Source organism: Electrona antarctica, assembly GCF_951216825.1.
Source record: "Electrona antarctica genome assembly, chromosome: 8".
Classification (NCBI taxonomy): domain Eukaryota; kingdom Metazoa; phylum Chordata; class Actinopteri; order Myctophiformes; family Myctophidae; genus Electrona; species Electrona antarctica.
Genome location: NC_136789.1, coordinates 24486405 through 24630583, shown reverse-complemented (window position 1 = coordinate 24630583; position 144179 = coordinate 24486405). Strand labels below are relative to the sequence as shown.

Below are 144179 nucleotides of genomic sequence, written 5' to 3'. Positions count from 1 at the left end.
ACTGCAACACAACCGTGGCTACACACACATCATAACTACTGCAACACAACCCTGGCTACACACACATCATAACTACTGCAACACAACCCTGGCTACACACATCATAACTACTGCAACACAACCGTGGCTACACACACATCATAACTACTGCAACACAACCGTGGCTACACACACATCATAACTACTGCAACACAACCGTGGCTACACACACATCATAACTACTGCAACACAACCGTGGCTACACACACATCATAACTACTGCAACACAACCGTGGCTACACACACATAACTACTGCAACACAACCGAGGCTACACACACATCATAACTACTGCAACACAACCGTGGCTACACACACATCATGACTACTGCAACACAACCCTGGCTACACACACATCATAACTACTGCAACACAACCGTGGCTACACACACATCATAACTACTGCAACACAACCGTGGCTACACACACATCATAACTACTGCAACACAAACAAAAATTATCTCCGTTAATGGAAATGAATGCACCGCTTCCAAATGTGATTGGCTCTCCTCTACCATTGTCTTCTCACTTTCACTATAGGGTCAATTCCACCTAATTTGAAGAATGAATAAACCCCCAGACTATTATTATGTTTACTATTATTGTGCAATATTCATTTATTACTAGCATTTGAGTTGTACCGGTAATATCTTGGAACACATTAGTCTTTTTTATGGCATGGCTCTGCAGGTGCGTAGCCACCTATTGTATAAGAGGGTCTGTCCATCTGTGTGTTTGTCTGGAGCTAATCTCACAAACTGCTGGACCATTCAGTGGTTTGTTGTGGACCATTCACATGTGTTGATGTGTTGTGGACCATTCACATGTGTTGATGTGTTGTGGACCATTCACATGTGTTGATGTGTTGTGGACCATTCACATGTGTTGATGTGTTGTGGACCATTCACATGTGTTGATGTGTTGTGGACCATTCACATGTGTTGATGTGTTGTGGACCATTCACATGTGTTGATATGTTGTGGACCATTCACATGTGTTGATATGTTGTGGACCATTCACATGTGTTGATGTGTTGTGGACCATTCACATGTGTTGTGGACCATTCACATGTGTTGATGTGTTGTGGACCATGTGTTGATGTGTTGTGGACCATTCACATGTGTTGATGTGTTGTGGACCATTCACATGTGTTGATGTGTTGTGGACCATTCACATGTGTTGATGTGTTGTGGACCATTCACATGTGTTGTGGACCATTCACATGTGTTGTGGACCATTCACATGTGTTGATGTGTTGTGGACCATTCACATGTGTTGATGTGTTGTGGACCATTCACATGTGTTGTGGACCATTCACATGTGTTGTGGACCATTCACATGTGTTGTGGACCATTCACATGTGTTGTGGACCATTCACATGTGTTGTGGACCATTCACATGTGTTGTATGTACACACACACTCTTTCACGTTTGAACTTATATTCTTTTAATGGAAATCAATGGGGCTTGTATCAGGCTGAAACCTGGAGTCATATACCTTTCTTTCTTTCTTTCTTGCACACACACACACGCACACTCTCTCTCTCTGTCTCTCTCTGTCTCTCTCTCTCTCTCTCTCTCTCTCTCTCTCTCTCTCTCTCTCTCTCTCTCTCTCTCTCTCTCTCTCTCTCTCTCTCTCTCTCTCTCTCTGTCTGTGCATGGGTGGTGCCGGTGTGACAGTACCTGCTGTGAAATCTGCCTGGTCTTTTCTCACTTCCATCCATGCATGTCCTGCTCCTCCATGCTAAACCGAGCACAAGGACAGCCTATTGCTACCTATGACAGCCCCCCCCCCCCCCCCCCCCCCACACACACACACTCTAGTCTAGTTATTGTTCACTGCAGCAATGTCACTCAGCTACCGAGTCAGCGCCTCAAAAACGGCTCAGCGGTGCTTCGAATACATTCGCAAGCCTGTTTTTGAAATGTGGTTAATTTGGTGCCATTGGGTTCGTGGGACCATTTGGGAACCACAGAACTGTATACACTCCTGGCTGTACATCCCCAACACACTCCTGGCTGTACATCCCCAACACACTCCTGGCTGTACATGTCCACATCCCCAACAGAACTACTCCTGGCTGTACATGTCCACATCCCCAACACACTCCTGGCTGTACATGTCCACATCCCCAACACACTCCTGGCTGTACATGTCCACATCCCCAACACACTCCTGGCTGTACATGTCCACATCCCCAACACACTCCTGGCTGTACATGTCCACATCCCCAACACACTCCTGGCTGTACATGTCCACATCCCCAACACACTCCTGGCTGTACATGTCCACATCCCCAACACACTCCTGGCTGTACATGTCCACATCCCAAACACACTCCTGGCTGTACATGTACACATCCGCAACAAAGCATTTAATAGGGAGAACTCTGACCCTAACACCTATACATCTGACAATGTGTATTATTTTTAACCACAAAACAACTAGTTGTGAGGACCAGACAAATAGTCCTCACTATGACACACACACACACACACACACACACACACACACACACACACACACACACACACACACACACACACACACACACCAGCAGCAGCATAGCACAGCAGAGTCATTGGTCCATGCAGTCAGTACTCAGCGTGTTTGTTTAAGCTGCAGGAGCGTGTTGCAACAAGACATCCCAACAATAAGGGAGATTATCACCGTGTGGGAGAGAGTCACTGGAGTGTGACTGTGTGTGTGTGTGTGTGTGTGTGTGTGTGTGTGTGTGTGCATGTGCGTGTGCGTGTTCGCGTGCGTGTGCGACTGTGCGTGTGCGCGTGCGCATGTTTTGTGGGGTGCAGTGCTGCCTCCCTGTTTTGTGTGTGTAGACGTGTGGATCTGAATTTCAATGATGTACATGTGTGTTGTGTGTTGTGTGTTTGAGCATGTTTTATGTAAATTGACATTTGCATGTGTGTGTGTTAATAGTATGCATATACATTTACCACTTGCTCGCATTTGTGTAGATGTGGACAATTTGTGACAATGTATGCATTTAAGTTACTTTGGGTGCACTCGTGCATTGAGTAGATGTTTGTGCACGTGCATCTGTTTGTATATATGTATATATGTGCGTGCGTGCGTGTGTGCGTGCGTGCGTGCGTGCGTGCGTGCGTGCGTGCGTGCGTGCGTGCGTGTTTGTGTGTGTGTGTGTGTGTGTGTGTGTTAGCTGCCAGGCTCCCAGCAGGAGGTGGTGAATATGAGGTTCCTATAAGCGTGATGGGAAAGCTCTCAGCAGGAGCTCCTCCACAGGACTCTGTTATGTGTCACCCAACATGTGTGTCACCTGAAAACCCCTGTGTGTGCGTGCGTGCGTGCGTGCGTGTGTGCGTCTGTTTGTTTGGTTGCTTGCGTGCGTGCGTGCGTGCGTGCGTGCGTGCGTGCGTGCGTGCGTGCGTGCGTGCGTGCGTGCGTGCGTGCGTGCGTGTGTGCGTGCGTGCGTGCGTGTTTTTGGTGAAAGGTAATATCTCTACAACAGAGTTTGTGGGAGAGAGAGAGCGGAAACAAGAGAAAACAAAAGAGTTTGAACTGAGAGCATGTTTTGACTTCATGTCCTTTAGAGCAGGTTCTCCACCCTGTCTAGTGTCTGCATCAGGAACCTCTGGGAGAGCAGCGGTTCTCCACCCTGTCTAGTGTCTGCATCATGTCCTTTAGAGCAGGTTCTCCACCCTGTCTAGTGTCTGCATCATGTCCTTTAGAGCAGGTTCTCCACCCTGTCTAGTGTCTGCATCATGTCCTTTAGAGCAGGTTCTCCACCCTGTCTAGTGTCTGCATCATGTCCTTTAGAGCAGGTTCTCCACCCTGTCTAGTGTCTGCATCAGGGTTCTCCACCCTGTCTAGTGTCTGCATCAGGGTTCTCCACCCTGTCTAGTGTCTGCATCAGGGTTCTCCACCCTGTCTAGTGTCTGCATCAGGAACCTCTGGGTTCTCCACCCTGTCTAGTGTCTGCATCAGGGTTCTCCACCCTGTCTAGTGTCTGCATCAGGAACCTCTGGGAACTTTCTCAGTGGATTGTGTTTTGCGGCTCGGTTCATTCATGGTGTTCGCCGCCCCCAAACAGCCCAAACAGAGCATGTTCTGTTGTTTACTTGGACCAACATTAAGTGCCTGTTTATCAATGAAAACATTTTTGTTTTTCAGAATTGCAAAGAAAATACCATATGATTTTTTAACCCATAGGCCTGACCTCAACATTTAAAAAAAATCTTCTAAATCTTCTAAATCCTTATAACATAATGTTTAAAACACCAAAAGGGGTTCCCGCCCAAAATGGGTTAATTAAATGTTATGTTATCATTACCATGGTGTTAAACAGTGATTTGGGGGGCCCACTTGCATTGCCCTCGCGTGCCCATCAGTGGTCCGCGGCCCACAGGTTGAGAACCACTGATCTACTGTGTTCATGTCTTCAGATGCTGTTTGACCTTCAGATGATGTTTACAGGCACAATCTTCACACTTGACCCTCATGTAAACAAGTGTAATGCTTAATTGGGTCGTCCACTCACAGTTAACACCTTAGTAGCCCGGAACTATTTAATCCATTTCATCCATGTGCCCATCATTTATAGCGCACGGACCACTTTTACCGGCGCGCCAGAAGCTGGTGTGCATGTCTGTGTAGCAGCTAACAATAGCCACACCACTCTAGAGTCGATCGACAACAACGGGAGGTAATAATAAATCTATCGCGACTAGCGACTGGACCGCGGAAGGCCGTCAAACACAGGATTTTTTTCCAGAATTAGACGGGATGATTTAGATGAGTTATGATCGTTTTAAGATTTTCGTTTTCGTCAGCTAAACAGGCAGGGGACATTTTCGATGACGTGTCACTTTTTGACACGTCATCGGATCGGGCAACAAGCGCTCCTAGGCTCTGGAGCGATGCAAACGGTTTTGTTATCATTAATCTCCGTCCTATTTATCAATATCCAGCTTGGGCACTTGACCATGACCTTGAACTTGACGGAGATCTCCGCCCCGGGCTTCCATGGTGTTAACAGTCTTTGTATTGAGTTTGTGCTTGAAATGTACTGTAATTCTGCAAACTGTTAATAAATGTTTCAATCAATCAATCACTTAAAGATTACAAATACACACCTCATGAAACCTTGAATTCATGGATTTTTTTTGTCACATTCCTGAGCACACACACACACACACACACACACACACACACACACACACACACACACACACTCTCTCTCTCTCTCTCTCTCTCTCTCTCTCTCTCTCTCTCTCTCTCTCTCTCTCTCTCTCTCTCTCTCTCTCTCTCTCTCTCTCTCTCTCTCTCTCTCTCTCTCTCTCTCTCTCTCTCTCTCTCTCTCTCTCTCTCTCTCTCTCTCTCTCTCTCACGGTGAATGTCCCTAACAACAACATGCTGTGTTCTTCCTGCAGAGAAAAGCCAGAAGGCAGAGAAGGGGAAGCAGAATGGAGTGAAGGAGAGAGGAAAGGAGAGAAGAAAGAGCAGCCCTGACAAGAAGAGAGAGAGATGGAAGTCACAGAATGTCTCTCTACTCAAACAGCTAGGTAATGTGTGTGTGTGTGTGTGTGTGTGTGTGTGTGTGTGTGTGTGTGTGTGTGTGTGTGTGTGTGTGTGCGTGTGCGTGGTAAGTTATATTTTGGGGTTAAACCAACACATGTTTTGTTAAAAGGTTAAAGCATTATAGTAATCATTGCTATAATGTGTTCAATAACAGCAGTCTCCATGTCTCTCCAGCTCTTTAATAATGAACTGTGCACACACACACACACACACACACACACACACACACACACACACACACACACACACACACACACACACACACACACACACATGTCACCCCTGTCCCTTGTTTCCTAGCAGGTAAATTGATTGGTGCAGACAAAGTGTCAGCAGCAGCTGTAAGGCTTCTAATAGGAGTTGACTGCAGCTCTCACACCACTGACATGACAGGACAAGGCTGGATGTGATAGATCACCTCTCCTCTAAGAGGGACACACACACACACACACACACACACACACACACACACACTGAGGAAGATATATAGGACAGTCGAGGGGCAAGGGCGGGAGGGGGAGGGAGAGAGGGGGAGAGAGAGAGAGGGGGGGGGGGGGGGAGAGAGTGAGAGAGAGAGAGAGATGTAAAGGCTGAGAAAGATAGGTGTGGGAGGGAGGACTGATAATAGATAGAATAGTATAATTATTTGGGCCTCACTCTTGACGTGGACTCCAGTCTAAAAGTTGAGCAGAATTTAAACTCTCAAAAGATTATCAGAACCTTGATACAGTACGATATTAAACTAGAAAAGGTGCCCTTCTGGGCACAGGTCTCCACCAGGAGGATAGGATTGTGAGTGTGATGTTAGGCAAATTGTTTAGGAGTAATATAAACATGTTTGTTTGATTTTTCCAACAATTTTCTTCATTTTGTTGAGGAAATGCAGAGCCAGATCACTCATAGCATCTCTGAGGATAGAATTCTGGATGAGCAGGACATGTGCAGCATTTTGTACAAAACGGGCCACTCCTGAAAACTTTGGAAGGCAATCTTAGCCAATCAGTGTAGAATCAGACTCGTCGTGATCACATGACTACAGAGATCATGTGTACCGATTTGCGTGAGATTTGGATGAAATCTGTGCAACTAACATAAACAATGTGTTTTGCAGAAATGGGCCTCATGGTGGCGCTATAACCGGCAGATGTGGAGGGATGCAGGGAAAATGTTTTTTCATGGCCTCTAGGGAGTGCGCATACATAAGTTGTATACAAATCGATGCAGTTATAGGTAAAAACAGGAATTGCCCTGTTATAGTGCCACCGTGAGGCTGATGTGGGAAAAAATGAGTGGCATGTCGTCCTCGGCCTAGTGGAAATGTGCGTGTATAATTTCACCGAAATTGCACACTGTGTTTGTGATTTGTGGCATTTTGTTCGAAACGGACCAATCATGTGAGCTTTGGAAACCAATCTTAGCCAATCAGAATGGAAGATGGGAAATGGTGCAGATCCGTGTTGATCACATGACTATGGAGATAGTGTATACCGAATTGTGTGATGTATGGATAAAATGTGTACGAGTAATCTACAGAAATGTGTTTTGCCTAAATCGGCCTCATGGTGGCGCTATAACAGGCCGTTGAGGAATATTTGGGGCAGAGGTTCGTTGTTGGCATCCAGGGAGTGTGTGTGCAAAGTTTGGCATGGATTGGGCCAACAGTGCCGGAGATTAGCTGGTAACAGACGGACGGAAGGACGGACACACACACACACACACACACACACAGACACACACACACACACGGACGGAGTGCAAAACATACTCTCTCCCCATGCCTTCGGCCTGGTGGAGACAATGACAATAGAAAGATTTATTCAGTATAACCGTCAGTCAGTCACACGACATACACATAGGCTACATCCTACACAGTGTGATGTAGATCAGACTGTAGTCTACATCCTACAGTGTGATGTAGATCAGACTGTAGTCTACATCCTACACAGTGTGATGTAGATCAGACTGTAGGCTACATCCTACACAGTGTGATGTAGATCAGTCTGTGGTCTACATCCTACACAGTGTGATGTAGATCAGACTGTGGTCTACATCCTACACAGTGTGATGTAGATCAGACTGTAGTCTACATCCTACATAGTGTGATGTAGATCAGACTGTAGTCTACATCCTACACAGTGTGATGTAGATCAGACTGTAGTCTACATCCTACAACGTGTGATGTAGATCAGACTGTAGTCTACATCCTACACAGTGTGATGTAGATCAGACTGTAGTCTACATCCTACACAGTGTGATGTAGATCAGACTGTAGTCTACATCCTACAACGTGTGATGTAGATCAGACTGTAGTCTACATCCTACAACGTGTGATGTAGTCTGATGTAGATCAGACTGTAGTCTACATCCTACACAGTGTGATGTAGATCAGACTGTAGTCTACATCCTACAAAGTGTGATGTAGATCAGACTGTAGTCTACATCCTACAGTGTGATGTAGATCAGACTGTAGTCTACATCCTACAGTGTGATGTAGATCAGGCTGTAGTCTACATCCTACACAGTGTGATGTAGATCAGACTGTAGTCTACATCCTACACAGTGTGATGTAGATCAGACTGTAGTCTACATCCTACACAGTGTGATGTAGATCAGACTGTAGTCTACATCCTACAACGTGTGATGTAGATCAGACTGTAGTCTACATCCTACACAGTGTGATGTAGATCAGACTGTAGTCTACATCCTACACAGTGTGGTGTAGATCAGACTGTAGTCTACATCCTACACAGTGTGATGTAGATCAGGCTGTAGTCTACATCCTACACAGTGTGATGTAGATCAGACTGTAGTCTACATCCTACACAGTGTGATGTAGATCAGACTGTAGTCTACATCCTACACAGTGTGATGTAGATCAGACTGTAGGTCTACATCCTACACAGTGTGATGTAGATCAGACTGTAGTCTACATCATACACAGTGTGATGTAGATCAGACTGTAGTCTACATCATACACAGTGTGATGTAGATCAGACTGTAGTCTACATCCTACACAGTGTGATGTAGATCAGACTGTAGGTCTACATCCTACACAGTGTGATGTAGATCAGACTGTAGTCTACATCCTACACAGTGTGATGTAGATCAGACTGTAGTCTACATCCTACACAGTGTGGTGTAGATCAGACTGTAGTCTACATCCTACACAGTGTGATGTAGATCAGGCTGTAGTCTACATCCTACACAGTGTGATGTAGATCAGACTGTAGTCTACATCCTACACAGTGTGATGTAGATCAGACTGTAGTCTACATCCTACACAGTGTGATGTAGATCAGACTGTAGGCTACATCCTACACAGTGTGATGTAGATCAGGCTGTAGTCTACATCCTACAACGTGTGATGTAGATCAGACTGTAGGTCTACATCCTACAGTCTTATCTGCGTGCAAAGCACACAGATAAGACTGACTTGCTCTTCCTTGACTCTCACCTCATAATTGGCTAAAGAAAAACAATAATACATTTGATCTGGTCTACATCCCTCTCCCCTGCACAGCCATTAAACACAAGCTCTACTGCTGCCAGCTGTGTGACCTGCGACCTGTACTCCTTGTATTCAGCTGTATTAAAGCCCTGTTTCTCATCAGCTCACAGCATTTTTAGGAAAACAAGTTAATCAATGCTATAAGCCTATATATTTACTTACTATATATATATATATATACTTTTCTCCAAGTTTCATAGAAATCCACCCATCCATTCCAGAGTTATTTTGCTTACACACAAACACTCGTGCACGCACACACAAACACTTGTGCACGCGCGCACACACAGATAACACAACACCACGTGTTGGTGCCAGTATGTTTGCGCTGCATTCCCATTATCTTTTAGGGCAAGCTACATATTGTAGTAAAAGCATAATGAGGATATCTGGGCATTTAGCCTTCATATAGCATTTGGTCACATGACGCGTGCGTGCGCACACGCACACACACACACACACACACACACACACACACACACACACACACACACACACACACACACACACACACACACACACACACACACACACACACACACACAATACGGCAGACAGGGAGATCGAGCTGTCTCTTGTTTTCCTTATTTACCCAGCGAGCGACGCGGGGTCAGCAATGTTTTCCTGTCGATGTGAATGTGATCAATACACACAACGGTGATAACAGATAAACACAGGGACGTAGGCAGTGGAGGGGAGAGCCGTTCATCTCTGCCCGACTGCCTGCCTGTCCTGATCATAATCTCTCTCTCTCTCTCTCTCTCTTTATGTGTTCATACTCCCATCCTCTCTCTCTCCTCCCCTCATACAGGTAGTTCTGTCTCTGTTCCTCCCCGCTATTCGTATGCTTGTTATATCTTTCATTTTCTCGAATTATACCTTCTCTTGTGTTCTTGCTGTCGTCCTCTCTCTCTCATCAGTCACACAGCTAGTGTTTCCATGACAAACAAGCCCTTCTGTGTATTGTCGTGCGTGTGCGCGTGTGCGTGCGTGTGCGCGTGCGTTCGTGTGCGTAGCCCATGTAGCCTCTTCCTCTCTCACTGTATACAAAGTAAAAAAACAAGTTGTAATGTTTATGTGTATGTTGTGTATATACTGTATGTATGCGAGTGTGTGGGTATATGTGAATGTGCGCGGCCCTGTTTTTCTGCTGTGACTTAAGTTAAGTAGGGGTGTGGGAGTTATTTGATGCTTGGGCACATCCAGAGTTGCATCTTCCATATTCTACCCATATGTATTGTAAGTAAGTACTAATTAATTGAGTACAATTGACCACAATGGAAACAAGCCCCCAGAGCTTTATTGACTGTACTACAGTACATGTAGCCTAATGTAACAATCGTGTTAACAAATTATTAAATCAATCAAGACGGGAACACCTTTTGGGATAGTTGTTGCTATGTACAGTAAATAGCATATAGATCATTTGTTTGTAATTTCTTTTCACTTTTTCTGAAAACATTAGAATGCATTTTTAGGATCTGTCTCAGGTCTAAATGGGTTATTTTATAGGAGTCCTGGGTTAATATGATTAAAAACCCTTGTTTGTTTGGCCATACACCAATCAGATCTTTGCATGAAATGGAGATCGTGGTGTGCACCTAGCCTATAGTAACACTGAATTATATACAATTTCATACCAAACCAAAACTTGTGTCCCTATGTGCCCCCTCTTACTCAGACCCTTAAAAGTGCCGTAAAACCATTATTCCTAATCCCTGAGCAGGCCTGTAAATCTGAAGGCTTTCTTAGACGCTTTTCCCTCACGAGTCAATCGTGGGATTAGACGGGACACATCATTACTAGTAAAAACCTGACTCGTCCGAGTCCCCTGGACCACTTAACCACGTAACCCCTAGTATCTACACATCCTTACTAGTAAATACCTGACTCATCCGAGTCCCCTGGACCACTTAACCACGTAACCCCTAGCATCTACACATCATTACTAGTAAATACCTGACTCATCCGAGTCCCCTGGACCACTTAACCACGTAACCCCTAGCATCTACACATCATTACTAGTAAAAACCTGACTCGTCCGAGTCCCCTGGACCACTTAACCACGTAACCCCTAGCATCTACACATCATTACTAGTAAATACCTGACTCATCCGAGTCCCCTGGACCACTTAACCACGTAACCCCTAGCATCTACACATCATTACTAGTAAATACCTGACTCGTCCGAGTCCCCTGGACCACTTAACCACGTAACCCCTAGCATCTACACATCATTACTAGTAAAAACCTGACTCGTCCGAGTCCCCTGGACCACTTAACCACGTAACCCCTAGCATCTACACATCATTACTAGTAAATACCTGACTCATCCGAGTCCCCTGGACCACTTAACCACGTAACCCCTAGCATCTACACATCATTACTAGTAAATACCTGACTCATCCGAGTCCCCTGGACCACTTAACCACGTAACCCCTAGCATCTACACATCATTACTAGTAAATACCTGACTCATCCGAGTCCCCTGGACCACTTAACCACGTAACCCCTAGCATCTACACATCATTACTAGTAAATACCTGACTCATCCGAGTCCCCTGGACCACTTAACCACGTAACCCCTAGCATCTACACATCATTACTAGTAAAAACCTGACTCATCCGAGTCCCCTGGACCACTTAACCACGTAACCCCTAGCATCTACACATCATTACTAGTAAAAACCTGACTCGTCCGAGTCCCCTGGACCACTTAACCACGTAACCCCTAGCATCTACACATCATTACTAGTAAATACCTGACTCATCCGAGTCCCCTGGACCACTTAACCACGTAACCCCTAGCATCTACACATCCTTACTAGTAAAAACCTGACTCATCCGAGTCCCCTGGACCACTTAACCACGTAAACCCTAGCATCTACACATCATTACTAGTAAATACCTGACTCATCCGAGTCCCCTGGACCACTTAACCACGTAACCCCTAGCATCTACACATCCTTACTAGTAAAAACCTGACTCATCCGAGTCCCCTGGACCACTTAACCACATAACCCCTAGCATCTACACATCATTACTAGTAAATACCTGACTCATCCGAGTCCCCTGGACCACTTAACCACGTAAACCCTAGCATCTACACATCATTACTAGTAAATACCTGACTCATCCGAGTCCCCTGGACCACTTAACCACGTAACCCGGGCCCTAGCATCTACACATCATTACTAGTAAATACCTGACTCATCCGAGTCCCCTGGACCACTTAACCACGTAAACCCTAGCATCTCAATTCTAGGACCAACGTTCGGCGACAATAGCCGATCTACAAACTCACAACTGACAAGACTGTGTTGTGACGTAGTGGGAAATACTAGCGGACCTTACATTAGGATGTGATTTAAAATAAATAAGAGTGCAGCAGACCTGCATTCTTCTCTGAGTTTGTTCCAGATATGTTATGCATAAAAACTAACTATTTTTTAGGGACAGAAAGCAGACCTTTCCCAGATTACCTGAAAGGTCTGGATGATTTGTAATATCACACAAGATCAGAAATGAAACAAGAACATACCATTGAAATAGAGTAAAAGAATCACACCCGTATGAACTGAGTGGTGCAAATCCTCTCTCTCTCTCTCTCATTAGCAGGCAACAGTGCAGCACTATCTCTCTCTCTCCTTTTCTGGCACAACAGCACCACTTTTGGTACTCATTGGTACTGGTGCTCATAGTCACACACAAACATAGTCACACACAAACATAGTCACACACAAACATAGTTGAACACGGACATTGCTGTTCCTTGGAGTGGTTGCACCACTAAAAAAAAAAAGAAGAAACAAAACGATACAGCCAAAACAATACATAGAAATATGTAAAAACTAAATATTGTCGAAACAAATGGGTTTTTAGCAGCTTTTTAAAGGCATCGCCATTCCAGAGAGTGGGGGCTACCACTTCAAAACCTTTGGTTTTCAGCCTCGTTATAGAGACAGTGACAATTAAGGCCTTTGTCTGAAGACCGAAGTATAATCTCACATTGACCTTGGGGCGCAATAGTTCAGTTAAGTAATTTGGGGCCAGCGCGTGGACATTTCTACAGTCAATTGGTAGCCAGTATAATGAAGCAAGCACAGGTGTGATATATGACCTTCTGTAGGTATTCATTAAAAGTCTAGCAGCCGCATTCTGCACCAGCTGGAGGCGATGTATAGTACTCAGCGTAGTAAGCAAGGAATTACACAGTCCAAACAGGAGGAAATAAAAGCATGGAGAGTATTTCCAGGTCTGGAGGTGTTAGTGAGGACCAGATTTTAGCAATGTTTCTTAATTGAAAGAAACTAGTTTGGACCACCAACATGCAGTTCAAAGTTAATGTGTTGGTCAAGTGGAACTCCAAGGTTTTTTGACACCCTATTGGCTGTTAATGGACGGTAGTTGTTAGTGATTAGCTGGGCTCCTAAAGTTACAATAGTACAATAATAGACTGTAGAGTAGCAATAGACCAGTACTGCATTCAGTGCCTCATTTGTGTGCCTCTCTGGTTATAGATGTGATGCATTGTTGTCACAGTCCGTGTGGTCAAGTGTATTCACCTCATTCTCTGAGGTGTTTAATTCACTCTCAGCCCTTGCTTTCGTTTCTCCATTCTGTCTCTCTTTCTCTCTCTCTCTCTCTCTCTCTCTCTCTGTCTCTTGCTCTGTCATGGAGTTGCTAGGGAGACGGCTGGCACCTGGGAAAATCGTCACACTGTAGTGTGGGCTTTAGGCCTAGCAACAGGACACACACATGCGCACGCACGCGCACACACACACACACACACACACACACACACACACACACACACACACACACACAGGCCATTTTGGCCCTGTTCCACTGCCAGCACATTCCTTTCCCAGCGTTGTCTCTCACAGCAGCGCTGGCTAACATGCGTGTATTCTTAGCATGATCGCGAGCTAGCCACCCCGTCGCGCATTTCTCAGGTTTTTTGTCACCTTGAGCGGACCGGCGGCATCCACTTGAACTTCAATTTACCACTGCAAACCGTGTTATAACTGTAATTTACCACTGCAAACCGTGTTATAACTGTAGCATAATATAGCCTCACAAAATACCATTAGGCCTACCAGGGTTTGCTATTCTGTACCGGAGCTTACCATAGCCTAGCATTAGCATGACATAGCAGTGACCAAGTAGCCATAGCCTGACATACTGTAATTCAGCCTACAAATAGAAGAAGCAGGGAGCAGTCAGGATTTACAGCCACAGCCACCACACAAAGCTGAAAGTGGCTTTAGTAAAAAATGAATTTAAAAGGGTTTAGTTGGGAAGTTTGTTTTGTGGAAAGGGAAGTATGTTGTTCTGATTGAAGCTACAGTATAGCTAGGCTACTTCTTCTCAATGTCAGGTCCGGGGACCACCAAGGATCCAAATGGATGAGAATGTGCAAATGGACCCTTCCGTAAGGGTCCATTTGGTTCCTTTTTGTTACAATAACACCGAGTACACAGAGAATACTGATTTTACAGTGTAGATTCGGGACCCAGAGAAAAGAGAGGGAGAGCAAAATGATATATTACAGTGCATACGTGCATTGCAGGTGACGTACTACTTCCGTTGGTGTATTTCATTGCTGTCAGGCAAAACCTCTTATCGCCACATTCTAACTCTTTTGGCTATATCTTGCTAATATCTTGCTGCACCTAAACTACCTAAAAATACCTAAACTTGTTTGCCATGTTTTGCTATTTTTAAAAACCTTTTAAAGTAGTTCCAATAGCTGATCTACAAGCTCACAATGTGTCGATGTAGATCGGCTAGTTGAACTATTTTAAATTGTTTTTCAAAATGGCAAAATAAATAAGTTTAGCGATAAGGCGTAAGGGTTGGCGCAAGATAGGGCCCTTTGTATTCTTCCATAAATTAAGCCCTACTTACTTGATTAATAATACAGCGTCACACAAAAGCATCAAATGTCTAAAATCCACAGGCTCGAGACGCAGCGACGCGTCTTTTTCTTGAGCTTGTTGTTTGATATTTTCGAATTAGAATCCTGAAAAGTAACCGTTGTGAACATGTGAGGTTTCCACCCGACGGGCTGTGAAGAGAACTGGGCCACGGCAGCTCGTCACCGTTTGGCACAGTGTCATCACCAGCACTGTGGTACACACACACACACACACACACACACACACACACACACACACACACACACACACACACACACACACACACACACACACACACACACATCTTCCCCACACCTACCCCTCATTCCTCCTGCTCTCTCTCTCTCTCTCTCTATCGTTCCTCCTCTTCTTCCTCACTGCTTTGTCTGACTCCAACCCCCCCCCCCCCCCCCCCCCTCCTCGACACACCCGTTTGCTCACCTCTCTCCCTCCTCTCAACGCCTGGCCCATCTCCTGTAGAGAGATGTGCTGCATCATGGAAACGTATTGTTGGCTCTCTCTCTCTCTCTCTGTGTGTGTGTGCTTGTGTTTATCTACATGTGACATGTGTGCGTGCGTGCGTGCGTGCGTGCGTGCGTGCGTGCGTGCGTGCGTGCGTGTGTGTGTGTGTGTCACACTCACAGCACCTCCTGGCGTCTTCCAGGCTGCTGAGTCTAGGGACTGCTGGCGATGAGGTGTGTGTGTGTTTGTGTGTGTGTGTGTGTGGGGGGGGTGGGGGGGGGGGGGGGGGTGGGGGGGTGGTGTTAGAAGGATGGAGGCAAAGGCGAGAAGTGGAACTAGAAATGTCTGCAAAAACCAAGGAGGCAGGCCAACGTGTGTGCTGTGCTGCATAATGTGTCCCACTGTCCTGTCCTTCTCCAGTGTCTGCTCTGCATGTGTCCTCATCAATGAGCAGCTGATTCAATTGACTCTAATCTCATTCACAAGGACAATTTGGAGATAAAATATCGTTGCTGTCATTGTTGGGCAAAAAAACCTCTTATCTTCATATCCTAACTTTTTGTGGGTTCTTTTGTAAATTAAACTTGACCATTCTTTGGTTCCATTTGTACACTCTCAGAGGTAAATAAAATGAACATTGATTTTACAATAATAAATTGGGGTCCCAGAGATAGAAATGCCATTAAATGGGGGACCGTAGCCTAATTCATCTCAAACTGGGGGGTTCTTGAAATTAAACGGGTTGAGAATCACTGCTAGAGCCGTAAAAATCTTCTCTTATTATGGGGTCCCTGGCATATCTTTTCAAATGGGTTGTCTGCGGGCTAATTAGTGTCAATTTGGGGGTCCTTGACATGAAGAGGTTTGTGAACCACTGGATTAGTCAGCTGCCCTATAGTCTGACAGGAGCACGGACGGAAGCGCTGTGGCGCCTCCTCTCCGCCTTCTGTTTCCTCTTTACAGTCACGCACATTTGCCCTAACCCATTCAGGCCTGACGTCGAAATTTAAAAAAAAAAGTTTTCTAAATCATGACAATTTTCGGAAAGATTTGAGGCACATTTTAACGATTTTTCAAAAATAGCAGACCTACAAGTTCATAGCGCGCCACTCGGTGGCGCGCTATGAGCTTGTAGATCTGCTATTTTTCAATAGCTAAATCATAACATAATGTTTAAAACACCAAAAGGGGTTCCCGCCCAAAATGGGCTAATGTAAAGAAAAAAATATTTAAGCCTATATAGCGTGCTGCTTATAAAAAAACCCAATGTAAATTCAGAACTCAAACGTAAAGATAATTCAGAATATATTTTCTGGAACGGAAGTGACAGCTTCCTTGCTCGGCTTTCGGGAGGTGTATTTCCAGACTCTTCTACTGTATGTAACAGTCGGAGGTTGTGGAATAGTTACCCCGAGACTAGCTACCGTGTAACTCCTAGAGAAGATGCAGCAGCTGGCCAATCAATGCAGCCAAGCTCATCACCATCACTGTCCTATCTCTCCCTTCAACAAATAAATAAATAATAAATAAATAAAGGTTGCGTATACTATAGAGGATAATAGATGAATAAAAAGGTTTTTATCACATGTACAGGTATACCATTATTTGCAGGGGTGGAATGCGGTGATAAAAAAAGCTGATGGGGCTGATAAGAGTAGACGCATCAGCCCTGGGGATGATAACAAAAGTTACATTATGATTCTCTCTCTGCTCTCGCATGCTGACAGTATTCTGTACTGTACTGTACTCATTCCTATGCACACCTTCTCCCTCGCTTCCCCTCTCTGTCTGTCAAAAACCATCCCCGCTTCTCTGCACTAGTATCTGTGTGTGTGCGACTGTGCGTGTGTATGTGTGTGCGCGTGCGTGTGTGTGTGTGTGTGCGTGCGCGTGCGTGTACAACAAAGTGACAAAAAAAAACGACATTGCTGCAGTAGACGGCACACAGTGCTTCGGCAGCATTTTGGCAGCCCATAGTGACAGAAAAGGAGCCATGAAAATCTCCTAATTATATACACAACACAGTGAGCACCGTCTGCAACGCACACTCACACACACACACACACACACACACACACACACAGTCACACACACACACACACACACACACACACACACACACACACACACACACACACACACACACACACACACAGTCACACACATAGTCACACACACATAGTCACACACACACACACACACACACACACACACACACACACACACAGTCACACACAGACAGTCACCACACACAGGCCACAGTGTGGAGAATGCATTGTTGGGACTGAGACAGGGAACGGGATTACTGCTGTAAACCAGGTTTATAATGTTCATTGCTGATGAAGTGAAAGCAACATGGTGTTCGTCTCTCAGTGTTTGTCCCTGCATAGTGCTGCATACGCCTGACTGTCACCTTCCTCTCAGTGTTTGTCCCTGCATAGTGCATACGCCTGACTGTCACCTTCCTCTCAGTGTTTGTCCCTGCATAGTGCATACGCCTGACTGTCACCTTCCTCAGCATGAAGCTAAAAAAGCACATGTATAGACTGGAGAGAACATCGGCCAAGGCGTTCGTCGACTGCGGGAAGATAATTGGTTCATCATCACACATACCCAAAACTTTAAGAAAATAGAAAATAGCATTTGATCCTGCACTTTTAAACCTCAGTTAAACCTCTTGGTCATATGGGAATTTATAGTATCTTTTTATAATGCTTTTGTCTTGTTTTATCATAAGGTGATCCAGGTAGAGACACATAGGGCTCCATTTCCATCACCGCTAAACCCTTTATCCTTAAACTTCTTTGCCTTTTTTGAGTGGTGCAACCACTCCAAGGAACAGCAATGTCCGTGTTAACCTATGTTTGTGTGTGACTCATGTGTGACTCATGAGTACCAGTAGGGGCGCTGTTGTGCCAGAAACAGAGAGAGAGATAGTGCTGCACTGTTGCCTGCTAATGAGAGAGAGAGAGAGAGAGAGAGGGGGGGGGGGGGGGGGGGGGGGGGGGGTAGGGGGGGTAGGGCTGGGAGTTGCACCACTCAGTTCACACGGGTGTGATTTTTTTTACTATTTTGAAAAACATTTTTGAATAGTTCAACTAGCCAATCTACATTGACATGTTGTGAGCTTGTAGACTGGCCATTTTAACGAATAAAAAATGTTTTGCAAAATAGTAAAAAAAAAAAGGCAAAGAAGTTTAGGGATAAGGGGTTTAGTGGTGACGAAAATGGAGCCCAATGTGTACAGTATGTGTGTGTGCGTGCGTGTGTGCATGCGGGGGGTATGCTAGATATTTAAAAAAAATAGATGACGCATTGGCCGCTGCAGTTGGCGGAAGTCAAGCGGAAGTGTGGAAGGCCACGCGGAAGGCATGCTGCGTCGCTGCCACTCAAGTGACTACTGGCCAATCACAGCATGTCTTTTCCGGGACTCATCAATTAAATCCAAAAGGAGCTTTATTGGCATCAGAGTGCATGAGAAAACAAATGTGCCTCTGATTGGCCTACCGAGCGTCCGCTTCTGTGACGCATTTCCGTTCACAAAAATGTATTTTAAAATATCTTTAGAGCTTCATTTTATTTCCATTTCTGCTAAGCAGCAAGCTATGTATGCTTACATGATTTTGATTTATATTAGGATAATATTACCGTATGTAAGCATTTTGGAAATTGTGAGAGGCAACAGTCTGGCAACGCGGGACTAGAGCCAACACAATGCATCTGGTTTGCTGACTTAGCCAAACGTGACGTCTATAGCTCACTTTATTGTTGCTATACTCTGGCAACCGCTTTTACACAAACGTATTCCCTTCACTCATCTTGGTACAGAATAATATATAGCGTAGCTAACTTCTCATGGATTTGCTGGCATGGCTCAGCCCTTATCTCAGACCTGGAAAGCAGCGCTGGTCTGTCATCATCACTGACCCTATACGTCTGGGCCTAGTTCCTTGTTTTTGTCATACGACGGAGCATTTAAGAACACTGCGGAGAAAGATCTTACCGGCCCCTATAGGCGTTTAGGAAAAAGGTTTATTTCATTGTCTGTCTGCCCAGTGAGTATAACCCAGATTCCTAGCTGAGTAGCTGTATTCTACAGTGTCTGTCACACACCGCTCCTTTGTCTCACAGAATCCTCCCCACGACCAGTGAGTATAACCCAGATTCCTAGCTGAGTAGCTGTATTCTACAGCAGGGGTTCTCAACGTTTTTGGCCGGGGACCCCCGGAAATGCTTTGGCAATGTCTCGGGACCCCCGCCCCGCCCCCTCCCGACCCCCAATATAAATTGACTGCTACAATAACCTTAAACCATTTTGGGCGGGAACCCCTTTTGGTGTTTTAAGCATTGTTATAATTTAGCTATTGAAAAATAGCAGATCTACAAGCTCGTAGCGCGCCACCGAGTGGCGCGCTACGAGCTTGTAGGTCTGCTATTTTTGAAAAATCGTGAAAATAAAAATTAAAAAAAAACCTTTTTTTTTTTTTTTTTTTTTTTAATAATTTGGGGACCCCCTAAAATAATTTGGCGACCCCCCGAGGGGTCGCGACCCACGGGTTGAGAACCCCTGTTCTACAGTGTCTGTCACACAGACACACTGCTCCTTTGTCTCACAGAATCCTCCCCACGACCCCACCTGAAACTCCCCGGGTCTTTTAACACAACCAAGGCTTCCAAAACCTTCTGCAAAACCTATGCTATTTCAGTGGTGCTCAAACTTTGACAAGAACCCCCCCCAAAAGTATATGTATTTGGCTGCTGACCCCCATATTTTGTTCCAGGAACCCCTGGAAGCAAATATTTGAATTAAAATTTGCTTTAAAATATATATATTCAAAAATAGCAGATCTACAAGCTCATAGCACAGCACAAATTTACGCACTATGCTCTGAGCTTGTATATTTGCTATTTTTGAATTGCCAAAGTATAAAATAATGGTTAAAGTGGTTACACAGATGCTTCCCTTGGTTTTTAATGGGTTAATAGTCGATTTCATGACAACACACAGCTGGCTCAATCAGTCTGATTTTGAAATGCCAAAACAATAATCAACTTGATGGGAATCTGTTACTCAGCTATGAGGTGAGGCCTTAATATCGTATAGAAATTAGCACGTAACATGTACTGTACATAATGTGCAAAACCTGATGCCCTTTTTCTATTTTTGTTTAATCATCACTATTTTCACATTTTGTTATTATATTTTTCATTATAACCGCAATTACACGGTTCTATAAACATGGGCTTGACGGAATGCTCGTACCAAGGTTTTCATGTTCTCCTTTTACAACAAAATTACTAAGAATGAATGCTGGTGTCATTTGTGGGTGAATTGCTTCTTTGAGATGAGTGAATTGAAAAGGATCTCAACAGAATGTTCTGGCTGAGACATTGACGTGGTACTTATGAATTGAGGCCTTGGCCTTTTGATTGAGTTCCATTTGTGATATAATTTGACTCTCTCACGCTTCCTCCCTCCCTCCCTCTCCGCTTACTTATTCTGTCTCTATTCCCTCCATGCTTCTGTCCTACCCTGCCCTCTCCCCGTTCGCTCTGTCCTTCTATCGCCACCATTCTCTCTGGCTTTTTGTGCACCGTCCCTCACTCGTTGAGCATCGTTATAGTTCAGCCAGGGACGGCAGTCAGGCTGTTCCCACGTCCAGTCAGCCTCCATCTCATTCGCTATCAAGCTAACACATACAATGCTGATTAACACATACAATGCTGATTGATCTGGACGGTCCTTTTACGCATCTTTTACAGCACCTCTACTGCAGATTGTCAGTGATCAACCTCCCTCCACCTACCGGCCTCCTCCTTTTGTGGCATTTAGTTCTTCACTACAGTATGTCTGTGTGTTAATTGTATAGAGTCTGTGGATTGTATGACGTTATACCTGTGTATCTTAAGTTATGCCTTTTGAAGGGTTCAATATAATGTCCATGTAATAACTATGTATCTTAGGCTCCGCTTCGGTGGGGTTAGTGATCTCAGATTCTGCTTCATGCTTGCACAAGATGATCTGTAGTATCACAGGAGATTGAATGCAACCTGAAAATGGTTTATCTCCACGAAAGTGTCTTGACTGAACTCTCTTTCTCTCCCTCTCTCTCTCTCTCTCTCTGCCTCTCCTCTCTTCCCTCTCAGGCCTACCCAAGTCCTTCCCGTTGGACAACTCTCTGTTTGACAGCTGGCTGGCTCAGTCCGTCCAGATCACGGCTGATGACATGCTGAGCCAGTGGGCTCTGGGAGGGCAGCACCGTGACAAGAGCGCCAGCCTCCTGTCAGACCAGGTAGGGAAACAGCTTTTCAGAGGCCATTGACTGACCCCCAGGTCATTGACTGACCCCCAGGCCATTGACTGACCCCCAGGTCATTGACTGACCCCCAGGCCATTGACTGACCCCCAGGTCATTGACTGACCCCCAGGCCATTGACTGACCCCCAGGTCATTGACTGACCCCCAGGCCATTGACTGACCCCCAGGCCATTGACTGACCCCCAGGTCATTGACTGACCCCCAGGCCATTGACTGACCCCCAGGTCATTGACTGACCCCCAGGCCATTGACTGACCCCCAGGTCATTTCACATGTCAGCGGTGGGTGCATGTGTTTGATCCATTGACTGACCCCCAGGTCATTTCACATGTCAGCGGTGGGTGCATGCGTTTGTTCCATTGACTGACCCCCAGGTCATTTCACATGTCAGCGGTGGGTGCATGTGTTTGATCCATTGACTGACCCCCAGGTCATTTCACATGTCAGCGGTGGGTGCATGCGTTTGATCCATTGACTGACCCCCAGGTAATTTCACATGTCAGCGGTGGGTGCATGTCTTTGATCCATTGACTGACCCCCAGGTCATTTCACATGTCAGCGGTGGGTGCATGTCTTTGATCCATTGACTAACCCCCAGGTCATTTCACATGTCAGCGGTGGGTGCATGTGGCCATTGACTAACCCCCAGGTCATTTCACATGTCAGCGGTGGGTGCATGTCTTTGATCCGAAGTACTAACAGTCATGAGTCCGACACCCTATCCAAAACACAACTCTAAACCTAACCTCACCTAACGTACTAACAGTCATGAGTCCGACACCCTATCCAAAACACAACTCTAAACCTAACCTCACCTAACGTACTAACAGTCATGAGTCCGACACCCTATCCAAAACACAACTCTAAACCTAACCTCACCTAACGTACTAACAGTCATGAGTCCGACACCCTATCCAAAACCCAACTCTAAACCTAACCTCACCTAACGTACTAACAGTCATGAGTCCGACACCCTATCCAAAACACAACTCTAAACCTAACCTCACCTAACGTACTAACAGTCATGAGTCCGACACCCTATCCAAAACCCAACTCTAAACCTAACCTCACAGGAAGCCACGGGTTAGTTTTAACCAGCGGCCAAATACATATAATTTTGGGGGGCCGTTGACGTGAAAAGGTTTGAGAACCACTGATATATTAGATCAGTGGTGCTCATACCTTTTCATATGAAAACATATTATGTACAGTAACAACATACTGTAAGTTCTGAAAAAACAGTTTAAAAGACTAGTGTACACTGTGTTACACGTTCGTTCTAATTTCCAAGTTAGCAGTCAGCAGTTATCTGACTGACTGGAACACAAGTGTTGCATTGTGGGACACACAGCGTCACCGCGGTCAGTGCAGGATTCATATAGATTTAAATCGATATATCGTTACATGCCTAGCGACCACCATTCAATTTTCAATTGACTATTGAACAGATGGATGTTTCAGACGTGTTGTTATTTCTTTTGCGGGGGGGGGGGGGGGGGGGGGGGGGTGCGCAGGGATCGTCTCTAATTACCAACGGTTGGGGATGTGATCGTAGTAAAGATGAATATTCTGTGACTACTTAAAAGGTATAAGCGTATTTGAAAACAGGCTGGAGTTGGATAAACGCAGCCAGAATTAAGTAACAAATGTGGGTACTTCTTCCATCACAGCTCGCCGGCACAAAATCTATAATATTCTGCTCATCAGTCATGCACGCTGATTAGACCGACCCACCCACCACCTGGACCTGCCCATCACCATCGCTGCAGCCACACTCTGGCAAAGATAGAGCCTGTGGATCTTCTATTTTTGTTATTTTTGAAAGTAACTTGAGAAAGTATTCGATTTTAATTTTATTTAAAAAAAAACGGCCCAAAACAGAGACACCAGGGTTAATGTGATTTTAAGAAGAAAGTGCATTTGTGAACATGATACGGACAGAACGGTCTAAAAAACAAACACGCAAATGCAATAAAGTCGACTCGTTTCCATGCGATTTGGAAACACAGTACACAATCAATGTGTAAATGCATTGACACATGTTTTAGATGTAGTGTTATTTTGTGCATTTGTGATCGGTGAGACTAATGTGATTCCAAACTCTCCTATCCTAAGCTGCCATGCACAGGCCTCCCCTTCATGTGCGTGCAACTATCTGTCAAACCAAGGAGGTTGCCAAGGAGTGGAGAGCTGCACTGTGGCTGACCCTCCTTTTGTTCTGCCCAGGGTTCTGGGCTCTGTGTGTTGTTTGGCAGTAAGGGGGCTCCGCTCCGCTCCGAGCAGAGAGGAATCAGAGGATAGCACAGTTGAATAGTTAGCGATGAACCGATTCTCCTCTCCTCCCCTCCTTTCTCTTCTTTCTCCGAACTGATATTGTTCAGTGTACTAAGTATTATGTGTATCCCAGAGTAATCTAGTAAGAGAGTGGTGACACGCTTTGATCTCACCGCAAAGCGGGTGCCTATGGGCGATAGTTCCAAACATTGCTCCTATGGCTGGAACTATTCCATTGAGGTAGAATGAGCACTTCCGCATTCCATTGTTACAATGAGAGTCAACGGGAGTGTCATTACTCTCTTACTAGATTACTCTGGTGTATCCGTACAAGTGAGTATGCCTTATTGCACGTCATTATTATTGTTATGCTCATGTTGCTGCATTGCTGCCATACAAAGCCGTCCGTCCTGGCCGCTGCGGCCGAGACTGACGGGTACTTCTCAGAAAGCGAGCAGATCCGACTTATTACCATAGCCTCTTGGATTGTTGATTCTCTCATGTCTCCCCATGCAGCTGATTCTCTCATGTCTCCCCATGCAGCTGATTCTCTCATGTCTCCCCATGCAGCTGATTCTCTCATGTCTCCCCATGCAGCTGGTTCTCTCATGTCTCCCCATGCAGCTGATTCTCTCATGTCTCCCCATGCAGCTGATTCTCTCATGTCTCCCCATGCAGCTGGTTCTCTCATGTCTCCCCATGCAGCTGTCTCCCCATGCAACTGATTCTCTCATGTCTCCCCATGCAGCTGATTCTCTCATGTCTCCCCATGCAGCTGATTCTCTCATGTCTCCCCATGCAGCTGTCTCCCCATGCAACTGATTCTCTCATGTCTCCCCATGCAGCTGATTCTCTCATGTCTCCCCATGCAGCTGATTCTCTCATGTCTCCCCATGCAGCTGATTCTCTCATGTCTCCCCATGCAGCTGTCTCCCCATGCAGCTGATTCTCTCATGTCTCCCCATGCAGCTGATTCTCTCATGTCTCCCCATGCAGCTGTCTCCCCATGCAGCTGATTCTCTCATGTCTCCCCATGCAGCTGATTCTCTCATGTCTCCCCATGCAGCTGATTCTCTCATGTCTCCCCATGCAGCTGATTCTCTCATGTCTCCCCATGCAGCTGATTCTCTCATGTCTCCCCATGCAGCTGATTCTCTCATGTCTCCCCATGCAGCTGATTCTCTCATGTCTCCCCATGCAGCTGTCTCCCCATGCAGCTGATTCTCTCATGTCTCCCCATGCAGCTGGTTCTCTCATGTCTCCCCATGCAGCTGATTCTCTCATGTCTCCCCATGCAGCTGATTCTCTCATGTCTCCCCATGCAGCTGATTCTCTCATGTCTCCCCATGCAGCTGATACTCTCATGTCTCCCCATGCAGCTGCTGCAGGGCGAGGAGAGCCTGCTCAACCTGATGATGGAGAACTCCATGCAGTCGGCCTGGAAGACCCCCCACCTGGGCCGGAAGCCCAAAGGGACCGGCAAGCCCCGGGCCCGCGGGCACGCTCACCCCACCACCCCCAGTGTGCCCCGGGCCCGCGGGCACCCTCACCCAACCGCCCCCAGTGTGCCCCGGGCCCGCGGGCACCCTCACCCCACTGCCCCCTGTGTGCCCCGGGCCCGCGGGCACCCTCACCCCACCGCCCCCAGCCTGCCCCAGACGCCTTGCTCCGCCACGGCCACCTCCGCTGGCAGCAGCCCCTCCACGGCTCAGAGCTCCTGGGCCAGTGCCGGGGCAGAGGAGGACAAGCCCAGCCATGCGGCCCGGAGAGGGGAGAGGGTCAGGGAGAGGTCCTCCAAGGCCTCGCACCTCCAGCTCCTCTACCACCACCACCACCACACACAGAGGGACCCCCCGCCGCAGCCCCCCATCTCTAAAATGGACTCCTGTCACATCTCAGAGGACCACTGCCCCTGGGACAGCGTCCACGTGACCCCCTCCTCCCCGCCTCTGCCTTCCAGTCCCGCGGGCGGCGGTGCGCACCGCAGCGGAGGAGCGCTGCGGCTGCGTCTCTCCCGCCAGGGGAGATCCAGAGGGAGGGGCGTGGCCGGCCGAGGAGGAGGAGGCGGGGCCAGGGGCAGGGCGGAGTCGACGGAGCCCTCCTCCGACAGGGACTCGAGCCTGACGGAGAAAGGGGCGTCCTTGTTGGACGCCGCCGCCGAGACTGACGGGTACTTCTCAGACGGCGAGCAGAGCGACACGGACATGCGCCCCGCGGGCAGGCGCAAGCTCCGCCTGCCACAGCTGCATGCTGGGAACGAGGACCTGCTCAGGAGGAGCGTGCTCGCTTCATAAAAACAAAAACTGAGAATCTCGGACATGCACACAAACACACTGCATAGACATACACACACGCGCGCTCGCGCGTGTCTACCAGGACACACACATATACACCTACATACTGTTTTACCTGAGCAGAGTCACATCCTTGCATCCCACTGGCAAACCGTCTGTCTATACAGTATACTGTTTAGAATCCATGGCAGTCCTTCTCTTTGCTAGAGTAGTGGTTCTCAAACCTGGACCGCCATAATAACCCTTACAGGTTACCCTCTCATAGTTACAGACCTGTAACTCCAGGTCTGTAACTCTCAGAGTTACAGACCTGTAACTCCAGGTCTGTAACTCCCAGAGTTACAGACCTGTAACTCCAGGTCTGTAACTCCCAGAGTTACAGACCTGTAAGGGTCCATTTGGTCCCTAATTATCAATCATTTATCTGGGAACCCCATGGAACACCCTCAAAGAACCCTGAGGGTCCCCCGACCCCATTTTGAGAATGTCTGCACTAGATCCAAATCCCTATCATACGTACCAGTGGAAACAATCTCTATTATGTGCTTTGAATTTTTCTGAGACGGGGTTTGAATGTAGCTGTTAGTCCGTCAAATAGCTGCTGCACCAGACCATAGTTTGTGGTTAGCTAGACACAACAACGTGCTGTACGTTTCAACATATAGGAAGCAGACGTTACTTTTACTCTTTTTTTTTTTGTGTTAGTTACCCCTCTGCTTTATGTGTGAAGTATCCACTTCCAGTGGCTGGTGTTGACTGTGCATCTGGAATTGAGGAGAAATAATTCTGGGCATTATTATTATTGTTCAAGCTGATTCAGGGTCTATTCCCCGGGTCCTGCTGTTAAGATCCATCCCAAAAGTATAGCTTTTCAGTTGTTTGTTTATTTTTTTCTGTTGTTTTTCAGATGTGCAGGAGGTGTCACAGACACTCGGCAATCATATTGGCCTTGAAAAGCACAAACGACTAAAGGGAACTGTAACATCGGTGCTGTCGGGCAGGAACCTCTTATCTCCATATTTTAACCTTCATTAATTCCCTACTTGATCAGATCATACTACAGCATCACACAAAAGCACCAAAAGTAGCGGATCTGAAAGCTCGATGAGTTTCTTTCGATCTTGTCGATCTGCTGCTTTTGCTATTTTTGAATTTGAATCCTAAAAAAAGTAACGTTTATTGGACATGTAAGGTTTCCACCCGACTGAGACGATATACAGTAAATCCATGTGCATAAAACACTGTAACTTAGCTCAGTCACGTTCTGGTTCAGTTCACTTTGAATACACCCAATACATTCAGAAACTGCAAAATGCAAGTTCAATGTCAAAGCCAAATTGTGAACGTTAAAAGCATAATTATTGACTTCTTCAAAGAGCATGCAGTCGGGAGCTTCGTGGCTTTGATGTCCATTTCTTGAAATGGGAAGAAAACCCACTTTGTGAACCGACTGAAGTGAAAGTGAATTGACACAAACCTCAGCGTCCTTTCTGACGGTCACGTGTATACGCATTATACAGGACACACACACACTCTTAGACAGCTGAGCTGCTGTTCATTATACTGGACACACACACTCTCTCTTAGACAGCTGAGCTGCTGTCCAAACACCCAGTCTGACTGGCTGTTGTCAGCTACATTCTGATTCTTCCTGTTTTTTTTGTTTGTTTTTTACTAAAATCACGGGAGAAACATAATTCTACTAAACTGTGCCTTCTGTCGCTCTCCCCCCCCCTCACCTGCCCGACCAAATAAGACCCCAACCTTAAAACCCAATCAATCAGCCGATCAATCTTGTCGTGTCTCAATCTGATTTGTTACAATCAAGCCGAAGGCAGTCCTATCTCGTACTGGTGACTTATATGTTTAAGCCAACAGTGGGTTCCTGCCACCTTAACAATTGTCTAGTGCCTGATACAAAAAAAAGGATGTACAATGCAGCTTTTGCCATTAATCAAGGAATAATCTGCAACAGTTCACGAGCAAAGCCACACAAATGTAGTGCTATCATACTAGTGCAAAAATGCTGCCTACATGTTCTGTGCCCCGCATAACTAGTTGACTGTCCAGGGTCGTGGCTTGAGAGAGTTTGGTCGCGTTGAGTTCTTGTCACTGCCCCTATCTTGGAACCTAGAAGGGAAGTTAACCACTTAAGCCCCACAGTATCTACGTTTTTTATTTAAAATGTCTTTACATTTATTGCCCCAAAAACAGGGACAACGGGGTTACTGTGGTTAAGAATTTGCCTCCATCAACGGGGGAGGGTCATGAATCTGTCATGGCTGCTGTCAACGTAGCGACCAGACTCTCTTAAATCCAGGCTCCTGCTCCAGTCACTTCTCCTATTTGACGAATGACTGAAATGTAACAATCTGCTTCAGAGGCCTGTTGAATTTTACTTGTTTGTAAATTTGTTTCATTTTGAGGAAAAAAAACTTTTTCTGTTTTTCTCTCAGAGAGATGTATTTTATACTTAAAGTGGTCCATGGTATTTTCTCAGGGGTATAGAAAAAAAACTTTTAAAAACACAGATGAATAAAGGGTTGAACAATTTGTGGAGAAAGCAAAGTAAGCCGTAGAAACATTATATAACAATGTGTGTGTGCGGAAAGAAGGGTCTAGAAAGTTCCTTATTTGGCAAGCTTCACTGGTCCTTCTTCACTACTACTGAGCATGTCTTTCCTCTTTTTACAATGAGCATCAGAACTCAGTCAGTCAGCATCTGCATATCTGTTGTGTTTTATTTCATTCTCTTGGATGGGCTGGGTTGATCAAATCACGGCAGTTCAATCGCAGGAAAGTTTGACTCTGAAGTTGTGAAACCTTATGGCACTTGCATCGTTGCACGTTGCAAACTCTGCCCGTTCGGCAAACAACGGGAGGATAAACAAACCGTGGAAGTTTGTGCAAATACTATTTGACACAACTCTGACGATCGTATAGATCTCTGTATAGGTTCAGGTCCGATCCGCTTCCTGTAATTATGTCCATGGACGGCTCCTGCCCCTTCTGGCTGTCTTCGAACGACCATGACCATGCCAAAGAAAGGTTCTGTGTATTATAGCAGCATACTTCCTAAATACACAAATATCACACACGTACATACACACTCCCCATCTCTCGTTTTCTTGATAAGGAATGTCGGATAAGGATGTCAGATGACTCATTCTGAGATTGTCCGGTCAGTTTAATCCAGGTCGGTTGTAGACCAGTCTGCCTCATGCGTGTTCTCCCGCCGGGCTCCAGGAGGCGCTGTAGCACAGTAAACATCCACCACACCATCACCAGTAACGATCCACTCTGGAATCCTGTCAGTGTAAGCACACTTGGGCGTCAAGGCACGGCAAAAATCTGCTCGTGGCAGGTGTCTCCTGGTTTTTAGACAGCTGGTGGATGGAAATTAAGCTCCACCCACGGCGCGGCAGAATGCCCCGTCTGCCAGATTCCCGGAAACGCTTTGCCCCCGCGGCAAATGGAAGCCGCGCGCGAGCTTCATTTCCCATCCACCAGCTGTCAAAAAACCAGGTGGAGACGCCTGCCACGAGCGGAAAATTGCCGCTGCCTAGACGCCTAAGTGTGGACACAGTCTGTCTGGTCCACTTCCAGGGCACTGTTGAATGGCTGCCGTTGGCCATTAAACTCAGCCCAATACAGAGCTACATGAGCGCACGAGTACGTGCACACATACACACACGCTTGCGCAACACGTTATCCCCCCCTCTCGGAGGAAAAGCCAAATGCTGCTGATCCGTTTATGTATGGACAGCTGAAAAATTTCATACACATACACATGGCACATATTAACGCATGCACACACGCACACCAGAGCTGGTCTAACAGGGTTGTAATGTAAAAGATGAGTAGTTTTTCTTTAATTTTTTTTAAAGAGAAGATGAATTCAGGTAGAGGCACAAAGTGTGTGCATGTGTGTGCGTGTGTGTGTGTGTATATATATATCATACAGTAGGCTATATATTCAGAATGAAAAGAGAAACATAACAGCAGAAGATGTTTTGTCTTATACTTGTGACTTGGAAACTGACCGTACAAATTACACACGCATACAGTACAACAATTAAAAAAACAACAACACTTCTACTTGTGGTTGCGCCGATGCGCGTCAGGGTGGAGTTGGGTGCAGTCGCAACCCTCCTCCAGTAGGCGGTGTTACCATTTACGTGTTGCTATAAAGACAATGAAATGTAAAGCTGGGTTTCAGAGAACCCGACTCTGTAGACAGTGTTCTCTTAAGTCAGTGGTTCTCAAACTTCCTCGTTTCAAAGGACCAGTTTGTTGTATAACTAATATAAGGCCACAGGCTCCCAGAACTCTGACGGTGTACAAATGGAACCGAATATTCGGTTCCATTTATTTTGTACACTGTCAGAGTTATAAGGGTCCATTTCGGTTCCTAACCATCAATGTTTTCCTCTGGACCCCAGCTGGGACCGCGGACCCCACTTTGAGAACCACTGTCTTAGGTTAGGCCTCTCATGTATGGCCTTATCGTGTAGTAGCAGACATTAGGGCTGTGCAATACTGCTCACAAAAGTCCGATCACATTTGTTGTCATTGGATTTATTTATCATTTTATTTTATTCCCTATGTAAAACTTTGTTCAAGAGGGATACTTTAGGATGAGATTTGCTCTGTTTGAATCACTTAGCATCTCTGTTCTGGGCATGTCAAGTAAGCAAAAGTAGCCAAGTAGGCAAACATTCAGCGAAGATATTTGGTGTTAAGGGAAAAGTAGTGGACCAGGTATAGACCCCTGGGGGACCTGCCGCTCAACTAAGTATAGTATAATAGGGTTCAATTGGTTAATATAACTGAAGTGTTCTCTACCACGTTTGACTTGATTGGTCAGCGATGGGTTCAAGGCAGCAGCAGCACAGAAATCCTTTCCGTTGGTGTCTTTCACGCAGAAACTTTCCTGTAACAAATGTCATCTCGACTTTTTGGTGTGTTGTGCAGCCCTAGTGAAAATAAACTAGTTTTTTTTATTGTCATCATAGTTACAGTGTGGCTACAATGCCCTCTCCTATTCCTTCCGTTTCTCAGTTACTGTAGACTGGAGTCTTTAAGAACTCTTTCTCAATATCCAACAGTATACTACTGGGTGTACATGAAGGAAAACATGCTGTGGTTCTGTATGGTAGTGTGGTTGTTAGCACATATACAGCCCCTAATGACCTCTGATGTTCTTTCACGTTTTGACACAGTTGCTGGCTTTCGGTTTGAACACATCTTTAGCCTGATGTGACCTACAATTTATCTTCTTTTTTTCCGTTTTGCCTTTTTACGATAGTCGTGACTCCAAGCGGGGTTTATATGGGTCGTCGTTATCAGCAGCAGTGCAGGTGGAATGCGACCGTCGCAGGTTATCTCATCATAACGCTGGCTCACGCTCCAGAATGCATTTCATTCTTTCTGAGCACAGAGATATTTTAACACCGTCACCGGCAGTCATCCAGAATTCATAGAGCCTTGGTTACATTCATACAGTATGACTCTCGGTTACAATTTTGAATTCTATGTGGTAGTTTAGTGTGCATATCAGAACCTAATCTTGTCCCTTGGTGTTTGTATGCTTAAGATTAAGATTAAACCATTCGTAAATCAAACACCAGGCAAAGTGTTGGGCACATCTCTCACCGTCTGCCCCGGTATTTCGATTTTGTTTGGCTGTGTTCACTGGCTTTGCATAACGTTTCGCTGGTGGACTTGAATAACAATCCAAGACGAATCTGGAATGGGGCCTTAAGAGGAAGTCATGGAGGATACACGGTATTGCCATAAGTAATTGGAGCCTGATCTCTTTTCCTGTGGCCACTTTAGCACCAAACAACTAGCGCTGGTATTGTTGCGAGGCTTGTTCGAAAGACATCAGCACTCACAAGGGGCTTGGTTCTCAAAAGCATCTTAGTATTCCCAAGATCATCTTTGGACCATTGTAAGAGTCTATAGGAAAAATAGAACACCGTCCGCCAACCAAGCGCTTGCAAGCTTAGCCTTTGACTGGTTACCTTTTGTCTTTGACATCATCGGGTGCTTTGGCGGCTAAACAAGTAATTTCAAGAAAGTTGCGAGTGGATATGGGGATCTATCAGGCACTGTGGTCTGATGCTTGTGTCTTTGTCGCCACAGAACGGCAGTGCAAAGCCAATGGTCCAAAAATGATTATCATGCAGAGAGGCTTTTGTAAAACCATAGACAGTCATCAGGAGGCTGTTTATAGGATCTCTCTCTCTCTCTCTCTCTCTCTCTCTCTCTGGTTCAAAGGCTAGTGCTGTCTGGACAAATAAGTAAAGGACATGGTCGGCATTTCAGAATCTTTTGTCGAATTAATTGCTAAATTTCTCCTTCTCCGAGGCAGGCTTGTCCCTTATCAGTAAACGTTTGCTTTCATTCAGCTGGGGATGCGAAATGCGTACGGGTGACCAGCGGCCAGATACGGCCAGATCAATACATGTCGTTTGCAGTACGTTATATCTCAGTAATTACACTGTAAAATCCTGAGGGTTCATTTAAGTGTGCAAAGGTAAGTTAGGTAACCAAAAGCACCCGTAAAAAAAGTCCATTTGGTTACATTTGTACATTGTCTGTATGTTACAAATGGATAATGGATATTGCTGTGCATACATGACATTTGAGGCAAAATAGAGTTCTGTTCTTCCACTTGCTGACACCTTGCTTTATTGTCCTATGCCAGCCTAGGCCACTACCTACCTACCTATACCTACCTACCTACCTACCTACCTACCTACCTACATACCTACCTAGCTGGAATTTGTATGCACCTACAACAATGTATAATACTGTACTACTACTACTACTACTACTAGAAACATTTTTTGTTTGTTTTTCTTTTATCCGTCTCTGTGTTTTTAGAAAGCCTTTGCAAGCTGTTTATTTTTTATGGCATTAAAGCTGGCCACCGCCGGCCGCGCGGCTCGTACGCAACCACGTCACATCACCGACTCATACTCCTGGCCGACCGCTTGCTCCGTGTTAACTGGCGCTTCGCTCTCCCGACCCCGTTACCTGCGCCGTGAAGATCCTGTAAAGTGTTTGTTTTAACTCTTGAGAGGAGTTATGGACGGGTCCATTTGCTTACATTTGCCTCCAACACCCCCACAGTCCACCCTCCAGTCCACCCTCCAACGCCCCCACAGTCCACCCTCCAACCCCCCCACAGTGTGTGTGTGTGTGTGTGTGTCTCTCTCTCTCTCTCTCTCTCTCTCTCACACACACACACACTCACACCCTCTCTCTCTTTCTCTTCCTCTCTTCATGCACCTCTCTTTTCTTCCCTCTTCCCCACTCAAAACCTCTCTCTCTCTGTCTCTCTCTCTCTCTCTCTCTCTCTCTCTCTCACTCAGCGATGCACAGTGAAATCCTGAGTGTTAGTTATAATTAATGACCCTTTGGTCCTTTTTTTCTCTTCACACCCTCAAAGTTAAATCAACACCTTGCAGGCCTTTGCTGCATGAAGCTCCCAAATTGCTACAAGGCATACACGATAGCTCTAAGGACAAATAATGGCGTGCGTGCGTGCGTGCGTGCGCTGGGCAAAGAAGGAAGGAGGAGGTACAGAGGAGATGGAGGGAGGCAGAGTGAAAGATAGAGTGAAGGAAGAGAGGAGGGAGGTGGTGTGTTGGTCTGGAGCCAGAGAGAGCCAGAGAGAGAGAGAGAGAGGACAGTTTGTCCTTTTCTCTGTGTTCTGTCCACACACACACACACACAGTCAAAGTTAACAAGCAGCTAATATAAACACCACACCCCTCCCTCCTCTCTCTCTCTCTCCACTCTTTCCATTCTCTCTCTCTCTCACTCTCTCTCTCTCTGATCGTTCCATCTCTGCTGTTTTTGTTTTTTTGGTCTCTTCCCTCCCTCGGTTTTCTCTCTTCTCTCTCTGTCCGGCGTTGAGCTATCACTGTCTCTCTGAGTCTGCACATTTCTCCCCTTCTCTCTCTCTCTGTCTCTCACTCTTACATTTGACTCATATGTTTTGAGGTTGTTTCTCTCTTACATACAGTATCTCTTTACCCTCTGTGCTCTAATCTAATGTCACGTCATGTGACTGATCTGTGCTCTCGTCCCTCTCTCTTCTATCGGTGTTCTCTGCAATCCCTTTATCTCCTCTCCTCTCCTCTCCCCTCTCCTCTCTTTTCTCTTTCTGTGCTCCTGCCAGCTCACACAGATAACGCTATTTTTGCTGTTGGGGAGAAACCTATTATCTCCATATTGTAACTTTCTATGTTTTTATTCACACTATAGTGTCACACAAAAGTAGCAAAAAAATGTTTTGCTACTTTTTAATTTGAATTCTAAAAAGTAACAGTTTTGAACGTAAGAGGTTTCCACTCGACTTTTTTTTTCTTGTGCTCCCTCTGAGGCACTTAATTCATTTGCCTCCAGCCGCTAGGGAACATGTTTTTATTACATCAGTTTGGGAGACTGCAGCAGTAGCGTGCGTGCGTGCGTGCCTGTGTGCGTGCGTGCGTGTGTGCCACCTGGGTTAATTGCAGTTTGCAGTTCAAAGTGTCCAGCAGGCATGCAGTGGACTCTCCCCAGTGACGGTCACAGTAAAAGCTCCCGTCTGTATGAAACCTGCTGTCCTCATCAATTCTTCCTTCTGCTCGTCTACAGGGAACTGGAGCAACCTTTAGCTCAATGTCTCTCTCTCTCCCCCCTCCCTCCCCCTCCCTCCCCCCCCCCCCCCCTCCACATTTCAAACTTTCTTTTCATTCTCTCGTCTGTCCCCAACTCTAAAACACGTTTTCTTAGCTGCCCCTTCCTTCCTTCCCTCAAAAATTGCACTCTGTGTGTGTTCTTCACTAACTGACTCTATACATAACTTTAACTTTAACTCTATACATAACTCTGTGTTCTTCACTAACTAACTCTATACATAACTTTTTGCTCCCCAACTTTGTCTCTTGTGCTCTCTATCACGCACACGCGTGTGCGCGCACACATGCACGCACGCACGCACGTGCACACACACACACACACACTCTCTCTCTCTCTCCCCCCCTCTTCTGTCTCTATCTCTGGTTGGCCCCCTCCATTAGCAGTGTCTCCTCCCCTGTCAGTACAGTGCAGTGCAGAACAGGCTATTTCTGACTCTCATTAATAGGAAATCTCCACTCTTCCTCGGTTTTGTTACATTTTGACAACTTTATTTTTTTAACGAGCGATTCACGGTCCCCACCCTCCGCTCAGATTCTTTTCACCAGTTCCGATTAAGAGGATTAATTTTTCACATTAACACACAATGTGATTGTTGTTATTTTAATCCTATTTCTAATCTGTGTTTTTGGCAATTATAATAATTTTAGGATCTGTCCGTCTTCATCCGTTGAAAGTGACGTTCGTTAAGGGTAAAAGCTGCCCATCGTTGGGCCAGTTAGCATTACTGTTATTCTGCCCATCGTTGGTCCAGTTAGCATTACTGTTATTCTGCCCATCGTTGGTCCAGTTAGCATTACTGTTATTCTGCCCATCGTTGGGCCAGTTAGCATTACTGTTATTCTGCCCATCGTTGGGCCAGTTAGCATTACTGTTATTCTGCCCATCGTTGGGCCAGTTAGCATTACTGTTATTCTGCCCATCGTTGGGCCAGTTAACATTACTGTTATTCTGCCCATCGTTGGGCCAGTTAGCATTACTGTTATTCTGCCCATCGTTGGGCCAGTTAGCATTACTGTTATTCTGCCCATCGTTGGGCCAGTTAGCATTACTGTTATTCTGATTCTGCCCATCGTTGGGCCAGTTAGCATTACTGTTATTCTGCCCATCGTTGGGCCAGTTAGCATTACTGTTATTCTGCCCATCGTTGGGCCAGTTAGCATTACTGTTATTCTGCCCATCGTTGGTCCAGTTAGCATTACTGTTATTCTGCCCATCGTTGGGCCAGTTAGCATTACTGTTATTCTGCCCATCGTTGGGCCAGTTAGCATTACTGTTATTCTGCCCATCGTTGGGCCAGTTAGCATTACTGTTATTCTGCCCATCGTTGGGCCAGTTAGCATTACTGTTATTCTGCCCATCGTTGGGCCAGTTAGCATTACTGTTATTCTGCCCATCGTTGGGCCAGTTAGCATTACTGTTATTCTGCCCATCGTTGGTCCAGTTAGCATTACTGTTATTCTGCCCATCGTTGGTCCAGTTAGCATTACTGTTATTCTGCCCATCGTTGGGCCAGTTAGCATTACTGTTATTCTGCCCATCGTTGGGCCAGTTAGCATTACTGTTATTCTGCCCATCGTTGGGCCAGTTAGCATTACTGTTATTCTGCCCATCGTTGGGCCAGTTAGCATTACTGTTATTCTGCCCATCGTTGGGCCAGTTAGCATTACTGTTATTCTGCCCATCGTTGGTCCAGTTAGCATTACTGTTATTCTGCCCATCGTTGGGCCAGTTAGCATTACTGTTATTCTGCCCATCGTTGGGCCAGTTAGCATTACTGTTATTCTGCCCATCGTTGGGCCAGTTAGCATTACTGTTATTCTGCCCATCGTTGAGCCAGTTAGCATTACTGTTATTCTGCCCATCGTTGGGCCAGTTAACATTACTGTTATTCTGCCCATCGTTGGGCCAGTTAGCATTACTGTTATTCTGCCCATCGTTGGGCCAGTTAGCATTACTGTTATTCTGCCCATCGTTGGGCCAGTTAGCATTACTGTTATTCTCACACGTTGGAGTTTTGTTTTTCTCTGTTGCTTTTAGTCTCATTCTAGGACGCCAGAATCCTTTCACCTCCTATTGGTCACATTTACGCACTATTCTGAATCTTAATCAGCGTCCTCTCCAATCAGAGCAGAGAGCCCGACACAGGCTCCTCCTCCTCCACCTGTCTTATTTGTCCTTATATGGTGTTGAAACCTCTGCTGTCGTATATCCAACAACGTTGCCTCCTCTCCACTCCGCATCGGTTCTTCAATACGATATATACAAAAATGAATGTCGCAGGAGTTTATCCTTCTGTATTCTTTGTTTCAAAGAATGTTGTGCCATTTGTTAATAGCAAAGAGAACTATTGAACATATATGAAAAAAGAAGAGCTATTTTAAATTATTTTTTGGCTTTTTTTGCTATATTTATTTTTCTTGTAATAGAAATCTTCTTTGTAGGAGGGGAAAACGAAATCGAAAAAAATGTATTTTTCATTAGTGCGAAAAAACCTATTTTTTTTTCCTTTTTGTACACTTTCGATGTTTTAAGCGAAACTTTAACAAGCAATATGACGACAATGATGATGATGATGACGATGATGTTTCATGTGACTGTATCTGCATGCTGTTTGTGTTGCCTTAATAATGGCTGCGTCCCTCTCTGCCCCCCCCCCACCATACCTCTTTATACCCCCCCCCCCCCCCCCGCCCTAATCTGGAGGAGTCCATTCCATTCCAGTCCAGTCCAGTCCAGTGCAGTCAATAAAGCAGTGCTTTCTGTGTATACGAGCTCTCTTTACTGCCTCTCTGTTCTCATCGCTGCAGGCCTCTCCTCTCCCGGCCCGGGGCACCATATTACTTTATGTACTGTACTATTTTCTTTTAAAGGTTTTTAAAGGAGTAGTTCATTCGGTATCAGGTACGGTCGTCCCTAAACCATCTCGCCCCTCCATTTTTTTCCGCTGACCTCACGCCGACCGCTCGGTGCCGAGGTTCTTCTATTCTTTATTTTGTTTTACTGAGAATAAGGTTAGAAATAAATTTAGGGTTAGGCAGAGTTTTACTTGGGTTAAGTTTAGGTATAGGGGTAGGTTTAGGCATAGTTTTACTTGGGTTAAGTTTAGGTATAGGGGTAGGTTTAGGCATAGTTTTACTTGGGTTAAGTTTAGGTATAGGGGTAGGTTTAGGCATCGTTTTACTGAGGTTAAGGTTAGGAATGATGTTAGGTTTAAGCGTTTAAGCATACTTTGCTTAAGTTACTTTAGGAATACCAGGCCGCGCAGTTCCGCTGTCTGTACGCCCGGGGCGAGTTGGTAAAGGGGCGACTCCTCTGGTATTCGTTCATTTAAAAAAAAATACTTTCTATCAATTACACACAACATGAAGCCTTGAATTCATGGAGATTCTTTTAGTTTTTGTCGCAATAACTTGATGAGCGGCTCAAGTTATGTGTAAAATCCACATAAAGGGTGTTCAATAGCACTGGTGTATTAATACTTTCAGCGCCATTGCTGACGATTAAAGTCAATTGAAGCCTAATTTTGATACTGACGCTTAACGCCATTGCCGACGGCCTTCGGCAATTACGCTTTTATGGCGCGTTCGATTGCTCGAGCCATAATGCTACTCACGTTAGCCGGTTAGCTAGCTGTGTTGTTAGCACAGCACTGGATCGCCCATCTTAGATCGTCGTCGCCATAATAATCCATTCTATCCATTTCTTTCAATCGCCTGTATCTCCTATTCCTTGTCCCAGATGGCATTTTGGTCAAAACAGCGTTTATTTGACGGCACAGATATGACGATCTGGAGCTCTGCAGAGCTCCGGTCTGGCTTCAGATGGTAAACAAGGCCTGTCCGCTCCGTGTAGTTTCCTAGGTTATGACTACTGCTCATGGACCGGAAATGGCGGCTTTTCAAAATAAGAGCTCAAATTAAAAAAATCCTGGCATGAATTAGATCCTAATTTTTCAATAAATGATAGCGGCCTAAGTGTTAATAGTAATAGTAGAAAAATGGAGACGGCAGGTTTCTGCCCGACAGTGACGATATATAGACTTATAGAGTTTAGCAAGTCGTTTAGCAAAAAACAAAAAACGAATTGTTCAGACTATGACCACAGGAAAGCCATGGAGAGCAATGTGTGTTAGACTTTTTGTGTCTTATAACTGAGACCTCAACTCCCCCCCCCCCCCCCCCCCCCCCCACACACACACACACACTCACACACACACCTATACAGCTCAAATATCCACCATTCTCCAGGGCCCCGCAAGAAATATGATTGATTAATTTTGTTCACTCTCCATCTCTGTCTCTCTCCCACTGTCTGTCTAGCAGCTGTCTCTCTGACACACACACACACACACACACACACACACACATGCACTCGACCACGCGCGCACGCATGCACTCGACCACACGCGCACGCACTCACACACACACATGCACACGCACACACACACACACACACAAACACACTAGTGGAGCAGTTGTCATATTCAAACATCCCCATAGAGTCACACTAATGGGAATCAATTTAGCAGCAGACACAGCAAATGCACCTTTACGGATGCAGAGAGTCCTAAATGCACCTGGTGGTTTGCTGGTGGTTTGTATATTATTGTACATATATTTTTTTCTTCAAATCCAAACCTTACATTTCCAGATCAGTATCTACAGAGGCTAATCTTGCAAAATGTGTCGTATTTTTGAAGATATACTAACCTGCAGTTTTTCAGTCAGCCCACCTCCCGTCACACCAGGATTGAGAAGGTAAGTAGATATTGAATCTAAACAAAATGATACAAAATCAAAATGTCCTTTTCACAACATCAATCATGGCATCCCTACCCTGGGAACGCCATAATAGGTGAACATTTTGGCAAAAACAGCAGGTCTATAAAGCTCAGAGTCAGTATGAACTTAGATCTCGTCGCTGTCGGGTGGAAACCTCATACAGTTGGGTGCCACCGATATTGTCCCTTATCATTTGACCCATTTAGGCCTGACCTCAAAATTTAAAAATATCCTTCTAAATCCTCCAGTTTTCTGAAATAAATATTTTCACGATTTTTCAAAAATAGCAGACCTACAAGCTCGTAGCGCGCCACTCGGTGGCGCGCTATGAGCTTGTAGATCTGCTATTTTTCAATAGCTAAATTATAACAATGTTTAAAACACCAAAAGGGGTTCCCGCCCAAAATGGGTTAACTGTCCTTTTGCGCAGATCACGCAAACCTCAGCAAAAAGAAAAGGACAATATTGATGGCCTCCAACTGTATGTCAAAAACTGTTACTTTTCAGCATTCAAAAAAGTGTCACAAGTAGCAGATCAATAAGCTTGCAGATCTGCTACTTTTGATACTTTTGTGTGACACTGTATGAACAGTACAGCGTTAATTTAAAAGTCAAAATATGGAGATAAGAGGTTTCAGCCCAACAGCAACAAACTGCTATTTTCAGCAAAGAGATCTGGTGTCAAGGAATATAAAAGGAACGGACCAAGAATAGACCCCTGGGCAGGGGTGTAGTGGGGGGGGGGGGGGGGGGACATCCCCCCACGTCTAAAATATTTTTTGGGGGTAAAAATATGTTTTTTGACTTGTGATTTTCTTTTATGGATACGATTAAGCATTAAGTAAACCCTGTTTCTAAATAGGCTATACACATCTCATCTGCATGTTTTTAATAGTGTGTCTGCGCGCGTTGCGCACGTGCACGCAAATGCGTGTGCATGCATGTGTGTGCACGCAAATGCGTGTGCATGCATGTGTGTGCACGCAAATGCGTGTGCATGCATGTGTGCGTGCACGAGTCTTATGGGGCGTCCCCCCCACTTCTAAAAGTACGACTACAACACTGCCCCTGGGGGACAGCGGTCAGGAGGCACTGTATCGAGTTTAAGTGTTTATTGTGACAAAGTGCCAGCATGAAAATGAAAAATAAATAAACACGTGGAGGTGTCCCATTAGCGGTCATGCGAGCAGACAAGCATGCCATAGTGTGGCACATGCATTGGCTATACGGTCGGAGGAGGAGGAGGAGAGCTGCTTGGACTGTTGACAGCTGACATCCACTCTGCTGTAAACCGTCAAATCCACAGCGGTCTGTTCCTCGTATCCACCGTGGGGGCCTTGTGTGAACAATTCTATCTGTTACAATCTGACATGCTGTCGCGCGCATGCACGCACACGCGTGTACTGTACGCCTGCGTACGCACGCACGCACGTCACATGTAATATCATACACACTGTATGCCATATGTGTGTGGCACACTTACTTCCCTCCTTTATTTTTCTTCCTTATACTTTCCTTATTTTTCCTTCTCTCTTTCTTAATTTCTGTCTTTCTTTCTTTATACATTTGCTCGATTGTTCATAGTGCATTAGTCTGTATTTGATTTTGTTTATTTCGTTGCTGTATCCCCTTCTTTTGCTTTCTGTCTCCCCCCCTGCCCCCCCCCCTCTCTCAGTTCCCTAGAGATGCTTATCAAGTGCAGTAATACATCTTGACCACAGCAACATGCCTGTATTTCAGTAATACATCTTGACCACAGCAACATGCCTGTATTTCAGTAATACATCTTGACCACAGCAACATGCCTGTATTTGACCACAGCAACATGCCTGTATTTGACCACAGCAACATGCCTGTATTTGACCACAGCAACATGCCTGTATTTGACCACAGCAACATGCCTGTATGTTCACATGCCAGCCGTGTTGAAAACCATCCATTACAGTTTGATGGCGGCCGGCGGTGTTCTCTGGACGTCAAGAGGGCCACTCTGCTTTTTACTGTTTCCCTCGTGAGTTCAATGTCAACCGGTTCCTCTTAGAGCAACAAACAGTTGACTCAGTGAAGGAGCTCGTTTTAAGAAAGTCTCTCTCACGCACGCACGCACGCACGCACGCACGCACGCACGCACGCACGCAATCGGCCCGGAGGCCTGCAGACAACATGAGAGATAGTTTGTTATTATTGCCCTTGGGTCCATTCCAGACCACTTTTGCAGTAAGTGACGCAGCGATTCCCGTATAGACGGATGTAAATAATAGTCACAGTGGACACATAGACACATGTAAATACGCCGGTCCAGTCACAGTGGGCGAGGCATATAGACACATGTAAATACGCCGGTCCAGTCACAGTGGGCGAGGCGGGGCGGCACAGTATGCTGGTCACAGACTGACCTTCTACACCAGTGTTACCCAAACAATGGGTCGGACTCGGGACCCATTTTTGGATCACAGACCCATTTTAATGGGTCGTAAGTAAATACTAAATATGCCAAAAATAAAAAAAAATGTTTTTTTCTTTTTGTCTTTTATATTTCTACATAGTTTTTAGTAGGCCTAAAAGATGGAGAAAAATCGAAACATTTTCTTAAATGAAAACACAAACATTTTTCAAAAGAATGTCAGAGAGAAAAAGCACCATTTTCACCATTTAAATGAAACAAACAGTGTTTTTGTATAGGTTTGGGTTCTGGCGAGACACCACATATTTATCTTTTGGGTCTTCTTTTTCTTCTTCTGCATATTGCATATAGTTTTTTTTGTATTGCTTCATTCCTTGGCACCTGTTATCGCTGCTTGCAGATATATTTCTGATTATGATTCATCTTTTTTGGATGTTCCTTTTCCAAACACGCAAGAGCAAACGCAAAACTTGAACCGCAGGCTCTCTTACAACATGTGTTTTCATCATAATACGACTACAAGCACTTCAATATTGTTTTGAATTTTTGCTTTCAAAAGGTACGCGCTGACACAAGATTTGACCTCACATGCACAACAGCTTCAAGCATGGACTTTAATCATCCTTCCACTGTCATCGTCAAAGAGAACACTGACTCCACGCAGCTTTCCATGGATGTCTGGAATGCTGGCTCTGATTCAAAGAGAATCAAACATACAACTTCTCTGTCTCCATCCTGTCTCTTGAGACATTAGGTTACTCTCAGTCACAGTATAGAGGGTACGCACATGCATAAAGTCAATGGGAAATCGAGTGGCAAAATGACTTGGCAAAGTGAGTTTAATGTCGTTTAACGTCGGTAAATGCAATCAGATAGGACTTTTCAAGGCCAGAAAAGTACTTTTTTGCCACTCAGTAGGCGTTCCTGCATAACTTCCGGGTGTGATGATGTCGTCACGCGCATACCCTCTAAAACACCAGTGGTGTGTAAAGTACTTACTTAGTCAAGTACAGTACTTTTTTGAGGGGCGCTAGGCCGCTAGCCCCTCCTATGTCCAGCTTTGTGTGTTTGCGTACCCCATAGCGATGATTTGATTGGCTGAGCAATGTGTGTACCCCATAGCGATGATTTGATTGGCTGAGCACGGAATGTGATGTATGATGATATGAGCGCACCTCACTTCACACGAGTGTGATGTTTTTTTAAATACTTTTACTTCTACTCCACTACATCTCAGAGTCAAATATTAGGCTACTTTTACTCCACTACATATCACTGCGGATGGCCTGGGGCAATATGCATTGCAAACTGCAAAGGCAGATGAAGGCTGGCCACGAGAGGCTACTGCATGTGCGTCCGTGCATGCGTCATGGCTGGGTTGCTTTGAAAACACCTCTTCTGACAAGCTGTTTCCTTTAGAATGGATGAAGAGACAGACAGACAGACAGACAGACAGACGAGCACACACGCGCATACACACACACACACACACACACACACACACACACACACACACACACACACACACACACACAAACACACACACACACAATTACTGTATCCTCCTGTGCTGCCCTCTGCTGGCCCGATAAGGTTCATACAACCTATACTTCACTACTTACACTTTCAGCTATAGGGGCATTGTTGTCTATTACTTTAATAGCCAGGCCAATTAAGCCTTCGTAGAACTACTTGGTATAGATGGACACCAGGACCCACACAGAGGACAAAGGGACAGTAGGTCTACAAGACAACCAGGACCCACACAGAGGACAAAGGGACAGTAGGTCTACAAGACAACCAGGACCCACACAGAGGACAAAGGGACAGTAGTAGGTCTACAAGACAACCAGGACCCACACAGAGGACAAAGGGACAGTAGTAGGTCTACAAGACAACCAGGACCCACACAGAGGGCAAAGGGACGGTAGGTCTACAAGACAACCAGGACCCACACAGAGAACAAAGGGACAGTAGGTCTACAAGACAACCAGGACCCACACAGAGGACAAAGGGACAGTAGGTCTACAAGACAACCAGGACCCACACAGAGGGCAAAGGGACAGTAGTAGGTCTACAAGACAACCAGGACCCACACAGAGAACAAAGGGACAGTAGGTCTACAAGACAACCAGGACCCACACAGAGGGCAAAGGGACAGTAGTAGGTCTACAAGACAACCAGGACCCACACAGAGGGCAAAGGGACAGTAGTAGGTCTACAAGACAACCAGGACCCACACAGAGGACAAAGGGACAGTAGGTCTACAAGACAACCAGGACCCACACAGAGGGCAAAGGGACAGTAGTAGGTCTACAAGACAACCAGGACCCACACAGAGGGCAAAGGGACAGTAGGTCTACAAGACAACCAGGACCCACACAGAGGGCAAAGGGACAGTAGGTCTACAAGACAACCAGGACCCACACAGAGGGCAAAGGGACAGTAGGTCTACAAGACAACCAGGACCCACACAGAGGGCAAAGGGACAGTAGTAGGTCTACAAGACAACCAGGACCCACACAGAGGGCAAAGGGACAGTAGGTCTACAAGACAACCAGGACCCACACAGAGGACAAAGGGACAGTAGGTGTTCAGAAAGCTGCGGCTCGTCTGGTGTTCAACCGCCCCAAGTTCTCCCACACAACCATCCTTCTCCGTTCTCTACACTGGCTCCCCGTAGCGGCTCGCATCCAGTTCAAAACCCTGGTGTTAGCCTATAGGGCAGTGAAAGGAACAGCTCCTTCCTACCTCCGGGCTATGGTCGATGCCTACACCCCTGCCCGATCACTTCGGTCTGCCACCTCGGGCGACTGATTGCCTCGTCACTCAAGGGTCCTTCTGGCCGATCCACACGGTCACGACTCTTTTCTGTTCTGGCCCCACAGTGGTGGAATGAACTTCCCACTGATGTTAGGACAGCAGAGTCACTGCCCATATTTCGCCGCAGGTTGAAAACCCACCTCTTCAGGAAACACTACCCTTCCTCTCTGCCTGACCTACTTGTTGTTAACTAGTTGTACGAACGCTTGTTTTCTATTGTTGTATTGTTTATTGGATCTTGTTTAGTCGATACACTTAATTGTTTTAGCTCATGCTCATTTGATTTAGCTATTTTGTCTCATCTGTTTAAGGAAATAGGTAGCTGATATATTGCACTTTTACCTTAGCACTAGGTATACTCTTGGTTGCTTGTTTTCGCAGAAAATGCACTAAAGACTTCTGGGGATTAGTAGTTGTTGTTCCCTACCTATGTTGAATACACTTATTGTAAGTCGCTTTGGATAAAAGCGTCTGCTAAATGACTGTAATGTAATGTAATGTAATGTCTACAAGACAACCAGGACCCACACAGAGGGCAAAGGGACAGTAGGTCTACAAGACAACCAGGACCCACACAGAGGGCAAAGGGACAGTAGTAGGTCTACAAGACAACCAGGACCCACACAGAGGACAAAGGGACAGTAGGTCTACAAGACAACCAGGACCCACACAGATGGCAAAGGGACAGTATAGTAGGTCTACAAGACAACCAGGACCCACACAGAGGACAAAGGGACAGTATAGTAGGTCTACAAGACAACCAGGACCCACACAGAGGGCAAAGGGACAGTAGGTCTACAAGACAACCAGGACCCACACAGAGGACAAAGGGACAGTATAGTAGGTCTACAAGACAACCAGGACCCACACAGAGGGCAAAGGGACAGTAGTAGGTCTAGACAACCAGGACCCACACAGAGGACAAAGGGACAGTAGGTCTACAAGACAACCAGGACCTACACAGAGGGCAAAGGGACAGTAGTAGGTCTACAAGACAACCAGGACCCACACAGAGGACAAAGGGACAGTAGGTCTACAAGACAACCAGGACCCACACAGAGGACAAAGGGACAGTAGGTCTACAAGACAACCAGGACCCACACAGAGGGCAAAGGGACAGTAGGTCTACAAGACAACCAGGACCCACACAGAGGACAAAGGGACAGTAGTAGGTCTACAAGACAACCAGGACCCACACAGAGGACAAAGGGACAGTAGGTCTACAAGACAACCAGGACCCACACAGAGGACAAAGGGACAGTAGGTCTACAAGACAACCAGGACCCACACAGAGGACAAAGGGACAGTAGGTCTACAAGACAACCAGGACCCACACAGAGGACAAAGGGACAGTAGTAGGTCTACAAGACAACCAGGACCCACACAGAGGACAAAGGGACAGTAGTAGGTCTACCAGACAACCAGGACCCACACAGAGGACAAAGGGACAGTAGGTCTACAAGACAACCAGGACCCACACAGAGGACAAAGGGACAGTAGGTCTACAAGACAACCAGGACCCACACAGAGGGCAAAGGGACAGTATAGTAGGTCTACAAGACAACCAGGACCCACACAGAGGGCAAAGGGACAGTAGTAGGTCTACAAGACAACCAGGACCCACACAGAGGACAAAGGGACAGTAGGTCTACAAGACAACCAGGACCCACACAGAGGGCAAAGGGACAGTAGGTCTACAAGACAACCAGGACCCACACAGAGGACAAAGGGACAGTAGGTCTACAAGACAACCAGGACCCACACAGAGGACAAAGGGACAGTAGGTCTACAAGACAACCAGGACCCACACAGAGGACAAAGGGACAGTAGTAGGTCTACAAGACAACCAGGACCCACACAGAGGACAAAGGGACAGTAGGTCTACAAGACAACCAGGACCCACACAGAGGGACAAAGGGACAGTAGTAGGTCTACAAGACAACCAGGACCCACACAGAGGACAAAGGGACAGTAGTAGGTCTACAAGACAACCAGGACCCACTCAGAGGACAAAGGGACAGTAGTAGGTCTACAAGACAACCAGGACCCACACAGAGGACAAAGGGACAGTAGGTCTACAAGACAACCAGGACCCACACAGAGGGCAAAGGGACAGTAGTAGGTCTACAAGACAACCAGGACCCACACAGAGGGCAAAAGGACAGTAGTAGGTCTACAAGACAACCAGGACCCACACAGAGGACAAAGGGACAGTAGTAGGTCTACAAGACAACCAGGACCCACACAGAGGACAAAGGGACAGTAGTAGGTCTACAAGACAACCAGGACCCACACAGAGGACAAAGGGACAGTAGTAGGTCTACAAGACAACCAGGACCCACACAGAGGACAAAGGGACAGTAGTAGGTCTACAAGACAACCAGGACCCACTCAGAGGACAAAGGGACAGTAGTAGGTCTACAAGACAACCAGGACCCACACAGAGGACAAAGGGACAGTAGGTCTACAAGACAACCAGGACCCACACAGAGGGCAAAGGGACAGTAGTAGGTCTACAAGACAACCAGGACCCACACAGAGGACAAAGGGGACAGTAGGTCTACAAGACAACCAGGACCCACACAGAGGGCAAAGGGACAGTAGTAGGTCTACAAGACAACCAGGACCCACACAGAGGACAAAGGGACAGTAGGTCTACAAGACAACCAGGACCCACACAGAGGGCAAAGGGACAGTAGTAGGTCTACAAGACAACCAGGACCCACACAGAGGGCAAAGGGACAGTAGGTCTACGACAAACTGTGGGCAAGTGAATTACAACTTAGCATACTAATGTGTTCTCTAACCTCCCGTTGGCAGTAAAACTGAATTTAAATCATTGTGGTCATAAGACCCCTCAGACTGTTAAGTCTACGAAACTTGGGAACGTGGAGAAAAAATAAAATAAAAAATAAAATACTCACCGAACGACCCTATATCAGGCCCATGGGCCCATTTCCAGAACATGACCCTGAATTTCAGGCTGAACTAAAAAGGCCCCAAATACAGAGGCAAATCTGCCTATACTTCATGGCAAATATAGGCCTACCTGTGGTACAGAGCAATAAAGGCTCCTTCAAATTGGTCAGAAAGGCCTCCATTGGATTCTTTTGTTTAAGATCCTACATCAGAATTACTTCTGAACACGAAAGGCTGAATATTTATTTTTGCTGTCCTTTCTGGTTGCCCTAGGCTCCTGCAACTTCTGTGCACTAGTTGTTGGTGGCATGACTGGTGTGATGCCCCATGAGTGGGAGTGCCTCATGGGCCCGGTGCCTACCAGGAGTCTATAAATACCCATGTCCCTGCCATTCATTCTGAGAGATCCAGAGGAGACAGACCTGCTGCCTTGACCAGCCCCTGCTTATGCTTTCCATCCACAGAGACACACGCACGCACACACACATGCATGCACGCAGGCACGCACGCACGCTGTGATTGGCTAAGCTTTGCATAACGTTTGTGCCACATGAGCCAATATAAGTGAGGTATAGGGGGAGAGAGGGGGAAGAAAGAGGAGGGGAGAGAGCGGGGTGTCGTGAGAGAGAAGGGGGGTAGAGGCTAGAGAGAGGTAGGGGTAGAGAGATGGGGAGAGTAAAGATAGGGGGCTATGGGGAGGGAGATGTAGAGGGGGCAGAATAGGGGGCACAATATATGCTGCGAGTGTCAAGGTTATCAACAAGGACACACAGGTGGGAGTACAGGAGTCAGGGTGGTCAGAAGTGCTTGCCGGGCTCTTCTCCACGGGGCAGCTGGAGGTCCCTGTACAACTCTTCTCCACAGGGAGGCTGGAGGTCCCTTCTCCACAGGGAGGCTGGAGGTCCCTGTACAGCTCTTCTCCACAGGGAGGCTGGAGGTCCCTGTACAACTCTTCTCCACGGGGAGGCTGGAGGTCCCAGTACAACTCTTCTCCACGGGGCAGCTGGAGGTCCCAGTACAACTCTTCTCCACGGGGCAGCTGGAGGTCCCTGTACAACTCTTCTCCACGGGGCAGCTGGAGGTCCCTGTACAACTCTTCTCCACGGGGCAGCTGGAGGGTGGCAGCGGGGGCAGTGTCTTGAGTGTACAGGGTTTGATGAGGGCCCAGTTAGGGCCGGGCCTTAATTTTCTGGCCTGATGAGAACCCTAGTGTGGCAGGCAGCGGGGTTGAGTGTACAGGGTTTGATGAGGGCCCAGGTAGGGCCGGGCCTGTTGAGAACTCTAGTTTTTGCCGGCTGCAATGCGCGGCTGCACTAAGTAAAACATAAAGTTTAAATGGACAGGTATCAGTCAAAAGGTAGACATCGAAGAGGAAGGATGGATGGGAAGGATCAACATATGGAATGTCAGAACAGGTCAGCTCCATATATTGAGATCTAAGGGTTTGAGGTCAGATGTAGAGTTGCTGGCCAATATTGATGCCATCAGGAATCTCCATATATGGGCATTCCCATATATGGGCTTAATATTGATGACGTGATGTCATACACATGACCATACAGTATATGGTCATGCCTGGACGATTTCATAGTAAATGCGACCTGCGGTCGCAGTAACGCGTCCAGAACAATAAGGGCACCATGTTGAAAGTGGTTAAAGCCAGTGAAACAACAGTATAGTGGCTGCCTGGCTGCTGTGTGTGTTTACCAGCAGAGGGAGAGATATTTCAGCTGGTTGCATTATCCTCCCACACAGCCGCAGGGCTCCCTCCCTCCCTCCCTCTCCCCCCCTGGTTGCTGTGATGTGCTGCGTGTATGCTATGCAGGCCCCTTCCTATTACTGTCTCTGCTACTGCTCTCGCCCCGCGTATATTTACACACTTTATCCACCAGGAGAGAGAGGGGGGGGGGCGGGGGTGGGGTGAAGAGACACTGGCAGAAGGAAACAGTTTGTGAGTGGAGGTGAAGTGGCCGTGTGCGTGCTTGTGCGCGCGTGCGCGCGCGCGCGTGCGTGTGTGTGTGTGTGTGTGTGTGTGACTGTGTGTGCGAGCGTGGACACACAGTCGCACGTGTGTGTGTGTGTGTGTGTGTGTGTGTGTGTGTGTGTGTGTGTGTGTGTGTGTGTGTGTGTGTGTGTGTGTGTGTGTGTGTGTGTGTGTGTGTGTGTGTGTGTGTGTGTTGTGTGTTATGAGGCATTGTTCACAGCAGCTGGTGAAGGACACATCTCTGGTCTGTGTGCCTTCCCCTCCCTGCCTCTATAAATAGCTGCCAGTGGGGTTTTGGGGGGGGACTACTCATCATCATCCCTTTCACTGATATTTACTGTGCTGAAGGAGCATGGGGGAGAGAGAGAGAGAGAGAGAGAGAGAGAGAGGGGAGGAGGGGAGGTAAAAGAGAAAGTGTGTGTGTGTGCGTGCGTGCGTGCGTGCGTGCGTGCGTGTGTGCGTGTGCATAGACCCTGTTTTTACTATCTTTGTGGATATCTTAAAAAAAACATTACCATGTCATTTCACCATAGTGACAGGCAGCCATCTTACCTGAATCCTGTCCTGAGCACATGAGCGCATCTTTTTTTTTTTAAACAATATATTTATTGACTCATGAGCGCATCTTAGTTGCAAGCAAATTAGCAAAATTAACGTAAAAAAGGGTATTCAAAATATGTCCATTCTATGCTTATATTATATTATATTCTATGCTTTATTATTGAGGCTATGCCATTGACGTTGGCAACATTCTTTCCGCCCCACACACATTTCTGTGTGTTGTCAATGCTGTTCCTATACTGAGGTGAGTCACCTGCCAGTGAGGAGCCCCCACCGGGAGGATGTCCTACTCCTCCCGCCCAACACTCCCTGCTGACAGGTGCCATATGCCCGTACAGTAGGATATTACATCTAGTAACAAATTGTGGTTTTATTGAAGAAGTTACACAGTATTAATTTAATATGTAGACTATCTGCAGTGAAATAAATAAAGTACAGTATTTACAATCTGATCCAGGCTCAGCCATGCATCAAAGTTAATGGATCGGTTTAAACTAAAGATGTGGACTCAGGGGAGTTAAAGATGGAGTGCTGTGATTTTTTTCCACCCTAAAACATGATTGTTATATAAGGAGGTATCATTATTTCAAAAAAGTGTACAGTATTTGTTAAAATGTTGTTTTTATTATGTGGGCACGCCCACCAGTTCATTAAGTATGCCTGGTTTGCCTTGTGGGTGGTGATGGGTGGTGATCCACCTGAACTGAAACCGCACCCACAGCTGTAGTTGTATGATAAAGGGGGAGGGGTTAGGGGAGGGGCTGATACTGTGATGTCACTATATTACTGTTTATTTCATTGGCCCGTTTGACTGTCAAGGGTTCAGCCTCCGGTAAGAAACCTTAAATACAAAGTTGATACACCATTGCACATAAAAACGACTCCAGGGTGTCTAATGAAGTACTGTCACCTCATACACACATGACAAACTTGAAAAATACAAAATTTGTGGCACTCCCTCTTTAAGAATTCAGAATCTCAACAAAGGACATTTCTGGTGTCTACATATTGACAAGAAAGAGAGAGGAGAAAGTGGTACAGTCATCTGGGGGCATTAAGGCCACTGTGGCCTCAGGGCATGTCATTTATTTGAGGGGCCCATGGCCAAACTGAGGGGCAACAACGGCCATGGCCTCCCTGAAATTCCTGCCCTGCTCTCAATAGTTCCTTCCTGGAAGTTAGTATCAAACACTACAGTAGCAGCCCAGTAGAGTTGCAGCAGATCAATAGACCATTTGTGATGCCCTTTTAAAAGGTAAGACATTGCACTACCAGAATCAGAATAGGGTCGACATGGTGTCTGTTTGCTAGGATGGAGCTTACCAGCACTCCACTTGCCTCCCGACTTGCCACAGACTAAGTACTCTGCCTTGGGTCTAGACTTATTATCCCACCCTCAATGTCTTCACATATTGTAGAGTTAATATAAAATGCATTATTCAGGCACATTTCAGACACCTCTTTTGCCCATTAGGACCACTCTACGCAACGCCATCAAACAGCGATGCGCACCTATGGTAACATATGTAATATGTATATTTATTTTTTGTGGTGTTAGAGCGAGACAGAGCTTCTAGTTTAAAGAATCTGATTGTATATTATCATCACATCACATATAAATCAACACTTCACTCCATGTTGATCCACAGGCGCTATTCTCTACACGGCTCTGGTTATACTTATGTGAAAAGTTTGTGCTCTATGATAGATTATGTAAATTAAAAAAATAACTTTAAGTGACTATTGATTTTGAAACAAAGCAATAGCCTTGAAATGTCTGCTTGAACTGCTCTGTTTATTCAAAAGATCAATGCTGTTGAGAGCTATCAGCACTAACAGTAGACCTCAGCCATACTGAACTGTAATGTAGGCCCACATAGTTTACACACTTTTTATTGGAGTTGTTATACTTGACTCCTATTTAAAAGAAAAGGGGTATTGATGAGTAAAGCCAGCCTACCTGGTTTCTCTGGTACTTTAAGTAAACAATTATGCACTGCACAGGCTGATTCTTGCCTGTGCAGTGCATAATTGCAGCAATGGCAGCAATATATTATATTGCTGCCCAGCCCATAGATGGCAATTGTAAACAATATAAACACGTAAGATGGCAGATGCCTGTTGCCATGCCAAAAAGTGGTATTTGTAAGATTAAAACGATATGTTCTATGTACAATGAAAAGATTGTGGTTGAGGTTAGAGTAATTGGTTTTAGGGTACGGTTCTGGTGTGGCTATGGTATTGGTTATATTAGATTATAGTTGGGGCTGCAGCTCATGTTTGAATAAAACCAGTGTTTTCACAAGGATCATAAGACAAACATTAAGGTGTGTGTGTGTGTGTGTGTGTGTGTGTGTGTGTGTGTGTGTGTGTGTGTGTGTGTGTGTGTGTGTGTGTGTGTGTGTGTGTGTGTGTGTGTGTGTGTGTGTGTGTGCGTGTGCGTGTGCCTGTGCAGACCTGCCCATGTGAACTACTTCTCTGGTAACTAGATCACTGCCGGCGGAGGTTTTAATTTCACTGCGTGGGGGAATTCCAGGAGTCTTTTATTTTGGAACACACTTCACCTCATATTGGATTTCTCAACGGACCACAGTTTATCATTACATATCTCTCTCTCTCTCTCTCTCTCTCTCTCTCTCTCGATGTATAAACAGATACTTAGATTAGCTCATATATTTGTTCATTGTCAAAGATTACAAAGCTGGAGGGATGTTTCAGCGATTGTGTTTCCTTGTTGATGTTTTCATTCTCAGTTCAAAGTGTAAGAGAAAGGAGCATATCTGTTTCTATTATTGTCTTAACACACGCCCAGTCTGGTTACCTTATACTGCACCTTTACCAGACCAGCCTAATTGGGAACGAGTCAATTATTAACGACACAATTTGAGAACGATGCAAGTTGGAAATACACATGCTGAACCGCATTCTACTGGGAGAGGCTCGTACCAGAAGGTGGTGGATGATAAACTTCACCTTCCTCCTCTGACATAGACTGGACTATCTATGAGTAGCCAAACTGGCACACAGGAACTCTGCCCCTGCACCACACAAATGTCTGTGTTTTTTGCTGACGTAGCACCATGAATTCTCACTGATGCAGGATTAATAAAGTGTTATCCTATTCTATCCTGTCGTATCCCAGTGGTTCTCAAACCTTTTCATATCAAGGTCAAAGACTCCCATATTAATGTATTTGGCCGCAGACCCCCATCTGAAAATATTTTGTTTCAGGGAATGAATGGTTAAACTCATTTTGATTCCATATTAAATAGTTTTGCTGAGGACCCTCTGGAACCCCTTAAAGGACCCCTGGGGGTCCCTGGACCCCACTTTAGGAACCACTGTTCCTATCCCATGTTTACTTGGGTAGAGTTGGATGTCCACGCACAGTCACCGTTTTTGGCTACATCAATACCAAGTTTGTTTACACACATACAATAGAAGTAGTTCAGATAGGCATCACAGAAGAAAACTGTCGCATTCACGCACGCACGCATGCACGCATGCACGCACGCACGCACACACACACACACACACACACACACACAGACACAGACACACACACGCTCTCCTCCCCATTGCCTGCATGCATGCCAAATGCCACATCATTTTCCCCAAGCATAGCCTAGCTGTGAGAGAGTGAGGCAGAGAGAGAAACCGCTATCGGTCAAAGAACAGTCTGTGACTTGTCTTGAAGAATTATTGAATTATTGACTCTGGCAAGCAAAGCTACTTTCCAGCTGTTAGTTGCCAAGCCTCCTTTCATCTTTCTATTACTTCATTCCTCATCCCGTTCCTGAGGGCCCTGGTCCTGGAGACGTCCAGGGCAATACAACTCCATATAAGGTGGATTTTCACTACTAATATATCCACATAATTAACCATTTTAACATCTGGCGTCTGTATTTAGGGCATGTCACTATAGTGAAAGTACAAGGAAATGTACAAACATATGTATATATGAGCTCACAATGTGTTGCATGATCGCGACACATAGTGAGCTTGTAGATCAGCTATTTTTGCCAGGTGACAACATATTATGACAGTGAATGAAGTGTAAAATAATAAGGCTCAAGTGATTTAATTGGTAAATGTGGACAGGGTGCAGCAGTAGAGGATCATAGCTGTTCCATAAGGAACTATTGCCACTATATGTACCCTTAGATGTTCATAATCATAGCTCAAGATCCCTTGATTTGTACCTTTTTAGTGACTGAAAAAGCACATTTCTTTATGAGTGAAGGGTGAATGAGTGCATGTTTGTACCACTTTACTCCCATCTACCAAACATACAGTATGCACATGCTAATGTAACTATAAACATACATGATCCAATCAGCAACATGGCTGCCATTATTAGCCAATAAATATTAAGTGTGGCCTTGCATAAAATGAGCTGTAACAACCACAACCATTTTTCCAATTATCGTATGGCTTTGTATCTGCCTGGGACTATCTTTGCCAGGGGACCTACAAATACCATGAATTTGTTTCCTCTCAATCCGTTTGATAATGATTGATGCATGATGTGCGGGTATGGAAACTATTACATATTTTCATATGGAACTCGGTGAACATCAATTGTATTTAAAGAGTAATGATACTATGGGTCTCTCTTGTATTGGTATAGGAAAGTCGAAGAGTAAAATGAGCTCACATCCAACATCCATGGTTCAAACCACAGCTTCCTGGTTTGGGAGGAAATAGGTCCGTAGTGGGAGGAGCAGAACGTGAACAATGGAACACATGGAAAGCAGTTTGTTTGTCAACTGACAGTTTGAGGCCAGTATAGTTACAGGAGCCGTTTCCACGTTCTTGCATTAAAAGGAAGTACTTGCATTGGACAGTAGATGGCCTCTGACATCATCTTTATAGAATTTATGTTTCTGGAGGTGAACTTTTTTTTTTTTTTTAATTGTTTGGAAGTTCCCAAGTTGCTTTGGAGTGCTAGCCAAGGGAACGTGAAGCAGATATCTGGTAAGAACAATCCTTTTCTTTCTTCCTTTTTAGACCTGTTTGCAGTGAGGCTGGCTCTGTCTGTCTGTCTGTCTGTCTGTCTGTCTGTCTGTCTGTCTGTCTGTCTGCCTGCCTGCCTGCCTGCCTGCCTCTTAGATCCCAAACAAGATATCTTGTACTGCTTGTCTGGATAGCCATGGCTTTTGATGTGATCCGCTCCTTCATGATTTTGGCCTTTAGCGCCACTCTTATTGCAATTGGTAAACTCTAAAGCCCTAAACACACCAAAGGGTCAAGACGGTTTTAGCGTTGTCCCTGCGGGCTGCGGTGTGATATGTCTTGTTGCACGTTGACCCACGTTGACCCTAGTGATTCAACTCATGGAATTCAAATGGCCCAAACCACACCAAAGGGTCAAGACGGTTTTAGCGTTAACTCCTTGCAACCGTATGGACCCAAGGAGTTGCATGGTGACCCTTTGGTGTGGTTAGGGCTTAAAGGGTCGGTTGCCATGACAATTGCCGTGACTATGTGGCTTTCCCTTTAGTACTGCCTCCATTTGCACACAAAATATCTCACCATGTCAGCCACCAATAGCCAAAGATTTGGGTGTAGGGCTGTAGGCCTACTAACTAACAGACTCTGACCTCTGTCTTGAGGCCCAGGTCAAATTTGTAGTTCGTACATGCTTTTTTCCATTTAAGAAACATCCATAGAATTCGATCAGTCCTTTCCACCCCTAACCTTCACAAAGTTGTCGATGCCCTAATTTCATCTCGTCTACCATACTGTAACTCCCTCTATTCAACGCTCAGCAAGGCATCCATATACATCACCTGCAGTTGGTGCAGAAGACGGCTGCCAGACTCACTGCTGGCACTAGGAGATCAGAGCACATAACCCTGGTAGGCCTACTAGCCGCACTGCACTGGCTGCCAGTAACTTTTAGAATTGATTTTAAGATTGTATCGTTAACTTTTAAAGCTCTCAACGGCCTGGCACCTCAATATCTAGCTGAGCTGCTGCACTCCCATGTGCCTGTCCGACTCCTATGATAGGGCCACCCCATGATATCTATTTTTCATTTTTTTGTGAAAAGTCTTGATGAAATATTAAAGAAGAGTACTTCAAGTTGCCATGTATTGCTGTACTTCAAAATATATATTTTTTATGGAATATTTTACATTGGGTAAAATATACCCGTGTTTAGTGATGGTGTGACAACATTTATGTTCGGTTATCTAGGGTTAAAAAGGTGCTGTGATGCGTTGTGATTTTGTAGATTGGCTTAAAGCTCATTTTACTGGGGACCTCCTGGAACCCACTCAAGGACTCCTGGGGGTTCCCGCGGGACAGTCTAATGTCAATGTCAAGCAATGTGCAGTGATATCCTACCCCTAGTAGTTTGTGTGCAAAGAGTCCATGGGCAGGCGTCAGTAGTTAAAATGCAGCAAAGGTCAAGGAAGGTGTTTTGTGTTGTGTGCCGAGGAGGGATGAATGACTCTGTGGCTGAATGTGCTGTTTGTGTTCACATCATGAGGGGCGGGAAGGGTTCTCTCATCCCCCTCTCCACAACCACCTCCGCACTGTCCAGATCAACTCTGGCATGGAGCTAGCTTTCCTCAACTGGTTTGTTCAGTTTGTTGGCTGGCAACCCTTGTGTTCAACGTTAAAGAATAATACCTTACTTATCTCATGTCAGGGATCGAATGTTCAAACCTTAGGCATTCTGTCTGACTTCCAAAGTTCTTAAGAGCTTATTTTCTTTTCTGTACGACTTTGATGTGGAAAACATACTGCATTGGAGATGCTGTGGTTTGGCCCAGAGGTGTTTTGTCTATAGAGCGTCGCAGTCCCGCCCCCTACCATGGACCAGGAAATGAAACCCAATGCATTTTTCCCATAGACATTTCAAAAAGTATTTATTTAAAGACGGTTACGCCGCGGACAAAGCCAACTCGAGTCGTGACAACTCATGACAACACAAACAATATTTTGGACCAAACAAATAATTACAAAGAAGAAAAACAACAAAAAAAGTGCTGTAACCTGCCGTTTTTTTCTTCTTTCTAATTATTTGTTCGGCCCAAAAAATTGTGTTTGTTGTCATGATTTGTCACGACTCGAGTTGGCTTTGTCCGTGGCGTAAACGTCTTTAAATAAATACTTTCTGAAATGTCTATGAGGAAAATGAACGGAGAATCATTTCCTGGGCCATGGTAGGGGGCGGGACTGCGACGCTCTATTACCAGGTCACATAGGCCTATAGTTCACATCTGTTGATCGTTATTTATAGTAGCCCATAGCCTGCTGAGTCATAGGAGGAAGTTACTAATATTATACAATCCAAAAATAGGCTAGTACACTATACTGTCATGAAAATTATCATTATAATAAGTAGTAAAAAAACAAAAAGCAATGGCTTCCAAAAAACACAAAGGTGTCATGGCATTTCCAATCTAGGATACAGTATTTATTTATTTTATTTATTTGACAGGGACAATGCTCATTAATCAACATTTCAGTTTTCACTTCCATGTAAATGTGCCAGAGTTAGCCATAAGCTAATTGTCTCCACCAGGCCGAAGGCATGGGGAGAGAGTATGTTTTGCACTCCGTCCGTGTGTGTGTCCGTCCTTCCGTCCGTCTGTTACCAGCTAATCTCCGGCACCGTTAACCCGGTCGATGCCAAACTTTGCACACACACTCCCTGGATGCCAACGATGAACCTCTGCCCCACATTTTCCAGAACGGCCTGTTATAGCGCCACCATGAGGCAGCTTTTCACATTTATTACCTAAAACTGCACCTATCTGCGTGAAACGTTGCATGCACACTCCCTAGAGGCCAAGGACAAACCTTTGATCTGCATTTTCCGCATCTGCCTTTTATAGCGCCACCAGGAGGCCGACTTTTGTAAAACACATCATTACACAGTATCTCTATAGGCATGTGCTCAAGTCGGATCTGTCCGATATTTCATATTCCATCCTAATTGGCTATAATTGGCTTTCACAGTTTGCAAGATTGCCCCGTTTTGAACAAAAGCCTCAAATCATGAACGCAGCATGCAATTTACGTGAAATCTTTCACGCATTTTCTTACTAGGCTGAGGAATATATCCCACCCTTTTCACATTGGCCTGTTATAGCGCCACCAACAGGTTGATTTTTTCAAAACACATTTTTGGAACAAAATGCCTCAAATCATCCAATTGCCATCAAAGGCGTATGAAGAAATGGCACCCTTTTCACATTGGCATATTATAGCGCCACCATGAGGCCACAACCTGACCTGGCTTGGTGGAGACCTGTGCCCCGAGGGGCACTTTTTCTAGTTTACATCTGTAGTCTCTGAGCAGGGACAGTATCGCTGTAACCACAACAAAAATGAAATGCTCCCACGGGTGTCATCTGAAACTTTTAGAAAACTTCCTGATCGGCATGCTTGTGCACACAAGCATGTGTGTCTTTGAGGGACAAATGGGACTACAATACGTGTGTGTGTGTGTGTGTGTGTGTGTGTGTGTGTGTGTGTGTGTGTGTGTGTGTGTGTGTGTGTGTGTGTGTGTGTGTGTGTGTGTGTGTGTGTGTGTCTGTGTGTGTCTGTGTGTGTCTGTGTCTGTGTCTGTGTGTGCGTGCGCGTGCAAAGAAGTAGCTCTCAGTCTCATGTTGCGAGGCGTTGTGATCTGCTTTTTTTTAATGTTCTCCTATCATGCCATGCTCAAAATAGGGATGTGAGGTTCAAAGTGGTTGAAAATCGGGACAAATCGGCTGCATAATTGCCAATATCGGCTTTATATAATGAATTCCATGGTGAAGCTGCAGAAACCTTCTCATGCATATAGTTTATATTCAACGTCAGATCTCACATTTCCCAAACTCATACCACAGCTTGAAATATTAATGTCTTATTGGACACATCAGTCAAATCAGGCTTAAAGGTCGTGCACATGTTGTTAGTTTAACAAACCCTGGACTGGCAGGAGGGAAAATGTTGGTTGGCGTTCTCTGTGGGCAGGGGTAAAAGGAAAATGTTTCATCCCACATGTTGATGTGTGAACGATAGGGAAGGAGTTTCTAAATAAGGAGCGTGTTTCAAAAAACAATGGCTATTAATAAATGTACGCTCTACATATCTCTTCTCCACGCATGACATCATTTAGCTTTAGTGTCTGAGAATGCTTGGCATCTGCACATGAAACTCTTTTGTCAGACGTCTACCGCCATGTCTTCAAAGAAAAGGTTATCAGTTTTCTTTTAACCCATTTTGACCTGAGATCAGATTCTTTTTTTTTTTTCACTTAATTTTTATTGATGAAAAGACAGACAACAAAACAAAACAAAAAGACAATACGAAAAAGAAAAAGAACAAAAAGAGGAAGACAAAAACAAAAGACAAAGCTGTATTTTTCATATTACAAGATACATTCATTGAAATCTTCTTGCATTATCGCTAGGCTGAGAGAAGAGATCCCACTTTTCTCACTTTTTATAGAACTTATCCTCTTGTAGTCTAAGTATGAATGTTAGTTTTTTCATAACATACAGTTCCTCAGTAATGTCCGAGATCAGATTCTAAAAATGTCTTCTACATCCTGACAGTTTTCTGAAAAAGCTATGTTTCTATGTCAGTCGTTCTTTGATTTTTCAAAAATAGCAGACCTTCAAGCTCGTAGCGCGCCACTCGGTGGCGCGCTATGAGCTTGTAGATCTGCTATTTTTCAATAGCTAAGGCATAACATAATGCTAACACCAAAAGGGGTTCCCGCCCAGAATGGGTTAATGTTGAGCACAAAAAGAAAACAATTTAGGAATGTACTTACTATAGATCTAAAATGGATATGAGGATGTTTTGTAAGTTCTCCATATGTGCGTCGGGTAAGGTGTGTGACGTCTTGCATGCTGAACTGATTGAATGTCACCGGTAACGGATTGTCACCTCCCCTGTTTGTCCTCAAGCACCTGTACAAGCAGATTCACATGAACAAATGTAGCTCTGTCAGCAGGACACAGGAGACCTGAGACAGATGGTGAGGTAAGTGCGAGAGCAATACCCATATGCTTCATGTAGGATAGGTATTATTATTACTACCACAAGTTATATTAGCATAAAGGCTGGGCAATACTTTATAGATATCATGATATGAGACAAGATATCGTTTTTGGATACCAAGTCACCTGTCATTGACTTGCTCTTCTTTAGTTTAAATACACTGTCTAATTATATGTTTCTGTTTGACAATTCATTTTTTTCTGGGTTTCTACTATTTATTATGTTAATGTGAAGGACTTTGAGCAATTTGTTTGTATGAAAGGTGCTATACAAATAAAGTTGGAGCTTATAGAATTTTAAGAATTGGTATTGTCACAACACGACATTATTGTCACAATCAAGGAATTTGGTAAAAAGATATGTATTGTTAGATTTGATTTTGTGATCTCCCCCCCCACCATAGTATTGCTACATAATAATGTTACATGTTATAATTGTAATGTTCTATGTGCTACTTTAAATGTGGGTTTGATAGCAGCAATTCCTATCTATATTTAACCAAGACTTGGTTTTGTTAATTGAAAACTGATATTGGAAAACATTGAGCAATATAAGCTATTAAATATGCATTACAATGCAAGGATATATAGATATGTGAACAGGTTTTTGTCCTTTTGTGATTTTGAAACATGTGCATAAACTTGATTGGGCCTCCATCTTCTTTTCAGATCAGAATCAATCAACTTCTTAAACAGCAAAAAGCAGTCACTTTGTTCTGCATGATGCCCAGCCAAGCTACACTGATACTGGGGCCGGCAGGCGTAACCCACACCCACCTTGTCTGCCCTGGAAAACTCCTCGCACCGAAACCAATCCAGGGAGCTCCGTTTCTGGGTACGGGAGAAACTGCCGCATCAGATCAACAGGTTCTTCTCCATCAGACAAGCAATGGGAACACGCAGGTGTCGAGGACCTCTTCCCAGACCCAGAGTAGTCATCATCACCCTAGACCGCCACCTCCCGAACCCCATGTCGCTCAGCCCAAACATGGACCTCCAGTCCCCACGGTGAGCGCTGTGCTGGAGGACAGGGTTGCAGGAAGAGGTATGGGAGAGGGCACAGAAACAGCCCAGGGCCAGAAGAGGCGATGTGGGCCGTGTGGATACCTGATCGTGGCTGTGCTCCTGGTTTTTTGCTGGCCTCTGGTTGCCGTGGGAGTATGCGTGGCTGACATTGCCACCGGAGAGTGTTGTAAAGTGGGAGGGAAAAACACAGACGCCACTGAATGATCAAATACTGTATGGAAGGACTACTAACATTTTATATGCAGTGACCAGTGGTGGACAAAGTACTCAAATCATACTACTTGAGTCAAAGTATCATATTCCTGATCAAGTATTACTCAGCTACAAGTGAAAGTGCTCTAATTGAATTAAACTTGAATTAAAGCTGCACTATGTAGCTTTCCTGTTCTGCCCTGGATTTGAAGCTGGATCTGGTATAGAAGTACTGAAATGTGTACCACTGAGCTAATAGAGCTTACCTGCATGATCTGGGGAGAAATGTAATTCTGACCTTCAGGTTTTCTGTCAAACCAGAAACAAGATCGTATCAAAGGTCCAACCTATAGACACAAATACAAATACAAGAACAAATACAACCACCCAAATTGTATCGTATATTACAATTGGCTAGTGGGAGGGCGACCACGACCAAGTTACTCTGACTCAGATATGAGGTAAAGATTGCCACACTAAATAAAGATAATATGCTCTGCTTATCAAATATCTTAACATTGTTTACTACTAGTAACCTTGCTTTCCTATGAGTCAAACCACTATGGCATTTACTGTGGTGGAAAGTAACTGTACAAGTCCTGTACTTGAGTATTTCCATTTTGTAATACTTTTAACTCCACTAAATCTCATTGGCAAATATTGTACTTTTTTACTCCACTACAATATGATTTAGATCATAATTATCATTTGGATTCCATAGAAGCCAGCATGTCATCTACGGAAGCATGTTGCACAGCAACAATAGACTATCTACATCAAGCAAGCTCTCAATGAGGCAGTGAGAGCCTGTAGATAGTCTATTTTTGGTTATTTTAAGATTACCGTAGATGTGTTGGATATTTCATAAGAGGAACGATTTAAAGCCTCAGTCTGTGATTTCTTCACCTTTGGTTGGCTGTATGTAGAACAGCAGGACTATTGTGTTCATTGTTTAGGAGTGGAGGCTCCTTTCACAACGATTCACAAATCACACATACTTGGCCATATACAGTACCAACATTCTCAGTCGTGAGATTTTATTTTGCTTTAATCCATGCCTATTAGGTCTATACTTTGACTCTTATAAAATAGCTGATCTATAAGCTCAAATTTGTGAGCTTGTTGTTTTGAAAAATGTTAGTACTTTAACTTTATATAGGCCTACTGTACGTATATTTTTGACAATTTGACAATATTTTTGTTCTGTTACTAACATAGTATTTCCACATTGTTGTATTGCTACAAGTAAAGCATTTGAGTACTTCCTTCAGCACTTGTGAAGATGGAGATAAATTCAAATTGTGCTGGAAAGCCTACAAGTCACTCTTCTCCATGTCAAGGCTGCCCTCTAGAGGTCTAGATTGCACAGTGCCTTCCACTATGACCAGGTTCACTAATGCAGTGGTTCTCAAAGTGGGGTCCGGGTACCCCCAGGGGTACCTGAGGGAGTTCCAGGGGGTCCCCAGCTAAATGATAGTTTGGAACCAAATTGACCCTTATGGGTCTGTAACTCAGAGAATGTACAAATGGAACCAAATGGACCCTGACGGGGTCCATTTGGTCGAGGACCTGGAACCAAATGACCTGGAACCAAATGGACCCTGACGGGTCCATTTGGTTCCATTTGTACACTATCAGAGTTAAAATAACATTGATTTTACAATATAAATTGGGGGTCCCAGAGATAGAAATGCCATTAAATGTATGTCAAACTGGGGGTCCTTGAAATTAAACTGGTTGAGAATCACTGCTAGAGCCATAAAAGTCTTCTCTTATGGGGGTCCCTGGTAACCTGACTCCGCCAGATGGGGCAGCAGAGAGTACACTGGGTTCCCAGGAGGGGGGAACCCAGTGTACTCTCTGCTGCCCCATCTGGCGGAGTCAGGTTAGGTCACTGGCATATCCTTTCAAATGGGGGTCCGTGGGCTATTTAGTGTCCATTTGGGGGTCCTTGACATGAAAAAGTTTGGGAACCACTGCACTAATGGGTTCACTATTAAACGCAGGGATTTTCAACTGATTGTGAGAGACCACCACCCTGAGTTGGATATAATAATACCACCCTGTGTTAGGATGGGATATGGGCTCAGATTAGTGCTTTTGTAACACTTGCTATGCAACGCTAGCCTGGCTTGGCCAGCCTTGCCAAGCCAGCTAATACAACGCATCCCATGTCTATACACATACCACTGTTTCTCAACTGATGGCATAATAGGCCTGCAGATGGTCCATGGGAAAATGTTTTAAAATATAAATAAATGCCCTTTGTTAAATGTATAAAATGTTTAAATAATATAGTATTTCATATAAGTCCATCAAATGTAAGAAAATATTAGATTTAATAGCTAATTAACAGATATATAATATAATAAACAGATTGGAATTAAATCATGACTGTTAAGGGCTTGATTTCATTCATTGCACGATACTATTATGCAACAAATCTATGCAAACAAACCTATCCCACGTTACCCTTATCCCATTACATCATCCAACCTTCCATTAAACTCAGTACTGATAGAGCAGACACATGATGACATGATTATATGGGCACATTTCCTAATAACTATGGCTCAATCAGGCAAGCTGGTACACTTACCCTTCTTCTTGAGTTTCTAACTCCCTTTTCGGTGGAATTTCTTAACCTCAGACTTCCCAGTAACTGACAATATTGACGCAATCCACGGAACAGTGATCAAAAGCTTAGTCAACTGTTCCGTGGAAGGAAATCTTCACTTTGCTACATTACTAAATGCATGGTCAGGGACCACATGCAATACCTTCACCGACCACCAACGGTCCACGGACCACCTGTTGAAAACCGCTGCACTAATATGAAGCTCAAAGGGTAGTGTGGACAACTTCAGATAGCCTATTTACATACAAATCCAATAATATCCTTTGCTTAAAAAATAAATTATATGGAAATGACTTAATGTGAAATGTTCTCCAAGCAGTTGGAGAACAGACTAACAGAGTGGAGTTATGTTGCTAGTTGTGTATTGCATGTATTTGATATGACCTATAAATGTACATTGTAAATGTCTCGCCGTCATATTTAGTGCTCTTTAAGCATCTCACTGTGAAATTAAATATATATACATTTTTTGTTTACAAGGACCTTGGCTGAGTTTACCATGGGCTTCTTACACTCCTTATAAACCTTTATTTACTGGATGACTTCTCAATATTAGTTTTAGCTGTTCAAACAAAGAGTAACATATTTATTGTTTATGAGAATGCCAAATTATTACGTTTATTTTCACATTAGTTATACTGTCTTTAACCACTTTAACTCCGGGGTACCCATTTTGGGCACGCATGCCACATCATTACAGGTGGAATTAGTAAATAATTGTCAAACATTTAAAAAAAAGAGCAAATCTACACAAGCTGCTACTTTCATTATTTAGCGTTACTTAGCCTACTGTATAGGGGCCAGGGCTATAAGTGGTTAAATATGTGCTCTTGCTTGCAAACCACTGTCAACACATGGAGGAGGCATTGCTTTTGTGATCATGTTGTCCCATGCTATTCCACATGTAAGAGAAATATAACAAATGACCAAAAATAAGTCTTCATCAGGGACTAGTGTTAAGCCTGTTATTCATTGCAAACATTTATTACAATTTTTAATGATGCGAACAACAGCAAGGCCCTCGCTTGTCGGAACAGCTCATTGTAGTCATGAGGGAATAATGCCTAATTTATGTTCTGCCGTATGACGGTGTCCCGTGCAGAAAATAGCCAATATTACAAGCTTACAGCTTCTATTACCTATTTTCAGTGCGAGACACCATTGTACAATGAAGTATAAATAAGGCTTAAAGAGACACTATGGGACAGAAACAGAAAGTGTATTACACGCCATTCCATTCTTGATTTTTTCCATTTCTTAAAAAAAAAGAAAGAAAAAGGTTAGCTTTCCAAATCCGTAACAATGTAAGTTTTGGCATTTGAATCCCTCAATGTACTCTCGGGTAATGGTCATTAAAAGTCAAAAAGAACAAGGCATGCATAATAGTTTTCAGTAATGCACATAGATCAAAGGGGAACCGCTTATTTAAAAAATCCATGTACGGTGTTCATGTACATTTCACATATATATGGTCCCTTTCTTATAGGATTCTTGGAACTAGCCCAGCCCTGATGCATGCCGTTGTGTGGGAGGTGTCACATAAAACCGTTTGGTGTCTTGCTCACAGGCAGCTTTGGACTCAGTGGAACATTAGGGCCCCTGCAGTTTGGCATCTATCCAACCCATCAAGCAGCAATTGGCAAATAAAATGTGATCTTTTAAACCAGTCTATATGGTCGAACAAGAGCAAAGGGACAACTGATTAAGGCCATTTTTATTTTAAGTTGTGCTGCTTAGTGGATGGAGTGTAATCCAAACTATGGAATAATAGACCCTAATAATTCGGAAAAACTCAAGTTCCATCCATTGAGGTACTGTAAGAGCTGTGCTACTCCCCTTGTAGCCAGACAATCCCATCTCTGCCTACCAATACGTATGGTGACACCCAAATTCAATATATGGGCTATAACAGTACAAATCTACACCCACTGCTTTGAAAACCAATCCCGAAAAACCATTCCAATAATGAAGGACCGACATTAAGTCTTGCCATTGATTCTGCAGTGCCGTTGTTTCTTAAATTGCCCAATTCTGTATCCATCCAGTTTTAGCCCAAACGTTGGATTTAGATGTCACCAAACTTAACAGCAGGTGGAGATCTCTACATGTCCGACTATGACTACTAGTGCTGTGCTAGTGAGCAAGGAAACAAAATGGTGCCTGGTTTGATGCGACTTTCCATCACAAAGACAGCGTGTCAGACAGACATTGGGACTAATGGTCCGACTCGGTTCCCGTTAAGGGACTATGTCCTCTGTCATCTACACTTGGTCACTAGACTCACCCTGTAAAAGGTTTGCTTTTAGGCAACACATCTGTAAGATGGAGTTCTAACATTGACAGCTATACCAGATGTCACAAAACGTGCCAACCCACTTGTTTTCATTTCCGTACTGCATGTTATCAAGCTAGATTTACATAATTTCGTTCAGTTAAATATCATGATCTTTACTATTTATTCCTCTCTGATTTCTTGAATTCCTTGTGTTTTGTGCCATCTAAACAATTTCAAACTCCAACAAGAGCTGAGAAAGTTATAGCCAATATCATTTTGCATTACAAATCTTCAATTATTTTGGAGATGGTCTTTTCCTCACACCACTTTACGTAATTAAAAAAAGGAAAATAGATCAAAGACGACTTCGACCAATTCCAATTCTTCAATGCCTGCCCACAAATAGAAACCCCCCGCCCCCAAAAAATATATAGTTCGAATTGCTGTGACAAAAAGAACCAAATAAATCTCAAATGGATCCATTTCCAATGCATGAAGATAAATGGACAACTCCATTTTAATAAATGGTCCAAACAGCCCGCAGTATGTCTTAATGGATGGGAGCTGTATTTAGGTGGTTTATTTAAACCATGTAAAAAAAGAAAATCAGAATATAAGAAGGGGAAGTAAGACAAAAAGAAAATGCCTTGATTAAATACTATGTCTGCATTTCTTTCTGGTTTAAAACAAAACAAACTATTGCAACATACGACTATTATGGCTCTCTTGCTGACCCAAAACGTGTCAACCAAGTGGTGATGGTGGGGTGGAGCTATATCAATAGTGTACAGATTTACAGTTAGAATGCATTCATCACACTCAACAGATGGCAAAATGGCGAGGAGAAATGGCGAGGAGAAGGCAGAGTAGAAGACAAAAAAAAAAAACAGAATGGAAAACAATATAGAAAAGAAATCACCACTGTGATTTTGCACACTGCACTCTGCTGGAGAAATCAATGCTATGTTATGTTATTCTCGTAGGAAAAGAATGACAGAGAAATGAAAGTGTGTGTGTGTATGTGTGCGCTCACATGTTTATATATGAATATGCATGTATGTATTGGTACATTTGTTTGCGTGTCTGACCAAATGTTCGACCAATAAAAGTCTATTGGGTTCAACGTTAAATCGTTTGCTCTGATGGTGGAGGCAGACTTTTTCTAAACCAAACATGGGGCTGAGTATGGTGGTACTGGTGGCGGCAGCGGGCGGCTGGGTGGTCGGTTTTAGCGCCCCCTGATGGTGGTGGCGGTGGTGGTGCTGGCAGGTGTTTTTTAGTCGATGTACTGGGAGAGCCAGCGGAAGCCCTCTCCATAGCCTTGCCTCTTCAACACGCTGCACATGAACACCTCCAGTGGTCTCGTGTTCAGCTCCTTCATGGGAATGTTGCCCTGATGATGACGATGAGGGCGGGGGGGAAAAAACACATCTTCAGATCTGTGGTTCTCAAACATTTACATTTTAAAGACCACCTGTTTAGTATACATTAGGCCACGTTACGGGTTGAACCGGCCCGGTTCAACATCCATGAACCAGAGCCCCAAAATTGGAGCATTAATTACGAATTGAGTGGGCAAACCCATACCTATATTAAATTGTTTATAGGATCAATAAGTAAATTAATTTACTGTATGATAACCCTTCCACAGGAGTAGCTTTTTCATATTTATCACACATTGTTATTTATGTTTATTAAACACGTTGATTGTTTTTTTTAATAACTGATTAATTAGATTCTGTTACACCCCTAATGTACTTTTTGGGGAGCTGCGCTGTGTTGTCATGTCCTCCTTACCTTGCCCGTCGTCTGTCCATACAATCCAAAAATCTCTCTCAGCCTCTCCTCGCTGACGGCTTCTGGTCTGTCGATCTTGTTGCCCAGGATCAGTATAGGCACGTTTCCAATGGTCTCATCCGTCATTAGTGCCTGGTAGTGGGAGGTTGAACAAACTGTTACTGCCTGGCATAGTAACCACACTGGCTGGAGGCAACGCTATTATAGTCAACTAAACGACGATCAATTCATGACCTAAGCTAAACCCATCCTTAAATAAAGAACTATTATCAAAACTTCAAGTGTTTGTGTTTGGCACTGATTCTGACTCAGATGCGCTTTCAGATGAGTGACAGTGTTAACAGGGCAGCCAGACTGCCCGACTTTATTTATAAAGCAACCCCACAATGTTTTTGTTGTATTATTCCGCCCCTTGTGACGTCATGTGGGTCAATACATACTGTCCTTAGCAACCACATTTGCAAATTGTCTAGTTAAACTGAATGAAAAAAAAGAATGCTTACATCGAGTTCTGTTTTGGACTCGCCCAATCTGGGGTGGTCTGCACAATCCACAAGGAAGACAATGCCATTGATGGCAGGGAGGTAGTTTTTCCACACTCTGCGGGCTGGGTGAACACACAAAATCAAAATTCAACAACAAAGCAGGTGTATGTGTGGTGGTGTCAGACATGCTCATACTCTTTCCTAAAAGGCCACAGGTGCCTCTATATGACGCATATATATTAGAGCCCGACCAATACATTTGTTGCTTGTTGCTTACATCTTCAACAATAAAAACCAATGCATATGTCTCAGGTGTTTAATAAAATCTTTTTCAAATTGATACAAAAATGTGTCAAAAGAAATATGGGTCAAAACATTGGTAATCATTGAGACGGGTCACTCCAAAATTGGGATTGGCATATGACCCAAACATCTGGCATCAGCCGAGGTAATATGTATGTTCGGGCATGTCATGTCATTATAGCCAAAATATTTCTAATGCTTTGGAAAGTTTTCAAACATTTTCGGAAATGGCAAAAAATAACAAGATCACAATGTGTTGCGATGCAATCTTGTGATTTGTGACACCACTGCACAACTAAGCATCAAATATGGTGTAGGTGGTTAAAACACCATTTGCACGACAGCTAAATGCATCTAATCACAAAGCCACACACAGTCACGCACCTTGTGCATGGCCTCCAAGGTCGAATGTTGTGAAGGTCATGCCAGCAATGGTCAGCTCTTCCGAGGCTGGTAGAAAAAGCAGTATGGTTACATCAAACACAAATAAGGAAAGCATGAGTGAACTGAATCCAAGGAAAGTGTCTTTTCATCTCAACTCAAGTCACTTGTTGGTGATCATTAAACCATTATAGGAAAAAAGTATCTGGGATTAAATGGCACAAATCCAACGCTACGTTGGGATGGATGACTTTCAACAGTGTGAGTGAGTGTGAGCAAGTTGTGTGTGGCACAGGCGTGAATTAAGCGCCAACTCACTGGGATGTAAAGTTGGCACGTGTTGACCCAATCTGTCATCTTTGAGCATGTGCAGTAGCGTCGTCTTGCCAGCATTGTCCAGTCCAAGAAATACTAACTTGCCCGATTTCTTGTACAGTCCTGAAAAAAACAACAACCACCAGGCAACATTTCAGAAAATATAGCAAAATACAAACTTTGTCCGTGTAAACGTATCAACCATTACGTAATGGAAGTAGTAGGTTGTTTGTGCTTTGCATATCTTTCTTAATTTCGCTCCCCACCTCTTTACAATTTCGCTCCACGTTCTTTCAATATTTTGGTCCAACTGCTGCAAGTTTCAGTGCCACAAATGTCTCACTTTGGATACTTGATGTTTAATATACTACATTAAACATCAAGGCTGCACCATATTGGAATATAAATGAAGGCGCGCCCATCTGTTATATATCCATTCACTACCAGGTGGACATTCTCATGCTTTAACCCATTCTGGGCGGGAACCCCTTTTGGTGTTAGCATTATGTTATGCTTTAGCTATTGAAAAATAGCAGATCTACAAGCTCATAGCGCGCCACCGAGTGGCGCGCTATGAGCTTGTAGGTCTGCTATTTTTGAAAAATCGAAGGACGACTGACATAGAAACACAGCTTTTTCAGAAAACTGTCAGGATGTAGAAGAATTTTTTTGAATCTGACGATTCTGATCTCAGGTCAAAATGGGTTAATGCCACACCTCTGGTAGTGGTGGCATAACATACATACCAGTACAACACACTGTATATTCAGTAGTCGATAAGATCTCCTCTGCGTGTTTCTGTATGACGGGTTTATGAAAGAGCTTCGTAAGGGGTGTTTCCCATCAGTCAGCATAATGCTACCTCTGTGTTCCAGCTGTGGCTGTCAAGACGTGTCATACTTCATAGATACTAAGTACGTCATGGCTGCTCGTTGGAGCAGAGTGACAGAGCTACCCGTCTGACAGGGTGAGCAGGACCGACTGCTCTGCAGCACCTCCACATGCTCCGACACTCAAAAGTAGAGCAGTGGTCTCTGGGGGTGAGGGAGTAGAGCTGCTTCACACTACCAAATCACCACCCAATTTTGCTCCACCCAGCTCATACTACAACTTCAACATATTTCAAATCTAGATCCAACCAGATTTGGCTGGGCGAGCAATGAAGCACCTCATGATCTCATCTAACATGATCGAATTGTGGAAGCAGGTTGTAAATAACCGGTTAAAATTGGTCAAATTGTTGCGATATGTCTGCCGTGTTCTTGCCACAAAACATATTGAAAAGCCTCAGCTGTAGTGTCCAACACGCCACAGATTGTTTTGATTGGTCATCATCATGTCAATGGTCCTCATTCACTCTCTCCATCGCATGCCACTTGGGCATTAATGACAAAGATTGGCTCTTTGAAGTTTGAACCTCACACTACACTACTACAGGATATTCTTTTCAGATAATCGATCGCAATGTCCAGTAGTATGAGCTGGACTTTAGTCTGTGACACACAAATGTAACAAGCCTGTGGAAATTGTGTTTTACAGCTGTGTATGTCAGAGGCATTTCTTTTTATTATTATTACTTCACGTGTGTTATTTTGGTGGGCACTGGGCAGTCTCATCTATTCAAAAGTGTCAGTGCCATGCACTGCTGCTCACTTTTTCTGTGGGTAGCCCAAAGGAAAGTCCAACCTCAACCCTTGGTAGCCTAACCTTTACTATGTCAATGGTCCCAAAGAACAATTTATAGCTATGCTCGCTAGTTTACAGTGATGACCAAGACCCGGATTATAGCAAAAATAAAATCTCACAATTGAAAAGGCGGCCTGGGCCAGTTTAGCGGTCCAGGCACCTTGGCTGGTAATCCAGCATGACAGTGTGTCTCGGGTTAGAGTCCAGATCCCGACGAACTTTACGGCATGTCTTCCCCCCCACCATCTCTCTCCCCCTGTCCTGTCTACCTACTGTGATCTATCAATAAAAAGGCAAAAAGACCAACAAATTAAAAAAGTGTTTCATAATTTTTAAACAATTAGCAGTTTAACAATTATGTAGAATGATATTTTTGTAGTCATACAGCCAACCAGTTGAAGAAATGATCGATACAACAGCCATACCAGCCCTGATAAAGAAGGTTAGTCATTTCATATTTTAAACCAAAACGACATAGGGTTAACCTTTTTTGTGTGAAATATCTGCAATTGTCAGGGATTTTCTGGACGATTGAACATGCATTCTATTGCTAGTTTAGCCACTTTAAATAATACTCTTTAATCTTAAAACAACGAATAACCGAAAATAGGCCATCTACAAGATGGCCTATTTTCGGCGCATGACACGATACAGTTCCATACAAGACATGCTAAATTCTATATATGGCATCCAAATGACTGGGATCAGTCATGGCGACTGAGAACTTTAATCAATGTGTTCCAGCCCCTACCGTTTAGCCTGTGGAAGGGGTACACAACCACATCTGGCAAGGGCCAGCTGCTTCTTTTCACCTTACGGTAAAGGTTTCACTTTCAATGGGAGCCGAGGGCATAACGTGTGCAGAGGAGCGCACTACCCCTCCTAGTTCTGTTCCCTGTTGGAACAGGTGCAATGGTGCATCGGCCATCCTGTACAGGTCAGGACCCCCTCCTTGTGATCCGAACATGGGCATGGCCAATTGTGTTTGTTAGAACAGTGGTTCTCAAAGTGGGGTCCGGGTAACCCCAGGGGTCCCAAGCTAAATGTGTTAATATAGTATCCGAATCAATTGAATCACTGTAATAGCCGATCTACAAGCTCACAGCGCGTGAGTCACAACCCTAATTCCATTAATTAGATCAACTACTTTCATTACGTTGTTGTACAATTGTGTTGTGGAAAAATACATAAGATAGCCGATCTACAAGCTTGCATCCAGACACTTTGTGAGTTTTGTAAATCAATTATGTCCAGTATTTCGATTACCATTTGTAATCAATTAGTCCGATTTACTGTTGCACACCTACTAAAAAGGCAGTTTTCCCTTTTCCTCCATGAAATCTGCCAGTGGTAATCTACCGTTAAGGAAGTGTCATTATCTGTCTGTGTTTCAGATCAGTGGGAAGCCAACACCTGCACAAACTCTACTTAATACCACAAGGGGACCGACATGGGTAACGGTCCCAAGGAACAAGGCCTACTATTGTGCATGATACCTTTTCACTGTACACCTGGGGACCAGCAGGTAAGGGAGACCAGTGGTTCTAACCTTTTTAAGTAGCTCTTGTGCGATTATGAAAAGTTGTAATCAGGCAGGCATCAAGACCTCTAGAATTACCACTGTACAAGCTCTGATGTTGCATAATAATTTAAGTGACACCACTTTGGCTAAACATAGACTAGATCTTCCACTTGGCATTTGGATATAAATACAATTGTTAGAAGCGTAAACACTCACCTAAAAACTGCAGTACGCTACTGAAACCACTATAAATCCAATCAAATATGAAGGACATATCCGGAGCTGTTGAATCCTGAAAAGAAAAGAAAAACAGAAAAATAGGTAAGATGGAAAAGATGCATACTGTAGTACTGTACACATTACAAAAATAATATTAGGCAGAGATATCGCACTTTCGAAGTGATGTGGTTTGATGCAGTGCAGTACTGAGCTGAGTGAGCTCACTACCTGTCCTACTAGTACGTAAATGAGACCAACTACCTGATGAGAGGAAAACTCTGAAAACAACTTGAAATGCACTGTAAACTTGTGTTATCTTGTCTTATGCTCAGTCAAACCTGTTCTTCTGACTGTAAACTCACTCACACTGCATAATTCTCTCTGCTGCAAAAGGCACAAATTGTTCGCTGGCAGTCGGTTACTTTACAGTTGAATTTCTCTACAAATTCCGCCAGAGACTAGAAAACAAAACAGGTTTCATTTTGTCATCAAAATGCAGATGACATAGGGACACCAATCACAGCCCCAATCAGTGCCGGTCATCATGGACCTCATAAATATATGCTTTGTCACCAGTTCGGAGATCTATTCTGCTAGGCCTATCTGGAAGACTGTAGCAACAGGTGATAAGAGAACTGACAGCGCCTAGTAACAGTCTATGGTACAGTATAATCTTGTTCCAGTAGGGATTTTTCAGACTGTAGAACAGGCAGTTCAGATCAATGTTCACGGTTCACAAACTGTGACCTTTTTCTAATAACTGTGAAGTGTGTGTGTGTCACTGTGTGTGTGCGTGTGCGTGTGCGCACACACACACACACACACACACACACACACACACACACACACACACACACACACACACACACACACACACACACACACACACACACACACACACACACACACACACACACACACACACACACACACACACACACACACACACACACACACACACACACACACACGGTGGTCTGTCCGCAATATATTATACAGCCAGGGCATTGAAAATGCAGAATATTCGAGTCACATCTTATTGTAGCAATGGATGGACCTAATCAGCAGTTGCACTTGTAACAAAACTTATGACGGACTAGTCTTTCCAGATGCAACACTGCAAAGTGCAATGTTGGTGTTTTCATGTCAATGGCAGCATGCTTCTTCTTCCACTGTATGATCCGCATGTGATCAAATGTCTCAGGCAGAAGTACTGCCCCCCTCTCTCTCTCTCTCTCTCTCTTACGAATGGGGAAATAAAGTCAAAGGCCACGAAAAAAAGCAACCTAAGCTGAAGCAACGTTCTGAATCGGGTCAGTTGTCATACTAGACAGACACACACCACACTTTCACCTTCTTCACCATCTGCTTCTGTGACAGCTAGGGTGGCATCGTAACATTTCAGGCAAGGCACAACCTGTGTGCCTGGTTGCATAACAACGTGCAAACAGTTCCAGGGCTAAAGTATACGGCAACCAAAGGTCAAGAACTACACGTCAGCAGCGGCTGCGCTCTGGTTCAACTTGTTGCCTACCATGCCGTCTGCGCTACAGCTGACTGAGTGCCGCTATGTGAGGGAGCCAGCACCAGAGGCCGGGGTTCCCCACACGTGTTAGCTGTCAATGCCAGATTGAGTTGACAAAAAACTAAAACTACAATATTCATAGCCTACAATAACACACAATGTCTGACCTCATAACATACACTTTACAGTTGATTATCTGACAATATGTTGTCCGACAATGTGTAATAACTTTTAGAGCAACAGACCCTGTTAAATAAAATGTAATGTTGCAAATTCCATGTTTCAAATCATTCACTCTTCACTGGCTTTGAACAGGTGCTTTAACAGTGAAAACGTATTGATTACCCAAGAAACTGAACTTGCCCCAAAAAGCAGATACAAAGCAAACACTACATTAAAGTCAAAGACAGTCAAAAGCTCATTAGTTAAATAGCGACAGACACCAATTATCAAACTATATACCAAGCCTTTCAGCCAGCCAAATGAATCATCGTTTTCATAAACATTTCTCAGTGTCAAACTCAAAGATCAGAGGGTAGGATCTCAAACATTCACTTTGCTACAGTTTGTTTTCATTACCATAATGTAATAATGTTACACTATTAGATTAAACCACTGCTGGCTCCTGGCTGCTTCAGTACCCCCACCAGCAGCTTGACATCAATTTCTTGCCATTTTGAGTTCAGGGATAATTTAATCATATTTAACTATGCAAACTAAAAACAACTGTTACACAGTAGTTATTCAAGTTGTATGTGTAATCACCAACAGAAACAGAAATTACCATCAGAACTATGGTTGCAATTATCCAACTGATTAATTTAGCGTTTGTTACTAGTCATTAATGATTATGGTTTGACTGACACGGCTGTCAAACTAAGGCAAGTTTTAGATTCAGATAGGTTTGTCTTTAAACCTAAAGCTATCAACACAATGCTCTGTATGATTATTCCTCAGGAAAACAAATGTCAAATCTGGGGACAATGACTGGCTTGATCTAATGGCAGTTGTATTTACGCAATACCAGAAAAAAAAGAAAAGAGAAAAAAAAACATATGACAACATTATCTAAAGAAGACAGGGTGAGGCTGGCTAACCAGTTAGCCATCGTTAGCATGAAGCTAGTAGCTACGTGTCATATGTTGTCCAGGCAAGAGACATACAGGCGACGTTGCATCAACAGGCTCCAGCAGCGATGCTAAGTTAACGTTAGCTAAATCATGAAAACTCCATTTACTCCGTGATCACACCACGGTGTCACTCGCCAAGAATGAACGTACCTACAGTCTAACTGCGCGTCGCATAGACCTGTTCTTTCTGGCAGGCGACGGAGTATACATTTTTTAAGCTTTTTTTGCTCAGCCCTGACGCTAGCCACGTTAGCTTAGCATCGTTAGCCGCTGCGTTTCCTACTAGCACACAGATGCCGATGTGTCTCAATTCCATCGTTCTCCTTTCCTTTCCCCTCTTTTCACTTCTTCTTTTCGATGGTGTGTCTGTCAAACTTACCCGTTGATTCCGTCTAGATAGATTAATTCAAATGGTGAGCTTTGTTCGTGTAAACCATGAAAAACGGGGTCCCTGGATCAAAAAGAGAGTCCGCAAATGCAGGTCTTTTGCTGCCGCTGTGCCTCCTCGGTGTTTTGTTACTGAGCCACGACACTGCAATGGCTGGCCTGTCCCATCGTCCAACAAGCCCTTCCTGTTTATGTTTCACACTGAGGTTTCCGGGCAGGGTTACAAAAAAACCACTACATCACATGAAAAAATAAAAATCAATAAAATATTATATATAATTAAAATACATATATATTTAATACATATATAATACATACAATACATATATATATATCCCCATATATATATATATATATATATATATATATATATATATATATATATATATATATATATATATATATAAAACATCATATTAATAATTATGTGTATTTATTACATATTTATATATTATATCAATTATCATTGATTGATTGAATACTTTATTAGTCAGAAATGTAAACGGGTACAGTCAGACATTTAGGCTAAAAGGATAACACCTACTCAGTGGGGACTTGTTTCCATTGTGGTTCTATATTCAATTAATCAACAAGATAGCATAAAAATAACACAATAATAATCAACATAAAATGTACAACGGAGAAAACATTTCATAGTGAAAGACACCGCGCTCTCAGGTCTCCTGATAGATGTTTTTCAAGCCTGTTTTGAAAGAAGCCAGTGGTTCACATTTTTTATGGGATGGTGTCAGGGCATTCCACATTTTGGTGGCAGAAAAGTAGTACCACATCATATATACTAGTTTATATTTTATGCATGAAAGCAAGCAAGTGGACACAGACAAAATATATATATTTTCCGTGCACATACATTTTTACCAACAAAAAGCTGACAACAATGCTTTGAAGTAATGTTTGGGAATTATGTTGTGGTAAATATTACTCCTGTTTATGAATGTTTTTTGTATGTATTTTTCATTTTATTTTCTAATGATATCTTCTTGTTTGTACACCTACATTTGTACATTTTTGTTAATGGCTTTGTAATTCCACCTGACATTATTTTACATAGCCACAGCCAGTTTAAATGTATTACAACTTAATTGGGGTCTCTCTAACACCACCACATCTTGAAAGATTGAGGGGCTTGCCTTGCAGGCAAGGCAAGTCAAGTCTATGGTGGGAAATCATTTACCTGCAGTGGTTCAAATGTATTATACTGGCCCGTTATTCTGGTTTTAAGCCTTGTGATTTGATAGTTGCAAGAGCATTTTATTGATAAATGAATCAATAAGCAAACAAACAAAATGAGAAAAAGGCCAGCACAATCATGCCTTCTTGACTTGTTTCCAGTACACTGACATTCCTGGGAACACGCAGAGGAAGTGCCACGTGTACATACTGCGCATGCTTGAGGAGGGTAGTTTTTTTTTCCAACCTCCCCATTCCAAACTTTATTTGCGACAGCCAGACACTCGAGTGTACTACATTTTCACATTGCATATAAATGAATATTAAGTAAAAATAATCATGGCCCAAAGACGAGGTATTAAAATACAGATACTTTAACAGAACACTCGTTAAAAAAACGCATACACATGAAATAAATAAATGCGTGAGTGAGGAGGTTTTGACGTCGATCCGGTTGCTCCTGGGTGATCCCAACTTCCTGTGGAAGAAGAAAAAGAAGTAGTAGAAGAAGAAGCAAGGAGATTGGATTGGAGAAGTGTGTCACATCTTGACGAGGAGGCCTGTTGGTTCCACCCGTCACTCACACACAACAACACCCCAACGGAACCCGAACCACCCAACCGGGGACGAATAATGGCGTCACTGGCCACGGTGGTCCTGTGATGTATGCGACACCGACACCCAACTAAACAGGACCCGTTTTTTTGTTCCGTCGTTTCTGGTTTCATCATCAGTTAGCGAGCTAGCTAGCTAAAGTAGCTAACTAACTAACTAAACTACAGACGCAGCAGGCTAGCCGCTTAGCTGGGTTCAGCTACACCGACCAAACCAAGGCAGGCGTGTGTGTGTGTGTGTGTGTGTTTCGGGTTGTTCCTCGACATGTCAAGTCCGGGCTACAACTCCCAGAACGGGGCAGGAGGAGGAGGAGGACAGCCGTATGCGAACGGTGAGCAATGGAGGAGACTTCTGGAGCTAAACGAGCGATGCTAGCTAGCTCCCACTACGGTGTCACTTTTCAAAAACGAACAGGGATCTACAGGCTTCACAACCCGATCCGTTGTGAGCCTGTAGATCTGTTCGTTTTCGACAAGCGACACCGCCGCTGTGTTGCCTTCTGCTGACCCACCCTCACCAACAACAACCTGTTAGCAACCTGGCTAAGCTCGGGCGTCATTCTAGCCATTTAGTGCTGAGTGGGACAGTGGGTCAGTCAGTGGGGAAGCTAACTTTAGCCACACGATAACCGGGACAGCTAATGTCGGCTAGCGCCAACTTTCCCTTTTGGTGATTGATTGTATTTGAAGACAGACCGGAGTAGTGTGGGTTCATGGTTAAGCCAACAGGTAGCAGGCAAACAACGCCCGGCGTCGCAAAATGTCACACTGTCCCCCTCGAGTTTAATTTAGTACTCTGAAATCGCAGACGTGCAAGCTTGTAGATCTGCTATTTGAAGCACTAAACAGTGAATGTGATTCTGATTGGTGGTTCTTCTGATCACAGCAGCTCTTATAGGTATGATCTGTGATTCTTCTAAGTAAAGCAAACAATTAGGGGTCTGTTTCTTCTGGTTTTGGTCCCGTGACATTTGTGACTCAATCTCATGTTTTCCTTCATCGACAGATTCTTAATCTATGATGTCATCCATAGCAATGATATGAGTAACTCAATGCCTTTATTGTTGTGCAATACTGATTTGCAGCCTACTACAATAGTATGCTACAAGCCCAGTGCGTTGTTGTCTGCATTCTCTCTGTACATGTGGCATGTTGGGGATGATCCAGATTTGTTGCCAGAGAACTTTTTTTTCCTTCATGATCCGTCGGTGACTTTAGGTCAGTTTCAGAATGCTGACAAAAGTGACACATAGTGTATGGCTGTTTTTTAGGTTTTCAAGAATATCGGGATAAAGTTATGACAGTTATGATACAGTTTAATCACTGATTGTGTGGCTTCTTTTTCTTATCATGTGAAGATGAGGCAGTTTAAACTTTTCTTTGTTTTCACGCACTGTAAGTACTAGTTTGTACTAACTAGTATTGATAATAACTTGTGATTGATGAACTATTAAAGAGTTCATCACATTCACCTGTAATCTGTTATCTCAGATTATAACAGTGTTCTTTGAACTCTACTCTATCTGAAAGCAATATGGAATAAAATTGGAAGATAATCTAGAATTAGTTACTCAATGGTAAAGTACAGGTCTGATGCTGGATTCTGCCTCAGAGTGACTTCTGAATCTGAAAGCTCAGCTGTAGTAGACAAGTAGCCTAGTAATATGAAAGTGTGTCAATCTAACCCATATACCCCTTAATCGTTTTGGTGATTCCCCCCCCCCCCCCCCCCCCCCCTAATTTTGACCAGTATCAAATACAGTGCACATACCTTGGTTAGCACAGATTACATTTTGACTGAAGTATAGGCCGGCACAAACTTCTTGGAATTCATAGAAATGTAGGCTTCATTTGCCTTCACCTGCAGTTTACCTATTTTAACCAAGCGTCTATTTTGGGCATGTCATAGGTTAAAAATGTTCAAAAGATTTATTTTGACGATCTACAAGCCTACAACGCGTTGCATCATGACACGTTGTGAGCTTGTAGATGGGCTATTTTTTGCTGTAGAGCTTAAGTGGTTAATGAGCTGAATTGTGGTTGGGAGAGAGGATTCCTCAGCCCAGTCCGACTGGCGTCTCATTGGACGAGAGCTTGGGCTGACAAGCTTCCTTGCTCTTAGGAGGGATGAGTTCTTGGGACGGATTATGTGTCCCTCATCTTCGGTCATTGAGAAGAGTTGTGTTCTAATCCCACTTCACTCTACCTGAACTGTAATGTAGTGGACGGCATAATATCTTGTTTTACGATGTGTATTACACTACAAAATCCTCAGTGTTCATTTAACTCGGAGAGCGTTCAAAATGTAACATTTGACATCCTCTGTATTACAAATGGATAATATAACAATCAGGTTTTTAATTGCCTGCGAAACTTGACACACTTACATAACTGCTTTTTTTTTACTAGGCTCTCAGGCAGCTCCTATAATGAAACCAATCATAGTTCTTAATTCTGCTTCGTAGGCCAACTTTCAGCGAAAATAGCTTCGGTGAAAATAGTATATCTACAGTTCACCTTATAGCTTAGGAGGTTGTAGATCGGCTATTTCTGCCTAAGAGAATTGTCAGGGGAAAAAGCGGAACAAATAGTTTCTAACAAAGTATATAGGTTAAATTTAGCCTAGTGGTGGTGGTGTTTTTCAATTCCAGTCCAAGTGCATTCTGAAGTGAAATTTGTTGGGTCCGGTGGTGTAACTAATGTTACAAGTATTTAACTAAAAGTTAAGTACTTGTTGCTGAACAAACACTATGTCAAATTGGCAATGATTATTAATGGAATATAGAACTTTAACTTTTCTACAAAAAAGCTGTACGGTTAGGGCTAGTGCATTGAAATCTAGGTAAAGGGATTCCAGCCTCAGATATTGAGTCAGTCACCTGATCACTGTATGAGTCCAGTCCAATGCTCATTTATTGTGTATTTAAGAGCTAAATCCCAATACTCAAATTTCTGCCTCCTCCGTCGTCCAGTGTGACCTGAAAGCGTTCCAAATGTCAAAGCCTGAAAGTCAAAAAGCAATATATGTCCTCTGAGCAAGCATTCATATCACTCTATTAGCGCAGTGGTAAAAAAATAATAATCCTGCTCTACGGCGACTGCGCAGGGGACCTGCATTCGAATCTCAGGCAGGACATGAAAGTGGAATAGTGCAGCTTTAATTTCCTTTTTGAAGGAGTCGAGAGCAAGGAGAGAAGAGGCTCGCCAAGCTTCTTGGAGCAAGGATCAGTGTGTCCTTATTCCTTCATCAGGTTTTTTCTTAAGAATGCGAATGTGTGACGTATAAATTCTCCTCCTGCCACTCTCGCCTGTCTCCTCCTGTGACAACCCTCCGGGGCTCTAGATTGGTCCACCGATCCAGCTGTGTGGCATGTCATAACATAAGTATTTGCTGTCACTTCAAAATGATGCTGACAGAGTGAGAAGCGTTCCCATTCCTTAAAGCGAACCAGATCGATTCCCCTGTCCTTGCTTCTCCTTGATCTGAGGCAAGGAAACGATGTGAGTGGAGAGCGCAAGGATGGAAGTTTGAGTATTGGGATCTGACTCAATTATTTTTATTTATTTATTTACATACCTCATTTCACACACTACAGTCAATACTAAATGCCATCTGCTGTTCAAAAGCTCTTTCTGGCCTGTGCTTCAAACACCATTTGGAAACTGTAGAAGTCAGTCTAAATGGCAGCGTGGCCAAATTGAACAATGAACATTTGTTATTGAACTTTGGTGGTCAAATTAATGTAATGTAAAGAAGCTCTGTTCACCATGTAGAAGCTCACATTGTATGCTTGCTTGTAGATTGGCTATTTGCACAATTTTGGAAAATAACAGGCGCAAACCTTGAAAGTGGTTAACAAGTGCTGTGTTTTTCTCCAGGTCCCTCACAGAACTCCATGGCACTGCAGCAGCCACCTGGGCCAGGAGGATACACCATGACTCACCAGGCACCATACAACCCAATGCAGGCTAAGGGTCCCATGGCCCCTGCCTCTGGACTCTATAACTCTGGACCCTACCAGCCTTTTCCACCAGCCAGCAACTACCAACCCATGCCCCCAGCCACTTCCTACCAGGCAGGCCCCCCCGCCAGTTCCTACCACGCTGGGCCCCCCGTCGGTTCCTACCAGGCCGCTCCAGGTCAGCCACTGTTAACCAGGCCTTTAATGGGAGGTCTGCCGCCCCATACCCCTCCTCAGTCTGCCAGCCCCAGCCCGGGGCAGCGGATGCCCACACCGCAGGCCACCCCTCCACCCCCTGCCCAGGCAACCCCTCCACCCCCTGCCCAGGCCACCCCTCCGCTCCCTGCTGTGTCTGCTAATAGCTACTACCCAAACCCTCAGCAGCAGCCTCTGGCTCCTGCCTGGTCTTACGGGCCTGCCCCCACAGCTATGGGGGCGCCCCCTCCCATGAGCGCGCCAGCCCCCGTCCTCATGGGTAACCACGTGCACCCGGCAGCGAGCTCGGCAGCCCCGCCGCTCCCGCCACCATCGTCGGCAGGGTACATCTCAGCACCAGCAGCTCCTGTACCACACAGCGCCACGCATCCCCCAGGGCCAGGCCTGCCCTCGTCCACCCTCCACGGATACACCCAGCCAGGTAGGACATAGGCCAGGGACGCAACACAGCACAGCCAATGTGTCACTGCTTTATTGATTTAATTGCAGTAAAGTATAAAGCTTTATTATCCCCAAGGGGCGCAATTTGGTTTACAGCAGCAGTAAACTGTAAAAACAGTGGAACACCACCCCACCATACAATACAATTATAGACATACATTAAGACAGATGTACAATTAACACCTCATCATTGATGGCATTGTCACCAGAATTATCGGAGAGCAGTAGGGAAGCAAGAAATTAACCAATTTTGACCTGAGATCAGATTCTAAAAATGTCTTCTACATCCTGACAGTTTTCTGAAAAAGCTATGTTTCTATGTCAGTCGTTCTTCGATTTTTCGAAAATAGCAGACCTACAAGCTCGTAGCGCGCCACTCGGTGGCGCGCTATGAGCTTGTAGATCTGCTATTTTTCAATAGCTAAAGCATAACATAATGCTAACACCAAAAGGGGTTCCCGCCCAAAATGGGTTAAATGGGAGCTCACTGTCTCGCATCTACAAATGATCTCAGCCTCAAATTAATTAATATCGCTTTTATCTTTTTTCTATAATATCTTTTGTTGAAAGCTGGTGGCAAAACCTCCAACGGAAGGGTAGCAGATTAAACGTGCTTGTGTAAAGGGTGATGGAGGAGTCTCATATGATTATCTGAGCTTTCTCCGTGACTCTGGTTTGGTACGCCTACAGGCCAAAGATCCTTTAGATTCTCAGAATTTCTCACCAGTGACCATACTCGAGTCTTGACAATTCTACCCAATGTGTTGTTTCTCCCCCCTGAGATTACCAAACCAAAAGATCATGGCAAAAACTAACTCAGTGCATGAAGTATAAACCACTTTCAGCAGATACCTTTTTTCTTTTCTTTAAATAATAAAATAAATCTGTGTTGGCAACTTGGCATCAAAGGGCATTTCCAAGGACTGTCAAGTTCAATTATCAATTATTTACCAATAAATGGGAACAGATCGGAAGACTGTTCAGATGATCTTTTCATTTTAAAATCGTCAAGGAAATCTGAATGGTATCACCTCTGTCGGGTCCTTGGCCTGCACACTGTCGACACTGATCATGCCATTTCCTTCCTTTTGCTTCCATGATGTGTTTATTATCTCAGTCTGACGTTGGAGCTGGACATTGTCCCCTGTTTCCACATATTGACTGGGTTGCATGTCCCTCCCAGGCTTTCTAGTTGTACCCAGCATGGACTACAGGAATTCCACTGTGCTTTTCTGCTTTATGTACACTGTAAAATCCTCTGTTAATTTACATAGGCATTACCAACCATCCTTTTTAACACATGGGTCACCCTTACTTGTATAGGATGCTTTTTAATATCATCTTCAGTTATTGAGATAAATCGGCCTATTCGTGATTGTTATTGACACCTGATGGCCTGGACATTTTCCAATTTAGGCATTAGCAGACACTCTTAATCCAGAGCGATTTACAGTAAGCAAGAACAAAACATGGTAATACATCAAATACATAAAAATCACACCCGTGTGAACTGAGTGGTGTAAGGTCTTATATAGACTGATCAGCTGTGGTCTGACGTAATGTCTGACGTAATGAAATCACACCCGTGTGAACTGGGTGACCATAGCAACCATGCTCATTCTTTTTGGTACGAACAGACACGGGTACATTTATTTTGGTACGAACAGACACGGTTACAAAGCCAGTTGTTGGAGTGGTTATACCACTCAAAAATAGTCTTCAAGAATCATACGTAAGCTATCTATATAATGAAACTATTGTGTATACACTATAGAGTGCTACGTATGTCTACATCTAATTTACGTATGTTGAGCCTTTGCCTGTAAGGTTGTCAAGGCTAGGGCAAGTGCTACGGCAAGTGCTATGGGCTAAATCACACTAAATGTACAACACTTCATCTGTTCCGATGTTGTTCTCACCCAGAAGACCCATTGCTTGCTTACCCCTCCTCCCAGTCCCATGCATATTATGTACACTCATAGCCACTTTAATTTGGTACACCAGTTAATTAATGCAAAGAACCTACCCATACAGAAAGTGAGGTGGCTGCAACTCGGTATATAAAGTATCGTTTATCATATGCAGAAAAGGCCAAGAGTTTCAGTTACAGTTCCACCAACATCAGAATGAGTACTGAGCAGGTGACTGCTCAGTACTCATTCGGAGTGCTAGATGGTGTTGTTCCTGCATCTCTGAAAGGGCCTGTACATCACTGGTTCCTCGACATGTGGTCCAGAGATTCTCTGATGTTTCCAGGGATTCCCCAGCTAAATCATTGCTAGTTGTTAACCAAATGGACACTTATTTACGGCTCTGTATAATTGGAAATGTGGTATCAAATGGACAAGGGGAAAAGGCCAGGTCCATTTGGTTCTGACTGTTGATAGACTTGGTACACTACACTGAACTCTCAGAGTTAAATTAACACTGGCTTTTACAGTGTAGATTGGGTCGCAGAGCTAAAGGGGGACAAAAGTATCAAAAGGTGGTCTGTGGCCTAAGCCTAATACATGTCAAACTGTGATATTAGTGTTGTACAATGTGTAGAGTTTACTGAGAATGAATAAACCCAACACCCGGGCCCTCTTAATCAGAGAGCAGGTGACAGGATGGTGACACCTGCCTGATACTCAATAGGTGTGTTACGTTACCTACCTAATTAAATGGCCACTGAGTGTATATGGAACTTACTTATGGATTATGGTACAATAGACCTACATTTCTAAATCTTAGGTAACGACACCACCACCACCAACAACTGAATAGCATGTCGATGTCTGATAAGGTTTGTGTAATGTCCTGTTGTAAGATGTCTGTGTTTTGATGAGTTAAATATATCCTGCCACCTCAGAAACAGTACGCATCGACAAACACCACATCGTGTTGACTAGGCTACACTAATAAGGACCCATGACGGCCACCGCCAGCAACAACACGCCGGCAACAACCCGAAAAAGACATCTCTCGCCTATCGCACGGCAAACGCCACACAACTACGCTTGGTGAACGCAGCTAAAGCAGCTGCCGTACAACATGGACCTCGCATCAGTGCCACGGGTTCACAACTTCACAGTACACTGTGGAGGATTTTTGTATCGCATCGCGGCGCCGGGGGGACTTGTGTGTGTGTGTGTGTGTGTGTGTGTGTGTGTGTGTGTGTGTGTGTGTGTGTGTGTGTGTGTGTGCGTGCGTGCGTGCGCGCAAAACAACACATAATAATAATTATTAACCCATCCGTTACTACATGTGCAGGGCACAATACTGGGTTTAAAAACACAGCTGTAACATGAAGTGGAGTCTGTCAACGCCGCAATTTCCTTCTTCCCATATTGCGCTGCAACGTAACTCTAGGATGAGCCGCGCAATTCTAGTCTCAATAATGGATAAAGCAAAAACCCTTTAATTCTGACACTAACTGACAAAATGTAACCAAACAGATTTGTAAGCTCCCTCATTCACGTTCTAGTGATGTCTGTTTTTATTTGGTAGTACAAATATGTGCATAGTTGATACAATGAATCCAATCACTTGTGAAATGTGATTAGATTCATTGTATAGACATTTTGTCCAGCAGTAGCTGTGTTAATTTGTGTGCTTTGAAAGGCTATCATGGCTAAACAAATATAGTGTTGGCACTAAATTACAGTGATAGCAGAGAAAGAGAGGGCTCTCGACAGCGTCTTTTCACTAGTCAGTTCTATTGAATGGCATTTGTAGAACTATATGCGCTGTCATGATTTGGAGAGAAAGGAAACCAAGGGCAGAGAGGCGGAAAGACATGCACCCAGCACATCCAGCTGGAATCGAACCGGGGGTGATGATCATGTGGTCGACGCGCTTATCTGGGGGTGACCCCGGGCAACAAAGACAAACACAGTGTAGCTATAGGCCGGGTATAAGTGGTTAAGATTATGTTGCTGAGATATCTTATAGGCATTAGGCACCCTTTTACCCTTGGGTCTAGTCGGTGTAGGTCACACTGAAATTACATTTTAACATTTTAGGCATACAATACAGCTGAGCTGACGCTCTTTTAACAGTATACCACAGTATAAGCTATAATACCTACATTGCCAACATTGCAGAAACTCGGCTGTAAGACGTACAACCCGCATCCTCCGAAGCCTTAACACACACACACACACACACACACACACACACACACACACACACACACACAGAAGTTTATTTCTGTGAAAAGCCTTGATGATGGCACACATTTTAGTGATGTTTCAACTTTTCACAGGTGTTGCCAACAAACATATGTTCAGAACAGATGTATCCGGTCATAAAAATAAATGTTTCATATAATATCGTGACTGTATGAGGATTGATCGAGATCCTAAACCTCCACATTCTACACGATAATGTCCTGGCTGTCCATGGTGACTTTCCCTAATTTGAACAGACCAGTTATTTTGGGTTTTTTTCAAGGTTTAAAATCTTCATGTGTATTCTGCTCAGCATTAGGCTTGTTCCTGGCCATTATCTGCTGGAGGCTCATCAGTATAAAGTCAGTCAGTGGGTAGAGTTGATAATTCTGGAAAATGTTTCAAAGCTCGGCAACCTGAGGAGATCGAGCCATTGGTTTTTCTCTGTCTTCCCTTTTTAATAAAAAAGACAGGTTTTCAATTGTTTGAACTGTACTTCTATATTTAGATGCTCCCCCAGCCCAGTAGTGGGGAAATTCTTATAAAGAACGGTACCAACCTGTCCTGCTTGGTTGCAGTAAATAGTTGCTTCAATCCAAGGCAAACACTGTGAGCAGCTGCCAAGTCCATGGTCTCACCAGCAGTCACCACACACTGTGCACAATGCATTCACCTTGACAGTAGCAAACATTGAGTCCAGTAAGCTTTGGCATGCTATTGTGTCCATGGTATGGCTGGGCGAATCAGGGCGATACGACTTCAAATCAGTAATCACCATTATTTAATTCCTTAAAACCTTTGCCTCGATTACGATTAATGAAAGAATATTTATTTCATAGAAAATAGTGAAAATAACAGATCTACAATGTGACACCCTCGTAGCTATTTTCACAATTATTTGATTATATTCTGTATTAGAGACACAACTGCAGTGGCTATGTAATAATCCATAATAACAGTTAATAATATTAATAATCGGTTATTGTTTTTAAATATTGGTTTTCAATATTTTCCCAGCCCTAGTCCATAGGTGAAAATGATAATGGGGAGGGGGGCAGGCGCGTCACCACCATTCACTGTGAGTAGGTGGTGACACTCTCACAGATGGGTTATTTCATCCCCCTCACTTTTGACCACCCGAATGCCCGTTTCTTTTCCACTTGGACATCAGCAACAAAGTTCTGTTTCCCCTATATGAAAGCCTATTGGCGGCTTGGCCCATTTAAGATTGATTGAACGGAGACTGTGCCATTGTTGCCTAGCCAAAGCATGCCTACCTGGGAATTTTGGCTGGGTGGGAATAGGCTAAAAATAGAACAAACAAATTAACCAAACGCCAAATTCGGCACACGGGCATGGTCTCCTCCCCACGCTCATCCCCCCCCCCCCCCCACCTTCAGATACCCTGTGGGGAGGGGGGGTCTACATGTGTATTGCTGGGACTCACATAAATACGACTGTGTGGCTGAGGCACACGGACGCTCACACGGCACACGGACGCACACACGGCACACGGACGCACACACGGCACCACACGGACGCTCACACGGCACACGGACGCTCACACGGCGCACACGGACGCACACACGGCACATTGCCCAGAGTTGGTTAGAGACGAACATTGCAAAGTTGTCGCTATGATATCGGGGAGGAAGCGAGAGTGAAGTGAATCCACGTTAAGTAACTTAAGTTATCAGTATCATGGCTAAAGGCAGATATAAAAAGTACACGGTAATTAAACCTTGGGAGTGTATTAAACCAAATGGACCCGCTCGCACCAGCTCACTCGTTTTCATGCAAGAGCGAAGAGCTGTAACTGTCTTTCCCCTCCCTCGAGTGGTGGATTATGTTATCGAACCAAATGGACCCGTGCTCATTCCAGTTTGTGGTCTCCAAACACCTTTAGGCTACTGGGAAAGTGATCAGCAGTGTGTCCTTCGGGACAGGTTCTCGCCTGGCCCAGCGCTGTACTGCAGACACACTGATGCCCCTATTTCATCTGCTGGACTCAGACTGGATTGTAACATCTTTAAACACCTTTAGGCTACTGGGAAAGTGATCAGCAGTGTGTCCTTCGGGAGCACCATGTGGCGACTGCGCGTGGTCGCCGTGGTGGAATGTTACAATCCAGTCTGAGTCCAGCAGATGAAATGGGGGCATCAGTGTGTCTGCAGTACAGCGCTGGGCCAGGCGAGAAAGTTTGTTGTGTTGCGGCTGTAGCAGAGGAAGCATGACAGTGGGGTAGCAGCAAGAACGGTGGCCTGTGTAGTGTGTGTAATGCTAGGGGGTGGTCCCATTTTCCCATGTAAGTCGATGGGAATTTTTAATTCACTAAGAAATTAATTATTAATCAATAATTTGTTAAATGGAAAAAAAGGGCTTTGTTAAGACCTCCGTAATATTATGGTCAATGCCTGTGTGAAAAGTCGGAGATTGGTGCAGCCAGTGAAGAGCTACGAGTCCCATTTCAGACATTCATTCAGACATTCATTCATTCATTCAGACATTGAGTGAATTATAGTTTGATGGCATGCAGCTGGTTTACCGATCATACTGTCCTCTGCCTAGTTTTATGCTTCGATTGAACAAAATGTCATTGTAATGTTTTGTTTGGTTTCCCAGGCACCATTCCCCCACCAATGAATCCCATGGTCCCTCACACATACCAGCCAGGCAGGCCTGCATACGGACCCCCACCCACTGGGCCCCCACCAACCATGAAACCCACCCCATCCCCCACTGGGCCCCCAATGGGCAATGCCACACCTCCGCCCCCCAAGGCCGATGGTAAGTCTCTGAAAACGTGCCTTTTTTTTGCATCCATTTTCTTGCTGTGACTTTGGTGGAATGATGGAGGTACAAATGCATTGTGTGTGTGTGTGTGTATTTGTACTGATGCTGGTTTGTACAGTGACGCGGTTAAAGAAAAAGCAATACTAACAATTGGGATCCTAGTCATCCTACAGATTATTGTGTCAATTCTGGAGTCAGGTGGACAGTATGTCTGATGGTCTGACTCTGACTTGTCCCCTCCCATCTCTCCATCCATGCTAGCTCAGTATGGGGGTGCTGCTAACAGCAGTCAGTCCCCTGCTGAGCCCGAAACCCAGGAAGGGGATATTGAATGTCCAGGTGTGATCATGTCTAATTACTAGTAGCTACGTGTTGTAGTAGTAGATGTTGTCCTCCCTGCCTTGTGCTGTTTTCCCTTGTTTTGTCTTAAGGATGCACCGACATCCATCGTTAAAGCTTCTGATTCGGCCCTTAATGTGAATTTCCGATCTGTTGCATTTGACTCAACTAATCCTGCCTCGTCAGTGTTGGTGCATCCCTAATACGTCTGTCTGTAGTTGTGGCTAATCATTATTTTGTTTAGTTTCGTCACGTCATATTATGCCATATACTTTTATAACAGTTGACGAACTTGATAGATTAGATGCTGCATAGATAAGCTGTTTTGTCATACAGACAAGTTCCATCATTTCATTGTTGCTTTTTGTCCATCTCCATCTTTTCTTGTTGAGTGCATTTAATAGTAGCACTCCCATTAGCCTATAGCTAAGTCCTTTACAGCCCTGTTTGTTTGTGTGCAATACGCTACTAGTGTGTAGAAATGTTACACACATCCATTTTCTTTTCTCTTTGATCTTGTACAAGAAGCTGCCTGAGGCAGTGTAACAGGTTGTGTCACTGACATTATTCACACTTACTAAGTCTGATGTTTGTGCTAAAACAGGACATGTGGCTGGCAATGGACCACAACCCCCAAACAGCTTCAATCACGGTAGGTGTCTTTTCTTTCTACTTTTTCTTTTTTTTACCAGTATGGCCTATATTAAAAAATTTGCACAAATGGCCAATCTACAACGTCTCAATGCATTGCAGAGCATTGTGAGCTTGTAGATCTGCTGTTTTTAAAACGGTATGAACTATGAATTGAAAATGTTTTGTCTATGTCTGATGACAATGCCCAAAATAGGGACTCTATGTTAAAAGTGGTTTCATCCAAAGTATTCATCATTTTTCGACCGTGGTCGAGATCATGGATTTCACAATGCCACGCCAGACTTTCCGGTCCTTCATTGCCATCCCCAGTTCCTGCTTACTGATGCATGTGTCCCTAGTGATGACATCAGGGAACGACAGTTTTCTACCTCTGGTCTGCTTTGAGGCAGGATTCCAGAGAAGAAGGGAAGATATAACCTCATTGTCCACTCTGTAGCAGTGGCCGGGAAACTGTGTTCTTCTGGATCGTACTAGTGAAGAAACACGGGGAAGGTTGCCGTATATTAGATTAGTCAATGGGTGGCTCTTCCAAGACAGATCTTGCGCTCATTAGAAGGCGGGTGTAAGTGCCATCCAACTGTTTCTCTAATTTAGGTTTTCTACAAAAAAAAACAAGTTGTCAGCTTGAACAAATTGTGTCTGTACAATCCTCTGTTCTCCAGCTGGCCCACCCCAGCCGGGACCCCCCGGTCGACACCTGGGCCACTACCCGTCCCTTCCTCCCGGGTACCAGAACACCTCAACGCCCCCCAACGCGTCCCCCATGCCACCTACAGCACAGCCTTTCACACAGCCACATCAGCCCTACCAACAGGTGAGGCAGCTTGATGCACTACGGTTTTCTCTTTGCACTCTACTTATGCGACTGTTTACCCTGTCGTTTCTTGACTAGAGTTCATGCCATTTACTTGTTAGTTAAGTTGCTCTGGATAAGAGTTTACTGTGTAGGAAATTCCTAAATTGTCATTGTAAATTTTGCATAGCACATGACAATATATTTCTGTGATAGTATTGTTTTGACTTGCATTGTGGCCATTTATACTAGTACTTATAAAGCACATAGGATGAATGTGTTGACCAAATGGAATAATACTGTATGTAAGCAATACTGAAGACAATATGGTGTTGGATTCCAGTTAGCCAATTACTGCCCGGCCCCTTACCTTTCCATGTGTCTATGCCTACGGTATCCTAACTGTATGTATAGCTATTGGGGCAAGTGAACGGTTTCTACGTTATGTCATTGCCGTCCAGCCTTCTTGGCCAACAGTGAGCTTCAGTAGTTTCTTGTACGTATTCATTCTCATGATGTGTGCTCCTTTAGTCCCCCGGTGGCCCTGGGCTACCTCAGCTGAGCCCATCCCTGGCTGCACTGAGCCTCCAGTCGGGCACTCCAGAGTCCCTGAGAGTGGTCAACCTGCTCCAGGAGAGGAACCTGCTCCCCCAGGGCCCTGTCCCTGCCCCCACGCCCTGCTTACCCCAAGACCTGCAGAAGATCAACTGCAACCCAGAGTATGTTTAACGTTAACACAATTTAGACCTGAGGCCGACTCTACAAATGGGACCCCCAAAATTAAATATAGGATGCTTGAGTTCTTCGCCCAGGATGAAGTTCTTTGTCCTTTCTATTAATAACGCCCGACACCCAGGACGAAGTATTGTCCAAAAGTTTATTGATACGAGAACAGATCGCATGGCTGTATAGCCCAGGGCCTCCTGGGCTCTCCTCGGTGACGCGCAAGAGTGAGACGTCATCGAAAAACTCCCTCCTCTGTTTAGCTGATAAAAACGAAAATCTTAAAACGTTCATAACTCGCGATCTAAATCACCCCGTCTTTTTATGAAAAATGATCCTGTGTTAGACGGCGCTCCGCGGTCCAGTCGCTAGTCTCGATTTATTCTTGTCTCCCGTCGATCGACTCTAGAGTGGTGTGGCTATTGTTAGCTGCTACACAACATCATGAACTTCCGCCGGTCCGTCCGGAAAAGGCGTCCGTGTTTATAAATCGACTGGGCGCATGAATGTAATGGATTAAATAGTTCCGGGCAATTAAAGTGTTAACAAGACTTTGTTTTTTTTTGGTTTTTGTATTGACAAATCATAAAACATGTATTTATCTTCTTTACACTGCAAACACAATGATTTTACTTGCATCCATTGTGTGACGGGTTCATATGCCATAGCATAAAGTGTCAATAGTCCCCAGGGGCAGCCATTTTACATGACTTTGCCTCGGTGAGATTTATTTATTTATTGAATACTTTATTATTCATAAATGATAGTCACATTTAGGCTAATAGGATAACACATATGGTCCTATGTATTGAATTCACCAACACAGCTTACCGGTCACATTAACAGGTCATCAACAAATAACTATGTACAAAGGAGAAATGCACCTCCTTTCGATGGGACATGAAATCTACCTGCCCTTGTGGTCTCCTGATAGATTTCTTTTCCCAGGCCAGTTTTGAAAGTAACCAGTGTTTGATTCACATCTTTTTGTGGGTGGTGTCGGGGCATTCCACATTGTGGAGGCAGAGTAGTAGAATAAGAAGTTTCCTGTGTTTTTTTCCCCTAAACCTTGGGAGTACCACGTACCAGGTTGTGGTTGCTCCCTCTGGTGTCATGGGTGTCAGATAGATGAAGTGATCAGGAGGTGCACGCGCATCCTGGGCTAATTCAACGGGTGCTTGAACAAAAAGAACAGACTGCAAAAGAAAGAATAAGTCTGCACACTGTTTTGAAAGCTCCCCAAAAACGTTATTTTATTTGTGAGTTTTTTTTACCCTGCCTTGGTAAATAAAGTTTTTGGGGAGCTTTCAAAAAGATTGAGAGCTTGCCAAGGTTTTGATGCAACCACACTGACACCACTCTGCTCTGCGTCTCTCCAGGGTGTGTCGTTGCACGCTGACCAGCATACCTCAGACTCAGTCCCTGCTCAACAAGGCCAAGCTGCCCCTGGGCCTGCTGCTACACCCTTTCAAAGACCTCTCGGTAGGTAACACCACTATGCACACCACCCACTGTAATGCTGCTACACCCTTTCAAAGACCTCTCGGTAGGTAACACCACTATGCACACCACCCACTGTAATGCTGCTACACCCTTTCAAAGACCTCGGTAGGTAACACCACTATGCACACCACACACTGTAATGCTGCTACACCCTTTCAAAGACCTCGGTAGGTAACACCACTATGCACACCACACACTGTAATGCTGCTACACCCTTTCAAAGACCTCTCGGTAGGTAACACCACTATGCACACCACACACTGTAATGCTGCTACACCCTTTCAAAGACCTCTCGGTAGGTAACCCCACTATGCACACCACACACTGTAATGCTGCTACACCCTTTCAAAGACCTCTCGGTAGGTAACACCACTATGCACACCACACACTGTAATGCTGCTACACCCTTTCAAAGACCTCTCGGTAGGTAACACCACTATGCACACCACACACTGCAATGCTGCTACACCCTTTCAAAGACCTCGGTAGGTAACACCACTATGCACACCACACACTGTAATGCTGCTACACCCTTTCAAAGACCTCTCGGTAGGTAACACCACTATGCACACCACACACTGTAATGCTGCTACACCCTTTCAAAGACCTCTCGGTAGGTAACACCACTATGCACACCACACACTGTAATGCTGCTACACCCTTTCAAAGACCTCTCGGTAGGTAACACCACTATGCACACCACCCACTGTAATGCTGCTACACCCTTTCAAAGACCTCTCGGTAGGTAACACCACTATGCACACCACACACTGTAATGCTGCTACATCCTTTCAAAGAAAGGGTGTAGCAGGGTTTCAAAGAAAGGGTGTGCCACCCCGGGTCGCGACCTGAATGGCTGTAAAAGAGAGTACGCCATTTCCTATGTTTCTGAGATAAATTAAACGCGTTTGCCGTCTGAGATCTATGCCCAAAATGTCTACAAATCAATTGTATGCTCTTTGATTTGTCTGGGCAGCAACTTCCTGTGGTGACGTCCAGCACAATAGTCAGGTGTCGTTCCTGCAGAACCTACATCAACCCTTTTGTCACCTTCCTAGACCAGAGGAGGTGGAAATGTAACCTTTGCTTCCGGGTCAACGATGGTAAATATCAAATGAGTGTTGTTGTTTCTACCTACCTGTTTCTCTAATCCGTTTGTTTTTTACCATAAACAGGTTAATCACAGTGGTCAAGAATTCAAATTATAAAGAAAAGGCAAAAGAGCAAGCATGTCAGGAATCGGTACATTAATACTGGCACAAATCGGTACATTACTTACTTATTCTAAAATAAACGGTTGTTTCCACATGTCGGTCCGTTGGTGTCTAATCTGCATGTGCATCCCTTGAGTTGTATTTGTATGCCTCACATCCACATGTCCACAATCCACATGTGTAGTATCCACATGTCCACATGTGTATATGGATGAAAATGGCAATCCACATGTGTAGTATCCACATGTCCACATGTGTATATGGATGAAAATGGCAATCCACATGTGTAGTATCCACATGTCCACATGTGTATATGGATGAAAATGGCAATCCACATGTGTATTATGGATGAAAAGGGCTTTAGCTGATAAAAGATAAATGGTAAGTTCCACAAGCTGGTTGGTTAGGCTAATAGTATTATCTCAAGAATGGCTGTTGGCTCACACAATTTAACCATTGTACCGTGCTGTACCCATGTATGATGCAGCATTCAAACCTACGGTATGTAACATTTTACGACTGGGACACTGACCTCGTGTAATCCTTGTCATTTTTTTCTGCCTGCAGTACCCGAGGAGTTCATGTACAACCCAGTTAGTAGGCAATATGGAGAACCACACAAAAGACCTGAGGTTCTGAACCCCACCATCGAGTTCATCGCTCCCTCAGAATATATGGTATGGTTTTGCTTGCCTGTTCTTGTTGCGTGGAGTTGTAGACAGAAACTGAGCTGTGCTTGATTTATTCATCAGTGTTGGAGAACCAACCTGTTTTGTTGCTATGATTCATGAGATATCGCATCATGTTGTTTGTGATGCAATTATTACATTTTGTTTTGATAACATGGTTTACCGAGTGTGTGGCATGGTCCATGACCATGATTGTGTTTTTTGTTAACACACACACACACAAACCACCTCTGTAAAGGGCATTTCAAACGTGAAGCGCTATAACACGCCTATAGTTCATTTTCAATGAGACCTGCGTTTTTGCGCAGAGCACTGGGGAGCAGTCGCGGTGCGACAACGCAAGTGTATTTAAGTGAGCTCGTGTGCTCGTTTCGTGCACACGCCCGCGACTCACCAGACCTGGATACTGTTTAGCTTTTTTTTCACGCTTGCGTTGTTGCGCCCCTCTTGAGCAGACCTGGAGGAGACCTGTCGGTGATCCAGGCAACAACACCTGTGTTCCTCGCTTCCCGTTTGAAAGGCCCATAAGACATAAAACTTTTTATTTTGCATGCATCAATACTGTCAACCACACAGGAAGTTCTCTTGTGTGTTTCTTTGCCTTGACTTAATTCTATGAATGTCTGTCCCACAGCTGCGACCGCCACAGCCTGCTGTTTACCTGTTTGTTCTTGACGTATCCCATAATGCAGTGGAGACGGGCTACCTGGACGTGGTCTGCCAGTCATTGCTGGACAACTTAAGCGCGTATGTCCATCCTCAGTATACGTACAATGTCACTTTGTTATACATTTATTGCGTTGAGAGTGAGACAGCTGCCAGTACACAAGACCTTGTTTGTATGTCTAGAGTCTAGACATACAAACAAGGTCTTGTGTACTGGCAGCTGTTTCCTCTGTCTGTGTTATTCAAGTATGGTTTACACTTATGTAGAATCCTGGCTTTTATCATGTCACTTCATTATGCATAGAAAACTGTTGGACACAGACAGTTTAAGTTTGTCTGCTGTGATGCAAAGCTCACAATCAAAGCTCACATCACAAGCTCTTCAATTGAGAACATTATAAATAAATAGTCTACAACACTAGGACAAAATCATAGATCGACATACAAGCAAAAGCAAGTTACCCCAAACCATCTCTGTTAACAAGCTATTGTAGAGATTAGAGAAAACACTGCTCTATCTGCGGCAGTAATGTTCTCATAATTCTAGTATTGCTTGCGATGGAATACTCCCCGTCTCTGAGATATGTAGCTTTATGTCAAAACAGATTTACAAGCTGTTAAAATAGGCTTTTCATCATCAGTGCAGAAGTGGTAGTCTGGATGATATACTGCTGTGAGACAGAGAGTTCTTTGATACATCAGAAAGTGGGTCAACGTTGTTGTCTGTCAGCTTATATTCGTGTGTGTGTGTGTGTGTGTGTGTGTGTGTGTGTGTGTGTGTGTGTGTGTGTGTGTGTGTGTGTGTGTGTGTGTGTGTGTGTGTGTGCACACGCGCAGTCTGTGCTCACACGCCAACACTCTTCTATCCTTGAAACTTGAAAGAGATGAATATCCTCACAAGAATCCGGGATCTCCCTGTTCGTTCCATTCTTGTGAGGATATGTAGTTCTTTCAAGGACAGAGAGTAGGGATATCCTGGATCTTGTGAGGATATGTAGTTCTTTCAAGGACAGAGAGCAGGGATATCCTGGATTTTGCTGCTACATTTTCAGCAAAGCGAAGTCGCTACGTTAGGGGTCAGGTCAAGAATGAATGTATTTCTGTCTGTCCTGACAGTTGTGGTAATACGAAACATATTGGTTTGAACGCAGGGCACGCACACCTCTTTTATGTGTCTCACTCTTCTCGTCTGTTCTAGGCTCCCTGGAGACTCGCGGACAAAGGTAGGCTTCATCACGTTTGACAGCACCATCCACTTCTACAACCTCCAGGAGGGCCTGTCTCAACCACAGATGCTCATCGTGTCTGACATTGAAGGTGAGAGGCGGGTCGATGGCGAGCAGTCGAGCACGTCATTAGGCTTGCATACTGAACTCTGCTTTTTAAGGGTACCTCCCAAATTACATTGTACCTACAGTTGGGCGGCTGTGGCTCAGGAGGTAGAGCAGGTTGTCCAATGATCCCTGGGTCGGCGGTTCGAATCCCGGCTCCTCCTGTCCACATGTCGGAAGTGTTCTTGGGCAAGTCACTGAACCCTACATTGCCTCCAATGAGTTGGGTCAGTGTGAGCTTGCCACCATTGGTGTGGGAAGTGAGGACGCTGGCGTCGACTGTTCGCCGCTTCACCTCCCAGTGTATGAATGAATGAATGAGCACTTGGAAAAGCGCTATAAAAATGCAATTCATTATAGTGCCTATTCACAATGATCCAGTTTGGTACCCTGCTTACTTAGGCCTTTATATTCCTTTCGGTACCCTGAGAGCAGGTCAAAACAGCTGAATGGCGTGCAGTGATGCTCATCACTCAACTCACACCAAAATCTAAATTGTGCCCCGAAAAGAACGGACCGACACGGACATCTGTTTTTCAGTTCTTGACAACCGTTGCTCCGACTGACTTTCCACCACCAGGTGTACCACCAAGTTTGAGGTCAATCGGTTGTACAAGTTATGCCTGGGCCCTGGGATGCTCAGATTTTGTGAATATTTAGTAGGATTCCCAACAAACTAAAAAATTTCTAAAAAATAAATAACAATGTTGAACGTTTGTAAATGTGGGAATGTTGAATGTTACCCGGCCGACATCAAAGCTGTTCCACTCGAGCCACATGCTGCACTTCAAACATATGGATACATCAGGCAGTCAGAAAGTGGCCTACTTTCTGGCTTCCAATTAAGAGTTTCACAAATGTGAAGTCTCCCCAAACACTGTGGTCAAAGTGAATTATGAAATATTCAGAAGTAGTGCCAGCAGTCACAGTTGACCCCCCCCCCCCCCTTTTTCCCCCTCCTTTTATCCCATTTTCGTCCTGCTTGGTTAGCTCTGAATTTAGTAGCATTATGTACAGCAGCTTCCACAGCTTTCTTTCTGTCTCTAGCATAGTGGTTGTCAACATGTTTTATGTGTTAGATCCCCCGTTTAGATTCCCCCCCATAACTCTGAGACTGTACAAGTGGAACCAATATTTTCGTTCCATTTGTACACTCTGAGTTACAGACCCGTAAGCATCCATTTAGTTGTTGTCTCCACCAGGCCGAAGGCATGGGGAGAGAGTATGTTTTGCACTCCGTCCGTCCGTGTGTCCGTGTGTGTGTGTGTGTGTCCGTCCGTGAACAGCTAATCTCCGGCACCGTTAACCCGGTCAATGCCAAATTTTTCACACACACTCCCTGGATGCCAACGATGAACCTCTGCCCCACAATTTCCAGAACGGCCTGTTATAGCGCCACCAGGAGGCTGCTTTGTGCAAAACAAGTTTTTGGACAGTACACCTACAGATTTTGTCCAAACATCACACAAATTGGTACACAGTCTCTCTAGAGCCATTCAACGAAACGCGTCTATCAGATTTCTCAGACTCTATCCTGATTGGCTAAGATTGGCTTCCAAAGTTCGCAGGAGTGCTCAGTTTCAAACAAAATGCTGCAAATCATGTGATTTCCGTGAAATTGTGCACGCACATTCCCACTAGGCCGAGGAAGAAATGCCACATGAACATTTTCAACTCAGCCTCATGGTGGCGCTATAACTGGCCGAAAGGTGTTTTTACCTCTAACTGCACGGATCTGTGGATAACTTTGTATGCCAACTCCCTAGAGGCCAAGGAAAAACCTTTGCCTGGAATTTTTCACATCTGCTCTTTATAGCGCCACCAGGAGGCCGACATATGTAAAACACATTTTCTAATATTAATCCTTCAGATTTTATCCAAATTTCACGCAAATCGGTACACATGCTCTCCATAGTCATGTGATCAAGACTGGTTTGTTTGTTTTCTCATAATCCACCCTCATGAACTCTGAACTTTTCAGGAGTAGCCCGCTTTGTACCCGTTTTGTACAAATCGCCACAACTACTCAACGCAGCGTCCGATTGTGGTGAAACTGTGCATGCATATTCCCACTAGGCTTTGGAAGAAATGCCACTTGACAGTTTTCAAATCAGCCTCATGGTGGCACTACAACAGGCCAAGCATCACACACACACTCCTATCCTCCTGGTGGAGACCTGTGCCCAGAAGGGCACTTTTTCTAGTTCAAACTGTATTTGAGCTGGGGACCCCCTGAAACCTCCTCTGACCTGGGGGTCCCCAGATCCCACTTTGAAAACCAGTGCTCTAGCACAGGGACGACCTGTCACGACCCTTCGGGGAGTCACCAATTTATTTTGGGCAGTCCCCAGATTATGAAAAAGATTTTAATTTTTATTTTTATTAAACTGAATGGCTGGAAAATGGGGGGGGGGCGGGGGTCGCGGGGCGGGGTCGCGAGACATGGCCAAAGCATTTCCGGGGGTCCCCAACCAAAAACGTTGAGAACCAATGCTCTAGCCTAGCACATGTGACTTAAATAGCTTTATTGCTAATATCCCATGCACATGTATGTATTTGTTTAGATGAATCTCCCATGAATGTGGATGTATTCCACAGGTTTTCTGTGCTGTAGTGTGAACAGATGTATTCTGAATGGTCTTTTCTCCTTGCTCCACAGAAATATTTTTACCTACACCAGACAGCCTTCTAGTCAACCTCAACGAATGCAAAGAGGTGAGGAACCCTTTGAGGAACCCAGGAAACTTAAAGGACTAACTATGGCGATATAGTTTACCACTGTGTGTTATAGTTGTGGTGTGCCATCCGCTTGAGTTAGAATTATTTTTAACTAATGGCCCTTAAATCAAGCTGTACTGCATACTGTAATTTTGCATGAGTGTGCTCTTGAGCGACCATAACCACTTATGCTCTATACCTGTATTACTTTGTTATAGCCGATCTACAATCGCACGTGTCACAAAGCCTTTTTTCTTTGTTTGTAAATTTTAGATTGATTGAAAAATGTATTCAGTTTGTAGAATGTACCTACTTGTACCTACTTGCTTGTTGCACACTAGTAGGCCATAAATGGCCTACTAGTGCGCAAGCAGAGCGTGCAAGTACTGTAGACCGCTACAAACTTTCAAATCTCAGCCTCTCTGTGAAAGAACGTTTGCAATATTGAATTATTAGGTTTAGCTATTTGCTACGTACCTTGCTTTTGGACGAGAAAAAGTAATATTTTGAAGTATGGTAATGATTACTTATGCCTGTTATGGCAGTGGTGTCAGATTACATACATGTATACATGGGTGCATTACCTTTAGTCCACCCGACACTGAAACATGTCATCGTTACGTCACCATCGATAACCAATTATACCCTGGCATTGGTACATATATTCATCATGTCATATGCTCATATGTCTATATGTGTATATGTCTATATCTATGTATATGTAATTTCTGAGTGATTAGTGGTTTAATGTGGTTACTCGGGTGGTTTGATGCGTACGGTATTTTTTTAATCCACCTGACACTGAAACATATTACGTCACCATCGTAAACCAATTATACCCTGGCATTGGTACATAATCTTCATCACGTCATGGGACATCCGCGGAAAACATACCTGCACGGTCTGCTTCCGTATGTCCGGGGCCAGCATATGACGTCATAAAAACACTAAAACTTGTTTACATCAGGGTCCTCCATTTTGAATTCATCAGAACATTTTAAGACGTACAAATATACGCTATTATGAGGAAAAAGTGATGATCTTTCATTTATTTCTTCTAGCCTATGACATGCCCAAAACCATGCCAGGTTGAAAGTGCTTCAAATAGAGGGATCTGGGATGTGGTGCATGGCTCTGTGTACAGCTTATTCAAGACAATCTATGAGACTGATTTGATTTGATTCGAGAACAGTGAGTTGCCATTGTCCATTGAATGCTGGATAATGGTCTTCTGGTCTTCATTACAAATTAAATTTAGTATTTACACATATTTCATATGTCCAGCCCAAACCTTATAGATGGACCATATAATATAATAAGGTTTATGATGATGTTCATAGAAAATGTGGTTTGGTGTACTGTCTACAATGTAGGGGCATTTATAAACACTTTTGTGTGGGGCGTGGGGGAGTGCTTAGTTTACCAGGCAGTGGGGGAGGCGTGGGGGAGTGCTTAGTTTACCAGGCAGTGGGGGAGGCGTGGGGGAGTGCTTAGTTTACCAGGCAGTGGGGGAGGCGTGGGGGAGTGCTTAGTTTACCAGGCAGTGGGGGAGGCGTGGGGGAGTGTTTAGTTTACCAGGCAGTGGGGGAGGCGTGGGGGAGTGCTTAGTTTACCAGGCAGTGGGGGAGGAGTGGGGGAGTGTTTAGTTTACCAGGCAGTGGGGGAGGCGTGGGGGAGTGTTTAGTTTACCAGGCAGTGGGGGAGGCGTGGGGGAGTGCTTAGTTTACCAGGCAGTGGGGGAGGCGTGGGGGAGTGTTTAGTTTACCAGGCAGTGGGGGAGGCGTGGGGGAGTGCTTAGTTTACCAGGCAGTGGGGGAGGCGTGGGGGAGTGCTTAGTTTACCAGGCAGTGCAGCTACAAATATAAATTAGTTCAGCAATGCAACCAATTATTCCACTCCACTGCCTTTGATTTAAGGAGCATTTTAGGATGTTGGGGGCCATTGTTAATCATGTCCCCCTGTACATTTCTAAGATACACTCAGTGGTGTAATGGAGATTTTTATTTTTTTGTCGGTACAACAGCACGTCATGCGGGCGGGCGCACGCGTCTACTTGTCTGCATGCGCACAGAACAGCTGATAAGCCTATATTGTTGTTTGAGAGTTTTAGACACACAAACACAAAAGTAGACTTGAAAATAATCAGATAAACTTCTTTACTGTGTCGCAGTAGCTAAACTAAAAAGTCTGCTTTGTACGAATCTCTTTGATGGAGGAGGAGGCATTCTTGTTGCGTGCAGAACACCATTTTTTTTTGGTACCACGGCATGGTAGTGCGTTCTACGACCATGACACCACTGGATACACTGCACAGTAATGTCCTCTGTGTTCATATATATATATCGCTGAGAGAAATGAAACCAAATGGACCTGAGGGAGAGAAGCTGACAGGATGATCATTAATAGACTTTCCCACTTTGTCTTTCTCCAGCTCGTGCAGGACCTGCTGAAGAGCCTGCCCCAAATATTTGAGAAAACCATGGAGACCCAGTCGGCACTGGGTCCGGCCCTGCAGGCAGCCTTCAAGTTGGTGTCGCCCACAGGAGGTCGCATGTCCATCTTTCAGACGCAGCTGCCCAACCTCGGGGTGGGGGCGCTCAAGTCCCGGGAGGATCCCAACCAGCGGGCATCTGCCAAGGTATGCGGCCCCGGATAGGATAGTTACTTTTCTCATTGGTGGCATCCATAGATTAATCACAATTTCAAGTAAGAAATCCAATCCAATCCACTTTATTTATAAAGCACATTTTTATACAACAAGGTTGAAACAAAGTGCTGTACACAAAGAAATACTAAAAATATCAGGGGAAAAAAGGAAACAACAGTACATAAACAGGGCAACATAAGGACAATGCAGTGGAAGCAGCAACTCTTAATCAGTATGTTCAAATGCCAAGGAGTACAAGTGAGTTTTCAGACGTGATTTAAACACAGACAAAGATTGTGAAGCTCTGACATGAGGTTGAAGTTCATTCCACAGTGTGGGTGCTACAACAGAAAATGACCTATCCCCCCGGGATTTCAGCTTTGATTTTGGGATTTTGAGAAGTGACTGGTCAGTCGACCTCAGGGCCCTTTCAAGTAAGAGAGGGTTTTTCAGCAGGATTTCTTTTGCTTGACTGGTTTTGATATTTATTAAATATAATAAAGTGGAAGTTGGAACAACAACAAATATGCCAAGACTCATAATGGCCGTTAATCCTCATGATTGCCACATTGCGCACTTTATGAAGTGACACAGGGAGAGTACTTGCAGTCAGTGATTAGATAAATATTCCAGTCTTCATAACAGAGATTGCTTGTCAGTGTGTTATAATTGGTATACATGTTGTTCTCTTGTTGTAGACAATAACTGCAGCTAGTTGCTCATTTCCTCTTGTTTTCTCATTAAGATCTCATTAAGCTCACTATTGTCCACTTACTCTTAGCTTATTAGTGATCCATCTTCATTATGCCTCATTTGGCTTGTTCTGATTCATTTTGTGTGTGCATGTGCGTGCATGCGTGAGTGAGAGTGAGTTGTAGTCCTATTTAATTAAGGTGGTGGCTTTCAAAATGTTAGATGCTCCACTCTGGAGCCCTAGCTACTAAGTAGGGTACTTAATTAATTGTTCATTAGAAACCTCAGATAACCCTTTGAGGTCGTGGTACATCACTGTAAAGGCTCAAGTTTAAACAGACAACACGTACAAGGCCTGCTACTCTGAAATCCCAAATGATGCTAAACTATTAACATTTATCAGATGTCTTGACTGATTCTGTATCCTGTCTTTGACTGGATTTGGAAAGTGAGAAAAGGTATGAATCTGTTAGTATGTGAATGTGGGGAGTGAGGACGCTGGCGTCGACTGTTCGCCGCTTCACCTTCCAATGTATGTATGAATGAACCATTGTAAAGCGCTTTGAGCGCTATAACAATGCAATTCATTAATTCATTATTATTTAGTCAGACTATAAATAGTGGGGTGTACTTTTAAATTCTGCTTTATCTTTGTGGCATCACTCATTAAGGTGCATTGTGTGTGTTCAAGGCTACTTATAATGGACCTTTGTGACTCGACCGCCTTTCCCTGTCTATTGTCGTGGTGTTGACCTTGTTTCCCTGTCTGTTGGGTTTTTCTTTTTCAAAAGAACATCGAACACTTGTCCCCGGCCACGGACTTCTATAAGAAGCTGGCCCTGGACTGCTCTGGTCAGCAGGTGGCTGTGGACCTGTTCCTGCTCAGCGCTCAGTACTGTGATCTGGCGTCACTAGGTGAGTCCTCTTCACATGGACAGGGAGGCAGGACTTCCCAAATTGAGTATGGCTACCCCTGGGTCGCAGCGTTATTTTTTTTGTATTGGATTTTCCATAGGCAAATCTTAGATCGCGTCATATAAGAACTGTGTTCCAAACATAAACAAACCACCCGGCAATTATCCATATGAGGAAAATCACGGGGGTGTTTTGTTAATTTGTGGAACACGGATGAGACGCGATCTAAGATTTACCAAATGGAATTTCCAATACAAAAAAATAACACTGTGATCTAGGCGGATTGCGCCCTCTAGTGCCAATGATGTCAGACTTCGGTTCTCTATATAATATCTGCTCTTAGGCTGATGAATACACTTTTCTGATGATTTCACGATGAGCAGGTGTGTGGATTAGCTTTTAAAAAATAAAATAAAAAATAAGTCATGAGCAGGTGTGTGGATTAGCTTTAAAACACACACACACACACACACACACACACACACACACACACACACACACACTATTTTAAGATGGGAGTCAAACAAAAAGAGTTGAGTTGAAGGAGAGTCAGATGGTTAGGGGACAAGTGTGTTTGGGGGGGGGGGGGGGGTGGTGAGGATGTAAATCTATTTTTATCATTTGCAGAGAAACATAAGAAGGTGTGTTAATTCCTGTGTCGTCTGTCCTCCCTCTCATCCCTCAGGTTGTATATCCAGATACTCTGCAGGGAGCGTGTATTACTACCCCTCCTACCACCACGAGCACACCCCCGCCCAGGTGGAGCGCTTCCAGAAGGATCTGAAGAGATACCTGACCAGAAAGATCGGCTTCGAGGCCGTCATGAGGATACGATGCACCAAAGGTCAGCCAGGGGGCCAAAGGTTAACTGAGTCTGTCTGTCTTGTGCAGACCACCGTACGGTGAATCTCTGACCTCCTCTTTCCCTGTGCAGGCCTGTCCATCCACACGTTCCATGGGAACTTCTTTGTGCGCTCCACGGACCTGCTGTCTCTGCCCAACGTGAATCCAGACGCAGGCTTCGCCGTTCAGATGTCCATCGAGGAGAACCTGGTGGACATGCAGGTGGTCTCCTTCCAAGCAGCGCTGCTCTACACCTCCAGCAAAGGTACACACACACACTTGTCCGCACACGATATATGTCTTATCCATTTAGACTAGCCCCTTTCGGAACCCTGAATACCTTTTTTGTATTTGGGATGTCGGTATCCAGGGTGCCTTGGAAGTCAATGGCTTCTCACTGGTACCGACTACCGACATCCCGAATACAAGATAGGTATTCAAGGTTCTAAAAGGGGCTAGTTTTAGACATGTACTACCAACATAAGGACTAGCTGCATGAGAACTTGTGTATTGTCTTGTACTGTACATTGGGATCATAGAAATGAAAGGAAATCAGAGTGAATCACTAGATTCAATGTTAGCCTGTCTATTGATTCTGTTCTATTCAGCATAGAGCTCTTTTGCAAGTCAGTAAAAGCCTGTATACATTTTCTCATCAATTAAATGCATCCTAAATTTGATGTTTCCACATCTCCAAGGAGAGAGAAGGATCCGTGTTCACACCATGTGTCTCCCTGTGGTCAACTCCCTGTCGGACATCTTCGCTGGAGCTGACGTGCAAGCCATCACTGGACTGCTTTCCAGCATGGGTATGTACCACACGTTATGCACTGCAAATAAAGTTTCTTCTAAGAGACGATGCTTGATAAAGTAACGATATATAACTCTGATGATGTCAGCGGCCTTGGATGGTTGAGTCCAGACAAACCAAATGGACACATGTGTGAAGTTGACCCCAAGCACTGTCTATCAGGTCTCTTCTGTCTTGACCTAACATTAAACCCACCAAAACCATTCATAACCATAACCATGTGAATAGTGTCTTACTATTAGTACTAAAGCTAGTATTAGTACTAAATATTTCCTTGAATTTAATTTGTTTACAAAACAATTAAAATGACTCAAACAATATAAATGATTAAAATGTTAGAATTGTAACAATTCAAACAGTGTTACATGCTCATTCTGTTTTCAAATGACTGAGCAGTAGTTCTCAGACTGGATGAACACTTTCATTAGTTGTTGAAGAGTTTGGTTCTGATATGGGACTCCTTGTGCTTTTTGTACCTCAGCTTGGTTCTGATATGGGACTCCTTGTGCTTTTTGTACCTCAGCTTGGTTCTGATATGGGACTCCTGGTGCTTTTTGTACCTCAGCTTGGTTCTGATATGGGACTCCTTGTGCTTTTTGTACCTCAGCTTGGTTCTGATATGGGACTCCTGGTGCTTTTTGTACCTCAGCTTGGTTCTGATATGGGACTCCTTGTGCTTTTTGTACCTCAGCTTGGTTCTGATATGGGACTCCTGGTGCTTTTTGTACCTCAGCTTGGTTCTGATATGGGACTCCTGGTGCTTTTTGTACCTCAGCTTGGTTCTGATATGGGACTCCTGGTGCTTTTTGTACCTCAGCTTGGTTCTGATATGGGACTCCTGGTGCTTTTTGTACCTCAGCTTGGTTCTGATATGGGACTCCTTGTGCTTTTTGTACCTCAGCTTGGTTCTGATATGGGACTCCTGGTGCTTTTTGTACCTCAGCTTGGTTCTGATATGGGACTCCTGGTGCTTTTTGTACCTCAGCTTGGTTCTGATATGGGACTCCTGGTGCTTTTTGTACCTCAGCTTGGTGCAAAACTGTGACAGCTGAACCACCCGTCCATAGCAGCAGGCTATATTAACGTTAACTCTATGCCCTTGGATTATCTTTCTATCAAAATTATGCCTTTCTGACGGCCACAAAATATATTGGGTTAACTTCAAAGGTGGTTTTTGTAATCTACATATAATCCTCAATTAAATTTCACTTTAGTTTTTAATGGCTTGGCTTTTAAAATAAATGAATTGTTATGTTCTGAAACCATGGCTGATGAAGAGAGAACTAGGAAACCACAAGGCATTTGAAAACTGATATTTGTGCTACAAACAAAACAGTGCAATCGTGTTAAAGGGTTGTGATGTGTATGGAAATGTGAAAAGGATCCCTGGCTAATAAGACAAATATGCCTTAAAGCATTATACTTGCCCTCTATAACTACAATTTAAAAATGAAAACACCTTAAATATTTTATTTCTTTCATAAATAAAGAATATTTTACTCAATAGGAACTGGTCCCGTTGCAAGTTGATGATGTCATATGTCCATGTGTGGTCCAGCCCTATGGAATATATGGAATGCATGTGCTAATATAAAGTATTTAAAATATTGCTTTGATGCTCATATTATCCTTAGGAAGTATTAAGTTGTTTTTTATTAGCATATGCATTCCATAGGGCTAGTCCATGGACATATGACATCATCGACTTGCGACAGGAGCAGTTCCTATTGAGTGAAAGATTCTTTATTTATGAAAGAAATAAAAACATGTTAAGGTGTTTTTATTTTAGTTTTAGAGGGCAAGTATAATGTCTTGTCTTATTAGCCAGGGATCCTTTTAACCCATTTTGGGCGGGAACCTCTTTTGGTGTTTTAAACATTGTTATAATTTAGCTATTGAAAAATAGCAGATCTACAAGCTCATAGCGCGCCACGAGCTTGTAGGTCTGCTATTTTTTTTTTTTTTTTACGTTTTTTTTTTTTTTAGGGGGTCCCAGATATAAATGGCATTAAATGGGGGTCAGTAGCCTATGCATGTCAAACTGGTCCTCCTTTTCAAATGGGGTCTTGCCCTGAAAATGAATTTTCAGGGCAAGACCTCGACCTTGTGCGTGCGGACTCGGCCCCCAGCCTAGTACCCTAGTCAAAATATGGCCCTTGAGGAAAATGAATTGGAGAACCCTGCCATACACCATGGACGGTATAAATATGAATTCAGGCTACGGTTAAATGTGGACAACCACAAACAATCCAAGTGTCCACGTTTACAGACGAAGCCTTTTGAATAGTTGGGAACCGGACCAGTCAAATGGTGGGCCGCTGACACATAACCCTCAGGGCTTACTACTTCCCCTAACAGTACAACATGTATTGTGAGGTCTTTCTGTCAGGATGGCATTGTCATGGCAGGCTTCTCATCCACTTTCTATGACCACTGACAGGTGGCAGTGATGGGTTGCCAGGGAACCATCTCTGAAAATGTCTCGCATAGAATTTCAACTTAACCCATTTTGACCTGAGATCAGATTCTAAAAATGTCTTCTACATCCTGACAGTTTTCTGAAAAGGCTAGGTTTCTATGTCAGTCGTTCTTCGATTTAAAAAAAATAGCAGACCTACAAGTTCATAGCGCGCCACTCGGTGGCGTGCTATGAACTTGTAGATCTGCTATTTTTCAATAGCTAAAGCATAACATAATGCTAACACCAAAAGGGGTTCCTGCCCAAAATGGGTTAATGAATAGTTTCCCCAGGATTCCCCATCTCAAAATAATACAAACCCAGTAGACGACATAGAGCACATTCTTTTCTGTACAGTATCTCATCGGGGAGATTAGTCACTGCAGTTTGGGAGTTCTGGTTCCAAACCTTGACAGACAAAATACGGAACCTTTACAGACAGAACCACATTCAAGACTAAGAAGTGATTACTTGTATTACTTTTGATATTGTATGTCATTTCCTTTTGTATTCCCTTATCTTTTAATGTATGCCTGATGGGAGTTGTTGGGTGAGAGGGTTGTGCAATAAAAAACAAAACATTGGAAATAAAAATGTATAACTTATCTAAATCATTGAGCTGTGATTGCTGTCCACCACCGTTTACAAAATGTTTGATTTAGAAATTTGACTTTTACTCGATAGACCATTTCCTTTGCAATGCTTTCCGTTTTGCTTGGCAACTGCATTTGTTTATGATGGCACATCTATCCCTTGTGCTGCTGGCTGGGAGAGTACTTTCAGGCAGCTGCAGGAAAATACTGTTCCGAGTCAGGTGGCTGCTTGTAATGTTGAAGAATGTTATAAGTTTAGTTCAGGACACAAGTGGAACCTAAACTAACTTCCATTAGATAAGCTCTGTATTACACTCTATATGAGCTCTTTTTCATCACAGTGACATGTTCCTGTGTGTATTAGGGCTACTACAACTATCCATTATTTTCTTAGTGATTATTTTATTGATTACTTTTTAATTCTTATATTATACAGTAGATCAACAAATCGAATAAGTACTTTATTATTCTATGCTTAATTGCACAACGGTGTTTTTCAAAAATAATAGCCTATCTACAAGCTCACAACTTTCATTCTTTTTGAACAACTTTGAAGAAAATATTCGAAAATTATATACATTTTATTTTAATTTTATTAAATGACATTTATTGATCGATTAGTTGGATTTACTGTGGCACCCCTAGTGTGTATTTATTCTCTTCCTCCTCCTCCTCTCAGCCGTGGACCGCTCGGTGTCGGCCAGCCTCAGCGACGCCAGAGATGCGATGACCAACGCGGCCATCGACTCGCTGACCTCCTACCGCACGTCTGTGCTGACCATCCAGCAGCCAGGCCTCCTCGCCCCAGCCTGCCTCAGGCTCTTCCCGCTCTACCTTCTGGCCATGCTCAAACAGGTAGGCACACAACACGGACATTAACACAGAGCCCGGGCAGAGGCCTTTTGTGGCGGGCACTGCACTCCCCGCGGGGGTGTGGAACGTGTATGTCATATTTGAAGTCGGTGGGGCGAACGGTTCTCGAGTTACGTGCATTACAGACGTACAGACAGGGTGTGCAAGTGCATGTTAGTTCCATAGTTTCTGTTGTGTTAAACGCCTAGCTTCCCAGTGCAACATGTCAGTGTTGAATCATTCAGCCACAATGTCACGGGTTCAGTTCCAGCTCAATGATCTGTGTTATTTGTCATGGCTCCCTCCTGGATACCTTCATTTTGAGTTTTCTCTTCTCTCTTTCTCGTATGCTGAAATGTACATTTTCCCACGCAAAGATGCAAATGTGTTTTATTCCAAACTGTTCTAGGATTAGCATTGCTCTAAACAAAATCTATACCCAAATAACATTCTTAGCTTTTGTGGTCAAGCTAAAAAAAAGAAAAGAAATGCTAGGGGTCAGTCTAGGACTCTAGGGGTCAGTCTTCAGGGGTGAGTTTTCAGACTGCAGCAAAAATGGGGCGTGATTCTGCAGTCCTGACTGTGTGTGTGTGTGTGTGTGTGTGTGTGTGTGACCTGTAGATAGCGTTCAGGACAGGCACCAGCACCAGACTGGATGACAGGGTGTATGCCATGTGCCAGCTCAAGTACCAGCCGTTGGTCTACGTCATGGCCATGATCCACCCCAACCTGTATCGCATCGATGACATGACGGATGAGGTGAGAGAAGAGGTTTAACCCTCTGTGTGTGTGTGTGTGTGTGTGGTCCTCCTTCTGTCTTTACGTTTATTTCAAAATCAAGGCTCCTGGTTTTGTTTTGAATAATATTCTTAACGGATAGGTTTCATGATTTTTAGACCCATGTTTATGCAAAAAGGGTGAGCTCTGATTGCCAGCCTCCAGCTGCTTAACGTCGGGTATCTCAGAATGCTCTAAAATAAATGCTGAAAAATAGCAGCCCTGTGCTATTTTCACTCCAAGGATGGACTTCTCCATAACTACCAGACTATGTGCAAATAGTGTGTGATGATAGAACTATCATTAAATTCAATTTTAATTGATTTAGTTTGCAACTTCTCTGCTTGCGCTCAACTCCCCGTGGCGTTGACTTGAGAGCAAAGTGTGAAGTAAGTTATCTGGCTTGTTGTTTTTCATCACGGTGCATTTGGTGTGCATTCTCTGTGGATTAGCCAAATTCTGGAGGATCAAATGTATGCATAATTCATATTATCCTATGAATACTAAACGAGGGCAAAGATGGAGCAAAGAAGGCTCCTTTCCATGGATGTTTTTGGGGAAGAAAAATAATTTAGATGTAAATTTATTTATACATTTTTATCCCACGATTTTGTACCCCATTTTTTCACCCAGTGTCAATTATTTAATGTAATCCTGGGCGCTACACTTCCTCTGCCAACCTGGGGGGGGCAGCGGACAGACCTCATGCTTCCTTCTATGCATGATGAGTCCAAGCTGCTTCTTTTCACCTGACAGGGGGGAGTTTCCCCGACCGGACATAGCGTGTGAAAGGAACACGTTATTCTGGCCGGGGGGGGGGGTTAGTTTAGAGACCAGGATTACTGTATGTTTTTGTGAGGGTACCAACCCTAGATGTACATTTATTGAATGGAGATTATTGCTCTGAGGATTTAAATGGAACATGTGGACGGGGCCTTTTTAATGAATGCTCTCTCCTGTCCACAGGGGGCCCTGAACATCAATGAGAAGACTATCCCTCAGCCCAGAGAGCTGCAGCTGTCTGTGGAGAAGCTCAGCAGGGAGGGGGCTTTTGTTATGGACTGTGGATCGGTGAGAATGACTCGGTCATCAAACTAAACCTTGGAATTATTATTCATTGCCATCTAGAAGAGGCTCATAATTGAACATCGAGACCAAATGTGCCATAAACAGTGAAACCATATAACGGTGAAGCTGCAGAAGAGAAATGGCAAGAGGCCTTGCTTAACCACTGTGTGTACGTTATTAACTGTGGTCCCACAGGGGTCTATACTTGGTCCCCTTCTTTTCCCCCTCTACACTAAATCTCTTTGCAGAAAATAGCCTATCTACAAGATCACACTGTTACGATGCGTTGTGAGCTTATAGATTGGCTATTTTCGCAGAATGTGTGCCTATTTTTGCCCAGAAGAGGGACGTTGATGTGGTTACTAAGAGAGGAGACTTGGCACGCTTTCCTTCGCCACCATTGAGATGCATTTTATATGCCGGGGTTTTCTCCATATAAATAATTGGTCATTTCAGTAGTAGGAGCTTCAAAATGTCTTCTAAATCTAGTCAACAAGGCCTGCAGTAGGCTACTCTGGACAAATGTCCTCTAAATATAGTCAACAAGGCCTGCAGTAGGCTATGCACTGGACAAATGTCTTCTAAATCTAGTCAACAAGGCCTGCAGTAGGCTATGCTCTGGACAAATGTCTTCTAAATCTAGTCAACAAGGCCTGCAGTAGGCTATGCTCTGGACAAATGTGCATGACATTATTTCAATTAACTAGAAATACGAGGAAATGAGAAATGGTATCCAACTCGATCATCTTTAACGACCAATAGTTTTCATGTAATGCACGGTAAGACTATGGTGATTAGTATTATTGACATCACCTGAGTGGGTCAGCCGTGTAACTTTCCCAACGTTATGCTGTGTGTTCAACAACACAGCCATGAAAAATAACACTTTGAGGTGGCGAAAGCTTGCCCAGCATAGCAACGGTTTCTATAACTATTTGGATTGGCATTGACTATAACTTGGACTCTTTTCTTCTCCTATCAGGTGATGTATCTGTGGCTTGGAAGGAACTGCAATACCAACTTCCTGACGCAAGTCCTGGGGGTTCCAGACTACACTGCTGTGCCTCAGAACCTGGTAGGGGACTTGAACACACATGATTTGCTCTTAATCACTTAAGCTGTATTTTATACTTAATCATAAAAATGTGTCGCACAGTTAATAGTCGATCACATTGAGCTTGTAGGCTATTTTACCTTTTTGAAATGTGCTAAACACTGATTGTCCATTTGTTTTTTTTCTCCAATCAATAGTACCTTCTCCCAGAGCTGGACACTGCCGAGTCCCAGAGAACCAGGGCTTTCATTGGCTGGCTGAGAGATCAGAGGCCCTTCTACCCAACCCTACACATCATCAAGTAAGCATCTACTCCAATAGAGGAAGGATGGAATCATGCGTGTACTGCACATACTGTACAAAGTGTACATACTTTGTCCTTACGATTTTACGGATCCAGTGAACAATTGTTGTCTCTCTCCATGAATTGGTCAGGTTGTGTTTGTAGTCCCTCAGAGAGGGATTATAGAGATTTGTACCTGCTAACCTCCTCAGTTCTTCAAAACTGACAATGGTTTGTCACCGGCAGATTGCATAAATAAATCAATATGGAACACTATCGTCTTTGCGTTTCTGACCAATCTCTTAAGATGTCCATATTGATGTCTCTGAAGATGTTTGGCTAGGTAGAATACAAACTTTGGCATAACAATGCTTTGTCTGCAATGACGTAATTTTGAACTTCACTTCCATGAGGAGTCCTCATCCTCATGACTGATTTAAAATCACTGAACCTGGTTGAGTACTGTCTGTTACTAAAGCTTTATTTCACAAAGAGGACTGTTTGACTTATGAAGCAAACTATACCCCACACCTTGAAAATCTAGAGAAAAAGTCATCCGAAACAATTAGACTGTATGTATACGATGTAAATTATAGCTCCCTTCATATTTATTTTCACAATGGCGGCAAACCCATGGCTATGTTTCACCCTCAGTTGGTTCAAATAGCTTGTGTACCATGTACTGATACATGTTTCTTCTTATGTTTCATCTCCAGAGATGACAGCCAGATTAAGGCCAGCTTTATGCAGAACATGATCGAGGACCGGACTGAATCGGCCCTGTCCTACTACGAGTTTCTCCTTCACCTTCAGGCGCAAGTTTCAAAGTAACCTATTCAGTGTGACCACGGAGTGAAGACAACACTGATCCCCCCACGTGTGTTTGTGTGTGCACGTGTGTCAACACCTGCACGCATGTGTTTTCATCATCGTCTTGCATCATCTCCAGTTGTCGACACACCATTTCTCGCTGTCCGTCTCTCTAAAACCATCCCTGACAATTCCCCCTGAAAACGAACCCTGTCCTGAACAGAGCTGAATCGATGCAAACTGAACTGCCATTCAAACTAATGAAGCTACACAGTGGACGTTGTGAGGACAGTGACATGAGGGAATCTCCATTCCGATGACGATTTGGTACTTTTCCTCCCCAGCTGGAGCAACTTGTTGAGGGTATTGGGTGGAGGAGGAGAGTCCAAGGTGGCGATGATGATGTTGCTCATGTATCTATGACAGTGATTGATTTAATGAATCAGTGTTTATTCTCATAGAACAATGCTGTCTAACCGAAGTATCGATCAGATACGGGACAGGCAATGGGTGTGTGAAGTCTTTTTGTTCCAAAAAGCACAGTTGTCTTTACTAATAATAAAATAAACAGTAATATGTGTATGTATGCTTAACCACTTTTCACCCTGGCATCCCTATTTTGGGCATGTCTTAACGATGTTCAAAAATAGCGAAAATGTCAGCTTGTAGTTGGTTATTTTCTGTATTTTTGAAATGGGGCTTTCAAAGTGGTTAAGGCTTGGTGGATGAGAGAAGTGGTTTTGTTTGTTTGTGTGCCCATGCTCAGACTGTTATTTGGCGTCACCTCAAGCATTTATACATGGCATAGCTGAGCTATAACAAATACTCTAGTGGTGAAGGACGGAACTTGTGCTTTTGACTTTTTCCGCATTATAATTGTGTCGAACAAAATGTGTTGACTTTGTTGTAAAAGGCAAAAAAATCTTAGGAAGTTTTTAAGGCCCACTGATCTTGCTGTTTAACCTGACTCCGCCAGATGGCGGCAGCAGTGAGTTCCTCCTCCTGCTCCCATCTGGTCTCTCTCAGGCAGAGATGATGCACTCTGATCAAATGCTGACCGGAGCGATATGCGGCCGCTAGAGGCGGGATCAACGCTTGACTGGTGACGTATTGTAGCGCTGCCACAGCGCAAATGTAAACACAACCTCTAACCGGACTACACTCGAAATTATTATGGAGATATCGGATTTTTGTCCCGCTTCGGGTTCATCGTTTCTGCTTTGAGAGAGACCAGATGCAGGCAGGAGGAGGGAACTTGTGAACTCAATACTGCCGCAATCTGGCGGAGTCGCGTTACTTGCCGTTATCCACTGCCTTGAATGGGTTGAGTGGAAGTGCATTGAGTGTTGAATGAAATGTCGCCTCACCCAGTCTGAACTCATCTGTCCTTTCATCCCGTCTCTGAAAACCACGTCCTGTCTCATTCCCCGTCGCTCCGTATCTCTGGACATTCAAAACACATTGGATGATGTTGCGTCTTATATATTTTTTTTCTTACTTTTCTTTCTTTCTCCGTTTGTTTGTTTAATTTATGAGACTCCCAATCTGATTAAATTCTGTAATTGCCTTGTATGGGAACTCACTTTTTATTATTATTAAGCCTCTGTTTAAATACAGACTATATGAGATATTTTAATATAATAGGATATGGGAAATTCTTTAACACAGACATAACAAAGCCATTGTGATCTTTTAATCATACTTATTGATACTTGTATATTGAAAAGACTACATTATATAAAAGTGAAGAAATGCTGATGATTTTAGTATGAACATATTAAGGTGAAATGATGCTAATGAAATAAAATGTTTGGGACTTTTTAAACCCGCTTTGTTTTTGTGGTAGAACGAGACTCACGGTGAGATTTAAATTTGAGTACCTGTACATTAACAAAGTGAAGACTGGACTCAGTCTGTACCCATGAGTAAGCCTGGCACTGAGGCCACGTTCCTGATGCACATCACACCAGCAGACCAAAGCTTTGAAAGGGCTCACAGAATGGCTCGACTCAACTTGTTTTTAAGTTATTTTTTTATTCAGGTTAACACTTTACAGCCGGACTGAGCCGGTCATCTGCTATAAATGTCCATGCCTACCTGCCTGCCTACCATCCTTGTTTCTTCAATCATTACCATTGCACTTTCCTAAATTACCACAGAGATTGCAGTTCAAAAGACCGCCCGCAGGGGTCGTCAGGCACCTGTTAAAGCCGGTGATAGTGCTTAGATAATATACACTAGCTGGATACATGTAAATGAGTATATCCTACTTAAACGGGCTGTCCTGACCCTTTAAAAAAAATAATGTTCTTCTGGCCAGTTTCTTTTTTAGTTTTCAATTCGTTTTCAACAAACGGATAACGTTATTTCCCTAGGTTTGTTGTGATGACGATAAGAGTCCATGATGTAATGTACGGCTTATGTTTTCCATAGATGAGGTCATCACTGTGCGACTCTTCATACGAGGCACGTAGGATCCATTGTTTCTGGCTGACTGTAGTAGTGTCAAAATGATCTGAGCATTAGTGTTGTTGTGTTTTTAAGCCGCACTCGTTTCTTTCATCCACTGTGGATTAACATTATAGGTATTTATATTTTATTTAACAATAATGGAGTCCGCGGGTGCAGAAGCAAACGGCTCTGAAGAAAGGATCCCCGTGTCTGCGGCGCAGAGGAGAGCTGAAATTAGAAGGCGAAAATTACTGATGAATTCCGAAGACAGAATGAACAGAATCGTGGGTTACTCCAAAAACGAATCTGAAAACATCGGTACGTGTTAATACTCCATTATTATCTAGCCATGGTTCACATGACGCTTACTAATTAGCAGACTATGATAATAATCAGCCCTGAAACATGACTGTCATGATTATGACAGTCATGTTTCAGGGCTAATTATGATTCTCTTCTATACTCTCTCCAGGCAATCATACTATAGACTAGAGACTAGTCAACCTGAAACTGTAATATCCTGAGTGGATTTAACAAACCAGATGGGATCATGCCATCTGGTTCCATGTTCCATTGTCATGATCATAATAATGTATCTGCTGCATCTTTCTTTCCGCAAGTTTCTTGCGGATAGATCATAATGCCACCACAACTACTGGTTTATGCACAGTCACTGCAGATGTTGTTAGCTGGATGCTGGATTGAATTTCACATTCAGAGGGAGCCAGCAAGGATTTGACAGTAAAAGTATTAGTTGTTGTCAGGATGAGATGAAATTATATTACAGTCAAAGCATCTTTTCATTTAGGGCAACAACTGCATCACACCAGGCTTCCTCAGTTTGCCCTCCTAAAACAGAATAAAGGGAACAACTAATTGTTCCCTGAAACAAAAAAACAAACAAAGAAGGTCAGCTTGTGACTGCAATTTGTTCCTGTTCACAGATGACTCAGCCCTGCTGGTCAAATTGCAAATTTGCAGGTTGAAAAGGCCATCAGCTCTGAACTCTGTAGAATCTGCAGGGGATAACAAAAAAATAACAATGCAAAATTAAATACAATTTGATTCTGAGGTCATATCTAATACCTGGAAAAACAAATGAAAAAAACCAAACAAAAACAAGTCCATTACTAAAACTAAAACTACTTGAGCACATGTAAAACAACCTAAACTAATGAATATTTCAAACCCTGTGGTCAGCATCCGGAGCCTCCGTGCGTCCATCAGAGCCCCGCTTCCACCTCGATCTGGACCGGACAGACAGCCGTCCGGCCTCTGCGTCCGCTTCCCCCAGGCCGTCCCCCTTCCTGCCAGAGAGCCGCTCCCACAGCGCCACGCCGGAGAGGAGGGGCTCTCCTCTGCCTGACTTTGGTGAACCGCTGCAAGGTGGAGGTCTGGAGGACGATGCGGGAGGACTGGGAGGAACGGCCGGACTCAGGGCTCAGAGAGCCAGAGGGGAGCGGGCGGCAGACGACGACCCCAGCGGCTCGCCACGCCGCGGCGGCCTCCAGAAGTACCTGTCTCGCTTTGATGACGCCATGAAGCTGCGGGGTCAGCTGGTCAACGAAAAGCCGGCCGAGGACGAAGGCTCGGACCCGGACGACTTGGACCCTTTCAGGATCTTCAGGCTGGTTGGCAGTGTGCTCCTCGCCATCTTTGTCAGGGCCTTTGTCTGCAAGTTCCTGGTGAGATGCTGATCCACTACACGACTTGTATCTACAGTATGGATCATTGATTTGGCCCCAAACCATGTGTACACTCTGTTATTCTTTTTTGTAAATAACAAATAAATAATAAATAAATAACATGAATTATAAACCCAATTAAGCCTTACATTCATGGAGATTGTTTTGTTTTTGTCGCATTTCTACACCAATAATTTGATGACTGTCTCCCGTAGGAGACTCAATTGACCTGCATTTGAGTCTCCTACCAGAGATGACACCGGTCATCAAATTATTGGCTTGGTTTCAGCTATTAATATCGAAGACATTGCCCATAATAATAGCTGGCATTGAACAATATCCAACATGAGTAAATTGGTATAAGAGAATATTTAGATGTGTTTTTTATTGTGTTGAGATATATGATAGCAAAGTAACTCTCATATTCTTCTGTTTTTAGTCGATATTTGCTCCATTTCTCACCCTTGAACTGGCCTACATGGGGTTGTTCAAATACTTTCCAAAGGTGAGTTGATATTTAATTTGATTCTGTTAGTAATGAGGTCACTTTAGTTTACTTGAAAATAACGGAAAATTAATTTCCGTTATTTGTGTGCTTCAGAACTGTTTACTGTTTGCATTGGATTGTCCTATATATATGAGAAGTACCAGCCTCTTCCTCCTCACTGGCCGAGGCCAGAAAACAAATCTGTTTAAATATATAATATGAAAATGAAGCTTTAGATCTTTGTTGAAAACTCAGTGTCCAATGCCTTACAACATGTAAAGGCGCTTACAGGCAGAATCTCTTCCTAAACATCATTGTCAAATCAAGAGCCGGGCCCCTAATTTGTAAAGTGTGATGTTCTCTCCACCACAGGTTGACAAGAAGCCCAAGACCACCGTGTTGACGGCCGCCCTGTTGCTGTCGGGAATCCCCTCAGAGGTCATCAACCGTTCCATGGACACCTACAGGAGGATGGGTGACGTCTTTGCCGATCTCTGTGTCTACTTCTTCACCTTCATCCTCTCGCACGAGATCATGTTAATCGTGGGCTCAGAGACTCCAGAGACTCCCTGATTGAAAGGAACGACCACGACAGCCCACCACCCTCGTCCCTAAGTTTCTCCCCTACCCCAATTACAACAAGGCACACTAATTTTCTTCGGCTGCCAGTATGTGACGGGGAGGAGCGAAACCTCACTGTCTTGCTATGGGGGGCATACGTTAGTCCGACGTACCAACAGTCCGACATACTTGGCTGGTTAAGACTCACCCGTGGCTCCGACATACGTGGCTGGTTAAGACACATGTGTGGCCAGTTAAGACTCACCTGTGGCTTCCGCAGGTGAGGGTTTGGGGTAGAACGTCAGACCAAAGTAGTGTCGGACTGTTAGGACGTCAGACCAAAGATATGCACCCCCCCCTTGCTATCAGGGTTGCGCGTCTGCTAGAATAGTGCTCACTTAGTACACGAAGATGAGGCTAATTGTGACGACAGCGTCCCCTGCTTCCCAAGGGCCTTCCTATTATTTGCGGCAGCGAAATGTCGGAATGGGAGTTGAGTAACAGACGTGCAAAAAAGTGCACACTTAACATTGTAAAATTCTGTGCAATTTTGTCTACTAAGTAATTTCCTGGCAGTGTGTGTATGCACTTCCTCTGATATTGTCATGGGCTGCCACAAATAAATCTGTAGGGAAACTGCAAAGGTCTGCTACATCTTCCTTACCTCCAGCTATATGTATGCTTGGGTTTTGTGTCGTTTTGTGAACTAATATACAACACTCATTTACCAGGCATGGCCAGTGCCTCCAGGCCATGTCTCAGTTGGTTTTGAGTTGGGGTCAATTCTCTTTTACTTGACTAAACCACTGATATACTTGCTTTATCGCTATTTGAAAGTTGCAAGTTGGTTAACTCAAAGTGAATGGTCCGATCACATGATGACAGTGCTGTTACTCTCGACAATTTATTTACAGGTATACATTGGTAAGAAAATCCTCTTTTTGAAATTATGAAATGAAACTTAAAGTGCTTTCTCCCCAGTCTTGCTGTAATGTCTAATGTGTACTACATCACTCGATGGAACTGATCTTCAAGCTAACAAGGCATCATAGTTTTAATGGCATTGGAGAAATTGTAAAGTTCCATACTACCTAAAGGCCCTCACATTAGCAGCGAAAAGCCTAGATGGGAGTTTAGTAACAGATTTACAGTAAAGTAAAAAAAAAAAATAAAGCTGTTAACAGAAAAGTATACTGTTTATGTATGGCTGAAGCTGTGAATAGACAATCACACGTATTGGCACCATTACAGTCCTTTAAGTAAAATGCAGAAACTGTAGCTTTTTCGATGGACTACATTAGATAAGCTTCTGTACAAATCTGATCTATCTATTGTTTTAACCACTTGAACCCTAGCATCCCTATTCTGGAGGAAAACATTCTGAGAAAATGGCAGATCTACAGCTCACAAGTCACAACACATTGTGAGCTTGTAGTCTATTTTGGGCTATTTTCTGGCAAAGACATGATTTAGCGTTGAGCCCTTGAGAACCCGGTCAACTAAGTATAGGGTTTAAGTTGTTAAAAGGTGGATAGTGACGGCATCATTTGTAGTGTGATCCAGGCTTTCCAGTTTCCATAGCATCTTTCATTGTGCTCTCATGTTCCGACGGTTCCACCACATCCTTGTGGAATTTGATAGCTTTTCTCTTTTGTTTGTGCATTTTCAATCATGGTGACATGAATATATGCATTTATCCATCAGGGTAACAGCGATTGTTGGAGTATTTAATTTGTTTGCACCATTCTATGCTATCTTACAGTAAACGTCATACATTCATTTACTGAGTTTGAAACCTGCAAATACTACAATGTTTTTTTATTTACGTTTTATTTATTTTGTTTTTGAGACACTGGTGACAGTGATAAAACATAAAATACAATAATGAACTCTAGATGGGAGGGAATGTTTTGGGGGTTACTGAAAAGTGTATATTGTCACTGCTAATATATGTGAGGCAGTAGCATCTTGGAATGTGTGTACAGTTTTGCTGGTTACTTTATTCTGATCAAATATCAAATATTGTTTGTCCCAAACTCAGCCATACTCCTTGTGCTCTTTCTCTGTCTGAGTAGTGTGTTTCATTCTATGTCCATGCTCTTCATTTCATCCACATTTATTTATTCCGTTTTTCTGTGGCAGTTCTATGTACTTGACAATTTACTTGATTGCTTTTGATAATGTTTACAGAGTAATTGTGCTCAGTTATTGAGTTGTAAATTGTTTTCGATGGGTCTTATATAGCAAAATATAATTAAATATTCAGTCAATGTCAACATAATGTAAGACTGCATAAATGTACAAGAACGAATAATGAAATATTAAAAACCAAAATAAACGGACTTGTGTAACATTTTACACTTCTTGGATACTGACTTGCCACAGTTGACTCTTTTCAGATGAAATGCTTCCCTGAATTAGTGTTCAATGATGTCTTAAGTATAAAATACAGTGATTCGAAGTATATTTAATTGAGTACTTGACCATTTACTTGACTAACAGTTTGCAGAATGGGTACAGTTTAAGGAAAGTACAGGACAGATCTGCTAAGAGGATAAAACCAGAAAAAGCACTAAGACTTGTTTACATAAGGGTCCTCCATTTTCAATTCATCAGAACATTTAAAGACATACAAATATACACTTATATGCAAAAAACACGGTTAGAAAAAAGGCTAAACATGTACGGTAGCCAGGCCTTTAGAAATATAGGAGGGACGGGGGACTTTTACTTTTTCACAGGGGCCAGTCAGGTAGTCGAGTACCGGTAATATTTGATTTGACCCTGGGGTTGAGTGATTTTTCCACCAGTAAACATAACCTTGGTAAAGGCAAGTTGGTGTACTGTACTGGGGTCCTTTTCATGTCAAGGACCCCCAAATTGACACTCATTAGCCCGCAGACCCCATTAGAAAATATATGCCAAGGAAGCCCCATAAGAGAATATTTTTACGGCTCTTGCAGTGATTTTGGAGGACAGCCAGTTTGACATGCATTAGGCCACGGACCCCCATTTAATGGCATTTCTATCTGTGGGACCCCAATTCCTATTGTAAAATAAAAGTTAGTTTAACTCTGAGAGTGTACAAATGGTGTATTTGTACACTCATTTGTACACTCACCAATAAGGGCCCATTTGGTTCCAAACTATCATTTAGCTGGGGGGACCCCCTGGAACTGCCTCAAGGACCCCTGGGGGTCCCCGGACTCCACTTTGGGAACCACTGGTGTATAGGCCTATACTGTATATTATGAAGTGTGTTGACGCCACCCCGCCACTAGAGGCACACATATTATTATATCACCATCGCCATTATGTTCGAAGATTGAACTGACCTGTCGTGTTTAGATGACGTTGCGGGTGCGCAGCAGCGGTCGCATGAAAACAACATTCGTGAGAGTTTCGTTTTAAGTTATTTAGCGTGTCGTGTTGTCAAGCCTGTGGCATTGATTGATACAAACATGGGGAGAGAGTCGAGGTATTTAAATAAAACTCACGTTTTAATTTGACATATTTCAGTATGCGTTCAACTCATTCAGAGAGCCGCCTGCAATTGTCAGAGAAGCTAACCACGGTAGCAGGCTAACACGTTTCTCATCACTGGAATTTCAATTAAACTATTCATTTGACTTCATTAACGTGTTCTAAATGTATTTATTTTAACTTTATTCGTATTTTCTATTCTCTAAACTCTGTAACAACCATTTTAATTATATTTAAGTGTTTTTTTATAGGTTATCTATTTTCTACGTGTTGTCTTTTGCTCTTTATTCTTTGCCTTAATTGAATTAATCTAATCCAGCCTAAGATGTAGTTAGACTGTCGTAGATTCTGACAGTATACGTGGATTGAAAATGTCAGAATCGATAAAATACATCTACGAGAATCTTAGGCTACATCTAATCCCCATTCCTTTGGGGTATGTTTTGTACTACTTCTGTCATCTTCCATCCTGCTACCCTTACGGAGCACCGTCTCAGTGGCCTAGTGGTTAGAGTGTCCGCCCTAAGTGAGACTGGGAGGTCGGGGGTTCAAACCCCGCCCGAGTCATACCGGTGACTATAAAAATGGTACTCAGTCGCTCCCTGCTTGACATTCAGCGCCAAGGGTTCGATTGGGGATAATGATTAATATTATGTAAGTGGTTATCAAACTTTGTCATTTTGGACAGGGACCCCCATAAATCAGAATTCTAGACCTGTAAGGGTCCATTTTAGAACCCCCTTGAGGAAACCTAAAGGTCCCTGGACACCACTTTGAGAACCACTGATCTGGGTGACCCTAGCAACCATGCTCCTTTTTTGGTACGAACAGACAGACAGACAAACAGACAGACACGTAAACTAACAAAGCCAGTTGTAGGAGTGGTTTACACCACTCAAAAACACGGTTAGAAAAAAGGCTAAACATGTACGGTAGCCAGGCCTTTAGAAATATAGGAGGGACGGGGGACTTTTACTTTTTCACAGGGGCCAGTCAAGTAGTCGAGTACCGGTAATATTTGATTTGACCCTGGAGTTGAGTGATTTTTCCACCAGTAAACATAACCTTGGTAAAGGCAAGTTGGTGTACTGTACTGGGGTCCTTTTCATGTCAAGGACCCCCAAATTGACACTCATTAGCCCGCGGACCCCCCATTAGAAAATATATGCCAAGGAAGCCCCATAAGAGAAGACTTTTACGGCTCTGGCAGTGATTTTCACCGATTTTCATTTCAAGGACCCCCAGTTTGACATGCATTAGGCTACGGACCCCCATTTAATGGCATTTCTATCTGTGGGACCCCAATTCATATTGTAAAATCAAAGTTAGTTTAACTCTGAGAGTGTACAAATGGTTACATCTTAGGTTACATCTAATCCCCATTCCTTTGGGGTATGTTTTGTACTACTTCTGTCATCTTCCATCCTGCTACCCTTACGGAGCACCGTCTCGGCCTAGTGGTTAGAGTGTCCGCCCTAAGTGAGACTGGGAGGTCGGGGGTTCAAACCCCGCCCGAGTCATACCGGTGACTATAAAAATGGTACTCAGTCGCTCCCTGCTTGACATTCAGCGCCAAGGGTTCGATTCGGGATAATGATTAATATTATGTAAGTGGTTATCAAATTTTGTCATTTTGGACAGGGACCCCCATAAATCAGAATTCTAGACCTGTAAGGGTCCATTTTAGAACCCCCTTGAGGAAACCTAAAGGTCCCTGGACACCACTTTGAGAACCACTGATCTGGGTGACCATAGCAACCATGCTCCTTTTTTGGTACGAACAGACAGACAGACAAACAGACAGACACGTAAACTAACAAAGCCAGTTGTAGGAGTGGTTTACACCACTCAAAAACACGGTTAGAAAAAAGGCTAAACATGTACGGTAGCCAGGCCTTTAGAAATATAGGAGGGACGGGGGACTTTTACTTTTTCACAGGGGCCAGTCAAGTAGTCGAGTACCGGTAATATTTGATTTGACCCTGGAGTTGAGTGATTTTTCCACCAGTATACATAACCTTGGTAAAGGCAAGTTGGTGTACTGTACTGGGGTCCTTTTCATGTCAAGGACCCCCAAATTGACACTCATTAGCCCGCGGACCCCCCATTAGAAAATATATGCCAAGGAAGCCCCATAAGAGAAGACTTTTACGGCTCTGGCAGTGATTTTCACCGATTTTCATTTCAAGGACCCCCAGTTTGACATGCATTAGGCTACGGACCCCCATTTAATGGCATTTCTATCTGTGGGACCCCAATTCATATTGTAAAATCAAAGTTAGTTTAACTCTGAGAGTGTACAAATGGTGTACATTTGTACACTCATTTGTACACTCACCAATAAGGGCCCATTTGGTTCCAAACTATCATTTAGCTGGAACTGCCTCAAGGACCCCTGGGGGTCCCCGGACTCCACTTTGGGAACCACTGGTGTATAGGCCTATACTGTATATTATGAAGTGTGTTGACGACACCCCGCCACTAGAGGCCATCTAGAGGCACACATATTATTATATCACCATCGCCATTATGTTCGAAGATTGACCTGACCTGTCGTGTTTAGATGACGTTGCTGGTGCGCAGCAGCGGTCGCATGAAAACAACATTCGTGAGAGTTTCGTTTTAAGTTATTTAGCGTGTCGTGTTGTCAAGCCTGTGGCATTGATTGATACAAACATGGGGAGAGAGTCGAGGTATTTAAATAAAACTCACGTTTTAATTTGACATATTTCAGTATGCGTTCAACTCATTCAGAGAGCCGCCTGCAATTGTCAGAGAAGCTAACCACGGTAGCAGGCTAACACGTTTCTCATCACTGGAATTTCAATTAAACTATTCATTTGACTTCATTAACGTGTTTTAAATGTATTTATTTTAACTTTATTCGTATTTTCTATTCTCTAAACTCTTTAACAACCATTTTAATTATATTTAAGTGTTTTTTATAGGGTATCTATTTTCTACGTGTTGTCTTTTGCTCTTTATTCTTTGCCTTAATTGAATTAATCTAATCCAGCCTAAGATTTAGTTAGACTGTCGTAGATTTTGATCGATTCTGACAGTATACGTGGATTGAAAATGTCAGAATCGATAAAATACATCTACGAGACTAAATCTTAGGCTACATCTAATCCCCGTTACTTTGGGGTATGTTTTGTACTACTTCTGTCATCTTCCATCCTGCTACCCTTACGGAGCACCGTCTCAGTGGCCTAGTGGTTAGAGTGTCCGCCCTAAGTGAGACTGGGAGGTCGGGGGTTCAAGCCCCGCCCGAGTCATACCGGTGACTATAAAAATGGTACTCAGTCGCTCCCTGCTTGACATTCAGCGCCAAGGGTTCGATTGGGGATAATGATTAATATTATGTAAGTGGTTATCAAACTTTGTCATTTTGGACAGGGACCCCCATAAATCAGAATTCTAGACCTGTAAGGGTCCATTTTAGAACCCCCTTGAGGAAACCTAAAGGTCCCTGGACACCACTTTGAGAACCACTGATCTGGGTGACCATAGCAACCATGCTCCTTTTTTGGTACGAACAGACAGACACGTAAACTAACAAAGCCAGTTGTAGGAGTGGTTTACACCACTCAAAAACACGGTTAGAAAAAAGGCTAAACATGTACGGTAGCCAGGCCTTTAGAAATATAGGAGGGACGGGGGACTTTTACTTTTTCACAGGGGCCAGTCAAGTAGTCGAGTACCGGTAATATTTGATTTGACCCTGGAGTTGAGTGATTTTTCCACCAGTATACATAACCTTGGTAAAGGCAAGTTGGTGTACTGTACTGGGGTCCTTTTCATGTCAAGGACCCCCAAATTGACACTCATTAGCCCGCGGACCCCCCATTAGAAAATATATGCCAAGGAAGCCCCATAAGAGAAGACTTTTACGGCTCTGGCAGTGATTTTCACCGATTTTCATTTCAAGGACCCCCAGTTTGACATGCATTAGGCTACGGACCCCCATTTAATGGCATTACTATCTGTGGGACCCCAATTCATATTGTAAAATCAAAGTTAGTTTAACTCTGAGAGTGTACGAATGGTTACATCTTAGGTTACATCTAATCCCCATTCCTTTGGGGTATGTTTTGTACTACTTCTGTCATCTTCCATCCTGCTACCCTTACGGAGCACCGTCTCAGTGGCCTAGTGGTTAGAGTGTCCGCCCTAAGTGAGACTGGGAGGTCGGGGGTTCAAGCCCCGCCCGAGTCATACCGGTGACTATAAAAATGGTACTCAGTCGCTCCCTGCTTGACATTCAGCGCCAAGGGTTCGATTGGGGATAATGATTAATATTATGTAAGTGGTTATCAAACTTTGTCATTTTGGACAGGGACCCCCATAAATCAGAATTCTAGACCTGTAAGGGTCCATTTTAGAACCCCCTTGAGGAAACCTAAAGGTCCCTGGACACCACTTTGAGAACCACTGATCTGGGTGACCATAGCAACCATGCTCATTTTTTGGTACGAACAGACAGACAGACAAACAGACAGACACGTAAACTAACAAAGCCAGTTGTAGGAGTGGTTTACACCACTCAAAAACACGGTTAGAAAAAAGGCTAAACATGTACGGTAGCCAGGCCTTTAGAAATATAGGAGGGACGGGGGACTTTTACTTTTTCACAGGGGCCAGTCAAGTAGTCGAGTACCGGTAATATTTGATTTGACCCTGGAGTTGAGTGATTTTTCCACCAGTAAACATAACCTTGGTAAAGGCAAGTTGGTGTACTGTACTGGGGTCCTTTTCATGTCAAGGACCCCCAAATTGACACTCATTAGCCCGCGGACCCCCCATTCGAAAATATATGCCAAGGAAGCCCCATAAGAGAAGACTTTTACGGCTCTGGCAGTGATTTTCACCGATTTTCATTTCAAGGACCCCCAGTTTGACATGCATTAGGCTACGGACCCCCATTTAATGGCATTTCTATCTGTGGGACCCCAATTCATATTGTAAAATCAAAGTTAGTTTAACTCTGAGAGTGTACGAATGGTTACATCTTAGGTTACATCTAATCCCCATTCCTTTGGGGTATGTTTTGTACTACTTCTGTCATCTTCCATCCTGCTACCCTTACGGAGCACCGTCTCAGTGGCCTAGTGGTTAGAGTGTCCGCCCTAAGTGAGACTGGGAGGTCGGGGGTTCAAGCCCCGCCCGAGTCATACCGGTGACTATAAAAATGGTACTCAGTCGCTCCCTGCTTGACATTCAGCGCCAAGGGTTCGATTGGGGATAATGATTAATATTATGTAAGTGGTTATCAAACTTTGTCATTTTGGACAGGGACCCCCATAAATCAGAATTCTAGACCTGTAAGGGTCCATTTTAGAACCCCCTTGAGGAAACCTAAAGGTCCCTGGACACCACTTTGAGAACCACTGATCTGGGTGACCATAGCAACCATGCTCATTTTTTGGTACGAACAGACAGACAGACAAACAGACAGACACGTAAACTAACAAAGCCAGTTGTAGGAGTGGTTTACACCACTCAAAAACACGGTTAGAAAAAAGGCTAAACATGTACGGTAGCCAGGCCTTTAGAAATATAGGAGGGACGGGGGACTTTTACTTTTTCACAGGGGCCAGTCAAGTAGTCGAGTACCGGTAATATTTGATTTGACCCTGGAGTTGAGTGATTTTTCCACCAGTAAACATAACCTTGGTAAAGGCAAGTTGGTGTACTGTACTGGGGTCCTTTTCATGTCAAGGACCCCCAAATTGACACTCATTAGCCCGCGGACCCCCCATTCGAAAATATATGCCAAGGAAGCCCCATAAGAGAAGACTTTTACGGCTCTGGCAGTGATTTTCACCGATTTTCATTTCAAGGACCCCCAGTTTGACATGCATTAGGCTACGGACCCCCATTTAATGGCATTTCTATCTGTGGGACCCCAATTCATATTGTAAAATCAAAGTTAGTTTAACTCTGAGAGTGTACAAATGGTTACATTTTAGGTTACATCTAATCCCCATTCCTTTGGGGTATGTTTTGTACTACTGTCATCTTCCATCCTGCTACCCTTACGGAGCACCGTCTCAGTGGCCTAGTGGTTAGAGTGTCCGCCCTAAGTGAGACTGGGAGGTCGGGGGTTCAAGCCCCGCCCGAGTCATACCGGTGACTATAAAAATGGTACTCAGTCGCTCCCTGCTTGACATTCAGCGCCAAGGGTTCGATTGGGGATAATGATTAATATTATGTAAGTGGTTATCAAATTTTGTCATTTTGGACAGGGACCCCCATAAATCAGAATTCTAGACCTGTAAGGGTCCATTTTAGAACCCCCTTTAGGAAACCTAAAGGTCCCTGGACACCACTTTGAGAACCACTGATCTGGGTGACCCTAGCAACCATGCTCATTTTTTGGTACGAACAGACAGACAGACAAACAGACAGACACGTGAACTAACAAAGCCAGTTGTAGGAGTGGTTTACACCACTCAAAAACACGGTTAGAAAAAAGGCTAAACATGTACGGTAGCCAGGCCTTTAGAAATATAGGAGGGACGGGGGACTTTTACTTTTTCACAGGGGCCAGTCAAGTAGTCGAGTACCGGTAATATTTGATTTGACCCTGGAGTTGAGTGATTTTTCCACCAGTAAACATAACCTTGGTAAAGGCAAGTTGGTGTACTGTACTGGGGTCCTTTTCATGTCAAGGACCCCCAAATTGACACTCATTAGCCCGCGGACCCCCCATTCGAAAATATATGCCAAGGAAGCCCCATAAGAGAAGACTTTTACGGCTCTGGCAGTGATTTTCACCGATTTTCATTTCAAGGACCCCCAGTTTGACATGCATTAGGCTACGGACCCCCATTTAATGGCATTTCTATCTGTGGGACCCCAATTCATATTGTAAAATCAAAGTTAGTTTAACTCTGAGAGTGTACGAATGGTTACATCTTAGGTTACATCTAATCCCCATTCCTTTGGGGTATGTTTTGTACTACTTCTGTCATCTTCCATCCTGCTACCCTTACGGAGCACCGTCTCAGTGGCCTAGTGGTTAGAGTGTCCGCCCTAAGTGAGACTGGGAGGTCGGGGGTTCAAGCCCCGCCCGAGTCATACCGGTGACTATAAAAATGGTACTCAGTCGCTCCCTGCTTGACATTCAGCGCCAAGGGTTCGATTGGGGATAATGATTAATATTATGTAAGTGGTTATCAAACTTTGTCATTTTGGACAGGGACCCCCATAAATCAGAATTCTAGACCTGTAAGGGTCCATTTTAGAACCCCCTTGAGGAAACCTAAAGGTCCCTGGACACCACTTTGAGAACCACTGATCTGGGTGACCATAGCAACCATGCTCATTTTTTGGTACGAACAGACAGACAGACAAACAGACAGACACGTAAACTAACAAAGCCAGTTGTAGGAGTGGTTTACACCACTCAAAAACACGGTTAGAAAAAAGGCTAAACATGTACGGTAGCCAGGCCTTTAGAAATATAGGAGGGACGGGGGACTTTTACTTTTTCACAGGGGCCAGTCAAGTAGTCGAGTACCGGTAATATTTGATTTGACCCTGGAGTTGAGTGATTTTTCCACCAGTAAACATAACCTTGGTAAAGGCAAGTTGGTGTACTGTACTGGGGTCCTTTTCATGTCAAGGACCCCCAAATTGACACTCATTAGCCCGCGGACCCCCCATTAGAAAATATATGCCAAGGAAGCCCCATAAGAGAAGACTTTTACGGCTCTGGCAGTGATTTTCACCGATTTTCATTTCAAGGACCCCCAGTTTGACATGCATTAGGCTACGGACCCCCATTTAATGGCATTTCTATCTGTGGGACCCCAATTCATATTGTAAAATCAAAGTTAGTTTAACTCTGAGAGTGTACGAATGGTTACATCTTAGGTTACATCTAATCCCCATTCCTTTGGGGTATGTTTTGTACTACTTCTGTCATCTTCCATCCTGCTACCCTTACGGAGCACCGTCTCAGTGGCCTAGTGGTTAGAGTGTCCGCCCTAAGTGAGACTGGGAGGTCGGGGGTTCAAGCCCCGCCCGAGTCATACCGGTGACTATAAAAATGGTACTCAGTCGCTCCCTGCTTGACATTCAGCGCCAAGGGTTCGATTGGGGATAATGATTAATATTATGTAAGTGGTTATCAAACTTTGTCATTTTGGACAGGGACCCCCATAAATCAGAATTCTAGACCTGTAAGGGTCCATTTTAGAACCCCCTTGAGGAAACCTAAAGGTCCCTGGACACCACTTTGAGAACCACTGATCTGGGTGACCATAGCAACCATGCTCATTTTTTGGTACGAACAGACAGACAGACAAACAGACAGACACGTAAACTAACAAAGCCAGTTGTAGGAGTGGTTTACACCACTCAAAAACACGGTTAGAAAAAAGGCTAAACATGTACGGTAGCCAGGCCTTTAGAAATATAGGAGGGACGGGGGACTTTTACTTTTTCACAGGGGCCAGTCAAGTAGTCGAGTACCGGTAATATTTGATTTGACCCTGGAGTTGAGTGATTTTTCCACCAGTAAACATAACCTTGGTAAAGGCAAGTTGGTGTACTGTACTGGGGTCCTTTTCATGTCAAGGACCCCCAAATTGACACTCATTAGCCCGCGGACCCCCCATTCGAAAATATATGCCAAGGAAGCCCCATAAGAGAAGACTTTTACGGCTCTGGCAGTGATTTTCACCGATTTTCATTTCAAGGACCCCCAGTTTGACATGCATTAGGCTACGGACCCCCATTTAATGGCATTTCTATCTGTGGGACCCCAATTCATATTGTAAAATCAAAGTTAGTTTAACTCTGAGAGTGTACAAATGGTTACATTTTAGGTTACATCTAATCCCCATTCCTTTGGGGTATGTTTTGTACTACTGTCATCTTCCATCCTGCTACCCTTACGGAGCACCGTCTCAGTGGCCTAGTGGTTAGAGTGTCCGCCCTAAGTGAGACTGGGAGGTCGGGGGTTCAAGCCCCGCCCGAGTCATACCGGTGACTATAAAAATGGTACTCAGTCGCTCCCTGCTTGACATTCAGCGCCAAGGGTTCGATTGGGGATAATGATTAATATTATGTAAGTGGTTATCAAATTTTGTCATTTTGGACAGGGACCCCCATAAATCAGAATTCTAGACCTGTAAGGGTCCATTTTAGAACCCCCTTTAGGAAACCTAAAGGTCCCTGGACACCACTTTGAGAACCACTGATCTGGGTGACCCTAGCAACCATGCTCATTTTTTGGTACGAACAGACAGACAGACAAACAGACAGACACGTGAACTAACAAAGCCAGTTGTAGGAGTGGTTTACACCACTCAAAAACACGGTTAGAAAAAAGGCTAAACATGTACGGTAGCCAGGCCTTTAGAAATATAGGAGGGACGGGGGACTTTTACTTTTTCACAGGGGCCAGTCAAGTAGTCGAGTACCGGTAATATTTGATTTGACCCTGGAGTTGAGTGATTTTTCCACCAGTAAACATAACCTTGGTAAAGGCAAGTTGGTGTACTGTACTGGGGTCCTTTTCATGTCAAGGACCCCCAAATTGACACTCATTAGCCCGCGGACCCCCCATTCGAAAATATATGCCAAGGAAGCCCCATAAGAGAAGACTTTTACGGCTCTGGCAGTGATTTTCACCGATTTTCATTTCAAGGACCCCCAGTTTGACATGCATTAGGCTACGGACCCCCATTTAATGGCATTTCTATCTGTGGGACCCCAATTCATATTGTAAAATCAAAGTTAGTTTAACTCTGAGAGTGTACGAATGGTTACATCTTAGGTTACATCTAATCCCCATTCCTTTGGGGTATGTTTTGTACTACTTCTGTCATCTTCCATCCTGCTACCCTTACGGAGCACCGTCTCAGTGGCCTAGTGGTTAGAGTGTCCGCCCTAAGTGAGACTGGGAGGTCGGGGGTTCAAGCCCCGCCCGAGTCATACCGGTGACTATAAAAATGGTACTCAGTCGCTCCCTGCTTGACATTCAGCGCCAAGGGTTCGATTGGGGATAATGATTAATATTATGTAAGTGGTTATCAAACTTTGTCATTTTGGACAGGGACCCCCATAAATCAGAATTCTAGACCTGTAAGGGTCCATTTTAGAACCCCCTTGAGGAAACCTAAAGGTCCCTGGACACCACTTTGAGAACCACTGATCTGGGTGACCATAGCAACCATGCTCATTTTTTGGTACGAACAGACAGACAGACAAACAGACAGACACGTAAACTAACAAAGCCAGTTGTAGGAGTGGTTTACACCACTCAAAAACACGGTTAGAAAAAAGGCTAAACATGTACGGTAGCCAGGCCTTTAGAAATATAGGAGGGACGGGGGACTTTTACTTTTTCACAGGGGCCAGTCAAGTAGTCGAGTACCGGTAATATTTGATTTGACCCTGGAGTTGAGTGATTTTTCCACCAGTAAACATAACCTTGGTAAAGGCAAGTTGGTGTACTGTACTGGGGTCCTTTTCATGTCAAGGACCCCCAAATTGACACTCATTAGCCCGCGGACCCCCCATTAGAAAATATATGCCAAGGAAGCCCCATAAGAGAAGACTTTTACGGCTCTGGCAGTGATTTTCACCGATTTTCATTTCAAGGACCCCCAGTTTGACATGCATTAGGCTACGGACCCCCATTTAATGGCATTTCTATCTGTGGGACCCCAATTCATATTGTAAAATCAAAGTTAGTTTAACTCTGAGAGTGTACAAATGGTTACATCTTAGGTTACATCTAATCCCCATTCCTTTGGGGTATGTTTTGTACTACTTCTGTCATCTTCCATCCTGCTACCCTTACGGAGCACCGTCTCAGTGGCCTAGTGGTTAGAGTGTCCGCCCTAAGTGAGATTGGGAGGTCGGGGGTTCAAGCCCCGCCCGAGTCATACCGGTGACTATAAAAATGGTACTCAGTCGCTCCCTGCTTGACATTCAGCGCCAAGGGTTCGATTGGGGATAATGATTAATATTATGTAAGTGGTTATCAAACTTTGTCATTTTGGACAGGGACCCCCATAAATCAGAATTCTAGACCTGTAAGGGTCCATTTTAGAACCCCCTTGAGGAAACCTAAAGGTCCCTGGACACCACTTTGAGAACCACTGATCTGGGTGACCATAGCAACCATGCTCATTTTTTGGTACGAACAGACAAACAGACAGACAGACACGTAAACTAACAAAGCCAGTTGTAGGAGTGGTTTACACCACTCAAAAACACGGTTAGAAAAAAGGCTAAACATGTACGGTAGCCAGGCCTTTAGAAATATAGGAGGGACGGGGGACTTTTACTTTTTCACAGGGGCCAGTCAAGTAGTCGAGTACCGGTAATATTTGATTTGACCCTGGAGTTGAGTGATTTTTCCACCAGTAAACATAACCTTGGTAAAGGCAAGTTGGTGTACGGTACTGGGGGTCCTTTTCATGTCAAGGACCCCCAAATTGACACTCATTAGCCCGCGGACCCCCCATTAGAAAATGTATGCCAAGGAAGCCCCATAAGAGAAGACTTTTACGGCTCTGGCAGTGATTTTCACCGATTTTCATTTCAAGGACCCCCAGTTTGACATGCATTAGGCTACGGACCCCCATTTAATGGCATTTCTATCTGTGGGACCCCAATTCATATTGTAAAATCAAAGTTAGTTTAACTCTGAGAGTGTACAAATGGTGTACATTTGTACACTCATTTGTACACTCACCAATAAGGGCCCATTTGGTTCCAAACTATCATTTAGCTGGAACTGCCTCAAGGACCCCTGGGGGTCCCCGGACTCCACTTTGGGAACCACTGGTGTATAGGCCTATACTGTATATTATGAAGTGTGTTGACGCCACCCCGCCACTAGAGGCACACATATTATTATATCACCATCGCCATTATGTTCGAAGATTGACCTGACCTGTCGTGTTTAGATGACGTTGCGGGTGCGCAGCAGCGGTCGCATGAAAACAACATTCGTGAGAGTTTCGTTTTAAGTTATTTAGCGTGTCGTGTTGTCAAGCCTGTGGCATTGATTGATACAAACATGGGGAGAGAGTCGAGGTATTTAAATAAAACTCATGTTTCAATTTGACATATTTCAGTATGCGTTCAACTCATTCAGAGAGCCGCCTGCAATTGTCAGAGAAGCTAACCACGGTAGCAGGCTAACACGTTTCTCATCACTGGAATTTCAATTAAACTATTCATTTGACTTCATTAACGTGTTTTAAATGTATTTATTTTAACTTTATTCGTATTTTCTATTCTCTAAACTCTTTAACAACCATTTTAATTATATTTAAGTGTTTTTTATAGGGTATCTATTTTCTACGTGTTGTCTTTTGCTCTTTATTCTTTGCCTTAATTGAATAATCTAATCCAGCCTAAGATTTAGTTAGACTGTCGTAGATTTTGATCGATTTTGACAGTATACGTGGATTGAAAATGTCAGAATCGATAAAATACATCTACGAGACTCTAAATCTTAGTCTACATCTAATCCCCGTTACTTTGGGGTATGTTTTGTACTACTTCTGTCATCTTCCATCCTGCTACCCTTACGGAGCACCGTCTCAGTGGCCTAGTGGTTAGAGTGTCCGCCCTAAGTGAGACTGGGAGGTCGGGGGTTCAAACCCCGCCCGAGTCATACCGGTGACTATAAAAATGGTACTCAGTCGCTCCCTGCTTGACATTCAGCGCCAAGGGTTCGATTGGGGATAATGATTAATATTATGTAAGTGGTTATCAAACTTTGTCATTTTGGACAGGGACCCCCATAAGTCAGAATTAGAGACCTGTAAGGGTCCATTTTAGGACCCCCTTGAGGAAACCTAAAGCCTAAAGGTCCCTGGACACCACTTTGAGAACCACTGATCTGTCATTGTTGTAAGCCTCTCTATGGTTTACGTTTGTTGAATACACAATGGAAACAAACCCTCAGGGATTTTTGTGTTATCCTTTTAGCTTAATTTAATTGTTTAACTGCATTGTATAGCATTGTTTAACTGCACATCTGTATATATTTTTTGCAAGGCCAGACAATTTTATTTTATTTCACAACAAGGCAATTCAATATGCTTTATAAATTATAAAATGACACACTCACAACACCAGAGAGAGTTCAAAAAAACCACATGCAACACAGATTCGGCTCAAACAAGGGATTACATTAAGACGTGTGAATCCCATGACTCCTTCAAAACCTACGGACGGCCGCAATTCGAAACTGGACCCGTAAATAAAGTCTGAGTTCCCCCCCACAGCCCACATCCCCTTTCCACCAAACTGTTTTTCCCCCTTTCTTTTTCTTTACATGACGATTTCCTGTTTTTTTTAATAGATGTGTATATTTGTATCTTTAAATGTTCTGATGAATTGAAAATGGTGGACCCTGATGTAAACAAGTCGTGTCATGGTGTCGTCCACAAAGTAACAGTTTTTGTATTGACTTGTTTTTCGTTGCTTTCGTTTGAAATTTACCCATTCTACATACTATGAAATACATTTTTCAATCAATCAATCAATCAATCAATACTCATTTGGATGAAACAAAATAGTTAAAGTACAGGAGATAATAAAATAAAAAATAAAATAAACAAACTCAATCAAAGGCAGTGGCAAACAACAGTCTTTAGTTTTGTTTTTAAAAGAAATAAGCATGGCAGCAGACCTGCAATTTTCTAGGAGTTTGTTCCAGATATGTGCATAAAAACAAAATCCTGCTTCCCCACGTTTGTGGTTGCAGGAACAGAAAGCAGACCTTTCCCAGATGACCTGAGAGGTCTGGATTGTCCATGATATCGTACAACAAGACCATCAGATTGCATTTGGCCCTAAACCATTTAAAGCTTTATAGACCAGTACTGCAAATTGTTTAAGGTATTCAATTAATCAATCACTTTTCTTTCCAGACATTACAGAAAGCGCTCGTCATCCAGGGGTCGTTCTGGTAGTAGGTCCAAGAGCCGATCCCCATGAATATGAATATATGCATTTATCCATCAGGGTAACAGCGATTGTTGGAGTATTTAATTTGTTTGCACCATTCTATGCTATCTTACAGTAAACGTCATACATTCATTTACTGAGTTTGAAACCTGCAAATACTACAATGTTTTTTTATTTACGTTTTATTTATTTTGTTTTTGAGACACTGGTGACAGTGATAAAACATAAAATACAATAATGAACTCTAGATGGGAGGGAATGTTTTGGGGGTTACTGAAAAGTGTATATTGTCACTGCTAATATATGTGAGGCAGTAGCATCTTGGAATGTGTGTACAGTTTTGCTGGTTACTTTATTCTGATCAAATATCAAATATTGTTTGTCCCAAACTCAGCCATACTCCTTGTGCTCTTTCTCTGTCTGAGTAGTGTTTCATTCGATGTCCATGCTCTTCATTTCATCCACATTTATTTATTCCGTTTTTCTGTGGCAGTTCTATGTACTTGACAATTTACTTGATTGCTTTTGATAATGTTTACAGAGTAATTGTGCTCAGTTATTGAGTTGTAAATTGTTTTCGATGGGTCTTATATAGCAAAATATAATTAAATATTCAGTCAATGTCAACATAATGTAAGACTGCATAAATGTACAAGAACGAATAATGAAATATTAAAAACCAAAATAAACGGACTTGTGTAACATTTTACACTTCTTGGATACTGACTTGCCACAGTTGACTCTTTTCAGATGAAATGCTTCCCTGAATTAGTGTTCAATGATGTCTTAAGTATAAAATACAGTGATTCGAAGTATATTTAATTGAGTACTTGACCATTTACTTGACTAACAGTTTGCAGAATGGGTACAGTTTAAGGAAAGTACAGGACAGATCTGCTAAGAGGATAAAACCAGAAAAAGCACTAAGACTTGTTTACATAAGGGTCCTCCATTTTCAATTCATCAGAACATTTAAAGACATACAAATATACACTTATATGCAAAAAACACGGTTAGAAAAAAGGCTAAACATGTACGGTAGCCAGGCCTTTAGAAATATAGGAGGGACGGGGGACTTTTACTTTTTTACAGGGGCCAGTCAGGTAGTCGAGTACCAGTAATATTTGATTTGACCCTGGGGTTGAGTGATTTCTCCACCAGTAAACATAACCTTGGTAAAGGCAAGTTGGTGTACTGTACTGGGGTCCTTTTCATGTCAAGGACCCCCAAATTGACACTCATTAGCCCGCAGACCCCATTAGAAAATATATGCCAAGGAAGCCCCATAAGAGAAGACTTTTACGGCTCTGGCAGTGATTTTCACCGATTTTCATTTCAAGGACCCCCAGTTTGACATGCATTAGGCTACGGACCCCCATTTAATGGCATTTCTATCTGTGGGACCCCAATTCATATTGTAAAATCAAAGTTAGTTTAACTCTGAGAGTGTACAAATGGTGTATTTGTAAACTCACCAATAAGGGCCCATTTGGTTCCAAACTATCATTTATCTGGGGGGACCCCCTGGAACTGCCTCAAGGACCCCTGGGGGTCCCCGGACTCCACTTTGGGAACCACTGGTGTATAGGCCTATACTGTATATTATGAAGTGTGTTGACGCCACCCCGCCACTAGAGGCACACATATTATTATATCACCATCGCCATTATGTTCGAAGATTGACCTGACCTGTCGTGTTTAGATGACGTTGCGGGTGCGCAGCAGCGGTCGCATGAAAACAACATTCGTGAGAGTTTCGTTTTAAGTTATTTAGCGTGTCGTGTTGTCAAGCCTGTGGCATTGATCGATACAAACATGGGGAGAGAGTCGAGGTATTTAAATAAAACTCATGTTTTAATTTGACATATTTCAGTATGCGTTCAACTCATTCAGAGAGCCGCCTGCAATTGTCAGAGAAGCTAACCACGGTAGCAGGCTAACACGTTTCTCATCACTGGAATTTCAATTAAACTATTCATTTGACTTCATTAACGTGTTTTAAATGTATTTATTTTAACTTTATTCGTATTTTCTATTCTCTAAACTCTTTAACAACCATTTTAATTATATTTAAGTGTTTTTTTATAGGGTATCTATTTTCTACGTGTTGTCTTTTGCTCTTTATTCTTTGCCTTAATTGAATTAATCTAATCCAGCCTAAAATTTAGTTAGACTGTCGTAGATTTATTTGATCGATTCCGACAGTATACGTGGATTGAAAATGTCAGAATCGATACAATACATCTACGAGACTCTAAATCTTAGGCTACGTCTAATCCCCGTTCCTTTGGGGTATGTTTTGTACTACTTCTGTCATCTTCCATCCTGCTACCCTTACGGAGCACCGTCTCAGTGGCCTAGTGGTTAGAGTGTCCGCCCTAAGTGAGACTGGGAGGTCGGGGGTTCAAACCCCGCCCGAGTCATACCGGTGACTATAAAAATGGTACTCAGTCGCTCCCTGCTTGACATTCAGCGCCAAGGGTTGGATTGGGGATAATGATTATTATTATGTAAGTGGTTATCAAACTTTGTCATTTTGGACAGGGACCCCCATAAATCAGAATTAGAGAACTGTAAGGGTCCATTTTAGAACCCCCTTGAGGAAACCTAAAGGTCCCTGGACACCACTTTGAGAACCACTGATCTGTCATTGTTGTAAGCCTCTCTATGGTTTACGTTTGTTGAATACACAATGGAAACAAACCCTCAGGGATTTTTGTGTTATCCTTTTAGCATTGTTTAACTGCACATCTGTATTTTTTTTCGTTGCTTTCGTTTTTACCCATTCTACATACTGTGAAATACATTTTTCAATCAATCAATACTCATTTGGATGAAACAAAATAGTTAAAGTACAGGAGATAATAAAATAAAAAATAAAATAAACAAACTCAATCAAAGGCAGTGGCAAACAGAACAGTCTTTAGTTTTGTTTTTAAAAGAAATTAGCATGGCAGCAGACCTGCAATCTTCTAGGAGTTTGTTCCAGATATGTGCATAAAAACAAAATGCTGCTTCCCCACGTTTGTGGTTGCAGGAACAGAAAGCAGACCTTTCCCAGATGACCTGAGAGGTCTGGATTGTCCATGATATCGTACAACAAGACCATCAGATTGCATTTGGCCCTAAACCATTTAAAGCTTTATAGACCAACAGTACTGCAAATGGTTTAAAGTATTCAATTAATCAATCACTTTTCTTTCCAGACATTACAGAAAGCGCTCGTCATCCAGGGGTCGTTCTGGTAGTAGGTCCAAGAGCCGATCCCCGGACGGCAAACGGTCCAAGAAAGACGACCGTGCTGCGAACCGGGACAGGGACCGAAACAGAGGGAAGGAGAGGTCCCGCAGCCGGGACCGCCGCAGGTCCCGGTCCAGAGACAGGAAACGTCCAGCGAGGTTGGTTTGTAACAGTAGACAGACTAGACGCACTCGCCCACTCATAGTGTGCTTCCTAGCTCTGTCCGTGTATGTTAGTAGGGCTGGACTACTATTACCCAAAAATATATCAAAACTGACAATTAGATGTATTAGATATAAAATACCGGACTTAATCTTGCTCATGTAGGACAGGTTAATTTAATAATTGAGAAGAAGTCGCGCAGCCCTATGTGTCGGTGTCTGGTGTGTTGATGGTTATGTGTTTGTTCTCCTCCAGGCGCTCCAGGAGCAGGGAGAGGAGGAGGTCCAGGAGTCGAGACAGGAGGCGGTCCAGAAGCAGAGGTCGTAGGTCACGATCCGGCAGTCCCAGCAAAGGCAGGCGGCCTGATGAAAAGTGAGATTACTCGTACATTTTTGCACGACTAATTAAAGTGAGATGCCTCTGATAACAGAAGCCAAAAACGGCTCTGTCTGAGAACAGAAGTGTTTCAGTGTCATATACTGTATATGCATGTTTTATTTGTAGCTTATGGAGTGTCATTTAGTACCTGCCACAACTTCCACAAATAATATCTTTACTTACTCATGTACAGTACCAATGCTATAGTAAGAACAACCCGTCATGTTCATTTTATAGACTATTTATAGCTTTGGCCAGATGTCTTTTGTAAACATAGACCATTTACCAGTTAATGGCTTTATTTTCTTGGCTTTGCGATTTAACTTTTTGTTCAAAGTTATTAACCACTTAAACTCTATATACTTAGTTTACTGGCCTTACAACCCAGATATCCCAGTGATATTTGGCCTTAACACCCCAGATATCGTTGTGTCAGAGATTTAGACATCTTTGATCTAAATAAATAAATTCTCACCAGACACCACCGTGGCGGGTCCTAAACTCGGACAACCAGACCTAATTGAGTAGTATTTAATAAGGACATAACTAACAATAGTAATAACCACAGAGTTTTATATTTAGGTTGTTGTGATATAGTATAAAAATAAGTGTTTCTCACACTGTGGTGGCAGGTCTAAGAGCAAGGAGAGAGACAACCCAGATCCTTCAACAGAGAAAAAACTGACAGAGAAAGAGAAAGAGGAACAGAAGCTGCTGGAAGATGTAAGTTTCATAACTAAAGCCTAAAAAGCCAAAACAATATATAACAGTTTGGTAATCCTTGTAATAGAATTTGACAAGAATATGTGTCCGTGTGCAAGCAGCAAGACTTTGACCAGAACAAGCTGGAAGAGGAGATGAGGAAGAGGAAGGAGCGTGTGGAGAAGTGGAGAGAAGAGCAGAGGCAGAGGGCCATCGTGAACATTGGAGAGATCAAGAGAGAGCTGGAGGAGATGAAGCAGGGCAAGAAATGGAGTCTGGAGGACGATGATGGTGAGAAAGAAAGACACAGCAACATTGCGATTTTTTATTTCCCCCAGTCTTCCGTATTTGTCCTAGACCAGGTGGCCCTGTGTTCCTTGCCCTGGTCTTCCCTTCAGGAGCCTCTGCTTTGTTTTCCGTAAATTAAAATACATTTGCCATCACCTGACTTCCTGGTCATTCTGGCTATCTAATTGGGGACTAGTTAGACCAGGGGTTCTCCAACCGTGTTATACCACAAACCCATTTTATGGCAGCCATTGTTTTGGCGACCCCACACTTTATTTATAGTATATGAATATTCATTAGAAAATGAAATTTCAGCAGTGATTCTTGCTGATTTGTAAACTGTAAACAAAATATGTTGCCAGGACCATTTAGGCCACAGACAGTGTGTTTTTCTCCATCCCGGGCGGCAGCTGCTGTTAACCGGTCAGTCGGGTTGTCTGTGAGCATGACCTGCCCGCTCGGTAATGTTACATCGCAATCCGTAAATTGACTCATTTCATGTTGACTCAAACTCAAATGCCGATTCGGTGACTTGTTGTTTGCTGGCACATAGGCTACAACAGATCAAATTTACACAGTCAGTGACCCCTCCAGCGCCAATTTACCAGTGTTCATTTAACTCAGAGAGCATACAAATACACTTGGACTACGGGTCCATTTGTTTGCATTTGTACGCTCTCTAAGTTACAAAAACACTTTAACTATATTGTTTATGGACAACTATATCAGTTCTGTGTGCCTCTGCAAGGGCTTGTTTGTGTGTTGTCTTTCCTGTGTTGCTGCTGATTCTCAGCTAGTTGGACTGTATGTGTGTGTGTGTGTGGAGTCAGTCAAGTGGCTGGCTGTCTTTGACCTCCTCTTCATGCTGGTCCCGACGACCCCACTGTTTGCCGTTTCTTGATAATAAATAAATAAACGTTGGATGTCTTGACTTTGATATTTGCCATTTTTAACCTGTCTGTAAAGCACTTTGTAACTATACATTTGGAAAGGTTTGTTGGCAATCAGCAACACTGCAGTGTACTACAGTCAGTATAAATGAGGCTTTAGCTCACTATGCCACCCTCTGCGTTTCAGATGACGACGAGGAAGGGGCCGCCCCCATGGAGGGAGACGCTGACGAGGACGAGATGGAGCTCAAGCCGATGGAGCTGAAGAAGGACGACGACGAGGAGGAGGAGGAGGAGGAGAAGAAGGAGGAGAAGGAGGAGGAGGTGGTGAAGGGCAAAGAGGAGAAGGAGACCCCCATGGAGCAGCTGGTGGAGGAGGAGGACGACGACGTGGACCCCCTGGACGCCTACATGGAGGGCGTCAAGGAGGAGGTGAAGAAGTTCAACATGGGCCCCCAGAAGGGAGACAAGGTGAGTTCTGCTGTTGTTGCTGTCGGATGGAAAACTTTGATGTCAAATAACTGTTCAGGAAATGGGGAATTAAATTGGTTCAATATTTATAACACCCACACGCTCTTAATCACTTCATAATTTACTTTCAATATGTTTTTTAAATAGTGAAAATGGCAGATATAAAAGCCCTTTTGCGTGAGAACAAAGCTCACAATGAATCATAAGATGAGACAAAGCAGGGCATTCCTGTATGGGAAAAACAATCTAAAAGATGTAATTTCTGCTTGACAGTGATGATATGCTACACCAGTATCTTTATGTACAGTCCCTTACATGTTACAGTCCCAATTGTCCGTCCCCGTCTGAAATCACTCAACAAGTTGTCTTATTGCAGAGTTGTTGTTTTCTTTATGTCAAGCTTCATCACAAATAAGAGTTGTTGTTTTTTGATGTCAAGCTTCATCACAAATAAGTCTTGAGCTAGCCATTTATTGGCAACATCTCTCAAAGCATTCGGTTCACCAGGTTGCCATTCTGGTGTTTCAGGGCTCCCTGTTCCATTCTGCTATTTTGTTGTGTTATCAGTCCTCTGTGATGACAAATGATACGAGTCTATGTTTGTCTCCATGTGCAACAGAAAGGAGTGGTGACAGTAGCCAAAATGGTGACGATGGTTAAAAGTACCAAGAAGGGTATTAACACCCACAAGAAGAAAGGGGAGCTGATGGAAAATGACCAGGACGCTATGGAGGTGAGAGCCTTTCATATCAACACTGTGGCAATGGAAGTAGGTCTGTAGACCTGCTGGTTAGAAGAAGCACCGGGGGAACTTGTTCCCTAACAGCATTGTTTGTCAGTATACTCGCTAAGATGTAAAAAGCACAAGGGAATATGTTCCCCAACACCGTTGTCAGTATACGTACTTGAGAGGACCTCCGTGTACTATATGTATGTCATTCACAAACGGCACATCAAAGGGAATATTATTGCAATTATCCTCAACAATTCAGTAATGAGATCCACTCAAATGTTTAGGTTTTAACCTGGATTGTGCAGGATGTGTCAGTCACAGAAGATCTTAAAAAAGTATATTGTTTTGTATTAAAAATATTTAGAGCTGTGTTAAGTCTCTGCCTTGCGATGTTTGCCTAAAATCTGTGTTGTATTTTTTATAATGTGTGGTTCAGTACTCCTCAGAGGAAGAAGAGGTGGAC

At 43.9% G+C, this 144179-nt stretch overlaps 5 protein-coding genes and 2 long non-coding RNA genes across 7 annotated transcripts in view; 6 read left to right on the top strand and 1 right to left on the bottom strand.

Annotated features, from left to right (window-relative positions):
* Positions 1–4084: 4084 nt before the first annotated feature.
* On the top strand, positions 4085–29092 carry LOC306928669 (uncharacterized protein; the record flags this gene model as incomplete). Its single annotated transcript, XM_079508939.1, has 4 exons — positions 4085–4118; positions 5448–5579; positions 21634–21779; positions 25459–29092. The coding sequence occupies 4 exons, from the start codon at positions 4085–4087 to the stop codon at positions 26371–26373; spliced, it is 1227 nt and encodes a 408-aa protein (XP_079365065.1). The 3' UTR covers positions 26374–29092.
* A 26283-nt stretch (positions 29093–55375) lies between these two features.
* LOC306927650 lies at positions 55376–62975 on the top strand. The gene is made up of 3 exons (XR_013790553.1): positions 55376–55519; positions 60460–60535; positions 61222–62975. It is a non-coding gene; the product is annotated as an uncharacterized lncRNA (long non-coding RNA).
* Positions 62976–65364: 2389 nt separating this feature from the next.
* On the bottom strand, positions 65365–76618 carry sar1b (secretion associated, Ras related GTPase 1B). The gene is made up of 7 exons (XM_079508138.1): positions 76426–76618; positions 73389–73464; positions 69968–70087; positions 69653–69718; positions 68984–69087; positions 68481–68612; positions 65365–68076 (listed from the first exon to the last, which is right to left on the bottom strand). Exons 2-7 carry the CDS (start codon positions 73444–73446, stop codon positions 67960–67962), a joined length of 597 nt encoding a protein of 198 aa, XP_079364264.1. The 5' UTR covers positions 73447–73464; positions 76426–76618; the 3' UTR covers positions 65365–67959.
* Positions 76619–78019: 1401 nt separating this feature from the next.
* sec24a (SEC24 homolog A, COPII coat complex component) lies at positions 78020–116060 on the top strand. Its single transcript, XM_079508219.1, has 23 exons — positions 78020–78570; positions 82118–82837; positions 89631–89795; positions 90745–90792; positions 91457–91608; positions 92119–92306; positions 93690–93792; positions 94790–94916; positions 95595–95704; positions 96351–96463; positions 97581–97699; positions 100373–100428; positions 102863–103069; positions 104563–104686; positions 105372–105530; positions 105621–105794; positions 106228–106338; positions 110071–110246; positions 110865–111002; positions 111987–112091; positions 113071–113163; positions 113340–113443; positions 114142–116060. Exons 1-23 carry the CDS (start codon positions 78504–78506, stop codon positions 114254–114256), a joined length of 3474 nt encoding a protein of 1157 aa, XP_079364345.1. The 5' UTR covers positions 78020–78503; the 3' UTR covers positions 114257–116060.
* A 595-nt stretch (positions 116061–116655) lies between these two features.
* On the top strand, positions 116656–121788 carry camlg (calcium modulating ligand). Its single transcript, XM_079507240.1, has 4 exons — positions 116656–117004; positions 117887–118371; positions 118811–118876; positions 119231–121788. The coding sequence occupies exons 1-4, from the start codon at positions 116845–116847 to the stop codon at positions 119429–119431; spliced, it is 912 nt and encodes a 303-aa protein (XP_079363366.1). The 5' UTR covers positions 116656–116844; the 3' UTR covers positions 119432–121788.
* Positions 121789–134824: 13036 nt separating this feature from the next.
* Positions 134825–137572, top strand: LOC306928620. The gene is made up of 2 exons (XR_013790723.1): positions 134825–134965; positions 136816–137572. It is a non-coding gene; the product is annotated as an uncharacterized lncRNA (long non-coding RNA).
* A 951-nt stretch (positions 137573–138523) lies between these two features.
* Positions 138524–144179, top strand: part of ddx46 (DEAD (Asp-Glu-Ala-Asp) box polypeptide 46) — a gene marked incomplete at its 3' end in the record, with an annotated part of 101830 nt that continues 96174 nt past the window's right edge. The window contains exons 1-8 of the mRNA XM_079508938.1: positions 138524–138684; positions 140059–140250; positions 140510–140626; positions 141265–141355; positions 141457–141625; positions 142700–142983; positions 143603–143716; positions 144153–144179. The exon at positions 144153–144179 is cut by the window's right edge and continues 139 nt beyond it. Of these exons, the coding sequence (XP_079365064.1) occupies positions 138668–138684; positions 140059–140250; positions 140510–140626; positions 141265–141355; positions 141457–141625; positions 142700–142983; positions 143603–143716; positions 144153–144179 (1011 nt within the window). The 5' untranslated portion in view covers positions 138524–138667. The remainder of the gene's footprint in view (positions 138685–140058; positions 140251–140509; positions 140627–141264; positions 141356–141456; positions 141626–142699; positions 142984–143602; positions 143717–144152) is intronic.

Excerpts from the sequence above, each read along its gene's own strand:
- sar1b (XM_079508138.1), bottom strand. The coding sequence starts at position 73,446 with ATGTCCTTCATATTTGATTGGATTTATAGTGGTTTCAGTAGCGTACTG. Across the intron at positions 69,719-69,967 it reads CGTGCCAACTTTACATCCCA|CCTCGGAAGAGCTGACCATT; the intron begins GTGAGTTGGCGC and ends TTTTTCTACCAG. Across the intron at positions 69,088-69,652 it reads CCTTGGAGGCCATGCACAAG|CCCGCAGAGTGTGGAAAAAC; the intron begins GTGCGTGACTGT and ends GTGTTCACCCAG.
- sec24a (XM_079508219.1), top strand. The coding sequence starts at position 78,504 with ATGTCAAGTCCGGGCTACAACTCCCAGAACGGGGCAGGAGGAGGAGGA. Across the intron at positions 90,793-91,456 it reads CCCAAACAGCTTCAATCACG|CTGGCCCACCCCAGCCGGGA; the intron begins GTAGGTGTCTTT and ends TCTGTTCTCCAG. Across the intron at positions 111,003-111,986 it reads TCGATGACATGACGGATGAG|GGGGCCCTGAACATCAATGA; the intron begins GTGAGAGAAGAG and ends TCCTGTCCACAG.
- camlg (XM_079507240.1), top strand. The coding sequence starts at position 116,845 with ATGGAGTCCGCGGGTGCAGAAGCAAACGGCTCTGAAGAAAGGATCCCC. Across the intron at positions 117,005-117,886 it reads AAACGAATCTGAAAACATCG|CATCCGGAGCCTCCGTGCGT; the intron begins GTACGTGTTAAT and ends CCCTGTGGTCAG. Across the intron at positions 118,372-118,810 it reads CCTTTGTCTGCAAGTTCCTG|TCGATATTTGCTCCATTTCT; the intron begins GTGAGATGCTGA and ends TTCTGTTTTTAG.